General features: G+C 55.8%; 2 protein-coding genes across 2 annotated transcripts; one reads left to right on the top strand and one right to left on the bottom strand.

The window, feature by feature from the left end:
- Positions 1 to 40721: 40721 nt before the first annotated feature.
- Positions 40722 to 122257, bottom strand: RTN4R (reticulon 4 receptor). Its single transcript, XM_032127968.1, has 2 exons — positions 121720 to 122257; positions 40722 to 42760 (listed from the first exon to the last, which is right to left on the bottom strand). Exons 1-2 carry the CDS (start codon positions 121739 to 121741, stop codon positions 41334 to 41336), a joined length of 1449 nt encoding a protein of 482 aa, XP_031983859.1. The 5' UTR covers positions 121742 to 122257; the 3' UTR covers positions 40722 to 41333.
- Positions 122258 to 129128: 6871 nt separating this feature from the next.
- Positions 129129 to 138963, top strand: LOC116453170 (collagen alpha-1(I) chain-like). The gene is made up of 4 exons (XM_032128331.1): positions 129129 to 129168; positions 133575 to 133630; positions 134424 to 136826; positions 138826 to 138963. The coding sequence occupies exons 1-4, from the start codon at positions 129129 to 129131 to the stop codon at positions 138961 to 138963; spliced, it is 2637 nt and encodes an 878-aa protein (XP_031984222.1).
- The last annotated feature ends 1813 nt before the right edge of the window (positions 138964 to 140776 follow it).

Raw genomic sequence — 140776 nt, 5'->3', positions numbered from 1 at the left:
CATGTCCCTGTTCCCAGGTGTTCATGTCCCTGTTCCCAGGTGTCCCTATGTCCCTGTTCCCAGGTGTTCATCTCCCTGTTCCCAGGTGTCCCCGTGTCCCTGTTCCCACGTGTCCATGTCCCTGTTCCCAGGTGTCCATGTCCCTCTTCCCAGGTGTCCCTGTCCCTGTTCCCAGGTGTCCCCGTGTCCCTGTTCCCAGGTGTCCCCGTGTCCCTGTTCCCAGGTGTCCATGTCCCTCTTCCCAGGTGTCCCTGTCCCTGTTCCCAGGTGTCCCCGTGTCCCTGTTCCCACGTGTCCATGTCCCTGTTCCCAGGTGTCCCTATGTCCCTGTTCCCAGGTGTTCATGTCCCTGTTCCCACGTGTCCCCGTGTCCCTGTTCCCAGGTGTTCCCGTGTCCCTGTTCCCAGGTGTCCATGTCCTTGTTCCCAGGTGTCCCCGTGTCCCTGTTCCCAGGTGTCCATGTCCTTGTTCCCAGGTGTCCCCGTGTCCCTGTTCCCAGGTGTTTGTGTCCCTGTTCCCAGGTGTCCATGTCCTTGTTCCCAGGTGTCCCCGTGTCCCTGTTCCCAGGTGTTTGTGTCCCTGTTCCCAGGTGTCCATGTCCTTGTTCCCAGGTGTCCCCGTGTCCCTGTTCCCAGGTGTCCATGTCCCTGTTCCCAGGTGTTCCCGTGTCCCTGTTCCCAGGTGTCCATGTCCCTGTTCCCAGGTGTCCCCGTGTCCCTGTTCCCAGGTGTTCCCGTGTCCCTGTTCCCAGGTGTCCCCGTGTCCCTGTTCCCAGGTGTCCATGTCCCTGTTCCCAGGTGTCCCCATGTCCCTGTTCCCAGGTGTCCATGTCCTTGTTCCCAGGTGTCCCAGTGTCCCTGTTCCCAGGTGTCCATGTCCCTGTTCCCAGGTGTCCCCGTGTCCCTGTTCCCAGGTGCCCCCGTGTCCCTGTTCCCAGGTGTCCATGTCCTTGTTCCCAGGTGTTCATGTCCCTGTTCCCAGGTGTCCCCGTGTCCCTGTTCCCAGGTGTCCATGTCCCTGTTCCCAGGTGTCCCCGTGTCCCTGTTCCCAGGTGTCCATGTCCTTGTTCCCAGGTGTCCCAGTGTCCCTGTTCCCAGGTGTCCATGTCCTTGTTCCCAGGTGTCCCCGTGTCCCTGTTCCCAGGTGTTTGTGTCCCTGTTCCCAGGTGTCCATGTCCTTGTTCCCAGGTGTCCCCGTGTCCCTGTTCCCAGGTGTCCATGTCCTTGTTCCCAGGTGTCCCCGTGTCCCTGTTCCCAGGTGTCCATGTCCCTGTTCCCAGGTGTCCCCGTGTCCCTGTTCCCAGGTGTTTGTGTCCTTGTTCCCAGGTGTCCATGTCCTTGTTCCCAGGTGTCCCCGTGTCCCTGTTCCCACGTGTCCATGTCCCTGTTCCCAGGTGTCCCCGTGTCCCTGTTCCCAGGTGTCCATGTCCTTGTTCCCAGGTGTCCCCGTGTCCCTGTTCCCAGGTGTCCCATGTCCCTGTTCCCATGTGTCCCGTGTCCCGTGTCCCTGTTCCCAGCTCCTCAGAGGAACTGGCCAGACCAGGGAAATAAAGGGATGAGGCTGCCTGGGCAGACAAGGAGGCACTGGGCGATGAAGCCCTTGGGAAATCACGTCAGGGAAGAACGGGAAAGAACAGAGCTGAATTCCCAGATCCAACCAATCGTTCTGACTGGGAACGGTGACCTGACACCTCCTCCTTGTTTTGCATGTGTGAGCAGATGCTCATTTCCCTCTCCACAGGTTCCCTTTGCCCACCAGATTCCCTTTTCCCACCAGGTTCGACTCCATAGCCACTCCCTGCTGTCCCAGCGCTGACCCAGGATGCACCTTGACCAGTTTCCCTGTACCCAGAGGCGAAGGAAAAGGAATTTATGAGCAACCCTTTTGTTTTCCTCCTGTGAATGGTTTTCAACACTTAGAAATCATTTGAATATTATGCAAATGGAAGTGACTTGGCTTCTAAATATCCTGAAAAATGCCCACTCCAGCAGTCTGTGCCATATGGAAATTACCTCCGCTGGGACGTTGGGAGGTAAATCACCAGGAAGGGGAGGATGGACTGGCCAGCAGTGAACAGCTGATGTGGACAGGGGATGTTTGTGGGACCTCCCCGATGGATCCTGCTCCAGGGGCGGGACAGATCCCACTGCAGATGGGCCCTGCCAGTCCAAAGGCAGCTCCTGGGAAGCTGCTGGTTCCCTTCCAGCACACAGCACAACTTCAGCTCGTCATCCTCGGGGAATAATCCCTCTGGAGCTGCTGAAGGAGCTGATGGTGCTGGGAACCAAGTCAGGATCCTCGGGAAACAGGGGTGGTGGTGGTGGAGCTGCAGGGTGGAGTCAGGAGCACAGATGGTGATTCTGGCAGCAGTGCAGTGTCCATCTGTCCATCCATCCATCCATCCATCCATCCATCATCCATCCATCCATCATCCATCCATCCATCCATCCATCATCATCCATTCATCCATCCATCCATCCATCATCATCCATCCATCATCCATCCATCCATCATCCCTCATCCATCCATCCCTCCATCCAACATCCATCCCTCCATCCATCCCTCCATCCATCCATCCATCCCTCCATCCATCCATCCATCCATCCATCCATCCATCCATCATCCATCCATCCATCAACCATCCATCCCTCCATCCATCCCTCCATCCATCCATCCATCCATCATCCATCCATCCATCATCCATCCATCCATCCATCCATCCATCCATCATCCATCCATCCATCCATCCATCATCATCCATCCATCATCCATCCATCCATCATCCATCCATCCATCAACCATCCATCCATCCATCCATCCATCCATCCATCCATCCATCCATCCATCCATCCCTCATCCATCCATCCATCCCTCCCTCTGTCCATCCATCATCCATCCATCATCCATCCGTCCATCCATCCATCCATCCATCCATCCCCAGGACCTGGCAGGGTAAAGGAGACCCGGGAGGGAGGACACATATAAATCCTTGAGGATTTTGGGAGGGACTGCAGAGGGACTCAGGAGCCCCAAGGGGATGAATCCAGGCAGGAGCAGGAGGAACAGGGCCCATCCTGGTGCAGCTTTACAAATACAGTGGAAAAATCCCTGCTGGAAGGAATCAGATTTTCCTCACATGACAGGGAGAGCAGAGGAGGGTGGGGGCGGCAGGGAAGGAACCCTGTGATCCTTTCCTGTGGAAGAGGATGGGGAATCCAGACCGTGGGACTTCCCAGAGCAGGCACAGGGAGTGGGATGAAGCACAGGAGGACTGGGACCGCTCATGTGTTTATTCCTCTGAGGGAGGATAAATGCAGTGGTTTAGTCCCTCTGCATTGGAAATAAACGTTCCAGGAATAATCCATGGCAGAAGGAATTCACTCTCTCAGGTCTTTAAGGAAGTTTTCCACATAAAATTCCAGTGTCTTAGACATGGTACAAACTGTTATTTACACATGGCATAGAATTATCAGCTCCGCCTTCCTGAAAAAGAAGCTTTAAAAGAACAAAAACTGATCACAGGTCACAGTCCTGGCTTTTTCTAAATGATCCAGAGGACTCTGGGCTTGGGCAAGTTGGATGTGGAAAAATGGATCAGTAGAAAGAAGAGAAAGTGGTTTGGAGGCTGGGACCAGTGGGTGTCTCAGGAGCTGAGGAGAGGAAGAAAAGGCTATGGAGCTGCCCCAGAGCTTACTGGGCAGGTTCCACATGATGGGAAGGTCTTTGGTTCTGTCACCACATAGAAATGATGGATGAGAAGTCAAGGAGACTTCAGGAGGAGACGCCCACAGGCATGAAATTTTCCCAAACTGCCGTGGGAAGAGACATAAATCCAGGTGAGAGGCAGGAGGGTTGGAACCAATGCGTGTTTCAAAAGGAAGAGAGGTTTGAGTGGACAGCTCCTCTTCAGGGGGTACCCAGCCCTGGGAAGAATTCCTGGTAAAAGCATCTCATGGCCCCAAAGATTCTTCTCTGGGAGGGCGGGGAGGCCCTGGCACAGGGTGCCCAGAGCAGCTGTGGCTGCCCCTGGATCCCTGGCAGTGTCCAAGGCCAGGCTGGACATCGGGGCTTGGAGCAGCCTGGGACAGTGGGAGGTGTCCCTGCCCATGGCAGGGGTGGGATGGGATGGGCTTGAAGGTCCCTTACCACCCAACCCATTCCATGATTCCATGGACTGGCATCAGTGGGTGAGCCAGGGTGTTCCTTGGCACAATCCCCAGCCTCTGATGTCACTGAGGTGCCAAGGCAGTGCCAGGTGCTCTGGCTCTGGACAGGCTTTTCCCTGGGGCTGGCAGAGCTGTTTGGAGTTATGAAGAGCTCAGGAGGTGCTGAGGATTTTCAGGTATTTCCGTGCTCATTTGGGAATGAAATCTTTGCCATCCCCTGGTAATGGAAGCCCCTTTGATGCTGAGGACAATACGGATTCTCTGCCTCATTAAATCCCGGTTCAAACCTCCCCCTGCTCTGCCTGGCACTGACTCCACTGAAATTCAGCCTGCCCAAGCCATCCATGTCACTGAGGTGCCCCCCTAGCCTGCCCTGCCCCCCAGCTCTGCTTTCCAGGACCATTCCAGCAGGACAGGCAGGGCAGCTCCCAGGGGAGCACACCTTGTCAGGTGCCTTTTTCCCCCACTAACAAGCGTCAGGACGCTGCAGGCACTGAATCAGAAATTGGAATTCTGTTGCTCTCCATCCCATGGGAATTCTCCTCCCTCCTGGGTGAAAACAGCCCTTCCCAACTCCACCAGGATCTGAGGCTTAGAGCAGAAAAAAGGGGCTGGAGAGACACAAGAGGAGGGGCTCTGGAGTTTATTTTCTGTCCCTTGTCTGCCCCTCCAACATCCAGCAGGCGATGCTGCCTTAAAAGGCAGAATTTCTGACGCACTGTGGAGGGGAAAGGTTTATTTTGGGGTTTCCAGCACTGGTGTGAAATTCAAATCTCATTCAGCAGCAGCTGACTGGCTCATTAATTGATTCTGCTGCAAGGCTCCCTCGTTATCCCTCACTGCCTTTCCCTGCCTTTGCAGGATGTGTCCCCACTGGATTTTGCCATCATTTCTGATCAGAAAACCTCTGTCCTGGGACCCCAGAGTGTCCCCTGCTCCCCTTCTCCCTGCTCCTCCCTCAGCTGGTTCCTCTCTTCCCTGTTGTGCCTCACCCATGTCCTTCCCTGTCGCCCTCCTAAGGTGCCACCTCTGCCTCCAATCTCCCGTTCCACTGCAGTCTTGGCTTTTCCCTCCATGAGTTTTCCCTCCCCTTGACTTCCCACCCTTTTCCCAGCTCATCAGATAAATCCCTCAAACCCTCCTGGCTGCCCTGCCTTGAGAGTTTAACAGTAGTGGCAGGTCAAAGAGCAGGTAAGACAGGAGAGGCAATAACCCAAATCATTGTCCGGTACCTCATAAACCCGGTTTATTTTGAGCTGTACTGCCCTGAGATGCCTCATTTTCTCCCTCCCTTGCTCACTGACTTGTGTATTAAACAAGCTCCCCAGGGATGGAGCTCCAGAGGTGCTGGAGTGATGCTGAATCCCAGAATCCCAGAACGGTTTGGGTTGGGAGGGACCTTGAACATCATCTCTGCTATGGCCAGGGTTATCCAGGATCCCATCCCGCCTTTCCTGAAACAAGAGCTAAGTGGAGCATCCCCAAATCCTCAGCTGGACCTCACACATCCCTTTCCAGGTGCTGTTCATGTGGCTCCAGCCTTTCCCTCCACATTCCCAAGGAAAAGCCTCAGGACACCCAGCAACGTGTGTGTATCCATCAGGACTTGCCTGATCCCAGGATTTTGGGAGCTTGGGGAGCACCAGCTGTACAAAAAACCAGAGCCTGAAGAGGCATCAGCAGCCAGGAAAATTTTGCTTTCAGGGCTGGGTTTTGTCGGAATGAAAATGTCTCTAGAAAATGATTTTAATATTTCCCTCAGCATTTTCTATTATTCATTAAAAAATTAAAGCCGGGGGTTTATCTGAAGTGGTTTTGTGAGAAGTTCAGCAGCTTGCACAGGAAAAACTTGGGGAAAAAAAGGAGTCGTTTAGGAAAAAATATTCAATTCTCCATCAAAATAGGGCTTAACTGGGGAAATATTAAGCAGCTGTAACAATATTGGATCAGGAGGGAAATCGCTGCAGACAGCAGCTCATTTCTCAGAGCTGACTTTTCATCAAAGCCCTCCCTTCTTTTCTGCCTCAAAATTTCAGTTGAAAATATGATTTCGTATCCCTACAGGAATCAGGAACTTTCTGAAATCAATTTGGTTTAGTCAAGAATCCAACTTTCCATCCAGGGAGAGTTTGGGCAGGAAATCTGTGCCCATCTGTCCACATTGCAAGTGACACCCTGTTCCCATCCCCCAGATCCCTCTCCTGCACATCCCAGCAACTGCTGGTGAATTCCTTTGGAAATACTCGCAGTCCCTGAAGAGGTCATTAAGCACTTCTTGGATTTTATTCCCTCCTTGCTGTTTCCCTCTTTTTTTCCTTGATTTTTTTTCTCTTCTGCGCATGATGAAAGTCCCACCTGGCACCTGGACTTCCTGTTTTTATTGGGATTTGGAGCCATAATGAGTGTAACAGTCTCCCTCAAATATTGATCTTTATCCAATGAGCTGCATATTCATGGCCGAGGCCTGAAGGAGCTGTTTTTGCCGTAAATCCCTGAGCACTGTGCTGTGCAGGGGATAATTGATGGCACCTCATCAGCGCTGGATTGGCATGGCGTTGCGATGGTGCAGCGGGACACCGCAGCTGTGCTGGCTATTCCCAGGGAATGCCTGGGAATAACATCATGGACACACTGGGACTGCTGCATGAGCAGGTTTCAGGCTTTGCAGAGCTTCCCCTGATCTCTACATTTTCCCTGATCCTGCAGCACTCAGGATGAATTCCCAGCACATGGAAGCAGTGGATGGAGAAGCCCTCAGCAGTCGCTGGGAAGAATCCCCATGGATTCTCCACATGCAGCACTCCAGCTTTGCTCAACATCAAAGGGCCTCCCTGCTCCTTTCCTAATTTGGCTTTTTCCAAGAGCAAAACCGTCCCTATTTTCTGATCAAAAGGCAGGCAGGTGCTGCCGAGGAAAATGCTGACACTTTCCTGCTGAAGGGAAAGGTTTTTCATGGAAGCTGTGCCAAAGGCAAGGATCTGGTCAGCTGGGAACGCCTCGCTCGCACAGCTGGGTTTGGCCTCGGGCTCCGTGTGCAAGGGGGCTCCCAATGAGTTCCTAATTGGAGAATTCGGTGCTGCCTGAGCAAAAAGCAAACAGCAACTGCCAGTTTCTCCAGGTCTTAAAAGCACTGGAGAGGGAGATTCCTCTCCAGGATAATGAGCCATGGAATATTTGTCACAGAGCTGAGCAGCTGATGTGACACCGCCGAGGCTCGGGGCTGCTGCTGGGCCGGGCAATGTGCCCTGCTTGTTAACAAGATCCTGCAGCCACGGGTTCCAGGGATTCCCTCAGCTCGGGAGTGCTTGGAATGAGTGCCAGCTCCTGCCAGAACCTGGCTGCTCCCAGGAGCAGAGTCCCAGTGATGTGATGTGGTGCCGTGTGCCCCGTGGAAACGGAGATAAGGCAGCGGGAATGTCACAACTGGGACACCTCAGCACCTCCGTGGTGGCTCTGCCCAAACCCTCAGGCTTGGATTGTTTTGGGTCCCAGAGCTGCCTTGGGGCTTGGAAAGAAGTGTTTGGAAAGCTCATCCTCTGAGCTGAGAGATTGGCCACAGCCTTTGGGAAACTGCCTTTGGAAAACTGCCACTTCCAGGTGATCCACCAGGGCCAGAGGGTGGAGACGCCTGGAAGAGCTGAGGGGGTGGAGCTGAAGGGAGAACATGCCTAAAAAATTCCAGAAAATTTGGAATTTGCCTGCTTTGCCTTCAAGCAGCACAGCCACATCCATGCAGGAGAAAGGGTCAGAAAGGGTCCTCCAGTCTCCCGGGAATCCAGAGCTGCATCCTGATTATCCTGCTTGGAGGAAGAGCTGGGGACTCATTGGCTCAAGCCCAAGGGTTTTCCTTGGCTCTGAGGATGATCCACACACAGGTGTCTGTACTGGAGCCATCTCCAAGTACGGAACTGGATCCCACTTCCCACTTCAGTGCTTGTGTCTCTGGGAAAGTTTGGATTTGTCAGACCGACAAGCAGGACAGCTCCCAGAACCTCTGCTAAACCAAAACAAAACAAAGAACAAAACCAAACCCCTCTGAAACAAAGAAACAAACAACCCCCCCAAAACTCAACCAAATAAACAAAACAAAAAACTCAGAAGAAACAAAAAGAACAAGCAAAAGTTACTCTAAACAGAAAGAGAGTAGGGTTAGATGGGATATTGGGAAGGAATTGTTCCCTGGGAGGGTGGGCAGGCCCTGGCACAGGGTGCCCAGAGCAGCTGTGGCTGCCCCTGGATCCCTGGCAGTGCCCAAGGCCAGGCTGGATGGGACTTGGGTCCCTTCCCACCCAAACCATCCTGGACTTCCATAATTCTATAAAAATCTTTGACAAAAAGAAAACGTTGACATCACCTTCTGCAGTCTGGGCTGGCTCTGCCCCAAAAGCCCTGGTGCCAATGAATATTCCCCATTCAGCTCCATCCCCACTCTCCACACAGCCATGAAGTCCCTTCCTCGGGAAGCTGGAGCACCTTTGCCCTCTGAGAGTGGATTTGTGTCTCTGTTTATCCTCACTGCCCTTTTCTATTTTTTTCTTTAATTCCCCTATAATCCTGTTGAAATGACACAACCAGGAACGCCCTTGGCCTTCAGGGTGCAAATCCCTTCCTGCTGCTCTGCTCCTTATTCCTCACCCTTCCAAGTGCCCTTTGCTTCCCGCTTCCAGATCCCACCAAAGCCTTCACAGCCTTGTCCAGCTCTTCCCCTTCCCAGCAAGAGCTAGTTTGGAGCTCACCCCTCTACCCAAGTGGGAAGGATTGATGATTATTTCCCCATCTATTTTCTTTTGCCTTTATTATCATGTGCCTTCAGCTCCCAGCCCATGGATGTTGTTGATTCCTGCTCCCTTTCCTGCCAGCAGCCTCAGATTTGGCTGCTCCCTAACACACATCCCATGCAAATGTTGCCTCCCTTCACTTTGCTCCTTTACAGGGAGTTTAGGAATATTACACATCCCAAATCCCAGCGCAGACCTTTGGGGAACACTCCCGGCAACCACTTCCATTTATTGCTGCTCTTTCTTCCTCTTCCTGAACCTGTGATGTGTTCCCACCAAAGCCAAGGTTCCTGAGGAACTCCTAATGAGGGAACACGCAGGAGGCATTTGGGAGATCCAGGATCACCCTCCTCTCCGTGTTTGCCAGCTCCTTCCAAGGGCTCAGACGTCGGAGGCATTCCTCCCTGCTGCACACCCACGGCTGCTCATTCATTCTGCACTGCAGCTTTTCCCACTGTTCCCAGGGCAGCAGTCAGACTGCTCCATGCTTCCCAGGTTCCCTGGGAGTTCCTTTCAGACCTTGGCATCTCCTCTGCTGCCTCCTTTTCTGTTGGCACCGGGGCCAGTGTCAGCAAGGGGTTCCCAGGCACGGGCAGAGCTTAGCAATTCCGTACCTGAGCTCCTTGACGAGGCTGGGACTCCAGCTGGGACGGACAATTTGTCATTATTCCCTCAATGGATTCAGTCTAAAATCCCCTTTTCTGACTCCCCAGTTCCTCTGGTTTGTCTCTGCCCCCACCCAAAGGCCCTGGCCAAGGATTGTCTCCATGTTCCAGTGCAGAGAACTAACAGGAGCAGGGATTTTCTGCTGCCATTTTTCCTTAACAAACCCTCCACCACCTTGGGGTCACTTTTGGCTCCTGAGGTCTTCAGCAGGTTCCACAAGGGCCTCTCCTTCCCAGCATTTGCTGGGGAGGGATGGAGCAGAACTGAGGATTAGACAAGGCTTTGCCTTTTCCTGCTTTTTTTTCCATGATGGTTTTTCCCCAGTGCCCCTCCAAGGGTTAGGATGTCCCAGGAAGAGCCACCAAAGCCGTCCCTTCGTGTGGCCTTTGCAGCCAGCTGGGAGAGCCTGGAAGGAGCAGAGCTCAGCATCTGCCTGGATTTCCTGCCAGTCCCTGGTGATCAGTCCTGGAAACAGAGCATGTGGCAGAGCTTAGGGAAGGGTTTAAGGGGTCCTGGGTATTTTCTTTTAGTTTGGGGTTTTTCTCCCCATGAATTAAAAGAAAACTTAAAATGGAATTCTTCACCTGCTGCTCCCTGCTCCCCTTAGCACCCTCCTGTGACCCTTCCAGCAGGGCCTGGAATTGCTCCAAATCCAAACCAGACATTTTCAAAATTGAATCATAAAATCATGGAGTGGTTTGGGTGGGAAGAGACCTTCAAGCCCATCCAGTGCCACCCCTGCCATGGGCAGGGACCCCACCCACTATCCCAGGCTGCTCCAAGCCCCACTCAACCTGGCCTTGGACACTGCCAGGGATCCAGGGGCAGCCACAGCTGCTCTGGGCACCCTGTGCCAGGGCCTCCCCACCCTCCCAGGGAACAATTCCTTCCCAATATCCCATCCAGCCCTGCCCTCTGGCACTGGGAAGCCATTCCCTGTGTCCTGTCCCTCCATGCCTTGTCCCCAGTCCCTCTCCAGCTCTCCTGGAGCCCCTTCAGGCCCTGGAAGGGGCTCTGAGCTCTCCCTGGAGCCTTCTCCTCTCCAGGTGAGCACCCCCAGCTCTCCCAGCCTGGCTCCAGAGCAGAGGGGCTCCAGCCCTGGAGCATCTCTGTGGCCTCCTCTGGACTCCTCCAGCAGCTCCAGGTGCTTCCTGTGCTGGCCCCAGGGCTGGGGCAGCTCTGCAGGTGGGGTCTCACCTGAGCGGGGCAGAGGGGCAGAATCCCCCCCTCCTCTGGTGCCCATGCTGGGGATCAGCCCAGGGCAGGGGGGGTCTCAGGGCTGGGGCAGCTCCAGCTCTCACCCACCAGCACCCAACTCCTCCCAGAGCTTCTCTCCAGCCATTCCCTGCTCCTTGTGGATTGCCCCAGCCAGGGCCCTGTGGCCGAGCAGAAGGAAAAGTCCTCCCAGAGGGGAATGGGTTTGGGGCTGACCCGCTGCAGGTACAGAGCAAACGCTGCTTTTTCTCTCTCTTGCTTTTGGCCCAGAGAAGGGCTCTTGGGTGGGCACAAGGGCACCTCTGCTGAGGATCTCATGGCTGGGTGATCAGTGCATTTCACTCCTGCCTGTCCAGACTCTGGCTTTTCCTACCACCTCCATTTATTTGTGGGCTCAACTTCCTTTCCTGAGTTATCCCCCCACACCACACCTTCCCCCACAGCGTTTGTTCCTCTGGACAGATCTGTCTCAATAAAAGCAACAGTCGGAGCGTTGAGCGCAGCCCCGGCAGCGGGAGAAGCTCCACACAAATTCCAAAATGTCACTTTGGAAGTTCGCACTTCATCTTTTTTAGCTGCGGAGGGGAAAGATCCTCCTCAATGCAAATTAGCACTGCAGCAAAGATGCCAAAGCTTCTTTGCCTCCCCCAGTCCTGGTGAGATTCAAGACTGCTGCATGATTAAGCCCTGGAAGCTTTGCCTCCCCTCCTTTTTCTAAAACAAACATTAAATTATGAAAATAAATGTAAAAAATCCCTTCTGCTCCCGCAATCTGGATGTTAGGGATCCAATGGACCGGAGTCAGAATATAGAAATTCAAAAGGTTACAGAGAAATATCAGCTCTTCATCCTTCATTTCACAGCCTTTAAATCAGGATTAAATGATTGCATTAAGGCAGCTGAATATTAGAGAGGGAATTGGCTGAAATTTTGCAGGAATACTTCTAGTCAGGGAAAATGGAAATGCGGGAGCAACAAAATGTTTTGCAAATACGTATTTGTTTTGCAACTCGTGCATTTATTAGAGACACTTGGGCAATGTCACATTCCTTGGGTTCCCATCATTGTGCTTTTGAGAGTTTGAGGTTAATTAAAAAGGGAGAGAGAGAAAAGAGGATGTCCCAGTTTTCAATTGAAATGTTTGTGGTTTGTCAAACTAATTTTCACTTTAGCCATAAGAAATTCTTCTTTGAGTTCCTGCTTTTCCAAAAATTTCAGTTTGGCTTTAGCTTGGAATTGAGTTCTGGGATTCTGTGAAAAATCTGGGTTTGTACAGAATTCAAGTTGCCACCAGATCCTCTCCTTTTGTGTTTTCCAGCTCCTCAGTTTGCATCCCAACTTTGGGGAGCTTTTGTCTTTAATTGCTCCAGTCTATTTTAATAAATACTCACTCAGCAAATCCGTCCGAGGCTCTCCTCCTCCCCTTCTTCTTCCTTTCATCTGCAAAATCCAGATGAGATCTGCATCAGGGCTGGGAACTGAAGGACACAGGAAGGGACGTTCGCCATTCCCAGCTACTTTTTCCTGATGAAAGCCGTGGAAAATTGTCACGTTGGACATTTTGGCCTTTGCTGGGGATGGGCCATGGGTGGGTTGTTGTCCTCCCTCCCCAGAGGTGCTCAGCATCTCCCTGTGCTTGGAATGCTGCCCATGGATGGACCAGAGCTCCATGGGGATACCCTCCATGGAGACCTTCCTCGGAGAGCCATGGGCGTGAAGGGAAATCCCAGTGGAAAATGGGAGAAGTCAGAGGTTTTGGAGGAGGGGGCCAAGGGGATGGACACAGAAATTCCCAGGAGCACTTTTCCATGTGCTGTTCAGTGAGGGAACACCACAACCAATCCATGGGAGAAGGCCAAGGGCCTCAGTTCTCCCTCCTAGGCAGGAAGGAAGGAAGGAGAGATCCCAGAGTGTGGAACATAGCAGGTGCCTCCCATCTCTTCTTAGAAGATCTCCATCACCCAGGAAGGCAGGAGAGTGTTTCCATTTCCTGGGCAGATGGTAATGGAAAAGAAAAAAAAAACCAATGGAAAAGAGAAGGAAGGAGGTGTGTAATGCCTGACTGGGTGAGCAAAGCCTCTGGAGCATATCCTACATTTATTGTGGGAATAAAGTAAATATTTCTCTTTCCCAGGAGAAGACAACCTTCATTCATGCTCCCATTTCCAGGTGGGAAACCCAGCAGCCATGACTGGGATTCAGTGAATCAGCCACCAAGGGGTGGAGGAAGACAAAGAGCCCCCAAACCCTGGCTCCAGGTGGGATCTTCCAAACCCTGGCTCCAGGTGGGAGCCCCCAAACCCTGGCTACAGGTGGGATCTTCCAAACCCTGGCTCCAGGTGGGAGCCCCCAAACCCTGGCTACAGGTGGGATCTTCCAAACCCTGGCTCCAGGTGGGAGCCCCCAAACCCTGGCTACAGGTGGGATCTTCGAAACCCTGGCTCCAGGTGGGAGCTCCCAAACCCTGGCTCCAGGTGGGATTGTTTTGGGACTGGAGCTGCTCAGTGCCTTTGCTTTGTGCTCCCCACTCCTCTCTCAGCTCCAGCTTCGCTTTGCAGAGACCAAGGACAGCCTGGGAGGGTGGATTTGTGACCTGGACACCAAGGCCACTGCAGGCTTTGCCTTCCCAAAGAAGATTCCCTCCTTCCTGACCTCCAGCTGTGCTCAGTTCTTCTTTCTTCCGTCCTTTTCCAAGTTCAGCAATTCCCAAATGCCCAAGTGTTTGGTGAGGTTGGCACAACCCTATCCCAATGGCTGCCCACAGTGGCCATGTCCCAGGGCTGGGGAAAACATTGCTAAATCCATGGATTGTAGTAGCTGAGGGAAAATCTGCTTCCAAACGTGGATTGTGGAGCCGTGAGGAGCTGTAGGTGCAAAGCTGGAGTGGGAGAACCTGGACAAGGAGCAGCTTCTGCCTGTGCAGAGCAGCCCCAGGGATGGCGGTGACCGTGCCCCTCACCCTCCACCCAGGGTGTTCCTCCAGTCCTGCACCCGCTCCTCCAGGAGGAAACTGGAAATTGGGGGAGGAGCGAGGAAAGGAGAAATTTATCAGCCCCAATTTATCCTTCAACAGCCTCAGCACATGGAGCCTGCTGGAGAAAAATCCAGGTTTCAGCAGGAAAATCACTGCTTTTCCCTACGTGGAGATGTCCCTCCTGGCAGCGTGGATGGATTGGCGGATTCCTGGTAGGGAGGATCCCTCACTGCTGACCATGACGGGACTCTGGATCATTACTGGGATGGAGACTTCCCCACTCTGCCCCGGTGCCTGTGCAGACGGATCCTGCTGGGCTCCTGATCCCTCTGACACCTGCGGGCATCCAGGGGGAGCCCCATCCTCCCCCTGTTAGGAGGGTCACATCCCATCCTCCTTACTCCCCTGCTCCCCATCCCCGTTCCCAGAGCAGCTGTGGCTGCCCCTGGATCCCTGGCAGTGCCCAAGGCCAGGCTGGACGGGGCTTGGAGCAGCCTGGGATAGTGGGAGGTGTCCCTGCCCATGGCAGGGGCTGGGAATGGGGTGAGCTTTAAGGTCTCTTCCAACCCAAACCATTCCAGGACTCTGTGCCTCCTCCCCATATCTCGGAGCAGGCTGTGCCCCTGCAGCCTCTGGGTTCCCATCCCAGCTCCAGCATGAGCCAGGTGAGCAGCTGGGGACTAAAACTCCGCCTTTCCTACAAATCATATTAAAACTAACTCCCCCAGTACAAAACAACCCAATTCTTGTCCGAGAAAATGTTTCGTTTGGCATTTTACCCCACCAGGGGCCGTTTCGCTTCACCAAAATTTCTGTAAAGCTGTAGTTTTGGGTCAGCCTCACACTACTGTTTTTTTCTGGATCACTGGCCAAATCCAGGGAACAATTCCTTGCAGATCCCTGCTCCTGACAATCCGACAAGGCAGCCTTGCCCCGCACTTGCAAAGAGCAGAAGGAGGTGGAAGATCTGAGCTGTCACCACCACACCTGAACTGCTGCCAGCTCCTGCTTTCAGGGCCCACAAAACCAAGGGATTTTACAGGAAAGGGAATTATTTTCTGAGCTTCTTTGCCCGGAGCAGTGAAGGTGGGATGGGGCTGTGATTCAGAGAATGGATGTGGTTCGGAGATTCATGGAAAAGCTGGGGTGAGGGAAGGGGAATGAGATGCAGGCAGAGCCCACGTCAGAGGCAGCATTGATGTTTCCAGGAAAGGGAGAGCAGCCTCAATGAGAGCCCAGCACCTCCATTCAGGGCTGCTCCCAATTAGACTGATTACAGAGGGGATCTAATCATGACGGATTCTGGCCTAGAGCTATCGATAATTAAATATTTGCAGTTTCTTAGCGACACCCTGGGAATTTTTTTCCACTGCAGGACAGCTCTGTGCTTGTTGCTGCCATTGCTTTCAGCCAACAAGGGCACATAAATCTGGGAAATTCAGAAAACTGGAAGAAATTACATTGTGAGTTCAACAAAACAAAAGAAAATCCTTTTCCAAGGATTTTAGTTGCAGGTCCCATCTTTTTTCTAGCAAATCCCATGTCCCTCTTTCCCATGGGGGGATTCCCAAGTGCAGAGAGCTCCGTGTCTCTTCAAGCCCTGTCCCCTGTACAGTGACAATGGGGATGCAGATTCCAGGCAGGGTGGACGGAAGGTGGGTTTTCCTTTTCACAGCTCATTCTTGGATTGATTTCCAGTGTTTTCCACAGTGTCCCTTGGGGTATTTACTGTCATTTCCATCTCCATGGAAAGGGACAGTCTGAGGAACCAAAGCATGCCTTGGAAGGAGGGACTGACACCAGCATCTTCTTGTTTTTATATCCATGATCAGGAGCTAATTCCTCCTGGATTGTGGAATGCTCCCAGTGAGCAGGGAATATTTGGGATTCAGAGTTAGGGAAGCAGCCTGGCATCTGGCACAGCATGACCTTGCTCCTTCTGCCTGAAATACGAATTTATGGCAGAATTCCCTCCTTCCTTGAGCAAACTGAAGGATTGGGGTCCACCCATGAACACGTGGGTGGCCCTGCCTCAGGCTGTAATTCAGGAATATCCGAAATTTCCTAAAACGCCATCTCAGGTTGCTGCCTGAAACATCTCTCACTCTGGGTTCTGTGTAGCCCCAGGGCTCTGGATTTCTCTGCAAGATCCAGCCCTTCCAACCTGGAGCCCACAGTGTGGAGTGTGTCTCGTTTTTAGAGGTTCTAACAAAAGATCCCGAGCTTTTTAAAGAGTTCCCGTTATCAGGAATGGAGTCCCTGCGTCATTCCCAGCCTCAGCCTCTCATGCCTGCAATTTCCTATCCCTGGATCGTGATCTGTGCTTATCTGCAAAATTAGACATTGTTTTGCTATCAGGAATCTGCACCCTCTGGGGGGAGTTTTGTTCTGTGCTATTATTCACAAACTTCACTTTAATAAACTGGAGGATGGAGCTGCTTCTGTTTGGCACACTCAGGTTTTCCAAGGCTCGACTCATCCTTTCGAGGCTTTGTCTCCCTGTTTCCAGCGTGACAACCAACGTGCGTTAACAATGTGGATATCAGCTCGAGGGGCACAGTTTATCTCTCCCCATTGTTGGATGCAGAAATCACAGCACATCTTTCTCTCCACTTGGCATTTCCCTATGAATAAATTCCCGGCTCCTGTTCACCATCCCCATTTCCTTATCTCAGCGTGAGCTCCCATTAAGTTGTTATCTCTTTTCATCTCCCAGTCATTTGTGGGGTCATGCCTTTATCATTCCTCATATCACAAATCTGATCGGTGCTGTCTGTGCCCTGATTGAGGCTCTTGTGTCTGGTGGGTTCGGATGCACATCGTTCATGGAATCACAGGATCATGGAATATCCTGAGCAGGAAGAGACCCACAGGGATCATCCAGCCCAGCTCCCGGCCCTGCCCAGACACCCCAACAACCCCACCCTGGGCATCCCTGGCAGTGCTGTCCAAACGCTCCTGGAGCTCTGGCAGCCTCGGGGCCGTGCCCATTCCCTGGGGAGCCTGGGCAGTGCCCAGCAGCCTCTGGGGGAAGAACCTTTCCCTGCTCTGCAGCCTGAGCCTGCCCTGGCCCAGCTCCAGCCGTTCCCTGGCTGCTGTCCCTGGCCCAGGGAGCAGAGATCGGAGCTGCCCTCGGGAGGAGCTGTGAAGTCACCCCTCACTCTCCTCCAGCTGGACCTTCCAAGTATCCTCAGCTGTCCCACAAGGATTTGACTCTTCCCACCTGACCTAGATCTCTCCAGTATTTCTCCTGTAGCTCCTTCCACGTCAGCTGGGAAGGAGTTGAAAGGTTTGGGGCTGGAAACATCCCCAGGGCAGCAGAGGGTGGGGGGCAGCTCCCAGCTGGGGCTGGGCAGCTCCGTGGGGATTTGCTTCAGCAGATTTCCTGTGTGGAATGACACCACGGGAAGGAAGTGACTCCTCTTCCTCAGTGAGAGCAGGATTTTAAGTGATTCCTGTGTGCATCGAGAAGAAGCTGCCAGTTACTCATATCACACTTTTGCCCTACCCTGCCCTGTGTTTTCCATCATGGCTTCTGCCAGGATATTCCATTCTTCCCCTGCCAATGGAAAAGAGTGAGTCCCAGAGCACCTGGCCACTTTCCTCATGGCCTCCCAGGCTTCTGGAGGAGGAAGGAGCCACTTGACAGCTCAGAAGTGACATCCAGCCCCTGGAGCTGCAATCTCGTGCCTGTGGGGCTCACAGGGAGCTGCCCTTTTCCAAGGATAAAGCCATAGAGCCTCAGCGTGGGCTCTGCTCCTCGCCCAGACCAGGATGGGGCTCTGTGTGCACCACAACCCTGGGAATGCTGCGCAGAAAATCCACCCAGCAGCTGCAGAGGTTCCAGAGGAATTCCCAGCTTTGCTTCAGGTAGGATATCGGGACAGGCTGTGCAGCTTTGCTGAGAGCATCACCCCCGGGGTTTGATTCCCGCGAGTCCAGCTGTGCTGGGACACACACGGGGCTCAGGCGGGCACAAAAACACCCCAGCAGTGCCAAGAAATGCAAATCAGCCAAGCCTCCTGAATGACCACTTGGAAAGGGGCAGCGAAACAGCGGCTACCTGGGAGAGGCTTGAGCAGGAACAACAAAGGGGAGGAGAGAAGATCTGGGGTAAGGGGTGCAGGCGGGGCAGCTCCGTCCCCTCTAGCTGCAGCAGCCCTGCAAACCCAGCTCCTGAGACCAGAACCACACTGGGACAATGTTTAAATCATAATCCCATCGCATCGGGGAAGAAATTTGCTTTTAAGCACAATTATGTGGTTTAAAATAGAGGAGAACTGGTTTGCAAGAGCCCCCGTGGCCAAGGCGCGGGTGGGGCAGCAGCTGGGGGCACAGTCCCAGGGCTTTATCCCTCATCCCGTGGTTCCTCCTGCCTGGCATCTGCCAGAGGAGAGCCGTGACTGGAGCGCTTGTGCTCCCTGCCACAGACTCCTCCCCACAGGGGACACTAATGCTGATCTTTCCCCGTCTCCTGCTGATCGCCAATGGCCATCCAGCCCCTTTTTATGGCTGATGGAGAACAGATGTTCCAGCAGGACGCTAAATCTCCCCCTAAATGCTCTGTCTGACAGAATCCTGCACCTCTGGAGCCTGGGGGATGAACTTTGTGCCTTGTTATAGGGGGGAGCTCCTGCTGTCCTGCTCTTTGCTGCTTTGAGGGGCTCTCTGTGCCCCCACAGAGCTGTGCCCAGCATGGCAAAGACACCCCGACACCCCCAGGGCTCCTGTGCTCAGGAGAATTTAGTGCTGTGACCCATTCCCACCGGGCTTTCCTCACTTCCCGTGATTTCCAAGCGCTCTTCCTCCAAGGAACCCAAACCAAGAGGTTTCCTGCTGCCTTCCTGCTCCCCATCCCTCCCCACACAAGCAAGGCCTCACGAGCATGTCTAATCCCCATGAATAATTTATGCAAAGGAATAAGTTCCTGATAGCAATAAACAGAATAAATACAACTCCCAGAGACCACATTACCGAGCAGAATTCATTTTTACACAGATATAAAACTGTTATGATCGAGTAAGGGGAGAAATAATCTCCATCAATAACATTCCCTTATTTCCTCATTGTTTTATTTGCATGGGGCTCCATCTCCGTGGAGTGCCCCATCCATCCAGCTGTCCAGGGGATGCCTGCGAAGCTATTCCAGCCAGGATTGGATTAATCATTTCTCATCAGCACCCAGACAGTGGTGGAGGCTGGTCTTGTTTTCCTCTCAACATTAGATCACTTTGAGAACAAGCAGGGTGAGGCTTAAACTTATTTTCCAGGGACGGAAAACCAGCCTTATTTATAAAAATCCATATTTTCCCGGTTAATTCCACACTGGCACTCAGTGCACAAGACATAAAGCGTCATTATTGGACACCAGGAGTGTTTGAATTCCGAGCTAAAAGTCACTGGAAATGCTCAGTGTCACTTGTGGCTTGATTAGATTTTTGCAGATGGCTTTTTCCATTTGGGTCCAGATTATCTTTTCCCATTATTTCCCAGCTTTTTCCATTTTATAATTCACTAAAGGGTTTGAGAGGCTCAACAGACACCTTTTGAGGCAGCATTTACTGAGCAGTGGCTGCATCCTGTGGATAACTCTAATATCCTCCCTTTCCATAACAACCATTCCCTTCAAATGCATGTGGGGAAGGAGGCCTTCCCTGGTACCTGCTGCTTCTCCTCATTGCTCCCCTGATTTTCTAAACTCTGAAAAGCACAGACTGGGCAGCAATCACCTGAAATTTATGCGTTTCATATTTTGACAGAGATTTGGGACTGGCAGGAGATAAAAAACCAAAACCAATTGAATACTTTGCAACTTTTTAGCCTGAGCTCAGATTCCAGCAAGGACAACATTTCCTCATCAGCACAAATGAGATCCCTCGGTGGGAATCTCTCTCCTGCTCAGCATGGAAAACATCAGGTCCCTCCGGAGGGGAAACACCTACCTCGGCAGCTCTTAATTGCCACTGTTAATTGCCGGGCGGGAAGCGCTGCCTGGCCGCGGCTGATAAAGGAGAGATGAAAAGAGAACAAAGGCAGCGGCAGAGTGCAGAGCCGGGGAGCTCTGGGGATGGAGCCGTGGGGACACAGCTGGGGGGCTTTGGGGGACACAGCTGGGGAGCTCTGGGGATGGAGCCGTGGGGACACAGCTGGGGGGCTTTGGGGGACACAGCTGGGGGACATAGCTGGGGATGGAGCCGTGGGGACACAGCTGGGGGGCTTTGGGGGACACAGCTGGGGAGCTCTGGGGATGGAGCCGTGGGGACACAGCTGGGGGGCTTTGGGGGACACAGCTGGGGAGCTCTGGGGATGGAGCCGTGGGGACACAGCTGGGGGGCTCTGGGGGACACAGCTGGGGAGCTCTGGGGATGGAGCCGTGGGGACACAGCTGGGGGGCTTTGGGGGACACAGCTGGGAGACAGGCTTTGGGGATGGAGCCATGGGGACACAGTCAGGGTACTTTGGGGGACACAGTCTGGGGACAGAGCTGGGGACAGAGCTGGAGACACAGCTGGGGGACACAGCCAGGGGGCTTTGGGGATGGAGCTATGGGGACACACAGTCTGGGAACACAGCTGTGGGGCTTTGGGGATGGAGCCATGGGGACTCACGGTCTGGGGACACAGCAGCCGCTGGCAGAGCGGCCAGGCCCAGGAGGATCGGGAAAGGCAGGAGGAAGATGTGGAAGGGCTGTGTTTGGAGCAGAGGGTGAATCAGTGGGCTGGACCCAAAGCATCCGGGGGCTGCAATTCCTTGGCTCCCTGCCGTGTCCTTGGCTTCTCGTCCCACACTTCCAAGCAGCAGCTCAGGGATCAGCTCTGCTGAAGGTTGTTGTGGGAAGGTGAGGAACATGTTGGTGGCACAGCCCAGCTGGTTCTGACCCCACAAGGAATGGAATCACAGAACCGTGGAGTCATTAAGGCTGGAAACGACCTCCAAGGTCACCAAGCCCAACCTTCAACCCTGTCCCCGAGTGCCACCTCTGCTCCTTCCTTGGACACCTCCAGGGATGGGGACTCCAGCACTGCCCTGGGCAGCCCCTGCCAAGGTCTAACCACTTGTTGATGAAGGAATTGTTCCCAAATTCCAACCTGCCCCTCCCCTGGCCCAGCCTGAGGCCGTTCCCTCTCCTCCTGTCCCTGTTCCCTGCGAGCAGAGCCCGACCCCCCCGGCTGCCCCCTCCTGTCAGGGAGTTGTGCAGAGCCACAAGGTCCCCCCTGAGCCTCCTCTGCTCCAGGCTGAGCCGTGGAATCGCCCAGCTCTGCTCCCTGGGTTATTCCCAGACCACCCTTCCAGGGTTTAATCCCACGTGGCAGCGGGGAGGTAAATGTGATTTAATGCCCAAAGCTGTGGTGCCAAAGCAGGCTTTTCCCAAAATCGGAGGATTCCACAGCAATTATCTGGGATGCCTATCAGGATCAATTCGCCACATTGTGCAGGTGTTGGGAATAAATTTTCCTTGGTTTGTCTCCACCAGGAGTCGGAGAAAAATCTTGGAAAATGGCTCAGAGAGATAATAACACCAAAACTGGTAAGAAAACCAAGGTGGCCTCTCATTGTTTTTTTTCAATTACAGCATTTTCAGGAAGCAAAGAAACCTCTTTATAGTTCCTTTCACAGGAAGATTTCATTTTCCCACCTGGAGTTTCCCTCTCATGTGAACTTTGTCCAGTTCAAAACCATGGGCAAGCAGAGGAGAGCTCCTTGTTTTTAAGAAGTGACATTTTGGGTTTAAATATTCAGGATTTCATAAAGCTACCCTTGGAAAAAAGCTGCTTTTATCAGGTGGGAGCCAATATCCATAGGAGCTGAGTTTTCTCCTTTCTCACAGGGTTTTCAGTGGCCAAAGAGAAGAAAAACCCCCACACTCAACAAAATGCACTTTCAAAGTCTTATGAAGTTTTGTTTCTTAAACATTTTGCTTAAAATAGAAGCAGAGAATGAAAAAAAAGTAATTGAAAATTAGTGTCAGTTCCTCAAAGCAATTTCCTTCAGAGAAACACTGGTTCTTGAATTAAAAAAGACATTTATTTTGGGAATATTTTCATGCTCCTCTGATTAGCACCATCTAAACAAACACTTGTTCCTGAGTGCAGGACAAACCAGGCAAACCCACAGATATTGGGGTTTTTACACCCCCATTTTACAGCACTGGATCTGGCTCCTCCCTGTCCTCAGCCACTGTTTGAAAATCCCAAGGGCATTTTCCTGGGGGAATTGTGTTCATGACCCACCTCAAACCAAAGTTCTGTTCTTCTGGGACATTTCCCGATGCCACAACTTTTCTGTGTAGAGCAGGGATGGATTTAACAGCTCCTGCCAGGAATCTGTTCCCAACCCTTTGTAATTCCTTCCCCCCCATTTTGAGGAGCTCATCTGGGCACTGCTTTTACCGCCAAGGAAGCCTCGGCCACTTTGACCTTGTGTTCCTCCACACCAGGATTGGCTTCTGGATGGTTTTATCTCAAAATAGGGCCTAAGAGGATTGGTCTGTGTTCTCTTCTGGAGGTTGCCGGTGCTCTGGGTTCCTCTGAAGGAGCAGCTCAGGTTTGTGTGGCATCTTTAGTTCCTCACCTCGTTAACAGCACTTCGAGGGTGTGACAGGCTGGGAGAGCTGGGGGTGCTCACCTGGAGAGGAGAAGGCTCCAGGGAGAGCTCAGAGCCCCTTCCAGGGCCTAAAGGGGCTCCAGGAGAGCTGGAGAGGGACTGGGGACAAGGCATGGAGGGACAGGACCCAGGGAATGGCTTCCCATTGCCAGAGAGCAGGGCTGGATGGGATATTGGGAAGGAATTGTTCCCTGGGAGGGTGGGCAGGCCCTGGCACAGGGTGCCCAGAGCAGCTGGGGCTGCCCCTGGATCCCTGGCAGTGTCCAAGGCCAGGCTGGACATTGGGGCTTGGAGCAGCCTGGGACAGTGGGAGGTGTCCCTGCCCAGGGCACTGGATGAGCTTTAAGGTCCCTTCCCACCCCAACCATTCCATGGTTCTGTGCTCCCAAGGCTCCTCTGCCCTTGCAGGTCTGTCTGAAGGGCAGGATGGGGACAGGGCACGCTCCCTCTCCCCGGACAGTCCCACACCTGCCCAGGGGCTCTGCCCCAGGGTGAGCATCCCTCCCACAGCCCCTCCTGGGATGTGCTTTGCAGCAGAATTCAAAGTAGCTTTTTTCCCTCTCCGAAAGGATGATCAAAGCCTCTCTCCCCTGAGCTGATTCCAGCAATATTCCTCATCAAAAAGCAAGGGAAGAAAAAAGAACATATTTGCCTATGGTTGTCTTCTAAATAAATCCCCCTCTCTCAGGAGGCTCGGGGCTGCTGTCTCACCCCCAATCAGCTCCGGGGCTGCTGGTAAAATTCTTCTTTTCTCTTCAGCACCTCCATAAAAAGAATCCCCCTATTGTCAGAATTGGAGATGTTTACATCTGCTTATCTTCCCTCTGATCTCAGGATTCCTGTAACATTCCAGCTCCCTCTTTAGCTGTATCATTAGTTCTGCACAGATGACTGAGAAAAGCCTCCTTGCAGAGCCAAAACCAGCCCAGCATCCCAGAGCATTCCCACCTTCCTCTCCTCTGGCCTCAGCTCCCTTTATTTATTTCTCTGGCCAGGCTGGGGAAGGATTCCTGCCCTGGTTGGACTGAGCAGCTCTTGTGGCAGTGGCTGCAGCCAGACCCTGCTCCTCCTTGGTGAACCTCTAAGGCTGCATGGACAGATCCCACAAAACGTGTTATTCCTGCTAAAATTCCTCTTCCAGAGGCACTTCACTGTTTCTTTTCCAGGCACCTGCCTGTGCTGGAGCCCTGCATCCATTGAAATGGCAGTTTCCTTCCGTCTCCATGCTGATCAGGCAGAGGGAAGGGCCAGCTCTGGCCTCAGAGCTGAACAAGCCGTGCCTGATGTCACGTCAGCTCCCTCACAGGACATTTGTAACCCACCACGGAGCAGAAACAGGTTTGAAATCCAGAAATGCAGGGGCCCCTGGGGCACAGCTTCAGCCAGGGCTGTTCCTACTCAGGTGTAAAATTGAAATGATTTAAATGCGACAGAGCTGAGACAGATCATCCCAAAGCCTCGTTCAGCTCCCTTGGACCCAAAGCCATTCCAGGACTCCGAGATGCACTGAGGGACATTTTTAGAGTCACCTGTGTCCACACCACCAGGCTGGAGCATTCCCAACTCCTGCTGGTCCTCAGGGATCCCACACTGGTGTCCACTGGGGTCCAACCTGGCACACATCCCTTGGGAAGAGACAAGGAGCTGGAAAGTTGTGTCTGACTCTTTTCTCTGTTGGCCCAGCAGGCCCTGAGAGACCCCAGAGCTGGGTCCCACAGAGTCACACCTGGGGGTGGTCTGGGAGAGGTGTCCTGGTGCATCCAAGCCTGGTGGAAACACCTTCAGTGATCCCATGTCCGTGTGGGACACCCTGAGCAGTCCCTGGCGCACGGCCCAGCCCCGAACACCCCTCCAGGGCCATCTGGCAGGAATTTGGGGATGGAATCTCCCTGTGTTTCCTGCCTGAGGGGAGCTGCATCACCCCAAGGGCACGGGGAGTTGTCCAGTGCCCCAGTCTGGCTGTGAGCTGACCACACACTGCCCACCAGTAACACCAGTTACACCACCAGGTAATCCCACAGCATGGATATTCCTCAGAACTCACTAAGCAGAGAGTGTCAAAGGAAAACCATCTTTCTACCAGTCCCACCAGTGCCTCATATAAAGCCAAAATCACCTTTTTTCCCCTGTCCTGGATGCTGCGAAATCCCACCCCAAGGTGCTGGCCTGGCAGTGACATCCAGCACCGTCACCTTCCCCTGCTCCCTGCCGGAGCTGGAGCCTCCAGCAGCTCCAGGTGCCCTGCCCCAAACCATCCAACACTCATCTGCTGGTGAGAAAACACATTTTAATGGAGCAGCCCCACTCCCGGGAATTATCTCCGGCGGCAGAGCTGCCTGCTTTTATCTGTACATCCATCCTGCCAGGCCTGATGCTATCTGCAAATTTCACGTTTATTTTTAGATAATTGATAGAAAAGTTGAAAAGTACAAAGGCTTCAGTGTTTCCTTGCGATCCCACCAGAAATGTCCCCATTCAGTGACAGTTTCGTGTTGATTACTCGTGTTCGAGAGTCTGTTGTCGCTTCCCAACCCATTTCACATGGATTAGGTAATGCCCAATATTAATGTTTAAAAACAGAGGATGATGTCAGGTCCCTTTCATGGTTATATCTGTCAGCTCCAAGCTGAGAGGGACTTCAGTGGCCTGGAGGCCACTACTGTGTCACTGTGTCCTGCTTTACTCACACCACACACAAAGGTCCTTGAACCTCACGACAGCACAGAAGCAAAAATCAAGGTCCTGGCAGTGTCCAAGGCCAGGCTGGACACTGGGGCTTGGAGCAGCCTGGGACAGTGGAAGGTGTTCCTGCCCTGGGGTGGGGTTGGAACGAGGTGAGCTTTAAGGCCCCTTCCAACCCAAACCACTTTGGGGATTCTCTGATCCAAGTCCAGCCAGGAATTCGCTCTGCTCTGAGGACTGGAGCTGTATTCCCACTGCTCCTCCTGAGGGAATTCTCCTGGTGCCCCTGCACCAGCACAACCTTTCTGCAAGACCTTGACCTGCCCCTGTGCTCCTTCCAGTTCGGTGAGGGGGTTATCCATGGGGAGCAGGGAATGGAGCCCTGCAGGGATTGTGCTTGGCAGCCCTGCTCCTGCCCTGCCCCAATGTCACCCTGGCTCTTTCCTGTCCCCAAAGTGCCCCTGGCTCCTGCCCCATCCCCAAAGTGCCCCTGGCTCCTGCCCCATCCCCAAAGTGCCCCTGGCTCCTGCCCCCTCCTCAAAGTCCCCCTGGCTCTTTCCTGTCCCCAAAGTGCCCCTGGCTCCTGCCCCATCCCCAAAATCCCCCTGGCTCTTTCCTGTCCCCAAAGTGCCCCTGGCTCCTGCCCCATCCCCAAAGTCCCCCTGGCTCTTTCCTGTCCCCAAAGTGCCCCTGGCTCCTGCCCTGTCCCCAAAGTCACCTTTTCCCTGTCCCCGACGGCGCTGCAGCACCGAGTGATGCCTGGCGCATCCCTGCATCCCTGGAATGATCCCCTCCCTCTGCTTGGCTCCCTCTCCCCATCCTGCCCACCCAGCAGGGAGCAGGGATGAGGCAGCTCTGCCGGGCTGCCTCTGACAGCCTCGTCTGCCTCACAGCAATTATTTCTCTCTCCTGTCCACCGGCTCCTGGAGGTGTAAACAGGGGCTGTGCCAGTGCCTGGCAGTGCTCCAGGACCAGCTCAGTGTCAGGATGCAACAGGGGATTTTTAGGTTTTTTTTCTTTATCGTCAAGCTCAGCTCCAAACAAGCCTTTAATTAATTCCTCCACAAAGTTCTGCTGAGCTCGTGGCCTCCAATTCCTCGGGGCTGCTAATTAACCTGATCTCCCTCCCTGCTCCTTCCTCGTGATTGTCAGTTTGCACTTGTTGAATCCTAATGCCTTTCCCTGGTGCAACAATCTGCTCCTGTTCCCCAGACGCCTTCGCCCCCAGAGCACAGGCTCCACTTCTATTTTGCCTCTATGAGCTCATGCTCCAGCTGCCTGAGGAACAGCAACAGCTCCCACTCCTTCGCGGCAAAATTCCACTTTTTTCAACATTTCCCATTAGCCTTGGGAAAGGAAATCACCCAGGGATTGCAGTTTTCCACTAAAATTTTCATTTTTCAAAGCTGTTGTCTGTAGGGTTTTTTCAGTGACGGTTACAGTGCTGTGGAATCACAGAATCATGGGATGGTTTGGGTTGGAAAAGGCCTTAAATCCCATCCAGCGCCACCCCTGCCATGGGCAGGGACACCTTCCACTGTCCCAGGCTGCTCCAAGCCCCAGTGTCCAGCCTGGCCTTGGACACTGCCAGGGATCCAGGGGCAGCCACAGCTTCTCTGGGCACCCTGTGCCAGGGCCTGCCCACCCTCCCAGGGAACAATCCCTTCCCAACATCCAATTTAAATCTCCTCCCCTCCAGCTTAAAGCCATTCCCTCTGTCCTGTCAGTCTGTGCCCTTGTGCGAAATCCATCAGCATGTTCCTGTTGCAAATGTTTCCTGCAAAAACTTGAGGAGAAGGAATCCAGACTCTTGTCAGATTCACAGATGTCCACAGGCATTTTGTGCAAAAGCCCATTTTTTGGGGGGGTGGATAATTTCCCTCAGCTCCATCTTGACCAAAAGCCCATTGATTTCAGACAGGAGGCACCCAGGCTGTTCTCAGCATGCAAAACATTTCTTGAGGCTGAAAAAAAGAAGCTCCTGAAAGGAATTGAGATGTTTTGGAGACATTTTAGTCTTTGTGTGACTCAGTTCCCTGAGACTGATGTGGGAGCACAGAGCCTTCCAAGCTTCCACGTGTGGTGACAGTGGGCACAAAAATGTTTGTGAAGCTTCCAGCTTTCAGGGGAATATTTTCAGGTTGGATATTTGGAAAATTTCTTCCCTGAAAGGGTGGTCAGGCATTGGCACAGGCTGGCTGGGCAGTGCTGGAGTCGCCATCCCTGGAAGTGTTCAAAAAATGGGCAAAGGTGGCACTTGGGGATTACTGGGCATGGTCAAAGGTTGGACTTGATGGTCCTGGAGGTCTTCTCCAGACTCAATGACTCTGTGGTTGTTTCCATGCTCCTACAACACCCATGGGCACCATGTGGCCAGGGAAATGCTGAGGGTGGAGCTGTGGGGGGGGTGAATTTGCAGCCCGGGAGCAGGGAGGCGAGTGCGGGACGTGGCACCACGGGGACACCGAGGCACAAAGCCCGCTTTCGCTCCGTGTGGGAAACCAGGGCCCTGCAGCAAGGCAAGGCAAGGACAAGGCGCTGCAGAGGGCCCAGGGACAGGTGGGATTGCTCACCTGCATTCCCATGGGAACAGCCTGGCACAGCTGGGCACAGTGAGCCCAGGGGAGGAGGGAGCTGAGGGATTTCACCCCAAGCCCAGCGTGCACCGTGAGAAGAAGCAAAGGGGACGCCCTGGGCCCTGTCCTGGGCTCCAGTGCCCTCTCCCCTGGCTGGCCACTGCTGAGATCCCTCGGGGGGCAGAAGCAGAGCAGGGACCAGAGCTGTGCTCCCCACCCTTGGCAGAGCTCCCAGGGCTGGCCTGGGGGACAGGAGGTGGCCTCCGCCCGCCTCTCTCAGGGACTGGCACCTCACTGCAGGCCGCTGTTACTGAGCTTCTGCTTCCACTGTCAAGCCTGAAATAGAACCAATCCCACAGCTTTTTTTTCTGTTGAACGCACAGTTTTTGTCTTTCCAGTCCTCCTGAGGCAAAAAACTTAAATTTGGAAAAACGCTGATATTTCCATTGGGTCCAACTCTTCTGGCCTCAAGGATTACTGGGATGTTGAGTGGCTCAGCTCCCTGCTGAGACTCAGGCGGGAACACTGAGACTTCCAAACCGCCTCGGGAAGTGGCACTGGGAGCAAAAAAATGCTGGAAAAGTTTCAAGACACTGACGTGGCCATGGAAATGCTGAGGGTTGGGGTGGGGTCCAAATTCAGAGAATGAACCTGCACCCCAAAACACTGTCATTAGAGACAGCTGGGAAATTTGCCCAGAGCAGCTGTGGCTGCCCCTGGATCCCTGGCAGTGCCCAAGGCCAGGCTGGACGGGGCTTGGAGTGGCCCGGGACAGTGGGAGGTGTCCCTGCCCAGGGCAGGGGTGGGAGCAGATGTCCTTTAAAGGCCCCTCGCAAGCCAACCCATTCCATGATTTTATAAATGCTGCCTGTTAGCTGAATGCTTGGGATGGAAGGAATATAAATGCCATAATTTTGAGGAGTTTTCTGTTATTCTTGTGGGTTTTGTTTGGGTTTTTTTTTAACTTGTATGTCACCTTCAGAGCAGTCCAATCAGGATCTTTCATTTGCTGAAAAGGAGGAGTTTGGGAGCAGCTTCCTGGCACTTTGCTGCTCTAACAACCAAAGCCCAGGTGCATTTTGGCAGATGAGAGGTCACCAACCCCAGCCCTGCTCTCCAAGCACCTGGAAAAAACCACTGCCTACAATGCTGATAAAATAACCTCCCTATTTTCCAACATTTAAAAACCTTCCTGGCTGGCTGGGAAACGCCTGGACACCACAGCAACGAGCAGCAGCCCATTTTTAGTGCTCTATCCAGAGCAGGGCTGGGGGAAAGAGGCCACGCATGAAGCAGTGCCTGTGGGAAGCAGAACCGAGCTGCTCTTCCACCCCCGGTGCTCTCGAGGTTGAGTGAGGTGAGGCCACGTTGGGGGGGAATGATGAGATCATTTCGTTCCTCATCTGAAGAAATGTTTGCCAGGATCTGGCCCCATGGGGGGCAGCCCTGGAATTCCTACCTCATCCCACCACAAGGTCGCTCCCCAAGCCAGGCTTTCCAGCTCCAGCTGCCCCTCCTGAGGGGGGAAATGTCTTGGACCTGATGTAGTCCTCTGGTAGTGAAACACAAGAGGAAATGTGAAGGAGAAACCATATATAAGTGAATTTATGTATTTGGGAAAGATGCTGATTGTTGCTCAGTTCAAGATTTAAATTCTGAATATTATGTGAGCCCTGGATGAAAACACAGCAGTTCGAGCCCAAATCTCACTTCTGCTCCCACCCTTTGAGGCCACCTGGGGCATTTTACTCACCCAGAGCCTCCATTTCTCTATGAGCAGCGACAACACGGGGCTGAGCCCTTCCTGCAGGGAATGAGGTGTGGAAGAGCAGCTCTGCCTTTCTCTGTGACACTCCTGTCACACAGGGCTCTGGGGACTCTGCTTTGGCTGTTGAAGACAGGAAGAAAAGGTCACGGGAGCTCTAAAGGAACAGGGTGCAAACACCTTCCAGGGACTGCCCCCATTCCCTGGCAAACCTCCAGTGTCCAGCACAGCACCTGGGCTCCATCCCCCCCAGGGCAGCTGCCACATCCCAAGTGGGCCAACACAAGGCAAAGCAGGCCTGGAGCAGGGGAGAGGGGGAGGCTGGCCTTAAAATAAAATTCTTGGGGAAAGAAAAAAAAAAGAAAAGGCAAAAAAACCCCCCACCACGCCCCCTCTCCAACTGAAATGCTTTGGAAATGTGAGAGTTTCTCTGAGGCTGAGAGATGACAAAGAAGGAGCCCCAGGGAGAGGGGCTCAGTGGGAAGGAGAAAGCCCCAGGAACAGCAGGGCTTTGCCAGGGCCTGGGGGGTGCAGGGGGATGCCAGTTATCCCACCACAGCACATTTGTTTCCTTTCTGACTGTCCTGCTGTTGCTACAGCCATTAAAAGCCGCCCGTAAATAGCTCGGTGTGGTGATTTCCTAATTGAGTTAACTGCTGCAGTGGCTGTGCTGCTGAGGGATGTGGCTGGTGATTAGATAAGAGCATTACCCCTTGCAAAACGAGCACCACAGCGAGGGGTTTTTCTAGGTCAGGCCGGGCTGCTCAGCACAGCTCCGGCAGAGCCCAGAGCCCGTGGCCCCAGCCCATGGCAGACACTCATTACAGCTAATGAAGGGCTGTGCTCTCCTTCCCCCAGGGAGCCAGCATGGAAAACAGCAGCATCTTCAAGCTGGAGTTAAGTGTCCCCTGCCACAAAGTCCAGGGTGGCCAACTCAGGGTGCTTGGATTTGCCAGGTCCTGCTGGGCAGGCGGTGAGTGAGGTGTCCCCGAGCCCTCAGGGGCTCTGAATTCCCCCCAGGATCAATCGCTGGTCGTGGACCTCAGTGCAGAGCACAACAGCTCTGGAGTGTGATGGTCCCTCAGCGCAAACCCCGCTGGAGCCTCCCCTGCAGATCTGTTTCTCCCCAGATGTGCCAGCCCCACGCTGACCCTGGCCAAACCTTTTTCCAGGGCAGCAAACTCTGGGTCAGATGGTTCCTCCCTGGGTCACATCTCCGGTGCATCTCCCAGGGTGCTGAGAGCCAGACCCACATCAGGAGGACCCACAGCCCCAGGTGCAGAGCTTGGTGCCCTGATTCCCTGGGGTGCCCACAGGAGACTTGATGGAGTTGGTGGATCGCAGAATCACGGAATCAAGTAATGGTTTGGGTGGGAAGGGACCTTAAAGCCCATCCAGTGCCACCCCTGCCATGGGCAGGGACACCTTCCACTGTCCCAGGCTGCTCCAAGCCCCACTCAACCTGGCCTTGGACACTGCCAGGGATCCAGGGGCAGCCACAGCTGCTCTGGGCACCCTGTGCCAGGGCCTGCCCACTCTCCCAGGGAACAATTCCTCCCCGATATGCCATCCGTCCCTGGGCTCAGTCATAGCACCAGCAGCCCAGCCTAGATGCAAAATGGGTGATGCTGAGGTGCCACCAATCCCCAAGAGTTTCACCCCTCCAGAGTCAGCCCAGAAGGACAATGAGATGCAGCAAGCCCTGGGGTTTCTCAGTCCCTCATGTCCTCCAGCTCGCAGTGACAAAGAGTTGGAGGCAAACCCTTCATTTCTGATATCACAGAACTCGGAGCAAAGGGGTTCTTGTTCCCTTGGTGGTGCTGAGGCACCTAAACCTGCACTATATCCCAAAGGAGTGGCCAAGGGAACAGCAGGGCTGGGGACAAGCCATGAGGAAAGACTACCACAGCCACATTCCTGGATTCACTCCTCCACCCAAGTGCTTCCAGCCTGGAGGAGATGTCCCACTGGAGAGCAGCTCCATGTCACACCCCCAACACCTGTGCTGCTCCAGGGCTGAATCCAGAGGCTGGTTCTGCCTGGCTGAAAGCCCAGAGGGAGCTGCAGGACATCTCAGCTGCCCCTGGAGCCTTCTCCTCTCCAGGTGAGCACCCCCAGCTCTCCCAGCCTGGCTTCAGAGCAGAGGGGCTCCAGCCCTGGAGCAGCTCCGTGGCCTCCTCTGGAGTGGCTCCAGCAGCTCCAGGTCCCTCCTGTGCTGGGCCCCAGGACTGGGGCAGCTCTGCAGGTGGGGTCTCGCCTGAGTGGGGCAGAGGGGCAGAATCCCCCCTCCCTGGGAACAGCCCAGGCTTGGGAGGTTTCAGGGCTGGGGCAGGTCCAGCCCTCAGCCACCAACACTCAAATACCAGCTGAACACGAAATACACCCCTTTTAACAAGAACTGAAAGTTTTAAAGAGTGAAATCCTATTTTCCCTGTCAGCCCAGAGCTGGAATTGGCAGCACAAAAGCACCTGCCAGGGCTGGGCTGGAGTCATTAGCAGGATCAGAGCCCTGGCAGAGCAGCGGGAGCCTGGACTCGCTGACCTAATTTGCGTCCCTTCCAGCTCCGAGAGGCCTGTGATGTATTTTTAATGAAGCACACACAATAAACTGCTAACATAATATTAGAGGCTCACTTCAAAGCTCCATCAGGCAGGGAAATCAAGGTGAAAGTTTCTGGATTCATCATTATTATGTGTCACTCATCTTCACTATGACAACCCCTGGGCACTCCAGATGCTTCCTTTCCAGCCTTTGGAACGTGGTTTGGAGCCCACTCTTCTCCTCATTTTTTTCCAAGTAAACCAAAAATAACCTGGAAAGTAGAAACCTTGCCTAGATTCCCCTTATACACACATGCATTGTTCCCGCACCACAAAAGCTTTTGCAAGCAGCAAAATTTAGCAGCTCTGGAGAAAGCTGAGGCCACCTTAGACAAGTTTTCGGCCACCTGGGTGGCTCTTGTTCTGCTCACCCCTTCGGAGCTGGCATCTGGGAGGTTTGGGATGTGTCGTAGCAGTGCTCTTGCTGTTCCCTCAGGGAAGGCCAGGATTAGGATGCTACGACTGGAAAAGGCCCCTCCAGTCACAGCTTGGCCCAAAGGACCTGGGTGAGGGAGCAAGACCAAGGGATGGTGGCCAGGTCCAGCCAGGAGCCCGCACAGCTCCAAGGGGAAGCCAGGGAATCAATCCACAGGTCAGGACAAGGTCCAGGGATCATCCAGCAGGGTCACAGTGAGGTGACAGCTCCAAGGGCAAGCCATGGAATCACCCCATGGAGAAGCCAGGAGGGACACGGCAATGGCCAGTGCAGACCAGCACCCCCCAGTATGGCCTGGAGGCACCGGGCTGGACAAAACTGGAGCTCCTGGGGCCAGGGTTTGGGTGGAAACACCAAACCAGGCTGGCCAGGACCAGGAGCACCCAGAGTTAGAGCAGGGCCCTGGCAGGGTGGGAGCTGCACCAACAAAAAAACAGAAAATGGGGGCTCTGAGGTCACTTTGCTCCTTCCCTGAACTCTCAGGCCACTTCTTCTCCCAAGTATTTTCTCCCACAAAGCCAGGCCCAGGGTGGGGTTGTTGGGGTGTCTGTGCAGGGCCAGGAGTTGGACTGATGATCCTTGTGGGCCCCTTCCAACTCAGGATATTCCATGATTCTACAAAACCCCCCTTCCTTCTGGGATGGCTCTGCATCCCCCGGTGGCTGGAAATCATCTCTTAGGTTGTTTAAAGCCCACAAATCCGCTGGAAATAAAGAATATATTCCAAGGGTAGGAACAGATCAAAACCTCAAGGGTCCTCTGACTTCACCTAAATATTCCTGACCCCTCCAGCTGACAGCAGCTGGCCAAGAGCAATGTGGTCAAAGTCCAAAGCACCTCTCGGGTCCTACCAAACCGACAATGTAGAACTTACCCACACGGAGGAGTGTGGAGGAAGCTGGTATTGAACCCCTCTGGTGAGCTGGAATTGCTGGAAAATTCCTAGAGGTGATACACAAATTAAAACATAGAGAGCAAAGTTAAACATCCTGGGGGTTTTCCACTCCCACCCCTAATTCCCAGAAATCAGGTGTGTGTCTGGGAATGCATTCCCAGACTTCACATTGCTTCTCCTTCGTCCCCACATCCCAGCAAGGTCACTCTGGCAGCATGGCAGGAAAAGAGCAAAGAAAAGGCATTTAGTGAGATACAGAATGTAACAGCCTTGCTCGGGAACCTCGTTAGAATTCCAGCTTTTACTGCCCAAAGCGAACGGGAACATTTAGTCCCGGAGTCTCGAAGTGAAGCTGGCTGGGTGCGAGCGCCTGCCGGGGGTGAGGAGCCGCTGCTGCTGCCCAGGCTCCCGCAGCTCCCGCAGCCTCCCTGCGGGCAGGGCAGAGCCCAGGCGCGGTGCTGGCTGCGGAGCGGGGCTGGGGTGCTCCGGGCGGAGCGACAGTGACGGATGCCTGTGCCGGTGTCAGGACACGAGGCACGGGAATGTCACAGGGACTTGCGAAGCGCTTGTAACCACTACACACAGCACTCGGAGTAAGGATCACAGGAGAGAACTTCCCGAGCCCGCTGCTCCGGGAGGGCGTTCGTACAACCGCTGGCTCTTCTTGACATTTGGGCAAACAGCTCATGAATATCCCATGGCAGCGGCTGCTCCCGCTGCTGCTGTGGTTTGAATGGAAATACCGGGGAGAAGAGAGCAGCTCTGCCCTTACTGAGCAGCGTGCGGCTCAGTCCGAGTCCTCAGGCAGCCACTCCAGAGCTGGGCTCCGGTGAGAGCAGAGAGCAGCCGAGCATCCTGCCCCTCTCCTGCTGCGGGAGAAGCTTGGATGCGTTTGGAGACCCAGCCCACCGCACCCAGACGGGCCCCGGGAAGGACTGAAGGACGCACCCGCCGTGTCACCGTGTCGGAGGCTGCAGCATCTCCCCGGCTGTGCCCCAGGGCTCAGAGGCAAACAGAGCTCCTCGGGATGATGTCTGAGGGTCTGGGGGCAGCTCCACGTGGATTTGGGCACTGTGGAAGGAAGGTGCTGGGTCCCTCCTGGCAGCCACGGGCACGGGAGAGCCCAGCACAGCCCTTGCCCAGGGCAGCGGGAGGGTCCCCAGCCTGTCGGGGCACCTGGTGAAAGGTGCTCCTGCTGCCCATCCCAGGAAACTCCTGCTCCTTCTCCAGAGGTGCTGGATCCACCTGCACTGGGAGGCTGGTGCAGAAAGCAGAGCAGGATGTCCCAGCTCAGCAGGGAGCTGCAGGAATTACAGTTGAAACCCCAGCAACCACCACCACCAGAGAGGTGCAGCCTCACTGCTTCAAAACGTGAGCTGCCCACTCCCATGGAAAAGCCCAGCACTCCCTCCTCACACCAGACCTTGCAGTTGTTCCCTTCCTAGTTGAAATTCCAGGGATAACACTCCGGACCAGCCATGGAACAACAAATCCAAGTGGGATCCAGCCCCAACCACACCAGCAAAGAGGAGCTGAGCAGTCAGCAAAGCACTGCCCACAGACCTGACCCAAAACAAACCCCTGAAGGTGGAACCTGCCACAAATAAACCCCTGCAGGAGGACCCTGACACCAGTAAAGCCCTGCAGGTGGGCACTGGGACCAGTAAATCAGTGCAGATGGAGACTGGGACCAGTAAAGCCATGCAGATGGACCCCAACACCAGTAAGGCCCTGCAGATGGACCCTGACACCAGTAAAGCCCTGAAGGTGGGCACTGACACCAGTAAGGCCCTGCATATGGACCCTGACACCAGTAAATCAGTGCAGATGGAGACTGGGACCAGTAAATCAGTGCAGATGGACACTGGGATCAGTCAGGCCCTGCAGGAGGACCCTGACACCAGTAAATCAGTGCAGATGGACACTGGGATCAGTCAGGCCCTGCAGGAGGACCCTGACACCAGTAAATCAGTGCAGATGGAGCCGCCCACCAGCGAGAGGCTGCGAAGGAGCCCAGCCCGTGAGTCATGCGAGCAGCGCCCGTGTCGCTGCCATGTGGAGTGCAGCAGGCTATCAAAAGCGATGATTTCATCCCAAAAAACGGCCCTGTTTTTGTGCTTGATGACAGCTGGGCCTTTTTGGTACCTGCTGACCTAGAACAAGTCTCTCCACCAGCACTGAAGGTGGGTCACTCTGAGATTTGAAATGCCTCATCCTTCAGTGAGTGGGCAGGGTGCACCGTTATTTCCATTGTGCCTCTTTTTGCCAAGGCTCTGTTATCCCTATTTATACATACCTTGGGATGCAATTCCAATAAGTCTCACCTGCCTCAGCAGTTCCCCCTGCAGTGTCCTACTTATGGCACAAATCAAGGGGGCTCTAATTAGAGTTTCTGGCCCAAGCCAGACTCAAATATTTGACTTTGGATTTATAAGAAAGCTTTTCACAGATTCCTTGCCCTCACTGTGGTCATAGGCAGAGTTCCTGCTGTCTCCAGAGCTTCCCACCAGCAATCCTGCACCGTGGCCCAACATCATCCCTAAAAACTCCTGTCTCTCCTGCCTGTTCTCTGCTCTCCTGCCCACCCCCAGCTCTCAACAACTCTGGTTTTTTTATCCTTTCCTGATTTTGAGAAGGAGGCAGAACAGCAATAACTCTACTCCCTGACTGCCTAATGACGGGGAACTAATCCAGAAAGCTTGGAATTAAAAACCCTTCCAGCCTTTATTATTTCTATGCATCATGTTTGTTTGGAGCAAAACTCAGCAGCTCAGATAATCTGCTCCGTGTCAGAGCACAGATGTGGAAACACGGCTTGCTCACAGGGTTATGGGGAGTCTCTTTAGGAGCAGAGATCTCATCCCTGTGGAGTCACAGCCAGCTGGGAATTTGCCACAGGATCTTCTTTTGGGGAAGGATGGAGCAGAGAGGCCACCTGCCTGCAGCCCAGGTGTCCCCACGGACAGGTGAGGAGAACAGCTCCCTGACACAGCTCTCAGTGCTCTCCTCATTCTTGTGGCATTTGGGGTTTTCCCTTGGTTCCCCAAGTCCTGGGAGGAGTAGGGAGACTCCAGGCTCAGATGAGAAAAGCCTGGAAAAAGGATCCCCAGTCCCAGAATGCAGCTAACAGGACTCAGGTGAGCTTCGTTAAGGAGCTGATTTCAGCTCGGGAAGCTGAGCAGGGGGAGAGTCCCAGTGCTGCTGTCAGGAACAGCTTGGAAACGGGAGCTACTTGTCCCAGGAGAAGGGCAGGAGAGGCAAAGGCAGCTCCTCCCACATCCAGTGAAAGAGGGGGAAGTGGGGAAATAAACACATTTGAGGCAACTGTCGATTCCTCAATCTGAAGCCAGGAGACACCACCAGAGCAGGCACTGAGGTGAGCAGGGACAGTAGCCAGGGAACGGCTGGAGATCAGGGAAAGGTTCTTCCCCCAGAGGCTGCTGGGCACTGCCCAGGCTCCCCAGGGAATGGGCACGGCCCCGAGGCTGCCAGAGCTCCAGGAGCGTTTGGACAGCGCTGCCAGGGATGCCCAGACTGGGGTTGTTGGGGTGTCTGGGCAGGGCCGGGGGGGATTCCGTGATCCTTGTCCCATCCAGCTCAGCGTATTCCGTGATTCTGTCATTCTGCATGGAGCAAAATGCCTGGAACACTCCTGGGGACACAGCCTGGTGTGGACAGAGGATGTCCCCCAGTGCCTGCCATGGTCCCTTTGGCTGCCCCTGTCCTGCTCCCAGTCTCTCCCAGTCACCTGCTGGGGCGTTCCCAGCAGGGCTGACTCAGCAGCTGCAGCCATGAGCTCCAGTCCCAGCCCCATGGGGCACTGTCCCTGCCCAGACTCGGACTGTCTGTGTTGCAAAGGCTTGCAGGGGCTCTGGACAGGGACAGGGAGGAATCCTCAGGAGAACACAGCTTGTACTCGAACTGCTGAGCCACAGTGTCCAAGCAGCTCAGTCCTTCCCGATCCATGGCCAGGATATCTGCTGAACCAGGCCATCAGTGGGGCTTCTTCCACACTGCATTCCCCCTCTCTTGCCTCCAGCTTTGATGGGAAAGGTCTTGCTGATGGAAATGACATCAGAGCCACAGCACCCCTCCATGAAGTTTTGATCCCGGTGAATCACAGTTATCCATTAGCAAAGGAAAAAAAAAAATCTTTCAAAACCAGTTGGATGAAATTCCTCTTCCATAGAATCTGTCCACATCAGGTGTTGCAGCTTGGCAGCAGAGATGGGGTCCCCCGGAGTGAGGGTCACCACACCTGTGTGTCAGGGACCCATTTAGGATGGGACAAATCCCCACCTGTAGAGGCCTTCGGGATCCACTTCCCCATCCACAGGCAGAGGAGCAGCCCCATCCCCTGTGCAGGAGGGTGGGAAGGGGGAGGGAGGGGCAGAGGATCAACGCCCTCCCCGTGTGACCATGACAGGGAGGGGCACAATCATCTCATTGCCAGCTTGGGTTGTCCTTCCAGGTGGACCCGAAAACCTGCAAAAAGGGTTTCTCTTTTGGTTCTGTTCCTGCTTGGAGCTACCAGCCAGCAATCCCTGGAGACAAATTCTGGAATTAAGGATGAATGTGGTGTGTTCCCACCGCCGCTGGAGGGGCTGTGGTGCCGCTCCTCTTCAGCGCTGCCAGGGCTCTGCGTGGGGACGCTGCCAGGGGGCAGTGGGTGCTGGGGGGTGCAGCTCTGTGCTGGTGATGGGGAGCCCATTCTTCCCAGGGATTCCATCCCTCATCCCTCCTGGCTCCTTGCTGCTGACTTGATTTCATTGCTGGCATCAATGTCAGGAGCAGGAAATTGAGTGTGACTTGCACAGGAGAAAGGAAGGGAGAGGGAGGATCCTGAGATGAGGAACAGCCAACAGGGTCCTGAGCCCTGCTGGGTGAATCCCACTCAACTCAGTGACATCCGAGTGTAAAATATGTCTGGGAATATCTGGAAGAGTTGTCCCAGTCCCAGCATGGCACAAAGCAGGAGCAAAACTCCCCTCATTTGAATTCCTCTCCTCCCTCACCAATACCAGAGCTCAGCCTTTGCCTCTTCCAAGCTCCTACGGGAATTCCTGCTGCCCACTGCATCCCCTTCTTCAATATTTGTCATTCCAATGGCCTTCTAATGCCTGTAAACACAGGAATTGGCATCTGGACAGCAGGAAATCTAGGAAATTAGCACGAGGGACTCTTCTGGGCTTGTGGCCAATGTCTAGTCCTAGGAGCCACTGAAAGCATGGCAAAGTCGAGCTCTAGAAAGCGGGAACGGTGTCACTGGGTTGGCAGAGCGCAGCTCCTGCTCTGTTCAGGATAACAGCAGGAATTCCTTGTCTGCTTTGCATTATCCACAGGGAGCCAAACTCCTGAGACCCTGATCTGGGCAGGGCAAGCCCAGCTCCCAGCTCTGCCCTTCAGCTCCTGGGTGGAAATGCCACAATGGTCTCTTTTTTCTCAATTTTTCCTTTCAGGTCTATCCTACATTTTTGCCACCTGGTCTGGCTTCCTCGTGCCCATGGAGCAGGAATCTGGACCACAAGCCTCGCTGATTACTGTACAAGGGGGTCACACTGAGCCTATGACCCAAACAGGAGGTTCCACGGGAGCCTGTCACAGCAGAAATCTTCCAGCTTTTCCACGGGCTTTGGGGCGGTGCTGACTCCATGACCAAGCTGCTCTCTACTCCTGAGCTTCAGATTCCAGTGCAGCTTTGAATCCTTCAGGAGTCTCGATGATGCATTTTGGGATGAGTGGGAGAGGACAGGGAATGCAGGGCCTTGGGAAATCCTTCAGCGCTGGCATGATGGGACAGATCCGAGCAGGAATGGCAGAAGTGGCTGGTGAGGTCCCAGTCAGCGGCCTGTGAGTGTGGACAAGTGCACACCAGGCTGGGCACACCCAGCAGGGCTGGCAGGGGTGGCCAGCTCACGCCGGCACTGTCCCAGCACATTTCCTGCTCCATCCTTCTGGCAGGACAAGGAATTTGCACCCAAACACACCTCAACCCTCTGCAGAGGCTGGATCGTGGAGCTGGGCTGGCAGGAATCAGATCTGCTAGGATCCCAGGGCTGTTCTGCACAGCAGCTCCTGCCTAGCTGGGACGGACAGACCTGTCCCCATCTCGGTGACAGGAGGAAGATGTTCACTCCTGGGGCTCTGTGCCACACCTTTTTGGCAGCTCCAGGCGGGGATTTGGAGACAGATCACGAATGCAGCGCTTTGGGCACTCCCTGTCACTCACCGAGGTGGGAACTGGCTGCGGCAGAGGTGGGAAGAGCCAGCAGCACCCCAGAGTGGGGCACAGCCCCTGCCACGCTGCCCTGCAGCATCCCGGGGGGAACATCGGCCATCCAAGCATCTTCCCATGGTCTCTGCTCCCTCCTCATGAGCCATCAGGCCCAGGACAAGGCTGGAGTAAGCCACAGCCCTGCTGATGCCCATCACTCCTGGCTGCCAGGGCCTCACTCCATCTGGGAAGCTCAGCACCAGCCCCAGTGCTGGGAACCCCAAGGGATGGTGCAGCCTGGAGCCCCCCCAGTCTGACTTCCACACATAATCCTGGAGTGCACGTTCCCTTGGGACTGTGGCACTGCCCTTCTCTGGCCTCCATCCCATTCCAGCTGCATGTGACAGGCTGCTCCTGCCTGCACGGAGCTCCAAACCCCAGCAGGACAGAGGGGCACAGGAGAATCTCTGTGGTTTGATGAGGAGAAGCAGCCTCCTGATAAGCTCTGTGCCCAGCCCTTCCTAGCCTGGCCCAGGAGGTGGCTGCAGTGCCAGGAGGACACAGCCATGTCCACTTTATGGCCCACTGGGTCCTATGGGGTGGCATCCACTGTATGTGGACAGCAATGGTTTATTCTTTCAGCATCCCAAGGTGACCCTGGAGATGAAGCCACTGGCATGGTGACCCCAAGGATGGACACCTGAGCTGCCAGGCTGGGAGCTGTGTTTTTGAGGAGATACCTCCCCATTTCCTAAATCCCAGTGCTGCTCCACTCGGGATCTACCACAGAGCTGAGCCCATCTGTGCAGAGCAGGAGAAAAATGGCCCTGCCCAAATCTTGGGATTGTTGCTGACATTCCTCTACCCCAGCTCTGAGGGGCTGGGCCAATATTTCCTGCTCTTCTGAGCATCCTGGAATCTGAATGATGCCAGGAGAAGGTGGGACAGTTTGAAGAGAAACAGGAGCATGAGCAGGGCATGTTTCACACGACCAAACCCTTTGCTGGCACCAGTTAAAGGTTGCATAACCATCCAAAAATGCCTTATTTATCACTGTGGTGTTAAATGCTCAGATCACACTTCACATCCCTTTAAATTTTCAGCTTTTGAGCTGCTCCGAGTCCTTCACCCCTCGCAGATGACAAGCACTTAGGAAAAAGAAATCTTTATTTTATAGGTTTTTTGTATACTTGTACACAAGTAAAATAAAATGCATATCTATATATACTGCAATCTTGTGGAGGGGCAGGCAGCATTCTTTAACAAATGCTGCCCGTAAACATGGAAGGATGGAATGGAGATGGAAAAACTGCAAGAGTCATCAACATAGGATTAAAACAGCATAAAATCCATTACCTCTGCAAATGGGAACCTGCAACATTGTTCAGTGTGATGGTGAGTTACAAACAGATTTTGGACATTCTTTTCAGAGCATTTCTTACACTTTTTTTTTTTTCCTGTAAATAAACCATATTTCTTTACCATCTGCTGTAGCAAAAGCTGCTTTGTGGGCAAGTGCAGTTCCGAAGACCAAAGGTATAATTCACAGGTTTCAGGACAAATAAATTATGTACATCTCAGTATTTGTCTTTTTGTTTTGTTTGTTTGTTTGTTTGTTTGTTTTAATAAAGGCATCCAGTTAAGTTTTGTGTAACAAAGCTTTCTCAGGGTGGATGGGAGTCCTGCTTTTGTTTGCAACATTTATGGAGGTCAGCAAAAGTCGAGTATTAAAGTGTCATCAACCCAGGAAAAGAGTTAATTTTAGCAGAACAACAGTAAGCTCCACAGCAAGGGGGGGATCAAAAGGCTTAGGCTGAGCTGTAACGTGGAGCTGTTCCCCTGCTGGGTGAGGCGGCACTGGGCCTTTGATCTGTTCTTTTTAGAGCAGCCCTGCCTCTTTTTTGTTGGGACTGTGGAAGGTTCAATGGGCTCTAGAAATTCGGGTCTCAACTTGGTCAAAGGAGGGTCTACAATGCTGGGGAAGGTCCCAAAGGGGGAATCGTTTATCTGCTTGTTGCTGCCGTTTTTGGAAGGGTCCGTCTCCATGTACTTGGGCCTGGACATGTTCTCCTTCTCCTTGAGGTGGTTGTTGGACGAGCGGCTGCTGTGGGAGGAGGGCCCTGCCTTGCCTTTAGCTTCGTAAATAAAAGACTTGTCCATCTCAGGCTGGCAGCACTTGGAGGAACCGTCGTGGGAGCCCAGCGGGGGGAGCCCCGTCGGGAGTTTCCCCGACCTGGTTTTGGTGCTAAAAACGCTGGTGCGGATCTGGTTGAAGGAGTCCACGCAGCCGTCCAGGTCGGAGCTCTGCAGCCGCTTGAGGTCCCGCCCTGCCAGGCGAGGGGGCAGGTGGCACTCCAGCTCCGAGGAGGAGCCCTTGAACTGCTTAAACCAATTCCAGAGCGAGCGGGCCTGGCAGTCACAGATCCACTGGTTGCCATTGAGGCGCAGGTACTGCAGGGACACCAGGGGGGCCATGGTGTCCCCCGTGAGCACGGTCAGGTTGTTGTTGAACAGGTACAAGGTCATCACCTTCCCCAGGTCGTGGAAGGCGCGCCGGTGCACCAGGCTCACCCTGTTCTGGTGCAGCAGCAGCCGGTCGAGGTTGATCAGCCCGCGGAAGACGTTCTCCGACAAGCTCTTGATTTTGTTCCCGTGCAAGAACAGGTACGTGAGGTTCGCCAGGTCGATGAAGGTGTCGTCCAGCAGGATCTGGAGGTTATTATCCTGAAGGTAAAGGTACTGCAAGGAGAACAACCCTCGGAAAAGCCCCGTGGAGAGCTCCAGGAGCCCGCAGCGGTCCAGGTGCAGGGTGTGGAGGTGCACGAGCCCCCGGAAGGTGACGGGGTTGATGGATTTCAGGTTTGTGTTGTCGCTGAGGTCCAACTCCTCCAGTTTGGTGAGCCCGTAGAAGGCCCCAGGCTCGATGAGGCTGATGTTGTTGGAGTGGATCCACAGGATGGTCATGTTGCGGCAGGAGGTGAAGCTGGTGGCCCTCACCAGGGTGATCCGGTTGTTGTGCAGGAAGATGCGCTGGCTCTGGATGGGGATCTCCGTGGGGATCGCTGTCAGCCCCTGCTGCTGGCAGCTGATGGTGATCTTGGGTTCACTGTAGCATACACACGCCCCGGGGCAGGACTCCACTTCTGATGGGATGTTCAAGCAAAGCACCAAAATCAGCAGTTTGCTTCCTGAGGAATGACAAGAAAAGGGTGGGAATTAGGCAGGGTCATGGAGAGAGCTTCTCCTTGCAGAGGAGCCTGCAATCCCCCTCTGAGTGCGGCACCACCAACCACAACCAGATGCCAGGGCAGCCAGCGATTAAAAGGTAGGATTAAAAATGGGATCCTACCACTCAACTCAAAAGCTTAAATCAATGTACACTTGTAGAGATGGAGTCTGAGTGTCTCCTCTGCCCTGCACCCTCGGGACATGAAAGAGAGGGATCAGCACTTGGATTTGCACATCCAACACCAGCCCTATTCCCAAGATCTTACCTGAGCAAAGGGACTGAATTTTAGGGCATTTCCCTCTGCCATGGGCACACCTGGCACAGCTCAGCCCCTGGAAAAGCACCTGGATGGACCAGGAAACTCCAAATCCCATCCCAGCACTGCCACCAGCTCCTCGCTTTGCAAGGTCACAGAACAACTCTTCCAAACAAGCAGGTGTCCCCACACTGCTCTCAAAACAGAACTGTGGCTTTCCACAAATAATTTTGGACGGATTTGATCTTCCTGGGAGAAATAACTGTGAGACATTCCCAGAATAACTTTCAGGTCAGACCTGCCTGGAGAAGTCTCAGGGCCAAGAGGATCCTTTCCTTCTCCTGCTCAAACTTTCAGACACATATTCCTGCTTCCTCTCTCCCCATTTGTTTTTTCTTTGAACCTGTGCAGCCATGGAGGAAGAGGAGGAAACAGCAGGATCTTCCACGGTGCTGTTGTAGGAGAAAGGCACATGGCAGGCTTCATTCAGGGATCCCCCCCAAGTGTGCCAGGCAGGAACAGATTCCATGTGTCCCAAGCATGCAGGCAGCCCCATGGGGCTGGAAAACTCCTGAGAGGAACAATTTTTCCTGGTGATGCCCACCTGCTTCCCCAGGAGCTGGGCTGCACTGGAATCACAAGGAAGCATTTTGGTTCACCAAATTCCCCAGCTGGGGAGCTGGGAATGAGCCTGGAGGGAGGGAAGGGATGGACAGAGCAGCAGCTGCTGCTCTTTCTTCTCCAAAGGGACCTCGAGGGTCCCTGAAGCTCCTGCGGAGACACCTGAGGAGAGCCAGGCTGTTCCCTGCTCCCGGTGGGGAAGGGAAGCAGTGCCAGCAGTGCTTTCCCAGCAATTAGCAGTCAGTAATTAGTCTGATTCCTCCGAAAGGGAGCTGAAATGAATGGGCAGCAGCCGGAGAAGCGGGGGGCTCCATTTGGGAATGCCACGTGTGAGCAGGGACACCGTGTCCCCTTCCCAGCTCCTCACAGCACCTCTGGCAAAGGGACGTGGCCTCCCCGTGGCTGGGAGTCTCCAGCCCGGGGACAAGAGTAGCTTTGCCTCTCTTGTGGGAGGGTTTTGCCTCTCTTGTGGGAGGGTTTTTCCTCCTCTGAACCACTCAAAACTTCGTTCAGGGATGTTGATGCCTCATTACGAAGAAAGGTGGAAAAGAAGAGTTCAAAAAGCCAGACAGGAGAGCCCAGCAGTGCAGAATGGGATGAACTGGGGAGACTGGAGCTGCATCCAGCCTTGCAAATTCCCGAGGGGGAACCCAAAGGCAAAACCTGCTCCTCCCTTAGAGCCTGGCAGGTGCTCATGTGGCCAATGAAACCACATCAAACACCAACAATAACAGATTAAATCACACGGAAACCTCGCCAAATGTTTACTGCAGGAATAACAATTGGAAAAGCTGAGGTGGGAAAGTCTCTTTCCTGCAAGAACAGGCCGGGATCCCAGGTGTGGGTGTCGGCCTGGTCAAAACGATTCCCCGTGTGCAGTTAATAAAGCTGGTGTGATCCAACAGTCCCATACAGGCAGGAGGCTCCCATATATCATATTCCACGAGGGATAAAAACCCCAGCTCAGCATGCAGAGATAATTGGGGCCTGATGTTATCAGCTGCTGAGCCGCCCTGCAAGGCAGAGTTTGAGCGCAGTGTTGTGACACATTTTGGCTGCCTTGTCATGTTTTGACGTGTCACGTCCCATTGCAGGAAGCACAGTAACACGAGACAGCTGAAGTTCCCCGCCGGAGCCGTGGCACACCAAGAGCAGCCTCCTGGGAAATTAAAACAGTGCTGGCGACTCTCCGGCCATCCCTCTGCAGCTGATAATGAAACCCCGTGGGCAGGGAAATGGGACTTTCTGGAGCCTCTCTCTTCAGCTCCGTGACTGGGGTGATGGGGATGGGGTGACATCGGAGCAGTGGGAGTCACCTCATTATGCAACACCTCCCACTCCAGCAAAACAGCTCGGACTGGGACACTGTCCCCAGCTGTCCCCAGCTGCTCCTCCCTGCCATGGCCTGGGGCAAATCCAGCCACAGCCCGGGTGCATCCCACAGGCCTTAGGAATACATGGAAACAGCGGTGGGAGTGCAAAGAGGAACCGCAGTGATGCCATCCCTGTCCCAGCTCCAGCCAAGGACACGAGAAATCCATGTAAATCCATGTATACACGGGGAGAGAGGAGAGGACAGGAGGCAGCTGGCAGAGGATGAGCCATGAGCATCACCCTGCCCGGTGCCACCCATCCTGGCAGCTGAGCGCGCACGGGTGATCCACAGGATCTCTCTTCCCATGGGAAGCTCCCGGGCCGGCAGCAGGGTCCTGTCCCAGCTCCTGGGTGTGCCCAGAGCCGGAGCACTGCGGCTCCTGGCCGGCACAGAGGAGCAGCAGGGAAGGGGCACATCCTGCTCCGCTCCGAGCCTCGGCTCCCCGTGTCCCGCTCCGGTGCCCCGGAGGCTGCCAGCAGCGGTGAGTCAGTGCCACTGAGAGCGCTGCCAGCCAGCAGCACGGGGAAATTAATTACAGCCGGGCCAGGCTATGTGCTTTAATTAGGGACCTGGTGTTCATGAGCTGCTCGGATTAGCTCCTTCCACCGAGACAGTTCCTGTCAATCATTCCCCAAAGCCTTTTTCCAGTGACTTTCCCGCCGTGCAGCTCAGCCGTGTTCTGACTGATCCACGACAAAGCCCAGCCGCTGTCAGTCCCAGCCAGGGCAGGGCCAGAGGGACGGGCAGGAGTGGATGAAGCCGTGGGAAGCCAAGGTGACACTTTCATCCCCAGCCAGGCTGGGTGTGCTGTGACAGAGACCCCAGGGACCCTGCCGTGGCTTTCCCTGCTCCTCCAAAATCCTCCTCCAGTGCCTGGTGTCCAACCAGCAGCTGTGCCTGCTCCAGCATGTCCCAGACCCCAGTGGCCACCAAGTGCCATGAGCCACCCAGACTTTGCACTGGGATATTTTGATTTGTTTGTTTTCCTGGAGCACTGGGTTCAGCTCTGGCCATGGGGTCCTTCCTTTTCCAGGAAAAACACCCCCTGCCCTTAGGCCAGAAGTGCAGGAGATGTTCAAGGCCAGGTTGGACAGGGCTTGGGGCAACCTGGGACAGTGGAAGGAGTCAGGGGGTGGAACGAGATGAGCTTAAAGGTCCTTCCCAACCCAAACCATTCCAGGATTCTGTGATTCACGGGTGTTACAGGGAGGAGGGAGGTCAGAATGTTCCCTGTCTGCCCATTCCCAGAACATGCCACGCTCAGCTCCCAGGGAGGAACAGCATCCTCCCCTCACCGTCCAGATAAACCCATGCCGAGTTCTGTATGTGCAGTGAGCTCCCACCACCACTGGATGCTGGATCCTGCACCTCCAGCTGGACTCTTCCACCTCAGGACCCCTCTCAGTGCCCATCCCTGATGAAAAGCCTCTTGGAATGACACCCATCCGCTCCTCTCTTAGCCGAGAAACCATCCCTCCCTCTTGCAGAACATGATTAAAACTTAACTCGAGAGTTCCTGTCAAAAGCAAAAGATGAAAGAAATTCCAGAACCTGGAACCTTCAGTCCCTCCAAGACTTTGGCTTTGAGTTCAGCATTTGTTCCTCCAGAGCTTTCTTAAAAGCCAGAAAGCTCCTTCAGTGAAGCTGCAGTGCTTCTCCTTTGCCATCCCCGAGTGTTCTGACTCATGGAACTGGAAGCAATTAAAGTGGGTCCATTATCTGCCTCTCCGCCGCTCCCCCGGGCCATCGCCTTGTCAAACGTGGCAATTAGAAAGAAAAGGCTCCAGAGACCTCCAACAGATGCTTTGCAAACTTTTTCCAGGAGGCCAAAGTGAGCAGCAATTTGGTGCCGTTTGCAGAGCCACGGCCTCTCCCTGCTGCTCTGCTCGCGCCTCGATTGATTCGGAGATATTCTAATGTGGCTTTCCTGCAGTGGAGAGTCAATAACCATCTGAGTTCTCTCCTGCTCGGACATAAAGGGAGTACTTCACAATACGAAGCCTTTTGCTGATGCACACAGCGTTTTGCCTTTGTTTATAGTAGGGACACACTGGAGCTGCCGAATTTCCGGCTCGGAGTGGGCATCGTTTGAAATTCCGTGGGCATCATTTGAAATTGCGCACTTGGCTGCTCCCGGTGCCTCCCACTTTGTCCTGCGGCCAAAGGTGGGGCTGTGCCTGTGCCGCAGGGAAGGGGGCAGCGCTTTGATGCATTTCAAGTGAAGGTGAACCGAGAGGTCAATGAGGAAGGACAACTGGTTCGGAGTAGTCTGGAGTTTCCCTCCCTTCTGCTGCGGAGAGGAAGGATGGAGCACGATGATGCAGCTGGAGTGGCTCCAGCTGGGAGGAGAGGACGGGGTGAAGCTTTGGCACCATAAAACACCGGGGACAGGCACCAGAGTCACAGCTCCGGGGCACTGAGGCCCTGCGGCAGGGACAGAGCAGGTCCGTGCCGCCCTCAGGCAGCTGCAGCACAACATTTTGGGGCTGAGGCAGATCCTGGGACACCTCTGCATCTCCGTGGGGGTGTTGGGGTGTCAGACACCCCTCTGAGGTGGGACAGTCAGTGGGGTCACTGGGATGAGCGAGCTCTGGAGTTCTGAACCACTCCCCAGGCTCTGCTGGGGATGCACCCTGTCCAGGGGCTGGAGCTCAAGCCCCAACTCACACCAAAACACCAGTGATGATTCCCAGCGGCCTAAAAAAAGGGAGCTAATTCCCTTTTGGACACCGTTGGGGGCCTGAGGCAGCAGGAATGGTGCAGGCAGGTTGGGCACAGCTCCCATGTGAGACCTGCACCAGCCCTGCCTGGAGCTGCTGGGATATGAGCGCCAGTAGGAGCAGCAATTTAGGCACCTGTCCCTGGTCCCACATCCTCTGGGACTGCATCCAGACCCATTAACCTTTGGGACTGTGGTGCTCTTCCTTGCCTTTGGCAGCACAGCCCTGCTGGAACATCCAGGCTGTGCCCTGGACAGGATTTGAGCAGGAAAATTCTCAGCTGTGGCCAGGGCTGAAAGGTCATTTCCGTAATGCATCCCGGCAGGGAGGCAGGCAATGGCTGTGCCATTTCCTCACTCCGGGGTGTTCATCTTTTCCTCTTAAATCACACTCCCTTAATGTGATTTTTGGACTTAATATTGCAGGGATATTTTGAAGGGAAGAAGGTAAAAACGAGTTATATCTTGTGCAATTCTTCCACTCCATCCTCCCAAACCTCCAGGGGGGTTTGAATGCTGATTCTTCAGCATCGCTCGGGGCTGAGCTCCACAGCTCATCCCAGGAGCTCAGGGCAGCACAAACCTTCCCTGGGACGGCTCCATCCTTTCCTGGGGTGTTCCAAAGCACCTCCGACTTGTGGGGCTCCCCATCCCTCGCTCCCAAAATTTTGGCGGCAGCCTGGATTTAGCCTAAGAACATTTAGGCGGGGTTACGCTTTTGGTGCTTTGCCAGCATTTCTCTCGGCAGCAGCACGGAGAGGAAGGAGAAGGGGAGAGTGAACAGGTTGTATTTCAGCCCATTTGAATGAGAACTCGACAAGGAGCAGAAAAATTAAAGTTTCTTCTGTAGCCAGAAGGTTTTCATCCTGCTGGATTCCCAAGGCCTGCTGCAAGGCACCGAGGTGTGAGAGCCTTGCAGAGAAAAGGTCACCAGAGCCCTTCCGAGGGGAAATATCAAGGGATTTAACCCCAGGAGTCATCAGGTCCCCGGTTAACAATAACAATTATCAATTATTACAGCCCAGGAGTGCCCTGAGAGGCCAGGGAATGGGAAAAGTCCTGATTCCAATAAAAGGAGGTGAGAAGAGCTGCAGGGAGACAGGCCAGGGACATCTGGGCTGGGCTGAGATGGGATCCAGCAGCAGACAGAGGTGGGAATGCAACTCTAAATAGTGAGAGCGTTTCCCAGGCAGCTTCTCCAAGCCCTGGGCACACAATGAGGCAGAGCTTCCCTGGCTCCCTAACAGCCATAAAACCTTCTTTCCCCTCTTCAGGATTCTTCCAGGCCCTAGGTCCTTGTGGGAATGCTGCTCCAGATGTTTTTGCTGTTCTTCACAGCTTTTCCTCTTCGCTGCAGGGGTGGGAGGGCGATACTTGGGATAGCAGGGCAGCGTGGGCCATCGCAGAGGTGCGGATGGAATTGGGCAGAGATTTAGACGGAATTTTGCAGAAATTTAGGTGGACTTGTGCAGAAGTTCAGATGGACCACTCCAGAGGTTCAAAAGGACTTTTGAAGTGTTTTAGATGGACTTTTGCAGAGATTTAGATGGACAATTCCAGAGCTTCAGATGAACTTTGCAGAGTTTCAGATGGAATTTTGCAGATGTTTACATGGACCGTTCCAGAGGTTCAGATGGACAATTCCAGACGTTCAAAAGGACTTTTGCAGCATTTTAGATGGACTTTTGCAGAGGTTCAGGTGGGCAATTGCAGAGGTTTCAGCTGGGCCATTGCACAGATGTAGCTGGACAATTGCAGGGGTTCAGATGGACTTTTGTAGAAGTTCAGATGTTCTGCTCTGTCCCGTAGTCCTGCACTCTTCTGCCACTGCAGGCCCCAGGCTGAGCGTTGCAAAGATCCCTCCCCGGAGTCCCCGGGTCCCTCTGGTGAGTGGCAGCAGCTCATTCCCAGCCCCTCTCTGTGTTTGTTCAGGGTGGCTCCGGGCTGGCTGCCAGGGTCCATTAAAGCTCAGCTGGGCTTGGGAATCTCTCCATGAACCCCTCATGCAACAATTCCCATGCCCAAACATGCACTGCCCTTCAAGCAGAGATGTTATCACAGCTCACAGTGCCCAGAGCTTCAGAGGTCAGCTGGCTGTGAGCAGGGACATCTTCCTGAGCCTTCAGCCAAGCTGCAGCAGGAGGTCACAGAAACAGCCATGGGATCACAGAATTATGGGATGGTTTGGGTTGGGAGGGACCTTCAAGCCCATCCAGTGCCACCCCTGCCATGGGCAGGGACACCTCCCACTGTCCCAGGCTGCTCCAAGCCTCAATGTCCAACCTGGCCTTGGACACTGCCAGGGATCCAGGAGCAGCCACAGCTGCTCTGGGAATTCCATTTTAGTGCCTCTCCTACCACAGGGAACAATAAATAAGGACTTGGCCAATCCTACACAGGTTAAAGATGGTGTTTGAAGTGGTTTTCATGAAATCAGGAATAATCTTTGAGGTTCTTAAGCACTAAAAACCTGACCTAGCTATCCCTGTTTCCTATGGATAGGCATTGGAAAATCCTATGGATATACTGGCCCTCTTTCTAGTGAGTGCTCCTGCCTATGCTGTGCTCTGCCCCTCAGCTGCTGGGGCTCTCTCTGACACGTCAATCAGCACAAGCAGAATTTTCAGCTCTTCTCGTGTAATATGGAACAAATCTGCATGGTTGACACCTGTTCTCTTTCCATTTGGGCCATATCTGGAAGGGGAAGGCTCCTGACCTTTTACAGGGAGAAGATGATGAGCTTAAAGTAAAACATGGGGAATTCCTGTGCAAAAGGCCTCTTAGGTGGGTTTATTCCAGCCCTGGGCTTGACAGAGTCCAACCCTGGTCCTTTCTGTGCAGACAGTGCAGGTCCCAGGTGCTGCTGGCCCACCCAGAATCCCAGTTCCCTTTTCCTTCCTCAGAGGTGGACTGGTTCCCCCACTGCATGCAGGAGTGTGGCCCTTTTTGGGATGTTGATCACATCTGCAGCTGGAAAAACCATGGACACGTCCCATTCTCCTCAACACCTAATGCAAAGTCTTGTGCTGGTGTCCTCTCCACCCGTGTGACACCACAAAGCCCCTGCACCACACCAGCAGGTTCTGGACCCCGTGGAGCACGTGGGATTTGCAGGGATTTGGCTCAGAGCAGGTGAGTTGGACTTGATCCTTTGCCAGGTACCAAATTCCACAGCGACAGCAGGAGGAGAGGCCAAAATCTCCTGGAGATGCACCGAGCAGGGGACAGGCTGTGCCAGAGGCAGGGATCCAAGGCTGTGGGAGCTGGATGAGAGGCAGCAACAGCCCAGTGCCCAAAGGAAAGGTGAAAGCACATGGCCTGGAATGTGCCTTTGGAGAGCTTGGGGCACACCTGGGGAAAACGGGCACAAAAAGGGGAAGAGAATGGGCAGGAGGGCTGCAGGACAGGGGGACATCCCTGAAAGCCTGCACGTACTTGCTGGACTCTCCAAATCCACCTGAATTCACCTTGGACAGCAGCTCTGAGTAGCTGCTGTGATCCTGATCCACCTCCCAGGGCTGTGCCGGGCACCTGCCAGGCTGGGCCTGGCCACACCGAGCTCAGGGGCCAAGGAAGAGGGAGGCCTCCTCCCTCACAGCCTGGGAGAACCAGATGGGTTGGAAAGAGTTCATCATCAAGGTGTCTTCCCACCCAGACCATCCCAGGGTCATATGAAATGTCACAGCTGCATTGTCCCAAGTGACAGCCACCGATGGCCACGGTATTGTCCCAGCTATCACAGGACTGTGGGATGGTTTGGATGGGAAGGGACCTTAAAGCCCATCCAGTGCCACCCCTGCCATGGGCAGGGACACCTCCCACTGTCCCAGGCTGCTCCAAGCCCCAATGTCCAGCCTGGCCTGGGACACTGCCAGGGATCCAGGGGCAGCCACAGCTGCTCTGGGCACCCTGTGCCAGGGCCTGCCCACCCTCCCAGGGAACAATTCCTTCCCCAAATCTGTCCCTGTCACGCTGCCTTTGCCAAGAGTCCCATGGCCAAACCCACACCCAGCCCAGTAAAGCCAAACCCAGCAGCTCCCTAAGAACAGAGCAGCAAAGCCGTGCCTGGTTCCAGTACTGTGCTAGGGCATCCTAAGCGGTCTGAATCCTCGTTCCCATCCTATCCAGATGGGATGCATCCAGCACACTGCACGAGCAGGATCATGTGTGATCCTGTCACCATTCCATCCCCACGCTGGGGAGAATGAAGTGACAAAATATTCATTGTGAATCACAAGCAGCTCCTCCAGAAGTCAGGATTATCTGTGCCATATCTGTAAAAAAGCAGGGACAAACAGGTGTCCAGAGGAAGGAAACTCAGGTTCCCGAGATGATTTAGGTCTCCCATGAAGCACAGAGTACCTCAGGAATGCTTCAAAACCCTCCTAGGAAGAAGGAGAGTTTCCTGCAACTCCAAGCCTGGCGTTGGTGGCTGCTCTGTGTGTGAGTGACTCAGAGAGAGGAGAGGTGAAGCTCCAGATGGGATTTACACCTGCTCCCCCCCAGCCATCTGTGACTGCACCCCCTGCCAGCTGCAAATCCCGCCCCCACAGCTTCTGGAAGAGCCCCCTTGCCCGAGGCAGCATTCGCCTCTAAAATAACATTATCTCCGTTTTTGCTCGCAGCCCCAGCATCTGCATCATGTGGAGTGAGGGACGAAGTTTAGGAAAGAGCCTGGAAGGGAAAGTTGTTCCAAACATCCCCCACGGCCTCAGCTTGGTTGTGTGTGTGGATGCAGAGTGACCAAACAGCCCTGGGCAGCTCAGGCAGGACAGGGAGGGGGAAAACATTCCAACTCGAAGCTCGGACACAGCCACGTTCCCAAAGAACAGCTGGAAATGAAAACATGGGAGAGCAGACACGCGGGACTGGAGATGACGTTCTCTGGCCTGCTCACGACTTGTTGCTCCCCTTGCTGTGCCTGGAGGACCAGAGCTCTCCAGACATCCCAAGGTTTGTCACCTGGAGCAGGGGGGGAGCAGTGGAGGAGCAGAGCTGTGCAACCATCTGTGAGGTCTCCACCTCAATGTTCCTTTCAACGGCTCAGGTCATTTCTCATTCCCCCTGGGACACCCAGCCCCTCCAGCCTGGCCATGATCCCCCTCTCCCTCCTTTCCCCTTTTCCCTCAGCATCTCTCCTGGCTCCTGGCACACATCCCTGGCTCGTCCTTTCATTCCCAGATAAAGCTGGGAGTGGTGTTTGATAAGTGTGTGTGTCTCAGGTGAGTGCAGCTCACTCAGCCACGCTCCCCAGGTGAGGAGCACGACACCCACAGCTCCATCAATAAATATACTCCTCCGAACATAACTCTATAAATAAACATATTCCTCTGCAATGTGCAGCTCTGTGAAGCCAAGCTAAACACGGACTCAACAGGCTGCTAATGATACAACTTCCTGTTTTCCTGGAAATTGGGAAGGGAGCAGTGGGGAAGGGATCCTGCAGCTCATCAGGGCTTGAGACCCCGTGCTGGGCTGAGCTCACCTCACACCCACCCTGAGATCCCACAGAATTCCACCAGGAATTCACACCAGATTTCCACGCCCGAGGCCCTCAGTTCAAGGTCTCATTACAGGCAGAGGGATGACAGCCCCTTCCTGCTTCTCATTCCCGCTGGATAAAAGCTCCCTCTTCTGCTGCAGCCTCCCCTTTTCCCCCACGCCCGTGCCCATCCATTTCCCCACTCCAGGGCCTTAAATGTCCATAACCACCTGTTCTCCAATGTGGTCTTAAATCAGTTTTAGACCCTGCGGCTCCCAGGCTGCCAGAATGCCCCATTCCCTGTTCCCAGACGGATGGCCAAGCATCTGGCTGGACTCAGATTCCTGTTGTTTCCCAGTCGCCAGTCTCCCAAGCAGTTGCTCTGCATTAGAGCCCTGCCTTCAGCTTTATTTATCAGGGCAAAATCTCAGCCAGCTGCCAACTTTAGGGGCAGTAATTTATAGATATTTTCCGGATCATTCATGAAAAGAGGGAAATACAGCGGGGTGGAAGCTGAATCCCGCAAAGCTCCTGTGCAAGCAGCTTGTTCTGCACTGAGCCTCCACCAACAATCGCATTTGGAGGGCTTTAAGCTGCCTGGTTCTTAATCCATTTAATAACTGTCCATTGATTCCATAGACAGGATATTCTCCGCCACAGAAATCAAGCGCCTGACATAAATCTGAATTTATTATGATAATCCAGATCCATGAGCAGAGGCTGGGGGAGTTTGTGCACATCTCATCCGCCAGGACATCGGTCCAGGCCTGGGGCTTGCTGGCACTGAGGGGATGCCATCAATAAATAATTGTGACAGCAGGACCTTTAAAAATAATATCAGGAAAAAAAAAAAAAGAAGACAACTGTGCTTAAGAAAAATTCCTGGGAAATCTAGCAGCAGAAATTATTGGCATTTCATGGAATCGTAGAATCAATAAGGTTGGAAAAGCCCTCTAAGATTTCCAAGCCCAGGTGTCAACCCAGTACCATTGAACCACATCCCCAGGTGCCACTGGAGCACTCCCAGGGATGGTGACTCCCTGGGCAGCCTGTTCCAGTGCTTTCCCGTGTATTTGTCTCTGGATTTCCATGCCTCCATGGAAAACATCTCCTCCTTCTCCACAGCACTGATCCCAAGCTGAGCAGCCTCTCCTCACCGCCGGGGCTTTCCAACTTTCTGCTTCCAACCTTCCCTGGCCTTCCCTGCCTCTGGGAATCCTGTGGTTTTCAGGTTTATAAGGAATTAGAACCAGGATCTTGTCAGCAAGTCCTGGCCATGCTCCCTTAGGTCCTTAGAAAGGGCCATGCTCCCAAGGTCCTTAGAAAGGGCCTTGAGCATCCATCCGTGTGGGATTATTGTCCATAAATGAGCCTGGTGGGTGGGGTCTCATCCCAGCTGGGCATCCCTCTCCACAGACAAGTTGTTTAAGCATTCAGGATCATTTCAGAGGAAAGAAAAGATTTCCTTGAGCAAGAACAGCATTTTCTCCTTTCCATGGGAGTTGTTTTTCTGCAGGACTGGGCATTCCCATCACCCCAGCATGCCCTGGTGGTGAGGCCACCTGTCCTTCCTCTCCCACACCAAGCACACAGGGTCAGGCTGTCCCTGAGCTCAGCAGCCCCTGGAGCTCATTTCCTAATTAAGAGAACCAAGCCATGAACGTGATTGAAGACAATCACCATCCCATAGCCAAGCCCTGCAAATCCCCTGGGGCACAGAGAATTCCCACCCTGCAGGTCCCTCCCTCCAGCAGAGCCCTTCCAGAGCAGCAGGGCTCACTTCCCGTAAGTGCCTGTTAATATTTCATGGGACTAAGTGAATTTCTTTCCATTTCATTTCCCATCTTTGTTTAATTCACCTCCTTCAGCGCCCTCCTTGGAAGGGAGACCAGGGACCAACTGCTGATGTGGGGGAAATATGAATCATCTCGTCAAAGGAATGAACTCAAGTGAAAAAAGGAAGAAATCGGTCAAATTAGGAATAGAAATTACAGCAGAATCACAGAAATGCCACTGGAAAGCTCAAACCTGCAGGGGCAATAGCATCAGGCACCCAAATGTCACCTCATAGGAAATATATGCATTTCCAAGCAGAATATCCCATCTCTTCCAACCTGGAAAAGCCTCATCCCAGCATATTCACAGTTATTTTCTTCAGGATTTCTCATATGATGCAAGTCAAGGAAAAAGAAGAGTAAATTTTGTGGATTTGAAGACAGAAATAACCATCTCCTCATGTCCTCCTGCTCTTTTTCCCTGGCAAAGTGGAAGGAAACTCTCCTTTCCCTGGGGAAGTCATTTGTGCCGCTTCTGACAGGAGCAAGGACAGGGAGCACAAACCCTGCTGCTTCCAGCGGGAACTCTCCAGACATCACTTCCCAAAATGTGCTTGGTGCCAGCCTTGGTTCCCAAACCTGCTCAGTATTCCCACCTCCCAACCCCAAAGCTCCACAAAAACTGCCCAGCAAATCCCCTCCCAGCCTCTTGTGGGGCATCAGGCCTGGGACCTCTCACAGGAAAACCAGGAATACTTTGGAGTGAAGCTGGGAATTCCAAATTGTCCTTTTCCTCTGGTGCCTCTGTCTCTGCCTTCCCTTCCTTAAGGACTTTTTCAGAGCCAGTCTCCCCTCAGTTCCAGAGTCCAAATCCTACATTACCACTCATGGAAATGTGTAGATACAAAAATGCTGCTAGCAAGGATTTTCTTGCTATTTTCTAAGTCCGTGAGAGACTTTTCTCTCTCACAGAAGAGGTAGCAGAGTTATGTAAACACCCAAGCCACCTGCAACCTTGAAAAGTCTTGTTTATGGTATAGTAGAAAAATATTTTGACAATGGATGTTTTAGGATTTTAGCCAATCACCCCCAAGGGGTGGCTGATCCTTTGTCCAATTAGACTATGAAGAAAAAAAGTCTATAAAAGGTTTGTAAAATAATTAAATAAATCAATCTTGCTGCACAATTCCTGCCTGCTGGATCTTCTCTCCTCCTCCTCCCTATGGCTGCGGGACACGGTGATATACCGTAGGAACCCGGCCTGCAGTAATAGAAATGTTTCCTCCCAGGATGTGATGCTGCTGGTTCTGCTTCACTGATGCCTTTTCCTGGTCTTAAAACCAAGAGTCAAACACGGTTAGAAGGGAAAAAGGGCTTTTACCTCAGCATTTATTTTAAGGACCCTTAGGTGCACACGTCCAGGTGGAATGCACTGAAATGCACACCACAAAGCCCCCACACAATAGACCGGGTATGTCATTATAGGTCTTACTAATTAGCAGATCTATCAAGGATTCCCCAGTGAGAGGCTCGAGTGAGCCCCCCCTCCCCAAGGAACCTTCCCCTGGATGGTTCTATCTTAGTTTACAGAATGTGTTCTGGAGAGGACCTTGGGGTCTGGGGTTTTCTGATCCCTAGCTACGAGGCTTCTAAGATGTTTAGTCTCCTAGCTTAACAAAATAAGTCTAAGAATGTAGGCTTAAAAACCACTAAGAATACAAAAAGCTGTAAAAAGGTATATAAAAGGGGTAGAAAAGAAAAGGCAAAAAATCATCATGGCATCATCACCACCCATGGCCTCTCTCTTGCTACTTTCCTGCTGAGACGTTATTTGGGGGAAAGCAGCCCAAACCCTCTTCCCTTGTGCACAGCCTGGTCAGACCCACACGGGGCAGCGCCAGCTCTGGGGGTTGGCGACAGCAAATCAGGGTGGCAACAAAGAAACCAGGGGCAAATTCTGCTCTTTTTTGTGCATGTCCTGGGCTGATCCCACAGACTGGGGGACCAAGGGAGGGGATTCTGCCCCTCTGCCCCGCTCAGGTGAGACCCCACCTGCAGAGCTGCCCCAGCCCTCGGGCCCAGCACAGGAAGCACCTGGAGCTGCTGGAGAGAGTCCAGAGGAGGCCAAGGAGCTGCTCCAAGGGCTGGAGCCCCTCTGCTCTGGAGCCAGGCTGGGAGAGCTGGGGGTGCTCACCTGGAGAGGAGAAGACTCCAGGGAGAGCTCAGAGCCCCTTCCAGGGCCTAAAGGGGCTCCAGGAGAGCTGGAGAGGGACTGGGGACAAGGGCTGGAGGGACAGGACACAGGGAATGGCTTCCCAGTGCCAGAGGGTAGGGCTGGATGGGATATTGGGAAGGAATTGTTCCCTGGGAGGGTGGGCAGGCCCTGGCACAGGGTGCCCAGAGCAGCTGTGGCTGCCCCTGGATCCCTGGCAGTGTCCAAGGCCAGGCTGGACATTGGGGCTTGGAGCAGCCTGGGACAGTGGGAGGTGTCCCTGCCCATGGACTACCTGACATTTAAGAGGTCCCTTCCAACCCCAGCTGTTCTGTGGTTCCATGAGTGAAGCAGCAGCAGTGACCTGTCCTTGGGACAAGGGAGCCTCTTGCAGTGGCAAATGTCCCCAGGAGCTGCCAGCACCTGAACTGCAGCTGCCACAGCACCTCTCAAACTCAACCCAGCTCCCTGGCACATTTAGGTGTGAAATTTAGATGAAATCTCAGGCACTTTTCTGGCACGGGAATTCTGTTGCCACGCTGCAGCGTGAGGGTGCGCATTTCCATCCCCAGGGCTGATGGAACACGCAGTGTTTGCTTGGCCAGCCGGGCATGGGGGGGCTTCCAGAGGTCTGCAGGGGTGTGTGACCATTCCTTAACCACTCCTAAGGCACCTGGGAGCACAGTGGAGGGAGATCTGCTTGTTTGATCCTTCCAAAGCCTGGCTTGAGGCAGAGCCCTGCACCCTCACCCCACAGGCAGGACCACACCACGCTGCAGCATCAAGCTGCTCATTCCTGCTGGACTAGGGGAATGACTTCTCCACGTCATTCCATGGAGGAATCCCTCCTTCTGGCTGGGAGATCCCAACTCAGTGTTAAGTGGCTGATGTATGGAGAGGAGGACACCGGGCTGTGACAGGCCACTGGGACCACCATCACACCCAGCCTCATTAGAACTCTCATTAACGATCTAATGAGAAGGGGAGAAAATAGCAGGTTAATTAAATCTGCCCTTCCTGAGCCGGGGAAGGTTTCAGCTTTAGTGGGGATGGATGAATGACAGGGAGGGCTGTGGCAAGAGCTGGCAGATTGTTCTAGGCTGGAAAACTGCTCCTTGTGGGGAAATTGAGGCTCCTTCCACCTCATCAGGAAGGGGAGAGGCTGCAGATGAAAGAGTCGTGTGTGAGGAGCTGCCAGGAGCTGAGAGGTGATGCCTGATAATGAGAGAGGGAAGGTGGGGGCCTTGGGAGGGAATTTTTTGCTCTGAGCTTGTATTGCCAAATGTTACTCCTTGCCTGGGGCTCCTGGAGCCGATCAGAAAGAACCCAATTGTTATTGATCCCTGTTCCAACAGCTCTTAGGGGCTGATGTTCTTCCTTAGCCAAAACACCAGGAAACTCAGAGAAAGGGGGAGAGAAAGAGCTTTATCCACAGGTGAACTTGGAGCAGCACAGGGGGGAATGTCAGAGCTGGAGAGTCCTGGAAATACAGGAGGAAGCGGTGTGGGGCAGTAAACTAACTGAGCTGGAGGAGGACGAGCTCCAGGACTTCCAGGGCCCATCAGCAAGGAGATATGGAAAGAGTGCAGGGAAGAATGCTGTGTGATCTCTCTGGTTCAAACTGACCTCCTAACTGAGCTGTGCCGTGATGGGAACCCCGGTGTAGGAGGGTACCACAAGGCCCCAGGGCAAGGGCACACCAGGACAACACCTGGCAGCTCGCAAAGAGCTGGCAAAACAAAAGCACCCAGGAAATTATGGGCAAAATAGCCCCAGCTCAATGTCTGTGTTACCCTGGGACACGGCAACTGGAAGGCTTGGAGCAGCCTGGGATAGTGGAAGGTGTCCCTGCCATGGCAGGGGGTGGAATTCCATGATTTTTAAGGTCCCTTCCCACCCAAACCATTCTGGGATTCTGTGATTTGGTGTAAAATCATCCCTCAGACCAGCACAGCACCAGAGGTCAGCGCTGTTTGGCCTCCTTTCTGTCATCCCTATCCAAGGGAAAGGAAGAGAAGGACATTTGGTGCTCCACAAAAATAAATATTTTAGGAGAAAATGCCTGCAGAAAAGGAGACAACAAAATGTCGCCTTTCCAAGGCAGAAATGTGTGCAGAGTGTGTCTGTCCCAAGTTCTGCTCTCTCCAGAGTCAGAACTTCCCTGGAATCCTCCAACTTAAACCAGCTGCAGTCCAAGTGCTCTCTGAAACCACATTTAGTCACAGCAGTGAAAGACTAAATGACTTAAACCCTTTTCTAAAGGCAGGGACTTCAAACAACAGGGAGAAGATAGCCAAGGCAAATGTGGAAGTATGACTACTTGAAACAGCTCCTGAAGAGCAGAGACGAGGCAACAAAGCAAGCTCGGAAAAAAAAGGTGTTAAGGCTTGAGAGCAACATTAATGCACAAAATCAAAGCAATTTCTCTAAGCTGTCAAAATAATCCCTGGATGTTGGGAGGAGCAGACCCACAATTGGAGAAGGAAGGGATCCCTCCTGCCTGGGGGGTGGGAATTCAGCCATTCCTGACAATCACAATAGGAGCAAAGCCCATGGCTGAGTGGCATTTACAGGAGACTGAGAGGAAAATCTAAATGAGAAAGAGAGAATTGAAAAGCCCTGGCAAGCAGGGACACAAAAGGTTTCTGTTGAGATGCTTGTAAGCCTTGGTGCATCTGAGACGTGCAGAAATTAATAAATCAGTGGTGTAGGGCTCTGATTAAAAAAATAAACCCATATATAAATAAGAGGTTTTCAGCTCTCAAATCCACGTTGTGTCACCACCAATCAGATCTCACCCAGCATGAGCAGCTCAGCACCAGAGTGAAATTAAAGACAAAAGGCACAAAATCAGCATTTCTGACTTATGAGCTTGTTCTAAACTCCCTCACTCGAGAGGAGAAACCCTCCAGGATCAGAGGGATAGACCAAGAGGCTTCAGCTGAGTTCTGGGTTGGAGTGGAGCTCCTGGAGGCTGCGCAGCTGAGGAAGGGCCTGGAGCATCTCCGTGCCCAGCACAGGCTGAGGGAGCCGGGGCTGCTCAGCCTCGAGAGGAGCCCCAGCTGAGAGGGGCCCTCAGCCCTGGCTGTCCCTGGCTGCAGGGAGGGCTCCGGGCAGGGCCCGGGCTCTGCTCCGGGGCCCGGCAGCGGCACCAGAGCACCGGGCAGGGCCTGAGCCCGGCAATTGCCCTGCCCAGGAGGCAGAAGTGCTGCCCTGGGCAGGGCCCGGCCCTGAGCAGAGCCCAGAGAGGCTCTGGGGTCTCCTCGCTGGGGATATTGCAGAGCTGTGGGCACACACTGCTGTGCCCTGGGCTCTGGGATGGCCCTGCTGGAGCGGGGAGTGGCACCAGTCACCCTCTGTGCTCCCTTCCAGGCTGACCCATCCCGGGATCCTGTAACTGTGATATTGGAGACTCTGAGAACCTGTGGCACTTTAAAGAACATTTGAAAGGGCTCTGATGGAGCAGAGGATCCCACCCAGCTTTCCCAGAGAGCCGGATATCAGCTGAAAGGGCACATCCCCACCTCTGCCTCTTCTGCATTTCCCTCTCCCACCTGAGGTGTGGAGATCAACTGGAGCCCAGGATAAGTTTTCCATCCCTCACCCTGTCCCTGGGACTGCCTAGAATGACAGGCAGGGGGAGGGAAGGGGCCACAGCTCTGCCTGAGATCTTTACCAACATTTGCACGAAGGCCCAACCTTTAAGAGGAGTGGTCTGAGCTGACCTTCAGCTGAAATCCCTGCCCCAGTACCCCCAGCGGAAGCACAATCCATGTGACATTTTGGAGCACGGCCTCTGCGGCGACTCTGACATTACAGAGAGAGAAAACAACGTCAGACTGCAAGGAAAGTTAACATCAGCTCCAGAAACCTCGGCTGACAGCAAACACCCAGGGCTGGTGCCAGCCCAGTCACAGCCCCAGCACTGGTGTGACAGTCTGGGCTTGGGAAGAGCTGAGCTGGGGACCGTGGCCAAGCACAGCACAGCACAAACAAACCCAGATGCTGATGGGCTCCATCCCTAAGCAAAAATGGAGATGTCAATTGAGAAATTCTTGCTTATGAAGAGATCTAAACATTTTAGACCCCTTTAACAACAGTGAGTCTGTGGGCACAGCACGGCACAGATCCTAGGAAAATGGAATTCAAAGGGTGGGAAGCAAAGCCCCTGGGTGTAAATCGTGACCTTTTAACAACCAAGCCCCTCTTGGATGATCAGCTGCAGCTCTGTCCCAGCACCACAGCATGAAGCTCTGCTCACACACTGGCCACACTCTCACACCTGCCCAGAGAGGAGAGCCATCCCTCAGGTGCTCTCCAAGCACATAAATCCTGGGAGCAGAGCTCAGATCCCACGTGCAGGTTAAAAATCACCAGCTTCTTGCAAAAGGCAGCACCAGCATTGATTCACGGTGATAATGTTGATGCAGGGGTGTCACAGCATGAGGAGAAGCTCCTCCACAGACCTGGTGTCCCATGAAACTCCGTGTCTACCTGCACTTCCCAGGCAAATTCCCAAGCTCAAAGCTGTGCCTGTGCATCCCAGAGCATCTCAGTGCTTGGTGGGAGGTTCCAGAGAAGGGGGGAGGGGCACTCAGGCATGGAATTCTCCAGCTCACAGCCACATCCAAGTGGATTCAAGAGGAGTGATCGGGCTGGGTCACGAACCTTGTCAAGAAGGACTGGAAATTGAAACAGTTCTGCCATGACAAATACAGCCAGAGCTTTCACAAAATGAGGCAGGAGATGAACTGGAGAGCAGGACAGAGAGCAGAAGGAGAAGGTTTATTTCAGGCCCTGCTCTGAGGACTGTTCCTGTATCTGACATGACACAGCTGGGAATTAAAAACCAGCAATGCTCTGCTGAGAAGGGAGGAGGGGAAAGGGCTCCTTCCCTCCTGCGTGTTCCTGGTGTCCTCTGCATGCTCCCTCGGGATCCCTGCACTGCTGGATGCATCGGGGATGGGAAGGAAAAGCTGCAGAGCACCACTTCCCTCCCCCTCCCTTCCCAGTTGTCCATCACTTGGGGTGGCTGCTGGCAGCAGCCTGGACCAGGGATCTCAGCCTCTGCCTTGGCTCCCCCATCTCAGAGCCTGACGGTGAAGCACGAGCAGGTGTCACCCTCAGGCTGCCATGAAGTATTTGGAATTCATTCCTTGCTGACCCCTGCTCCACCTGGAGCACTGCATCCAGCCCTGGGTCCAACAGCAGAAGGACCTGGAGCTGCTGGAGCCACTCCAGAGGAGGCCACAGAGCTGCTCCAGGGCTGGAGCCCCTCTGCTCTGGAGCCAGGCTGGGAGAGCTGGGGGTGCTCACCTGGAGAGGAGAAGGCTCCAGGGAGAGCCCAGAGCCCCTTGCAGGGCCTAAAGGGGCTCCAGGAGGGCTGGAGAGGGACTGGGGACAAGGCATGGAGGGACAGGACACAGGGAATGGCTTCCCAGTGCCAGAGGGCAGGGCTGGATGGGATATTGGGAAGGAATTGTTCCCTGGGAGGGTGGGCAGGCCCTGGCACAGGGTGCCCAGAGCAGCTGTGGCTGCCCCTGGATCCCTGGCAGTGTCCAAGGCCAGGCTGGACATTGGGGCTTGGAGCAGCCTGGGACAGTGGAAGGGGTGGAACAGGATGGGTTTTCCCACCCAAACCCATCCATGATTCCATTGTCTTCTGCACTTCTCATGTTGACTTTATTCCTCAGGAGCTCTAACACTGCATCCCGAGGGTGCCACATCCCCTGAGCACAGCAGGAATGCAGCTGTGCATTATCCAGCAGAGTCGTGTGGCTCAGCACTCTGGAGCTGAGGAGCTGGGGTTGGCTGGGTGACCATGACCAGGTGTGGGCACCCAATAGGGCACATTTGGTGTGTAAAAATAATAAATACTTGAGTGAGAAGTTGTCAGGCCCTGGAGAGAGCGAGGTCACCGAGGGTTTGCCATCCTAAGATATCGTCTTCCCAAGAGCTGCCACTCAGCTCTGCTCTCCCACTGCTCCTGCAGCCTCTCCCTGTGCTGAACTCCAGCTCTTGCTCCCCTTTCTGCACCCCAAAAACGCCCCAGCCTGTCAGAAACCCACAGCTGGGTGCAGGTACAACATCCTGGGGGAGGGATGACATTCACCACCACTCCCCCGACACTACAGACAAGAAGCAGCTCTGAAATGCCTTTAAAGCAGGAGAGCTCAGAGAAGTGTGGATACAAAAATGCTGCTAGCAAGAATGTTCTTGCTAAGTCCGTGGAAGACTTTTCTCTCTCACAGAAGAGGTAGCAGAGTTCTATAAACAATGAAACACCTGCAACCTTGAAAAGTCTTGTTTATGGTAGAGTAGAAAAATATTTTGACAATTAACCCAGGGGGTGGCGGATCCTTTGTCCAATTAGACTATGAAGAAAAAAAGTCTGTAAAAGAGTTTGTAAAATAATTAAATAAATCAATCTTGCTGCACAAGTCCTGCCTGCTGGATCTTCTCTCCTCCTCCCCACGGCTGCAGGACACTGTGATATTTTACGGCGTTAATAGAGAAGGAGCTCCAAACATCACCTGTGGTTTCCTCGAGACAGGCTGACCCAGGGGAGGTTACAGAGCTGTCACCCGCTGCCAGCACCAAGGGGAAATGATGGGATCAGGCTGCTGGGGAGTGTCTGTGACCCCGTTAAACACAGGCTGCCCCATCTCTGGCCGCCCAGGGATGGCAGGGAGGGGGCAGGAGCCCCCTGAGCTCAGCCCAAGGCGGGGAATGTGTGGCACTCCCACGCTGCAGCTCTCGCCACATTGCAGGGTTTGGCACTCATCTTGAGCAAATTTTTTGAGGTGCCAGCTTCCGGATTCGGGGGCTCCTCACATCTTTCTCTACAATGCTATTTTATTTTTCTGGCAAAGGAGATACAAACATGAACTCTACCAACCCTCAGAGAGAAGGAGGGATATGAAATATCCCAAACCGTGTTCTCTGGGAATCTCCTTCCCTGTTCCTGAGGTTTGAAGCTGCTGTTTGCAAGCAGAGTGCATGAGGAAAGGCTCAGGGACAGGTTCCCAAATCACATCACCCCTGGAGAGAGCAACACCCCTCTCCTCAGGAACACGGCACCATTTTCCACGATTTTCTGATTTCAGGAGGGCTCCAAGCAGGGCTGGGTGGAAAGATCTGGAGAAGGGGTCACAACCAGAGCCCGACCAGTGACGAGGATGGTGTGAAAGGACAGGGGATGGTATGGAAGGACAGAGGACCGTTTGAAAAGCCAGCAGGGAGGGAGGACAATGCTGACAATCCTCCAGCACAGGCTGAGCTCAAGGCTCGGCTCAGCCCGGCCCGCGGGCTCTGATTTACAGGGTTGTGCCTTCTGGAGCGCAGATGACCAATAAGTGTTCGTCGCTTTTAAGAAAGCCCTTGTGCCTCGCAATAACTCAGCGCTGATTGCCCGCATTTCCTTAAAAGAGCTCATTTAGGGTTGATTTAAGCACTCCTGGGGAGGGCAGGCAGGCGGGGGGAGGTGATTTATAGGGCTGGTGTAGCCGCAGAGGCAGCTCGGGCTTGCCTGCCTGAAATGTGGGACTGGCTGGAGAATGGGAGAGCCAAGGACTCCCCAGAAAGGGTCCTGGAGCTGAGCCGTGGGAAGGATAAATTCTTCTCCCCCTTTTTAAGGGCCAGCTCTGCTTCCAGCACGGATTTGCTGTGCACCACAGGTGCCAGAGGTCGGGTGGTGTTTGTAATTGCATTTCACCGCTCGCATTTGGGGGAGGGCATCAGTCTGGGCTGGCTCTGGGAAACAGGGGAGTTCAGGAGGAAACACCACGCCCTGGACTCCACTGAGCACAAAGGTGACCTGCAGGGACTTTCAAATGACCAAGTAAACGTCACTGGACAAGGAGATTGGACGCACACATCCCCACGGGGCTGGTCCCTCTGTTCTTGCAGCGACACCCCTGCAGGAGCCTCCAGTGAGGCCCTGTGGGCCCTGAGGGGAGGAGGTTTTGCCCTCCTGTGTTAAAAAGCCTCCTCCCCGTGTTCTCCTGGCTCTGCAGGGAACTGCTCCCCTCGGGACAGCCCTGGGAGCAGAGGCTAGGGAATGTTCCCCCATTCCTGAGCACTGCAGGACATTCCTGCTGTGGCAGAGGTGTCTGGGAATGACAGGAAAGTGATCCCCAGGACTGTCCAGCTCTTCCTGCTCAGCCACAGCCTCTGACATTCCCAGGAGCTGCCTGGCAGGTGCCTGCCATGCTCCTGGCAAAAGCAGAAAAGCAGGAATAATCCAAACTTTTAATGACACATCTCCTAGTCCTGTAAGTGCGCTGCCTCTTTAAAACACTGCCTGATATTTCTGTGCAGTCTGGAAGGGCTGGAAAAGATTGAGAAAAGGAATGAGGAGGAGAAAAGGATCAGTTAAGAAATGAGCAGAATGGGGCAATTTCTGCTGTCCTGCCCTCCCTGTGCCGAGTCCCCCTCTCCATCCCTGCCCACCCAAATTGGGAGCAAGGCCAGAAAACCAAGGAGCTGCCCCATGTGTGCCCCAGCGAGGTGCAGCAGAGGCTCAGAGTCTCTCTCCTGCTCACTGCTCCCCACCCTGGAGCCTTGTCTGTGATTCCTGGCTGGCTGAGGGCTGGAGCTGTCAGAGCAGGGCCTGGTTTCCATAGCAAACGCGGTGTTAGCAGAGGGAGAGGCTCAGCCCCGCACTCAGCAGAGCTGAGAAGAAAAGCCTTTATTTGCCCACGAGCATGAAGGGCACGGAGAACTCCAGTGCCACGTGTGGTTTAGTTTCCATGAGCTTCTTCAAAGCCGGAGGAGCCTGTGAGCCAGGTCCTGCTGGCAGCTTTTCTCTCCAGCTTGAGCCAGGGGTTGAAGCCTTTGTGGTTCTGAGCTGAGTTTTGCTCCCAATTTAGGGATTTGTTGTTCTCCCAAAGGATCCAAGGCTGTGTCCAGGGGGAGGATGGGCTGCTCCTGCCCCACGACGCACAGAGGGAAACCTGCCCCAGGACAAAGGGCAGTGAAGGCACCAGGACCTCCAGGCAGGACAGAAGGGAGATGGAAATGGCCAAGAATGCTGAGTCCTGTGGGAGGCAGGGAAAAACCAGGTCCAGGCAGGTGGGATGAAGGCCCTGGGCTACCCCCAGGGAGGGGCTGGGTATTGCCAGGGCCACAAGAGGTGAGAGCCCCTGGATCAGGCGGGGTGGGACACTCCCGTTATGGCTCTGCTCTGTCCCACCCCGCTCCTGGGGACACTAAGGCTGCACCCAGGGTGTTCCCCCTCCCACAGCAGCGAGGAGAGCAGCACGGGGACAAACTGTACTCCCCCCAGCACAGCCGGGTCACTGCCACCCTCTGCTGCTCGTGCCAAACTGCCTGCAGAGGGACACACCCGTGGGCTTGGCTCTGGCTCCATGGAAAACAGGAGAGGACACTTCCCACATCCACCTCCCCAAGCACCATCCAGATCATGGCATCTCCTGTGGCTCACCAGCGCTGTGGGGCTGGTGAGCTGTGGTTCTGTGTGTGCATCCAAAGGGCTGGGTTATCTCATCTCTCCTCTCTGCCATCAGGATCACAAACTGCTCCCAGAACCGCAGCCCTGCTCCCAGAACCGCAGCCCTGCTCCCAGAACTGCAGCCCTGCTCCCAGCAGCTCCAGCCTTCCTCAGGGGTGGGGCTGCAGAGGGCTGGGAGGGGACACTTGCTTAGCTGACAGAGGAGAGGCAGAGGGATCCACTCCCAAAGAGACAAAGGGTTGCAGAACCCTTTATGGGAGTTATTTCTCTGCTCCCCTGTGGCTGGGGATCCCCAGCTCACGTGGCACAGGCCGTGTGCCGGGCAGTCCCTGCGGTGTCCCCTGCGAGGCTTTGGGGACTGGGAAGGGCTGGGGGGTGGTGGGGACATCTTTGCCTGCATGGGGGCTGGTTCCACATTCCCAGGGGCACACGGGAATCCATCCTCTCCTGGACTGCTCCTTGGCAGTCCCCCAGGAGCAGAGGGATCCCCCTCTGGTGAGGGTGTCACAGGGCAGCTGTGACAGTCCTGTCCTGTCCCCTGGCAGGACCTGAGGGCTGTGTCCGTGCCCTCCTGAGCAGGTTCCTGAGCAGAGCAGGCAGAGCAGGCCTCCACCCCTGCTCCAGGAGCAGAGATCTGCATTTGCAGTGGACATTAAATCCACAGCGATGATAAAAAAGAAAAACTGTGCTGCAGCCACAAAGCTCCTTCCCTCAGCCAGAGCCCTGGGAGTGCCTGCGGTGGCAGGGACACTGTCCAGGCCAGGGGAGGCAGGAGGGGACACGGGTGACCTCTGAGAGGTCTCACCTTTCTCACAGCTACCCAAGGGCAGGACAAGCATCCAGCTCTTCCCCTGCTGGATTCCCATGCAGGAATGTACCAGAACACTGGGAATGTGCTGGCAGGAATTCGCTCAGCCCCAGCTGCCCCGGGGCTTTTCCCTAGCTCTGGGATGGTCAGGCATAGCTCGGGGCTGAGCATTCTGCAGGTGGAAGGGAACACTCCTTTTCCCAGCTGGATGTTGGACACAGGCTCTTCCTGCTCCCTTGCCCCATGAATTCCCTTTCCCGTGGGAGGTGGGAACAGCCCATCCTGCAGCCCTGTGCTGGGAACAGACCCCCAGCCCTGGTGCAGAAGGAGAACTCCAAACTCGTTTCCAAAGGGCCGGTTAAGGAAAGGCAGTGAAGGAGGGAAGATGCTCTTTATGTATTAATTAGACATTAACTAATTTGCTCTAGAGCTACACCAGGAGCACAGGAAGAATTACTGCATTAATTAGGGAGTAAATGACCCTGAACTCATCCCTGCCAGGCTCCCAGCCTTGGCAGCCGTTTGTCACCAGCAAGGAAAAGCCCCAGGTCTCACTGCAGAGCAGAACAACGAGCGACCACACACTCAGCACTTCAGCGTTCCCCTGCTGGAGCACAGGGAACTCGGCTGTCCCGCTGGAATCAGCCGGAGCCGCTCCATACAACGCTCCCAGCATCTCACACCTTTGATTTTGGGACCAAGAGATTTTTCCTCCAGCTGAAAATCTCTGCAGCAGCACATCAGAGCAATGACCAGGGGCAGCTTTCAGTCCTGCACAGCTCATCCCCTGCCAGAGCCCCAGCAGCCTGTGCATTCTTAATTGACAGAATTAGGAAGCTTATTTGAAGAATACTTGAGTCCTCAGAGTCTAATTTCCTGCTGTATAAATAATACATCAGCAACAGCAGGCTCCGGGAAAACCAAATAAATAAATAAATAAAAATAAAGAACCAAAGGAGCCCAGATGAATATTCCAGCTTCCATCACACCGTGAGAAATCCTTTGCAGAGGCTTTTCACAATAGCCCCCAACTGCATTGTACCATTTCTCGCCTTGTCTGCTGCAACCAAGGGGATGGGAGCTGAAAATTATTCTTGGGGGCCTCTCTCTGCAGGCGTGATCACACCTTGTGATGAGCACAGCAGCGCTGGGCTGGCCAAAATAACCATTCCAGCCTCCCAGAGCCTGGCCTTCGGCTCTACATCCAGGGAAACCACCAGCATTCCCAGGAGACCCCCCAGCCCTGCTGCCACAGCCACAAAGGCTCATGACAAAAAAACCACCATGAATTTCCCAGCCAGTGCCAGCTCCCAGTTCAGCCAGTGAGGCCCAGACTGGTTTGGGTGGGAAGGGATCTTAAAGCTCATCCCATTCCACCTCCCTGCCATGGGCAGGGACACCTCCCACTGTCCCAGGCTGCTCCAAGCCCCAATGTCCAGCCTGGCCTTGGACACTGCCAGGGATCCAGGGGCATTCCTGCCCATGGCAGCTCCGGGGCTGGCACAGTGCCAGGAGCTCACATAGCAGGTGCCTGTGGGATTGAATCCCGGGCAGGGAGGGGATGAGAACTGCACAGGCATCTGGAGTTTGGGCGCATTGCAACCTGTTAGGGCTGCGTTTGAAGCTGCCAGCTCCCTCAGCAGGTCCAGCCCCAGGGTGACAGGGCAGTCTGGGCTATGGGGCCCATGTCCCTGGAGCTCTCCATGTCCCAGCACCCTCCCTTGCTCCCGGCTTCCGTCCCAGGAGCTGCACCACTGCCGAGCAAAGCTGCACTCAGCAGCTGCCCCCCAGATTTACCTAGAATTACTCAGCCCTGGCCCCTCTACATTCTGATTTCATTCTTGCTTCAGTTCCACACTGCTGAGAGATCCAGGGAACCAGAGAAATCATGGAATGGTTTGGGTTGGAAGGGACCTTAAAGCCCATCCAGTGCCACCCCTGCCATGGGCAGGGACACCTTCCACTGTCCCAGGCTGCTCCAAGCCCCAATGTCCAGCCTGGCCTTGGACACTGCCAGGGATCCAGGGGCAGCCACAGCTGCTCTGGGCACCCTGTGCCAGGGCCTGCCCACCCTCTCAGGTTAATTCCTTCTTAACATCTGATCTAAATCTCTCCTATTTCAATTCAAAACCATTTCCCCCTTTTCCTGTCCCTGCAAAAGCAGCTCCATGTCCTACAGCCCGGGAAGCACAACAGGCCTGTGAAAGGCTAAAAGGAATTGAGCAGGAGAGCTCCAGGACTTCATGGGAAGTGTTTCTGCAGCACAAATATTTGTACTCCTCTGCTGTGGGATTTACAAGCACACACTCGACTCCAGCAGGGAGAGCCTGCAAACAGAGGCGAGATTTCTGTGTACTCACCACTTGCTCCTGCCTTTCTCCCTCCCTCTGGCTTCTCCCTCATGTTACCTCCATTTTTTCCTGTGCCTGACCCAGGGAATTGTGGTTTCTCACAGGAGAAAATCGTCACTGGGTGCTCTCACCAGAGGCAAAGCAGCCCCTGAGAAGGGGAGCACACACTGCCTGGCTGCAGAGTGACCACCCAGACTGTCCCTTTCCTTCCTGGAATCATGGAATCACAGGGTTGGAAAAGCCCTCTAAGGTCATTGAGTCCAACTGTCACTGTAACACTGCCAGGGCCACCACTGACCCCTGTCCCCCAGTACCACATCCACATGGCTGTTCAATCCCTCCTGAGACGGGGACTCCAGCACTGCCCTGGGCAGTCTGTTCCAGTGCTTGACCACCCTTTCCAAGAAGAAATGTTCCCCAATATCCACCCTGCCCCTCCCCTGGCCCAGCCTGAGGCCGTTCCCTCTCCTCCTGTCCCTGTTCCCTGCGAGCAGAGCCCGACCCCCCCGGCTGCCCCCTCCTGTCAGGGACTTGTGCAGAGCCACAAGGTCCCCCCTGAGCCTCCTCTGCTCCAGGCTGAGCCCCTTTCCCAGCTCCCTCAGCCGCTCCTGGGGCTCCAGCCCCTTCCCAGCTCCGTTCCCTTCCCTGGACATGCTCCAGCCCCTCCAGGTCTCTCTTGTCAGGAGGGTCCCAGAGCTGCCCCAGCACTGGAGGTGCCCCAGCAGTGCCAGCACAGGGGGATGTGGAGGGACGTTCCCGGCCCTCGGGGCCCGTGCAGGGATTGGGTGGGACACAGGGGCAGAGGTGCCAGGCACCCTGAGCTGATGCACCCCGGGCCTGAAGCAGGGCGGGGACAGCCTTGGGGCTGCCCTGCTCCAGACACCTCCATCTCCACAGGAACCTCACTTACAGGATCCCTACGGCTGGAAAACAGCTCCAGGATCATCGAGTCCAGCCTTGGACCCAACACCTTCAGCTCCCTCTCCACCGGCAGCCCCACAGCTTCCAGGCATTCCCGTTGTTCCCACCTGGCAGAGTGGAACGGGCAAGGCTGTGGGACGTGGAGCTTTTCCTGTCACCAGCTCTGCCTCGGAGGAGTGGCCTCGTCTCCACCTGGGAGCACCGAAATGTGGAGCAAACGGCGCAGACAAAGGGGCCCTGTTAGAACCAGCACTGCCGATAAATAATTCATGGGAGAGAAGTGGGGAGTCTCCAGGGAGCCAGCGCAGGGATCTGTGAATCCGGATGAGTTTGCAGTGCTTTAATTATGCAAATTGACAAATGTCTCCACACTGAGAAATTCTGCTAGCCCTGCAAAAGAGCAAGAGCTGGAAAACAGCAAGAATTTCCCAAGGCCGCGTGCCCAGCCAGCTGCCAGCCACAGCTGGCAGGGGAGCATCCCCCAGGCCTCTCTGGAGCTGGCTCTGCTCCTTGGAAGGGCAGCCAGGAGCATCCACCATGCAGGAACAGGGAGGCAGTGCCTCGACAGCCCCACCTGCCCTGCACAGCCATGGCCTCAGAGCCTCCCTGGCTCCAGCACCTTTGCTCCCTGCCGGCTCAGGGAGAGGGGGTGAACACCCAGCTCAGGGCTGCTGTCGGATCACAGGTTATGAGTTTGTGGAATCACAGTATCACAGGATTTCCTGACTTGAGAGGAACCCACAAGGACCATCCAGTCCAACCCCCGGCCCTGCCCAGACACCCCAACAACCCCAGCCTGGGCATCCCTGGCAGCGCTGTCCAAACGCTCCTGGAGCTCTGGCAGCCTCGGGGCCGTGCCCATTCCCTGGGGAGCCTGGGCAGTGCCCAGCAGCCTCTGGGGGAAGAACCTTTCCCTGCTCTCCAGCCTGAGCCTGCCCTGGCCCAGCTCCAGCCGTTCCCTGGCTGCTGTCCCTGGCCCAGGGAGCAGAGATCGGAGCTGCCCCTTGGGAGGAGCTGCCGCCCCTGGTGAAGTCTGAGCTCAGTGTCCCCTGCTCCAGCTGAACATTCCAAGTGCCCTTGGAGTCCCCCCCGCCCCGGCCCTGAGCCCTGCACCAGTGCAGCCCAGCACCCAAAGCACGGAGAACCCGCAGGTGATGCCCTCTTGTTCCCAGACACATCCAGGGACGATCCACCATGGCTTGGAGAAGCAAAGCCTTTGCCTGTGGAATACTTTTGGAAAGCTGAGCCTGCCTTGGCACCTCGATGGGCCAGGCAGAAGTAGGGCAGAGGAAGCCGAATCCAGGGCACCAGGGGCTGGCACAGCCCCAGCAGCAGCCAGTCCATATGGGGCCTGTGGGAATGTGCTCCGTTCCAGAGCCGGTGTCCCCTGGGACCCAGACAGTGTTCAACACCATCTGCCACCAGAGCGGATTAATTAGGTGCCTTAATTAGGTGCCTCATCCAGCTTCATTAGGATCAAACCAAGGAAGGGGCAGAGAGCAGGAGATGGGCACAGGGAAATCCCGGCACAGGGAAGGCATCGTGGGCTCCGGGTCATGAGGAGCAGGATGGAGCCGAGGGCAGGGACACTGCTGTCCTCCCTGTGCTCAGGGCTGCAGGGCTGAGGGACACAGCATCCCCCGTTCCTCTCTGCAAACCCTTCCCCAGGTCGTTCTGGTACCCCCTCTCCATTACCTGTTAATGGTTTAATTTCTGACAACTGAGTTTTCCTCGGTTTGGAGGGAAAATATTTGATTTGCTCTCAAAATATGCAGTCCTCTGTTACCCAAAACCAGACACTTTCACTGAAAAATTAACACTCCCTCTGAATTATTTTTGGGCTTGTCTCTTTGGAAGACAGTGGGAGAAGGAAGGAAGGGAAGTGTATCATTGAAAAAAAATGGAGAAATGTCAATGCAAACAATATTTCATGCAGAAACGCCTGCTTTGATTGAAAATCCATTTTCTTGCAAAATAAATTTTTCATGAAAACCCTGTCAGTGCCAGCTCCAAAGAGGGACAACCTGGAGTGGAGACAAGTCACCGTGTTCCTCTGCTTCTGATTTACGCCAGGCTGGGAGCAGGAGCTGGTGGCAGCTGCCTTGACCTGCCACATGCTGAAAAAGTGGTTGAACCTCCCCATCCCAAGGCTCTGGATGTTGTTCAGGTTCTTTCCAGCACCTTGGCATTGTATTGCTGGCTGCACCGATGCCTCCTGAAGCAAATCATCCTCTTCCCTCACATTTTTGGGATGCTTCGGGTGGGGCAGGATGAGGGCAATGAGATGGAAGGCCTGTTCAGGGTGATGTGCTCTGGACTGGCGGGGCACAGCCCTGCCCCTCATGGTCCCCGCTGTTCCTCGGAGGGCTCTGGGACACACGGAAAAGGAGGCACCCCAAAATTACCGTGCTCCACACGGCTGCAGAGCGACTCCTCTGAGGTTGGTCCCGATCCCGATGCTCCCATCTCTGTGGGGATGGAAAAAGCTGCTCCTGACGTCCCTCGGGGCTGCAGCAGAGTGTGTGACACATCCCGCTCCGCCAGTGCCTCTGGAAATGTTCAGTCCCAGCAGGACGGGCACCCAGGGCACTTCAGGGCACTGGGGATGCTCTGGGATCAGCTCCGTGCTGGGGGCAGGGTGCTGGCAGCTGGAATCTCCATTTCCCACGCACTCTGCCCTGAGGGGTTTTCCAACAGCAGCGGTGGAGATCCATCACTGTGCCCTGCAGGTTGGGCTCACAGCCGCATCAGGTCACGGGATGGAATTTGGGAGGGGGTTGGGAGGAGTTTTGGAGGAGCAGGGTCTGTTGACTGCCCTGCCCCTCCCACAGGAGCTCCGGCCAGGGACGGAGCCGGGTGGAGGCACAATCATCCCAACACTCCAGGCGCAGTCACTGGAGCTGCTGCCACGCGGAGAACAGGGAATGAAGCTCTTGAGGCACCGCTGGGGCACCTCCAGTGCTGGGGACAGTTCTGGGCCCCTCAATTCAAGAAGGACCTGAGGGGCTGGAGCATGTCCAGGGAAGGGAACGGAGCTGGGAAGGGGCTGGAGCCCCAGGAGCGGCTGAGGGAGCTGGGAGAGGGGCTCAGCCTGGAGCAAAGGAGGCTCAGGGGGGACCTTGTGGCTCTGCACAAGTCCCTGACAGGAGGGGGCAGCCGGGGGGGTCGGGCTCTGCTCGCAGGGAACAGGGACAGGAGGAGAGGGAACGGCCTCAGGCTGGGCTGGGGAGGGGCAGGGTGGACATCAGCAGGAATTTCTCCATGGGAAGGGTGCTCAGGCCTTGGCAGGAGCTGCCCAGGGAGGTTTGGAGTCCCCATCCCTGGAGGTGTCCAAGGAAGGCCTGGATGTGGCACTCAGAGCTCTGGGCTGGGGACAAGGTGGGGATTGGGCATAGCTTGGACTCGATGGCCTGGGAGGGATTTTCCAGCTTCAGAGATCCTGGGATTCTGTGACCAAGAACTTCATGTGAGAAAGGTGATCTGGCCACAGCCCCTCCCTGGTGACGAGCTGCCATGCCCTGGTTGTTCCCAGCACCTCCAGATGTACCATGAGAGCCGGACATTGGTTATCCCCTGACCCCCAAGCAAAGGCCACCAGCCCCAGGACAGACTGCAGGAGCCTCGACAGGATTGGGGCAATTCCTGAATGGATTTTTGGGAGTGTCTTCAGGTCTCTGCACTGCCATTCATCTACCAGAGCCATCAGCTCTGCGAATGCATCATCTCCAGCCACCCTTCCTGCTGCCCTTGGCGGGGAGCTGAGAGCTCCCCTGTGCCAGCAGGACACACAGCCCTGTGTCCCTGAGAGCACAAAGGGACCCGGGCTTCTCCCCAGGGCCTGTCCAGCCCCAGACCTGCCACGAGAGTGACACAGCATGGTCCTACTGCAGAGCCAGCGTTTGTCCTCTGCAGGACAGGGCTGCTCCTTTCCCTGGAACCAGAGAGGCTCCTGACCCATTGCAGCATCAGCTCCATGGAAACACAGAACCATGGAATAGTTTGGGTGAGAAGGGACCTCAAAGCTCATCCAGTGCCACCCCTGCCATGGGCAGAGACACCTTCCACTGTCCCAGGCTGCTCCAAGCCCCAGTGTCCAGCCTGGCCTGGGACACTGCCAGGGATCCAGGGGCAGCCCCAGCTGCTCTGGGCACGCTGTGCCAGGGCCTCCCACCCTCCCAGGGAACAATTCCTTCCCAATATCCCATCTAAATCTGCTCCATCCCAGTTCCAGCCATTCCCCCCTGTTCCATCACTCTGTGCCCTTGTCCCAAGTCAGTGGCCACATTTCCTGGGGACCCTGAAGCCTTTGCAGGGCAGCTCTGGCTCTTCTGCCTGTTCCCTGCTCCTCCTCTCCCGGGAGGGTCCGCAGGGATCCGTGCCAGGCCCTGGGGGGAGCACGGCCTTGTTGTGCAGTTCTGCCTGGGCAGCTTGGCCAGGTGCTCAGAGAAAGCTGCAGCTGCCCTTGAGCAGGGGTCAGAGGTCGGTGCCACCTGGTGCACTGGGCATGGCCAAAGAGGAGAAGGCCCTGTTATTTTCTGCCTTGGCACTGGAGACAGACAGCAGCGCCTTAAAACAGGATCCTCTCATCAATCATTTATTGGATTTATGCAGCTTCACTTAGGAACCTGATTTATATTTCCTCTCAATTTACTGCGTTTGAATTGTTTGCAAATAGGCACGTGAATCATCGGCTGGAGAGGGAAAAAAAGCTATTTTCAAGCTTCATTTAGGCCTTTCCAAGCATTAATTTTTAGTTGCAAAGGCTATTTTTTGCTAAATTGGTTTTTAGATGTTGTCTTTCTTGTGCTGGGTTATAAATTTAGTGCTGCTGGAGCAAAAATGAGCAGAATTGGATTCTTTTCAGCCTTCTGAGGCAGGTGCAAGGGCCCAGCCCTGTGCTGGGTTGTGCAGCGGGACGAGAGGATGGAATTTGACAGAAATACCCACCCTGCCCCCAGCACAATTCAGCACAAGGGCTTCAGAACAAGCACTGTGCACACTCCCTTGTCTTTCCTTGGTATCAGGATTGGATCTTTCCTTCAAGAAGATTACAAATCCTTCAGCTGCACTCCAAGGGTGCCTTTGCTCCTGGAGCATCACCTCAGAATGCAGCAGGAGAAAAGCCTCCAGCTCAGCTGTTTTAGAGGTGAACTCATTCCAGGGCCACAGCCTCCAGCAGCTTGTGTGGGTGGCTGGTGGCTGATGTTTTATTTAAACACAAAGCCATGAGATTCCAGCTCAGTTAAACAAATCCTTTGCTGGGAAAATATGCACATATTTTTGACACAAATCTGTCCGCGGCTCTATTAATTCTCCACCAAAGTGCTTTACCTGCTGGAGCAGATGATAATTCAGCAATGTAAACAGAGCCTTTTAATTTCATTTTGGGATCGTGAAGAGAAACAAACTGATTAACAAAAGCAGGGTAAACAATGGTTCTGCCTTCTCCTGTTAGGATTAATATTCGCCTGGAATTGATGCTGCTCTCCCGGGAGCCGGTGCCACGCAATGCCATGCCCTGCTCGGGGCCTGGCACATCCAAGGACATGGGACAGGGCCAGCAGGGTGGGTTTGGCTGCCTGGACACAGGGACAGTGCCTTCTCCACAGGGACAGTGCCTTCTCTACACTGGGATCCACCAGCACAGAGGGAATGCATCCCCTCGGCTTCTGCAGTGCCCCAGTGCCCCTCTGTCCCTGCTGCCAGGGCTGCCCCACCACCCACAGGGTCAGCTCATGGAATCATCACATGGAATGGTTTAGGTGGGAAGGGACCTCAAAGCCCATCCTGTGCCACCCCTGCCTTGGGCAGAGACACCTCCCACTGTCCCAGGCTGCTCCAAGCCCCAATGTCCAGCCTGGCCTTGGACACTGCCAGGGATCCAGGGGCAGCCACAGCTGCTCTGGGCACCCTGTGCCAGGGCCTGCCCACCCTCCCAGGGAACATTTCCTTCCCAATATCCCTTTATTTATATATGTATATATCACACTTTATCAGTGTGAATCCCTTTCCCCCCTTGTCCTTGGCACTCCAGGGCCTTTAAATTGTCTCCCTCCATCTTTCTTGTCATCTCCTCCAGGCACTGGAAAGCCACTTCCTTGCACGCCCAATGCCAACACTGCCAGGGAGGGGACATGAAAGTCCAGGGTGGGATTGTTGGGGTGTCTGTGCAGGGCCAGGAGTTGGACTGGGTGATCCTGGTGTGTCCCTTCCAGCTCAGGAGATTCCGTGGTTTATATGATTCACTGGGCAGGTGAGCCTTCAGGCAGGCCAAAAAAGTTTTGTTCAGGAGCAAGGGGAAGGGACAAATCTCTACCCGCGGAGGTTTTGTCCCTGAGAGCAGCACGGAGTGGCAGCCCCAGCCCCAGCCCGGCTGATCCGGGAACGCTCCAGAGCTGCAGGAAGCGCTGGGAGTGCCACTGCCCCTCTCCAAGTGTCAGGAATGCCTGTGGGTTCAGTGCAAACACGGGGGAGGGACAAAATGGTACCCCAGCTGCAGCAAGGGCACAGGGATGTGCTCAGAGCTCTTTTTCTTGGCCCTCATCCCACGCTGCAAACCCAACATCCAGGGAAGGGCTGGGTACCCCAGGGGTGGCAGGGCACCGTGGGGCTGGGGCAGGGGACATCACGGCTGCTCCATCTCCTCAACACCTGAGCAATAAAAAACAGTTCAAGCAATAAAAGAGAGCAAGATGTGGCTGCTGGCTGGTCAACAGCTCCATCCCATCCAGCTAGCTGGATCTGATCCATGCTGAGACACAGGCAGGGAGGCAGATGGAGAAGGGAAAGGGCCTCAAGACAAGTACAGAGATCATGTTCAAGCCACAGGCTGAATTAAATCTTGATGATCTCGTTCATGCTGCAGCTGCCAGAGGAGGGAAACCCAGAAGGCAGCAAAGTTTTGGGGCTACAAACACAGGTTTTTCTTGCTTGATTTCGATGCTGCTGGAGAATGCCAGGCTGGGCCTCTGCAAGACAGAGCAGGATGATGACTTAGGATTTTAGCTTTTGTATTTTTCATATCCTGCAATTCTTTAGTGTTTACCTCTGAACTCCACACAGCCTGTTAGCTGCTGGTCTCCCATCTTGGTCAGACAAAACAATTCCTCTCCAGGCCTGGGAATCAAGGGCACCTCACTGCCTCAGGCCCCGAGAAATGTAAACAACAGTGAGTTGGGGGAGCAAACTTGGGGTGAATGACTTCATTACCTGAAGCTGTAATTGGAGGATTAACCCCTGATATCCAAATGGACCAAACCTATAAAAGTGTGGAAACTTGTGACCCCTGTGCTCCATTCTGGGTATAGCTCCTGGGGGCTTTGACTGCCCTGAATGTACCTGAAGGCCCTCCAATAAATATCACAGTTTTTATTCTCTTGATTCGGTCTGGCCTCTGGTTTTAGGTAGTCCCATCAAGGTGTCAAGGGGAGCATCTCCTCACACACCTGTGAACCCAGAGTGGGCCATGGGCACCATGGTGGCAGAGCTGGGCTGGAGAACAGACACTGGCATCAGGGAGTACCATGCCCATGGGGAAGGGATCCCTGGGGAAGCCCCAAAGGAAGTGTTTGTGCGTGGGGACAAGGAGAAGAGGGAGAGAAGCCAGCTGGGCTCATATGAGGTGCTCACAGGAGACCAGGGAGGTGAAGGGAAGGCACAGCATCCACACCTGGCTTTGCTAGGCCTGAGCTTAAGGAGGGGATATCTAGACCAAGAACTCACTAAGACAGCTCAGACAGGTATCCTGAACCTTTGGATGCTAATAACAGATCTCCCTGGCTGTGGCAGAGTGGTTAGCCTCATCCTGGGGCACTCCAAGATGCTGGAGATGTCAAATCAGAAACCTGGGAGAGATCAGCAGGACATCTGATGCTGCAAAGGCTGGAGCCCCTCTGCTCTGGAGCCAGGCTGGGAGAGCTGGGGGTGCTCACCTGGAGAGGAGAAGGCTCCAGGGAGAGCTCAGAGCCCCTTCCAGGGCCTAAAGGGGCTCCAGGAGAGCTGGAGAGGGACTGGGGACAAGGCATGGAGGGACAGGACACAGGGAATGGCTTCCCACTGCCAGAGGGCAGGGATGGATGGGATATTGGGAAGGGATTGTTCCCTGGGAGGGTGGGCAGGCCCTGGCACAGGGTGCCCAGAGCAGCTGTGGCTGCCCCTGGATCCCTGGCAGTGTCCAAGGCCAGGCTGGACATTGGGGCTTGGAGCAGCCTGGGACAGTGGAAGGGGTGGAACAGGATGGGTTTTCCCACCCAAATCCATCCATGATTCCATTGTCTTCCTGCTCAAACTGTGGCAAGTCCAGGTCAGGGGGAGAACTCCCACTGCTGCTGGAGGAACTGAGGAAAGGGATGGAAGGAAATTCACGGAGAGTGGTGAAGTACAGAGCTCCCAGGCACCATCAGAGCGTTGCAAGGAAACCATGAAAAATAAGGGTTCCAGGAAAGTAATTCAGGAATTGTGTGGGAACAAAGTACCCACCTGTGTGCTTGTTTGTTGCAACTTAATTTGCATTCCAAGGGTGTCATAGGTATTGAATAAACAATGATTTCGGAAATGCTCTTATTGCAGGTTCTTTGTGAAGGAGTGAAAAGGTTCCCATGGAAAGGGAAGGAGGAGAAAAATGAGCTCAGATGAGTGGGGACACCGAGGGCCTGGTGTAGTGCGGGAGCTGCAAAGTGCTGCAACACCTTCTTCCCACTGCAGTTCAACTGCCTCTTGCAAGAAGAGGCAAACAGGCACAAAACCATCACTTGAGGGTCTCATTTTCTTATCCAAGAGATTCCTTCTCAAATCCCCTGAAGAGCATTTCCTCAGCAGGCCCTCAGGCGCTCGAGGGGCAGCAGCAGCAGGATGCCAATATAAGGAAGCCCCAACAGCAGTAGAATGAAAAGCTCCCTGTGATGGTGTCTGGGATGGGTGTGGATGTGATTCCAGAGGCACCAAGACATCTCTGGACCCTGCACATGAGCTCTGTAGTTCTCCCTGCCAAGGGCACACACGAGAAGTCACAGAACCATGGAATCATGGAATGGTTTGGGTGGGAAGGGACCCTACACATCATCCAGTGCCACCCCTGCCATGGGCAGGGACACCTTCCACTGTCCCAGGCTGCTCCAAGCCCCATCTAACCTGGCCCTGGGCACTGCCAGGGATCCAGGGGCAGCCACAGCTTCTCCAGGAATTCCATCCCAGCCCCTCCCCACCCTCCTGGGGAGGAATTCCTTCCCAATATCCCATCCATCCCTGCCCTCTGGCAGTGGGAAGCCATTCCCTGTGTCCTGTCCCTCCTTGCCTTGTCCTAAGTCCCTCTCCAGCTCTGCTGGAGCCCCTTCAGGCACTGAACAATCACAGAGCTAAGGTTGGAAAAGCCCTCCAAGGCCATCGAGTCCAAGCACTGCCCTCATTAACCAGACCTTGCCCAGGCCACCACCGAACTCTATCCCTCCATTGCCACATCTGCATGTGCAGGGATGGTGACTGCACCCCTCCCCTGGTTCATACACCAGGCAGGACCTTCTGTGGTGTGGAACAGAAGTTCTGTTCCCTCTGGCCAGGGCGGGTCAGCTCTCCTGGCCATGTTCCATCCCAGCTCACGGGCAGAGCCTGGGAGCCTGAAAACTCCTGGATTTGGAGTAAGCACAGCTTGGCACCAACCACAGCCTCAGTGTGTTCTCAACATTATCCTCACACCAAATCCCAAACACTGCCCTGCATCAGCTCCAGGAAGGAAGGGATCCTAACCCAGCCCAAACCAGGACAGCAGGACAGTGGTGACAACAGGACAGTGGTGGCAGAGGGACGGTGGTGATGGCATCTTGCTAAAGGTGCCACGAGGTCCAGCCAGAGCAACTCCGACCCCAGCACACACAGAGAGGGAATGGAAAGCTGGGACAGATTTGTCACCACCCTGCATTTGTGGACTGGTGACATCAAGAGTCCTGAGCACAGAAACGTCCTTGGAAGGTGACAGCCAGGCCCTGGCTCAAAGCGAGCTTAGGGAAGGAGAGTTCCTGCTCTCATCCCACTCCCAGCAAAGCTTCCAGCCGAGAGAGCAGAGCACAGAGAACTGGGAAGGTCAATGATGTTATTTGGGATCTTCCATTTAAAAAGAATTCCAGCTCTTTCAGAACACCTGCAGTGATTTAGGGAATTTGTGTTTGCCATGTGATCCCTGCGACTGGCACAGAGCAGCTGTGGCTGCCCCTGGATCCCTGGCAGTGTCCAAGGCCAGGCTGGACAGGGCGTGGAGCAGCCTGGCACAGTGGGAGGTGTCCCTGCCCAGGGCAGGGGTGGGACTGGATGGGCTTTCAGGTCCCTTCCCACCCAACCCATCCCACAATTCTGTGATACTCATTTCACCAATCAGCTGCAGGGTCTGTGTGTCTCTGGAGACCAAGCAGGGTGCATCAGCGTGCTGTGGATTTTCACACTCACACACAATAAACCAATCAGAAATCCACCATCTGTGGGTGCTTTTTGGTAATTTTAGAAAACCATTAAAAAAAACCATAAAACGACAGACGAGAGCCAGGACAAAATCTGCAGCTTCTAAAAGTTAAATCCCTGTTTCTGCAGCACCCAAGCAGCTCGGAATCTGGGTCTTGGCCGCTCCTGTGAACCCTTTTAAAATGCTTTTTTTGTACAAGCCCTGGAATATTGAAGCCCTACAAAGACCATGGGGCTTTCATCCTGCTCTGGCACAGGCAGAGGCTCCACGTGGGTCTGAGCAGGTGACAGGGCAGAGCATGACAGCCCTGCCCTGCCTCTCTGCCAGAGGGAACAGGCAGCACTTGGACACTTCCAGATTTGGGATTATTCACATGCACCACCTGCTCCACAGCCACAATGGATCCCAGGCAGCCACTCTGCCTTTCCTCTCTTCAAACTCACTCTGTCCTTTGGCTCCCACAGCATCCTGGAGCAAAGCCCTCCACGAGCAATGGATGTGTGGTGAGGTTCCAGCCTCACCTGTTCCCTGAGTGCCACCAGGGTGAAAAATGTGACCAGTTCCTCAGTGCCCCCCTGCCCTGCCCTGCACACCTTTGGCAAAAAGGTCTCCAAAAGTGTAAAACCTCCCTGAGGGTCCTTCCTTACCCCAGCCCTCTGCTCACCCTGGCTGCCCTTCTCAGCAGCTTTTCCTTTACTCCAGCATCTTCTCTGAGACAGGACAATGAGAAATCCATGGATTATTCAAACCATGGACATAGCATATGGCTTATTATATCCATATTAAAAACCCTTCTCTCTTAGTGGCATAAAATCTTTGCACATTCAAAACAAATTGATTCCTTGTTAGCATTAAAAAGGGATCTCAGCTTGCAAGGCACCAAGTGGCTGTAAAATTCCTGTGCACGCGGGCTGACATTTCCAAAGGGAGCAGGATAAAATCAGCCTCGTGCTCCAGGCAAAGGGAAAAGGGAAGGGTTTGCTGAAGAATTTCAATGCCTGAGGTGCTCAAGTCCCAATTAGTTCAACCTGGAAACTCTGATCGGGTAAAAAAATCACAGAATGGTTTGGGTGGGAAGAGACCTTAAAGCCCATCCAGTGCCACCCCTGCCATGGCAGGGACACCTCCCACTGTCCCAGGCTGCTCCAAGCCCCAATGTCCAGCCTGGCGTTGGACACTGCCAGGGATCCAGGGGCAGCCACAGCTGCTCTGGGCACCCTGTGCCAGGGCCTGCCCACCCTCCCAGGGAACAATTCCTTCCCAATATCCCATCCAGCCCTGCCCTCTGGCACTGGGAAGCCAATCCCTGTGTCCTGTCCCTCCATGCCTTGTCCCAAGTCCCTCTCCAGCTCTGCTGGAGCCCCTTTAGGCCCTGCAAGGGGCTCTGAGCTCTTTCCAGAGCCTTCTCTTATCCAGGCTGAGTAATCCCAATCTCTCAGCCTTTCCTAATAGGAAGAGTGCTCCAGCCTTCTGATCATCTTTGTGATGATTGATGATTGATGATTGATGATGATCAATCTTTGTGACCTGTAAGGTCAAATCACAGCCCCTGGATGCCTCCCAGTGCATTAGAACTGGACACTGAGCCTCAGCAAATGTGCCTGCATCATTCCTACAGCCAAGCCTTCCCTTTCACTTCATGTCTTTCCATATGGATGAGCTTTTTTAAGCCTAACCTTAAGAAATCAACTTCAGAAGAAGAACAAGTCTCCATAGGAAAGCTGGGAAGCTGCTAAGAAACTAATTAAAGGAACAAGCACAAAACAACCACTTCAGCAGTACCAGCCTCTAAGAGGAGCAGAAAATGAGGGAAAGAAAATGCAGCCCCGCAACATGAAAAGAAATAAAACTCATTTAAATTTTAAAAACTTTTTAAAAATTTATTTATTTTTTTTAATTTTTTTTCCCAGTTGCTTTGTGCTTACCCTGGTTTCTCTGCACACAACAGCCCTGGGCCACAGATCAGCCACTGCCACCTCACACCCAGGGAATTCTGAGCAAAGCTGCACTTTGAAGCTCATTCGGATCACCAGATCCTCCAGCAGGGTCAGGAACAGTGTCCAAGGCAAGGTGTGTGCCTTCAGGGAGGATGTCCCTCCTCTTGACATGCAGTCATAGAACCTGGTTGGAAAAGCCCTCCGAGACCACCAGGTCCAACCATTCCCAGCCCTCCAGGGATGGAGCCATGGGCTGGGCACTGTCCTGCAGCTCCTGTGTGTGCCAGGGCGAGCAGGGGGCTGGGAATGCAGGTGACAACACCCTGTCCCTGCAGCAGCATTCCTGCCTGGAATCACTGGACAGAAAATAGTTTCTCTGACCTCCTCAAAAGCAGACACAACAAAACTCCCTGGGTTTAATTCTGTCCCACAGCTGGTCAGGAGGGAAATGCCAACTCTGCCAGTTGCCCCAGACCTGCCCCCCTCCCTGTGGCAGCAGCCTCCTCCTGCTCCTCAAACAGGGGTTTTAGCTCCAGCTGCTGACACCAACCCCTGCCTGACCAAAGGAGCTCTTTGCACTCCGGTGTCTCAGTGCTTGAGCCACTCCAAAGTTCTCCAGCCCCAAGGCAGGAGCTGAGCTGGGGCGGGCATGGCCATGGTGGGATGGAACCCACAGCTCTGGGCAAGACCTGCTGGGAAGAGATCCTGCCCCACACAGCCCCTGCCTCTGCACGGTGCTGGTGTGAGCTGCTCCTGCAGTGTGGAATCACAGAATCATGGAGTCATTCAGGTTGGAAAAGAGCTCCAGGGTCACTGAGCCCAACCTGTGCCTGATCCCCACCTTGTCCCCAGCCCAGAGCACCGAGTGCCATGTCCAGGACACCTCCAGGCATGGGGACTCCAAGCTTCCCTGGGCAGCTCCTGCCAGTGCCTGAGCACCCTTCCCATGGAGAAATTCCTGCTGATGTCCAACCTGCCCCTCCCCAGTCCAGCCTGAGGCCGTTCCCTCTCCTCCTGTCCCTGTTCCCTGCGAGCAGAGCCCGACCCCCCCGGCTGCCCCCTCCTGTCAGGGACTTGTGCAGTTCCCAGCTCTGCCCTTGCATGGATCCCAGGGGCCTCCTGCCTCCTCCAGCTCCCAGTGCCACATTCCTGGGATCACTGGGCTGCCCTGACTTCATCAGGGAAACTCAGAGACCCAAACCATCAGCAGGACCCAGTACAACCCAGTACAACCCAGCACAACCCAGTACAACTCAGCACAACCCAGTATGACCCAGCACAACCTTGTATGATCCAGCAAAATCCAGTACGACCCAGCAAAACCCAGTACAACCCAGTAAAACCCAGTACGATCCAGCACAACCCAGCACAACCCAGTATGACCCAGCACAACCCAGCACCACCCAGTACGATCCAGCACAACCCAGTATGACCTAGCAAAATCCAGTACGACCCAGCAAAACCCAGTACAACCCAGTAAAACCCAGTACGATCCAGCACAACCCAGTACTACCCAGCATGACCCAGCACAACCCAGTACAACCCACTATGACCCAGCAAAACCCAGACTAACCCAGTAAAACCCAGTACGATCCAGCACAACCCAGTACGATCCAGCACAACCCAGTACAACCCACTATGACCCAGCAAAACCCAGACTAACCCAGTAAAACCCAGTACGATCCAGCACAACCCAGTACGATCCAGCACAACCCAGTACAACCCACTATGACCCAGCAAAACCCAATACAATCCAGTAAAACCCAGTACAACCCAGCACAACCCAGTATGACCCAGTAAAACCCAGTACGATCCAGCACAGCCCAGTACAACCCAGTACAACCCACTATGATCCAGCAAAACCCAGTACAACCCAGTATGACCCAGCACAACCCAGTACAACCCAGTATGACCCAGCAAAACCCAGCACAACCCAGTAAAACCCAGTACGATCCAGCACAACCCAGTAAAACCCAGTATGACCCAGCACAACCCAGTATCACCCAGTACAACCCAGTATGACCCACCACATTGTCCTCCCAGAGCAGCACCAGCCCCACACCCGTGGCAGAGCCATGTGTGGAGGTCTGCCAGCACCTTTCACCAGCAGCCCTGCAAAGGGTGGCCCAGGTGTCCCCAGCCACCCTCAGAAGCAGCAGCTGGGGACACCAGACAGGTCCCTCGGGGTCCAGCTGCAGCTCTGCTCTCTGCCAAGCACAGGCTGCGTGGGGTCGGAAGGGTTCCCAGGCACTTCCCAGCCTGAGCCTCGCACTCAGGAATTGCAGGGAGATGGGAAAGGTCGAGCATTAAGAGCCCTTGATGTGATTCTTTGCTGAACCACTCTGGAACCTGGAAACGCTCAGCCTGCTATTTACAGAGGGGCTTTCCCAGGAGACGGGCCTGGAGCAGACAGTGGGAGAGGATGGAGTTATTACCCTCCCTACACTTTGTCTAGGAGAGCTTCCCCAGCCTAAACCCCATGGAAACACCTGAAATGGATGTTGCAGAAGCTGTGGGGGAGGGGATTCCTGCAGGGAACACGGCCAAGCGTGGGAAAGGAGGGAAGCAAGCAGTGCCTGCTCGGAGGTTTGTGCAGAGCCCAGTGTCACTGCCGGTCTGTCACCTGTAGCAGGACAAGCCCCAGATGAGGGAGCTGTGGATGTGATCAGGCTGGATCCTTGGGAGATGTGGAGCTCCCTGCAGCTGAGGGAAGTTCTCCTTGCTGGTGGGAACAGATCATCCATGGAGGGAAACAGGGAACAGGGCAGGGGAAGCTCAGAGCCACCAAGGACACAGACACCAAACAGCTCAGCACAGGAGGACACAGGACCAGGCACCCTTGGGTGAACCACGGGTCAGTGGGTGCTGTCCCTCCTGGGATGGAGGTTTTGTAGGATTTGAGACAGTTCTGCCTAAAATCAGACTGTCCTGCCCAGCTCCCAGAGCTCTGTGTCCTCTCAGACACGAGCAAAGCCACTGGCTCTGCACCCTCCCTGCAGACAGGGACCTGATCCTGGGATTCATGGTTGTCCTGGCTGTCCTGGAAGCCCCAAGGAAAGCCATCCCATGTCGAAAGTCTGCCCCAGACAGTGCTGGCAGCCTCAGGAAAGGGTCCTGTGCCAAAGAAGAGGGGCTGGCTCCTATTCCCAAGGCTCCTGGTTCACCCCCCTGCCCTGGGTGAGGTGAAAATACTGATTTTTCACTTTCATGGAATCACAGAATCCCAGAATGGTTTCAATTGAAAGGGACCTTAAAGCCCATCCCATCCCACCCCCTGCCACGGGCAGGGACACCTTCCATGGGCAGGGACACCTTCCATTATCCCAGGCTGCTCCAAGCCCTGTGCAGCCTGGCCTTGGACATTGCCGGGGTGGGGAATGTGTTTTTTTCCAGGGAAAGGGAGTATTTCTGTGAAACACCTGGAGCTCAGTGTGAACACAGGAGGAGAATCAGCGAGCCAGAGGGATTTCACTGGAGAGATTGGCAGGGCAGGGGAAGAACCTGGAGCAGCTCTGTGCAGGTTCACACCTGCCTTGGTTACACCTGCAGTGCTCACCCCCCCTGCACTTCCCACCACATCCCTGACATTCAGGCACCAGCCGTCATCCCCCCCAAACTTAAAACTGGGAACTAAAACTGTCACTGCCCTGAAGGCACTGCTGAAGGACCCTGATGGTTTTAGCTCCACATCCCAGGATAACCACGTCCAGGGAATTTCTCATGGAACTACCACAGCTGCCAGGAGTGGAACAGTCAGAGGCACCTGAGAACCTACTGATCCAATCCTGGCTGCAGCCTACATGGAGAGGAAAGGGCTTTGAGAGCACAGCTTTGAGAGCACAACTTTGAGAGCACAACTTTGAGAGCAGTGATGTCCAGCTTGGGAGGAACAGGAGGTGGCTGAGTGTGCCCAGGGCAATGCCTCATCCCTGCAAGTTGGTCCCAAGTGAATTCTGGTGCAAGGCTTGGTGCTGCTTTCCCTCGCCATCAGTGCACTATCCTCGCTCTCTGCAGCAGGAGAAGGGAGCCGGGATGATGGGGTGCTGAGGGCAGGACCTCCAGGGGTGCACAGGGATGGGCCTGGGCTGCACAAGCAGTTCCCTGCTTTGGCCGTGGTCCCCAGCTCTCTCGGGTGGGCAAAGGCCCTGGAATGCCTTCTCTCTCCAGCTGAGCTGGCATTCCTGGCTTCTCCAGGAGGATGACATTTCCCTCCCTTCTCCCAGGAGGCCTCAGGATGCAGCTCCCTCCAGCTGCCACAACCAGGCCAGGATCCAGCCCATGGGTTTGGGTCTCAGGGAGATTGGGAGTCACTCCTTGGTGCAGGGATGGGGATGGAGCTCAGCCCTGCCTCTGCCACCCACCATTGGATGTTCCTGGATGAGCCTCGAGCCAAGATTCAGCTTCACAGAGAGGGGAATAAAGTAAAACAAAACTTCATTTTCTGTGTCCAAACACAGCAGATCCAGCTCTTCCTGCTCCACACATCCATGAGTGTGGCACGGTATGTCCAAAACCAGCAACTGCTCATAAAAAGTGCAGCTTCCAGCCAGTGTCAGCTCAAGCCACAGTGCTGGGACTGAACTCCAAAATTAATCCCACCTGGGTGGCCTTCTGCATGTCCAGAAGGGAACTGGCCCACACTGCACCAAAGGGAAGGCAGAATTAGAGTATTGCTGCAGTGGAAAACTATCCCAAGGGAGTTCAGAGAAAGGCACAAGACTGAGACCAGTTGTGAAGAAGAGCCTAAAATGATGCCAAGAGCCAGGACAAATGGTGCGAAGTAAAGACACCTGATCTGACTGTCTCTGAAGAAAAGCTAAAAGGTGACATGATACCAGCCCTTGAGCACTTCCAGGGAAGGAAACCACTGAGCACTCAAAGGCTCTTTAGTCCAGCAGAAGATGGCAAAGCAAGACCCAGGTTCCAGCCAGGGAATTTAGTTCAGGAGTGAGCCACAGTGATCAACCACAGCCACAAAAGCTGGGGGGGAGCAGCAGCTGCTGCATCGGCTGGTGCCTTCCAGGGCAGACTGCCCAAGATCCAGCCTGCATTCCTGCACCCAGCCCCTGTTAGCTGTGCCTGCCTGCTGAGCCCCATTCATGGCCCTGCTCCCAGGCCTTATCAATGGGAACCAGGCAGCCTTGTCCTCCCAGACAGCGTTTGCTGATGCACAGCCCTGGCACAGAGGCAGGGGAGGCTCTGGACCTGCCTCTGTAAGAGTGTTCCCATTCTCTCGTGGCACAGAATCACAGAATCACTGAATGGTTTGGGTTGGAAAGGTCCTTAAAGCCCATCCCATCCACCCCTGCCATGGACAGGGACACCTCCCACTGTCCCAGGCTGCTCCAAGCCCCGATGTCCAGCCTGGCCTTGGACACTGCCAGGGATCCAGGGGCAGCCACAGCTGCTCTGGGCACCCTGTGCCAGGGCCTGCCCACCCTCCCAGGGAACAATTCCTTCCCAATATCCCATCCAGCCCTGCCCTCTGACAGTTCCAATCCACTGCCCCTTGTCCTGTCCCTCCACTGGGACACTCCACTGCTGGGGCCCTGCTCTGTCCCTCTTCCAGCAGAGCCCCTCAGGAGTGATGTGAGGCTGCAGCAGCCAGGCCCAGGCCCAGGCTGGACCCAGCACCTGCAGTTCCCCGTCAGAGGTCCCTGTCTGGGTCCTTGAGGAGATGTCACAGCCCTGTTTCTATTCCAGCCAGTGCCTGACACCCCGAAACTGCCCCTTTCAAGGTGGGACTTTGAACACTCATGGTGCCTTTAGCTCCTAAAATCGGGTGATGACACGCAGGGCAGGCAGCAAAGCCCAGCACTGCTCACAGCTCCTTCTGCAGTGATGGGACAAGGGCCCTGCTGGCGCTTGCTGCTCTCTCCGCTCCCAGGTTTCCAGGATTTTGCTGGAATTCCAGTGCAGCTAGTGGGAGAGTGACGCCGGGGGTGTGCAGCACATGGACCACACGAACCCTCCACCGCCCTCCGAGCACACCCAGCAGCAGCACCAAGTTCTGTGGCCAGCTTTGCCCCGGGCCATTTGCTGCCGAGCCGAGCACGACCCCATCGTGCCGGATTTTCCAGCCTCTCCCGGGGCTCCCATCACCCTGTTTCGACACCTTTCAGCTCCGCTCCATCTGCGGTGCCAGCGCCGAGCGCCCCGCCGCTCGCTAATGAAGCTGTTAATGAGAGCGCGTCCCCTGCGCACCCCCTGCCCAAAGCCCCCGGGCAGTCTCTGCTCGTTGTGACAGCGCTTCCAAACCCATCCCGAGACACAGATTCCCTGAGAATCCACTCCAAATGTTTTGGCAATCTCGCCTTGCCCAGCCTCTTCATTTTATGATTCCAGTCCCGAGGGTGGAGCCAGAGGAGGGGCTTTTGGCAGGGCCTTTGGAAAGGGACACACTGAGCCATCACATCTCTTTCAGCAGAGCCCCCCAAACAAACACCTCAACACAGTTTGCTTTGTTTCCCTGGTTTCCTGAGCATCAATTCCAAAATGGATCCCGTGGCTGTGTTTTTATTGGTGCAAAGCCTGCTCGGGAAGTGCAGAGAGAGAGACGCTCCCGTGTTTTCAAAGCAGCCAAGATCGCATTTCCATGGGAAAACTTCACAGTTATTTTTATTCTTCCTTGGGAAATCTGGAGTGGGGAGAAGAGGGGCTAACACTGGAATCTCCCAAAGAATACAAATGCTGGGTTTTCAGCATCTCTCCTGAACAGCAATCCCGTTTTGTTAGCAGGATTAATTTCTGATAATCCTAGAGTCGAGATTGCCCTGGGACCAGCTCTTTGCTCGGCCCTCGTTCCCGAGTTTGGCAGTGTCAGAAGGGCGGTGCCACGAGGTGTCCCCGCATCAGGACAGGGTCCCAGGGTGCCAAGAGCTCTTTTTCTCCGCTTATCCCGCATCTGCCGGAGCTGCTGTGCAGGGAAAGGGCCCATTCCTGCTGGGAGAAGCACACACCTGGGCTCCAGTCCCACTGAGCTGCAGGCACCGTGCTTCCCTCTCCCACAAAACTCCTGTGGGACGAAGCTCCAGGTTGTTGGAGCTGGACCAAAGGAGCAGGTCCCAGCAGGCTCCGGGAATGACAGCCCTGTTTGAATTCCCAGGGCAGCTCCCTGTTTCAAGGACACAGCTCTGTCCTCCCACCCCAGGGAATCATTCAGGGCATTTGGGCCTCAGCTTCAGCAGCAGCTTCCCTGGAGGAGCTCAAAGCTCCACTGCAGGAAATGTCCTCTGGGACCTCGTGCCACCATCCCTGTCTGTCACGGAGCAGCTCCATGCTCGGAGCCCAGCACATCCAGGTTCTCCCCCATTCCCTGGTTCACCAGGGGTAGAAGTTGGCACCGGGCTCTCACTGCTGCCCTGGGCCACCTCGGGTGCCCGGCCAGACCAGCACCGCCTTTCCCTGCCCCAGCCTCGGGGGGATGCCTCCATCAGGAAAAGTTCATCCCCTTCACCTGAGCACAGCGAGGTGCCAGGGCAGGTAAAAGCACACCTGGGGCTGAGGAAACCACCCTGGCTCCCTGCTGGCTGAGCAGGGAAAAGGGATACTGCAGTTTTCTCCATGGCCAGGGCTCTGCAGGATTAGGGACGTGAAGGTCCAGGACTGGCCATGGCCAGCTAGGATTCCCGGAGTGGGGGAGCTCCAGGACACAACCAGAGAGGAGCTCTGTGCCTGGAGAGGGAAGGTGAATTCACAGCTCAGCAGAACACAACAGCATCCAACTGACTGGAGCACATCTTCTGTTTGTCAAAATAAAATGTAGATGCTTAATAATTAATCAGCTCATATGCAAAATAGGTATCATAGCAGAAGGGGGGAGGGGGGAACGCATTGTTCCTTTAGAATAAATATTTAACATGATACAGAACAGCATGAATTTTTAAAGACGAGTTTTTGTAACTGCTGAGGCTCCGTTAAAGAAGCAGAACATCTTCAAGCAGCAGTGCCAGCTTCTTGAGTGGGCACAGCCATTTCCACACAGGGACTGCAGAGGAGGAGGAGGAGGAGGAAGGACAGGAGAGCCTGGGCCCCAGGAATAGCAGATTTTCAACCCCCTCCTCCTACAGCCACAGTAACTCTGAAACTGCAGCTCCAGCCGGGAGGGGCAGCTGGATGGGAAAGGGCTCGGCCTGCCCTGGTGGGTCCGTGAAGAAATCCAAGGAATTCCTGCTGATTTCAGGCTTTTCAAGATTTCAATGAGAGCGAAGGCTCAGGGAGCTGAGATGCTCCAGCCATTTCTGCTTTCTGGGATGTGAGGAAGGTTTGTGCCCTACTGGGGCTGGTGGGTGCAGCGCCCAGGGCCTGGGACCCTGCTTACACCCACCTTTCCCTCAGCCTACCCCTCGCAGTGCCTCTGCACCATCAGCCGCTCCAGGCCCTGCCTGCAGCCTCAGGAATGAGTCAGAAAGGGATTCATCCTGCAGGGAATGCAGCCTGCTCCAGCCCAGCTCAGCCCTCACAGCTCTTCAGCCCCAGCACTGCCAGCATCAAACCCAGCAGAGCCTTTGCCAGCCCTGGGCTGCTCCAGGCTCACCCAGCAGCTCCCACTGGGATTCTGCTGTGGTGTCCAGCAGCTGCTGGCATCCCCAGCTCCAGTCCAGCAGCTCCCACTGGGATGTGGTGCTTCATCCAGCAGCTCCCAGAGGAATTCCTGCTATCCCTATCTGCTGAACACTGGATGTCCCCGGCACCCTGTTCCCAGATGGTCCCTGCCCCCTCCAGCTCAGCTCTCCTGCCTGGCACCTCCCCAGCCAGGGAAGCCCCTGGGGCTTCCCTATGGGGGTGGGTGACGGGCACAGCACCATGGGACAGAGGTCACCCCCACAGCTCCATCCCCACCCTCCCAAGGGCTCCAGGATGCTCAGGAGAGCTTTGGGAATGGGAAGTGAAACAGGAGCCAATCTGCCCCTTGCTGCCTGTCCCACGAACCAAGGGACCCTGGGCCGTTTTCACAGGCAGGAGCACCGGGAGGTGGCAGTGCCTGAAGGGACACCTTGGGACAGGTCCCCAGGGCTGGGCCAGGAGGCAGAGAGGGGCCAGGAGGCAGAGAGGGGCCGGAAGGCAGAGAGAGCCCAGCAGCAGCACCAGCTCTGGGTACCAGCAGGGAGGGCCAGGAAGGACAAACTGCCCGTGGTGGGGTCAGGAGCACGGAGAGAGGGTGGGCACGGACAGGACACTGCAGGAGGGTCCTGCAGGAAGAGCAGGGAGTTGGCTTGGTTGAGCTTTGGGAAATCTCCCCTTCTTCCATTTCCCATTCACTGCCAGAAGCCAAAGGGCTTTGGATCTCACTGCCAGCTTCCTCCCAGCACAGGATCAGCACCTTGGGCACTCTGGGGTAGTGGCAGGATTGTCCCTTCCCTGCTGCTGAGGTGAAGGAGTTACAGCAGCAACACCGGTGAGTGTTCCCACAGCTGTCCCTGCTCCCAGAGACTCCAGGATGTCCCCCCCAGAGACGGGCCACAGGAAAGCTATTACACTGTGCCTTGATATATACCTCCCATAAATCCAGGGCCCATAAATTAGGGTAACCTTCTGCTTTAAGGGCTGTCTGAGTCTGCAAAGACATCCCAAAGTCAGGCACATCCTCGCTGGAGACACGGGAACTCTGTTCTCACTTCCCTTGGGACCACGGCCCTGGGACAAGGGACAAACGTGCCCCAGCCCAGGGGTGCAGAAGAGCTGTGCCAACAGCTGAGGGCCTGGGAAAACCCCCAATTTCTGTCCTCAGAGGGGACCAGTGCTGAGCTGGTGTCTGAGCTACTCCTGCTGTTCGCAGGGCCTGTCACCCCTCGGGATGCAGCTCCTCTGTCCCCGTGCCCCTGGTTCGGTCTCACCGAGTGCACAGAATGAGCTCTGAGTCCTTGCCAGCCTCTCAGAGGTCAAGGAAAGGGCCATAAAAAGGATGCAGCACTTCCCTGCTCCTCTGGAAGCACCTCACCCTCCCATGACACTCAGGCGTGCCCTGGCAGGAGCAGGGGCAGCGCTGGGCCAGCACAGAGCCTCTCCTCATCCTCCACCAGAGCTAAGTGGTCACTGCGGCCTCGTGCCTTGTCCATGCTCAGCATCCAGCCCCAGGCTGACTCTCGCTGCACCAAGGCTGCCTGGGCTCCCTCTGCCCTGTCCCATCCTCCCCTCCACCCCACATCCCAAACACCATCCCAGGCTGTGCTGGGAGCCCCAGGGATGAGAGCAACACAAATGGAAACAGACCCAAACTGGGATTTACCCTCCTGGATCCAGCTCCAGGCTGATGCCAGGAATAACAACCTTGACCACAGCCCCATGGGAACAGGATCCACCAGTCCCCACTGCCCTGGGGCAGCTGAAACCCCTCATGGAGTTACAGCCCTTTGACTTTCACCTCATTCCTTCCCACTCTTCTCTTGCCTCTCCTTGGGAATTTCTCCTGCACAAGCAATTAGTCCTAGAATCATGGATTTTGGGTTGGAAGGGGCCTTAAAGGTTCCAAGCCCTCTGCCAGGCACAGGGGCACCTTCCACTACCCCCGGTTGCAGGAGCTGGGAAGTGACAGCCAGGAGCATGAGGGCATTGCTGTGGGGCAGCACTTGCCAGCCATGATCCAGCTTTCATCCCTGAGGAAATCTTGTTTTCCCAGCACCAGGATCGTGCAGGAGCTCCAAACACAGGAGAGCACAGCCAGGGCATGAGGGAGCAGATCCCCATCACCCTGGGCTGCCAGAAACTCAGAGGGTCCAGACAATCCGGCCCAGATCCCTGTGGGATTGACCCCTTCACATTCCCAGGCTGTGGGAAGCAGCTGCAGGGGTGAAGGGGCCAAGCCCGACCTGGAGCACCCCGGTGTGAAGCACTGCATGTCCCAGTCTGGGTCCAGGGCTGGCACCCAGCCTGGCAGCATTTACCACACACCAGCAGTCACAGCTGAAACTAAGTAGGATCAGCTTCCCAGCAGAAAACACTCCCCAAACCCAGCCTGCTCATCTGCTCCAGGATGAGGAATCCAATAAAGTCATCGAGGTGAGTTTGGGCTGGGCACCATTATTCTGCCCCAATTTGAGCTGTCAGCCCCGTGTAAAACATGACATATGGCCCTGAAAATTCATCTTGGGCACCAAACTGGATTTATTCTGCTGTAAAAAAGAAAGAGACAGTGAACAGTGGCCCAGGGACCTCCACACCACTGCAAACACACCCGCACTGATCTCAGCAAACAATTTATTTGATTCCCCACCGCCGCCATCCGTCTCCGCTCCATCCATTGCCTGACCAGGCTGGCAGGAGAAGATGAGTTTTAAAGGTCACTACTTAATGATGTTAAGGAGCCATCCTCCCTCCCAGATAAAATACGGATCAATCTGTAATATTTCTGACGGGACTCTGCTCGTGGAGAAGATACAGGCGGGATTCTCTTCTCCTTTATGTTTCCTATAAACTCAAAGCTTTGCTGACACCGGGCTGGGCCCAGACCCAGCTGCAAGTGGCACATCCAGGGAGCAGGGAGCAGGCAGGAGGGGGATGAAGCTGGGATTGCACTGCAGCATAAAGTGCCGTTAAATCCTTACATCATTTAATGTAGAAACCTATGGCTCTTGGCTCTCCTGTCACCTGTGGGGAAAGAGAACAGTTGGAGCAGCTCTGGCTCCACTTTTCCCCTGGATTTCTGCACTTTGGGTGCCCAGGAGGAGCTCACACCCAGCTCAGAGGTGCTGCTGCGGCTGCTCAGTGCTCAGCAGACCTGGAGCAGCATCTCCCACGTGGATTTGGGATGGCTGGGATGCTGAGCAGGCACAGGGACAACAGCACCCCCCTCTGAGTGTGGCATCCCAGGGACTTCCTGTCACTGCCACAGGGCTGGGCTGCAAAGTGTCCCCCAGCGAGGCTCCACTCTGGCGAGACCTTCCCGAATCTTTGCTGAGCCACTTCTGGCTGCTCCCAAAGCACAGCAGCCACCAAGGGTCTGTGTGACAGCTCCATCTCCCTACAGCCTATCCCTGCTCCGAGGAGACCCAGCAGCACCCTGGACCCCATCCCAAGGGATTCCCAGGAGCCCTCCCACAGCCCAGCCCAGGCACCTGCGCTCTCCTGGCTTTGGAGAGGCTCCTGAGCCCTCTCTCTGGAGAGCATCACACGCCCTGTCCCACCCACCCCTCCCCAGCCGGGCTCCCAGGCAGAGATTCCCCTCCTGAGCAGCCTGAGAAAAAGGTAAATACTCTGAATCCACAATCATCGAACTGAAGCAAACGTCTCCATTCGATATTGCACTGAAGAGGATTTAATTTGCTTTTGGCTGTGCAGCCTCTGCCTGAGGATGGGGTTTATAATTTATTCAGCAGCCAGAGCATTTCCGAGTCTGTCAGAAGTTCCTCACAAAGAAAGCCGAGGGGAGGGGGGGTGTGCAGCAGAATTTTATTTATATTTTAATTTTTTTTAAACAAAGCAAGCAGGGTCAGCTCTGAATTTCTAAAGCATCTGCGAGGTGTGCAGGCTTTTAAAGCTCTCCTGAGAGAGCACTCACATCTTTTCTTCCATCCTGGCTCGTTTTGCTCTGCAAAGTCGATCCCTGAAACTTTGTTTTGCAAACAAACCAACACAAACCTGCCTGCCTTGCTCAGGGAGCAGCCAGGCTCCAACCCCCCGTGGTTCCTTTAGCAAAAACAAAGAGCGAATTAACACCCCGGACCTCTCTTTACTCTCAAACAATTCCACAGAAAAACAATTTAGCTTTTACTAATCGAGGCCAGGAGCTTAAAGCAGCCAAGGAGCCTGGGCTGTGCACAGCAAACAAAAACGGGTCAGGTTTTTGCCTCTTTTCCCTCGGGCTGGGTTTCAGAGCAGCTCCCAGACGCTGATGCAGCTGCAGCTGAGGCTGCATCAGAGAGGGCTGGAAAGATGCTGAGCCCCAGAGGCCTCTGTGGATGCCCCACGGAGGGTGGGATGTGTGGCGCAGCCTCCTGAATCCTCTGTCTCCTGTGTCCTTGTTCCCCAGACCTTCCAGAGCCACCCTGGGGATGCAGCCAAACCTCCAATCCCCACCTTTCTCCTGCCCCAGCAGAGGCAAAAACGAGAGAGAGCATTTCGAGGATGCCTTAATTCAGGGATACCCCAAAAGGCTTTTCCCAGGAATGCCTGGCAGGGACATGGAATTATCAGGGCAGCCTGGGACCTGTCTGGGATGCAGCTGAGCTCGGTTCCAACTCCCTCAGTCACTGTCAGGGCCTTGTTTAACACCATCAGCAGTGACTGGGGGCAGCAGGGGAGGGGGGGATTCTGCCCCGCTGCCCCACCTGAGGCCAGCACAGGAAGGACCTGGAGCTGCTGGAGGTGTCCAGAGGAGGCCACGGAGCTGCTCCAAGGGCTGGAGCCCCTCTGCTCTGGAGCCAGGCTGGGAGAGCTGGGGGTGCTCACCGGGAGAGGAGAAGGCTCCAGGGAGAGCTCAGAGCCCCTTCCAGGGCCCAAAGGGGCTCCAGGAGAGCTGCAGAGGGACTGGGGACAAGGCATGGAGGGACAGGACACAGGGAATGGCTTCCCAGTGCCAGAGGGCAGGGCTGGATGGGATATTGGGAAGGAATTGTTCCCTGGGAGGGTGGGCAGGCCCTGGCACAGGGTGCCCAGAGCAGCTGTGGCTGCCCCTGGATCCCTGGCAGTGTCCAAGGCCAGGCTGGACATTGGGGCTTGGAGCAGCCTGGGACAGTGGGAGGTGTCCCTGCCCACGGCAGGGGTGGCACTGGATGGGCCTTCAGGTCCATCCCAACCCAAACCAGTCCACGATTTTATGATTTTACAAGCAGATGGAATCCCAGGCCAAAGTCAGATTCCATCCTGTGCAGTGCTCCTACGGACACAATGCCTATGGAAAAGGGCAGGACTAATGCAGGGCTGGGGGTGTGCAGGCCACCCCATGGCTGGCAGGGGCTGAACCACAACAACCCCTTCCAGGGCAGCTGCTGCAGCTCGGCGACAACGGGGTGAGGCTGCCCCAGCTGTCACAGGCTCAGGAGAAACAAGGCCTGTGGTTTGGGAATGAACAGGAGCTGTAATTCCTGTCTATTTTACCCCTGAAAGCTCTCAGGGTTACAGCCCTGGCTTCAGCCCTTCCCTCTGCTGGAACAAAGCCTGCAGAGAGCCCAGGACTGGCTGCAGGTGTGCACAGAACCACTCCAGGGACTGCCTCAGCACCCCCAGGGGAATCCCAGGGCTCTGGGGGAAAGCTGGGGATGGTCTTGGGATTTGTAAAGGGAAAAAATCTCCCAGATAACTTTGTGACCCAAAAGCTGCAAACCCACAAATCCACGGGGTACCCACCTGCCAGCCATGGAGCCTGCTGGGCCTTCAGCAGCCGTGGGATTCCTACGGTTGGGACACTTGGAATGTTTCACCCCGGCAATTTGTAACTCAGGCAGGAAAGGGCCCCCGTGGAGGTGAGACAGGCACAGACACTGCTGCCACACCACGGGAGGCAGAAAACAAACCATCATGGAATCAGAAAGGCTGGAAAAGCCCTCTGAGATCCCCAATTCCAACTCCTCAGGCCATCATTACCCCATGTCCCCAAGTGCCACATCCACAAGGATGGGGACCCCACCCTGCCCTGGGCAGCTGTGCCAGGGCTTGATTTCCTCTTCCTCAGGTGTTCCCCCGGATCCTCCCCAAACTCAGGGCCCAGATCCCACTGGCTGCATCTCAGAGCTCAAATAATCAGGAATAAACAGCAGTTCTGGTTGCTGACATTCCTGGATCCCAGCACAGGCACGGAGCATCCTCCCTCTCCAGCGGGATCCCACTGCTGCCCACCTGACCCTGAAAGCAGCTTAGGGGTGAGCATGGAGCTGAGTGGTGGGGCAGGGCCAGCACTCCCGTATTAGCTGCCCAAAGGAGGGGGATTACACACAGCAGCCTGTCCTGGGAGTGCGCAGCACTCGGGGCTGGCTCGGAGGAGCTGCCAGGGAATGGGAAGAAGGGAAAAGTCAGGGCTGGGCTGGCTGGGAATGGGGACAGTGACATGAGGCTGCAGGCCCTGTCCCCAGGAAGGGCTGTCCCTGCTGATGGTGCTCCCATCCCCAAGCACTGTCCCAGCCCTGCTCCATTCTCCTCACAACACCAGGATGCTGAGCATGGGATGTGAGGAGGTAAAGGTGCTCATGCCATGGCCCCAGGAGCAGAACAGGAGATCCAGGTGAACATGGAAGAGCTGCATTTCCCAGCAATATCCCAACTCTAGAGCAGTGTGAAGAGAATGAAATAAAGGCCTTAAATATGACAGATTAATGGGCTAGAGCTGAAATATGAGATTAGAAATTTCAGAATATGCCTGCATATTCCAGGTGCTCTTTAAATTTGTACAATCCAGTTACTCTATTATGTGCAATTTAATTGCCTAAGAAATCCATATCACTCCATGCTCTCAGCCGCCAGAGCAGGGGCTCCTTACTTCTGCAATCTTTATTCAGGTTGGTTTTAAAGATTGAAATGTGAGCTCTCCTGGGTGCAGGGAGTTTACTAAATCAAGTGCCAGCCTTAGGCTGGAGCACAAAAGGACGTGTCCAACAGCACAGGGAAGCAGGGTCTGCATGGCCAGGCTGCCCATCAGCTCCTGGGATTAACGAAATCCATGGAATCACAGAATCATGGGATGGTTTGAGCTGGAAGGGACCTTGCAGCTCATCCAGTGCCACCCCTGCCATGGGCAGGGACACCTTCCACTTTCCCAGGCTGCTCCAAGCCCCAGTATCCAGCCTGGCCTTGGACACTGCCAGGGATCCAGGGGCAGCCACAGCTGCTCTGGGCACCCTGTGCCAGGGCCTCCCCATCCTCAGAGGGGGAACAATTCCTTCCCAATATCCCATCCAGCCCTGCCCTCTGGCAGTGGAAATCCATTCCCCCTTGTCCTGTCTGTATATTCCCTTGTAAATTGTCCATCTCCAGCTCTCCTGGAGCCCCTTTAGGCCCTGCAAGGGGCTCTGAGCTCTCCCTGGAGCCTTCTCCTCTCCAGGCTCTCCCAGCCTGGCTCCAGCCCTGGGAGCATCCCGTGGCCTACCCCGGTCCCAAAATGAGAGGGTTTGGCACAGCCCGGGCAGCAGAGCGGGGCTGGCACAGCAGCAGGACCCTGGACACAGGAGGGTTTAAAGGATGCTGAGCAGACACTGGTGGGGCACAGGTCAGGGCCAGCACCCCCCTGCTCCCGCCTGAGCTCTGCCCCATGAGCAGAGGGATGGAGAGAGGGCTCAGAGCCACTGCGATCATGGGATGCCCTGACACGGGCTCTGAGCTCTGGCAGCCCTTTCTGAGAAAATCCCAGCTCCTGTGCCTGAGGATGCACGAGGACAGGAGGATCAGGGCTGATCCCAGCCTGGGCAAGGAGCCCACGTGGAAGGGAAGGAGCCTCTCAGCAGGGGCTGAATGCATCAGGCTGTGAGCCATGTCCAAGGACAGCAATCATCCTGGAATCTCACCCACAGCCTCCCTTCTCCGGGACTCATCCTGTCTGGCTGGGCTTGGGACAAGGCATGGAGGGACAGGACACAGGGAATGGCTTCCCAGTGCCAGAGGGCAGGGCTGGATGGGATATTGGGAAGGAATTGTTCCCTGGGAGGGTGGGGAGGCCCTGGCACAGGGTGCCCAGAGCAGCTGTGGCTGTCCCTGGATCCCTGGCAGTGTCCAAGGCCAGGTTGGACAGGGTTGAACACTCTCCCTTCTTGTCCCTGCGAGTATCCCGTGGTTCTGGGGGATATCAGGCACTGAACAGCAATCCCTGAGCTAAAAATCACACCTGCAAATCCACTCAGGCCCCTCTCAGAGCCTCTGGGCAGAGCCAGGCCCTGTGCAGAGAGCTCTCTGTGAATAATCCACCCCGCAGACACTCAGCCTTGCAGAAGCAGAGCGACCAGCGGAGGGATATTTAAGGTTGCTCCTGAGCACTTAATATAGTTTATATTTACAGCTTAATGGCTTTTCAGCATCACTAACTTCCACTCCAGCAAAAAGACCTCTACTGTATTGCCTCGGCTTAAGTGCTAACGACATCTTCACATTAATAAATATTTTAAAACAGTGGAACTCTAAACTCCTCTGACACCGAGCCGGCATCCGCTCAGCTGGAGCCGGCATCTGCACATGAGGGAGAACAGACGGAAAACCCCTTCCAGACCCTCGGGACACGGCAGCCAGGGGCCTCTCCAGCTGCAGCACAGCACCCCTGCCTGGGGGAGCTGCCTTCTTCCCTCTCCACATCGCAGGGCACGGCCACACGGATCCCCAGCTCCTGCAGGCCCTGCTCCTGATGCCAGACTGCCATGGGTGCTCCCAGGCTCTGCCGACACATCCGTTCCCAGGGATTTCCTGGGGTTTCTTCCTGGATGATGGGGCCAAGCCCTCAGCTCAGCCCCCCACTGCTCCTCAAAATTCCCCTTCCCCTTCCCTGCACCCACTCATCCCTTTCGTGTCTGAGCTCTGGGGCTGGGAACGGTACGAGGGGCCTTCTGTGTGTGCTCCCACACCTCAGACACCCCAAAACCTCCACACACACCCCAAACCTTCACATACACCCCCAAACCCTCACATACCCCCTAAACCTCCACACAGACCCCAAAGCCTCCGTGTATACCCCAAACCTTGACATAAACCCCAAATCTTGACATACACACCAAAGCTTCCACGTACACCTCAAACCTCCACATACACCCCAAAGCCCCCATATACACCCCAAATGTCCACATACACCCCAATTGCCCCCCAAGGCCCCAGAAGGCAGAGCCACAGAGCCTTCTCCTGGCAGCCCCAGCAGGCGCTGCTGCCTCCAGTGCCAGGGCCTGTGGTGTCCTCAGACTGTCCCCAAGGTCTGAGATATCCCCAAGATGCAAACAGAGCCATGGAGAAGGGCAAATGTCCAGGCTGGCTGAGCTGAGCTGAGCCAGGAGCTCAGCAGTTCCCAGGAGATCCCTTGATCTGTGGTTCTCCCACAGGGATGGAGCTGCCATGGAGTGGGACAAGGACTAGGAGGGCTCCTGGCACACCGAGGGCTCTGCTGCTCCACAGAATCCTCGCTCCCCCTGCAGAAATCCAGATGCTGTGCTCCTCCAGAGCTCCTGGATCATCCACTCTCTCCCAGACCCGGGTCCTGAGGCCCATGGAGCTGGGCAGTGCTGGGGAGTTGCCCCTCTCCTTGCTGGAAACCCCGGATTCCTGCCCAGCTCCTCAGCCTGGAGGAGACTGCCCCGTGCTAACCACACCAGCCTTTCCAAATCCAGAGGTCCTGCTGGAAACTCCCCCTTGGGATCAGCCCTGGGGGATCCCTCTGGCAAGGGAAGGGCTCAGGAAGCAATGGGATGGGGCTCTGTGTCCCTTCAAGGGGGACAGTGGCACCAGAGCCTCACCCACACCCTCCTCTGCCACTGAGAGCGGTGAACACATTAAGGACACGCTGGGGAAGCTCTGCTTTGAATTCTCGAGATGGTTTCCTCCAGGAGGGACAGAAAAACCCCACCCCACCTGGCTGTGGAGGATCCAGCTCTGTAGCAGTGTTCGGATTGCACAGGAAATTTTACAAAGCTCAGCTGAAGGAAAGCCTTGCCTTGTATAGGGAGAGATAAAAATCCTCCGCGCTCACAAATGAACGTTCACATCTGCTGTGCACAGCATTATCTCGCTCAAAGAGGGCAGAAAAGAAAGAAAGGGAAAGGCATAAAAGAAGAAAGTGAATGGAATGTTGGATGCTTTTCATTTCCCAACAATGTGCAGCAAACTGTGATTCCTATTCATTAAGAGGGAAGATTGACATTCATTAGAGGGAGCATTAAATTCCTCATTCTTCTTCTCCCCTCAAAATTAATCCGCAGAGGGTCGTACGCAGTCATTTTGATATTGAATTTCTAGGAACTACAGTGAGTTTTTTCCAACTAAGCCGGGCAATTACACCAGGACGTGCTTCTCCCTGGAATGGGAATACAGGCAGTGCCATCTGAACCTTCTGCTGTTCCCTTTCCAGCTGCAGCTCCAATGTGCACCAGCAGCTCATGTTTGCTCCTGAAGGAATTTGGGAAGCAACAGCTCTGCCCCAGAGCTCAGGAGCTCAAAATCCCAGAATTCCAGACTGGTTTGAGTTGGGAAGGACCTCAAAGCTCATCCAGTGCCACCCCTGCCATGGGCAGGGGCACCTCCCACTGTCCCAGGCTGCTCCAAGCCCCAATGTCCAGCCTGGCCTTGGACACTGCCAGGGATCCAGGGGCAGCCACAGCTGCTCTGGGCACCCTGTGCCAGGGCCTGCCCACCCTCCCAGGGAACAATTCCTTCCCAATATCCCATCCAGCCCTGCCCTCTGGCACTGGGAAGCCATTCCCTGTGTTGTGTCTGTACATTCCCTTGTAAATTGTCCCTCTCCAATGTCTGCCAGGTTTGGATTTGTGTAATCACAACGTGTGATCAGATATGGGAACCCCACCATCCTCCATGCACATGTGGCTGGCTGGGAATCAGATATTCCCATTCCTGCACCACGGGATGCTGCACAGGGAGATCTGATCCCTGTGGAGGTGCCTCTGCATGGACAAGCCAGGAACTGGCTCCCCCATCATTTGTCCTTCCTCGGCTGAATGCCAGAGAATTGGTCCATCCATTATGGAATCTCAGGGTGCCCAGAGAAGCTGTGGCTGCCCCTGGATCCCTGGCAGTGCCCAAGGCCAGGCTGGACATTGGGGCTTGGAGCAGCCTGGGACAGTGGAAGGTGTCCCTGCCCATGGCAGGGGTGGCAGTGGATGGGCTTCAAGGTCCCTTCCCACCCAACCCAACCCAACCCAACCCAACCCAACCCATTCCATGGCTCTGTGACAGTGGTGGCTGGAAAGCTTTAGCACAGGTGCCCACAGAGGTGGGCTGGGGTGACCCCCTGGGACCCCCTTGCTGGGACAGGGACATGGCACTTGGTGTGTCACACAGCTGTGGGGAGCAGCTGGGGACAGCCAGGGCAGCACAGCTGGAGAGGAACCTGTGAGTGCCTTCAGCACTCAGCCCCTGCTCCTTCAGACACCCCTGGAGACAGGGAAGCCTCAGAGCAGACACAGCCTTTTTACAAAAGCACAGCAATTTGGGTATTTCGCTATTTCCAGGCCACGTTCCAAGGTCCAAGCTCTGTCCTTAAGGAACAAACTCACAGCCACTGAACCTCCTTGCACGGGACCTGGAAGCACCACGAGCTCCCCCAGGACAGGCTCAGGAGAGGGTGCAAGGACAGGAATGGGCATTGATGGACGCGGGGGTTCCTGAGGGGCACAGGCAGCAGGGGACAGAGCAGTTTCCTGCCCCAGGACAGGTGAAGAGGAGAGTCTGTTCTAGAAACTGCCGGTCTGGAGCTGCCAGGGCCCTCAGATGTTACCTGGGGATTGCTTAGATTTTGTCTCTGTGCCTGGCAAGGTCTCCTTTAGCCCTGCTGGTCCCTGAGCTCAGCACCAGACCCTTGTCACACAGCAGGGACACAGCCTGGGGGCACACAGGGAGCCTGGACAGGAGCTCTGCACAAGGAGCTCCAAAATCACCTTGTCAGGGTCAGCCACCTCGTCAGGGACATCCAGGCCTCTGAGCCCACCGAGCAAGGGAACAACTCCCTTCTTGCTCTGAAGGAGCTGCACCACCAGTGCCGACACGGGAATTGGGAGAGCTTGAGTAAAATCAGGATACTCCCCTGGCACAGCATTCCAGGGACATGATCCCACCACAGCTGGGGACCTGAGTGTCCCACCCAGGCACCCACCTCCTTCTGGCAGCTGTGGATTGACCACACCTGCAGCTCAAACCCCTTGAGGGTCCTCTCTTTTTAAGGAATGAGGAGTACCTTTCACAGAGGGGAGCTTTAATCAGGAGATGTGGATACGGTGGCAACTCTGTGTGCCACTGCTGGTTTCAGGAAAACTTGACCAGGAAGGGGTGTCCCACACCAGGGAGACACTTCTGGTCAAGGCCCATACAAAGTCCAAAGCTGCTCCAGGGGTCAAGGAACTGATCCAGTGCTTGGGCCAGTTCAGATCCCAGTTAGCCAGTGAGGAGAGAAACATGGAATCACAGAAAGGTTTGGTGGGAAGGGACCTTAAAGCCCATCTCATCCCACCCCTGCCCTGGGCAGGGACACCTTCCACTGTCCCAGGCTGCTCCAAGCCCCAATGTCCAGCCTGGCCTTGGACACTGCCAGGGATCCAGGGGCAGCCACAGCTGCTCTGGGCACTCTGTGCCAGGGCCTCCCCACCCTCTGAGTAAAGAATAAACCAGGCCTTGGCCATCCCCAGCCATAATCACAGCTTAAAGGTGCTCCTTAAAATGGTTTGCATGAAGAGAGGGATGAACTTTGCTCACATCTTTGGGATGAGGTTCTTCTCTCAGGCATTAAAAAGCTGACCTGGTTCTCACGGTTTCCTATGGATAGGCCCAGGATAATCCTATGGATGTCGCAGGCCATGCTCCCAGCTGGGTAGGGAATGTTCCACACCAGCCGCTGCTGTGAGCAGCAAATGCTCCAATCCCCAGCTGCATTTGGGGCCATTCTCCTTTGTGTAAAAAATCCAACACCTCGCAGAGCCTGCCTGGCCTGGGCCGGGCTGTCCCTGCTCTGGTGCAGGGCCCCTTGTCCCCCAGGCACCACCACTGGCCAGGCGCTCTCAGGTTGCACAGGAAGGGAAACCCATCCCTGCCCTGTTCCCATCTTCCCCTCCCCACTGCCGGGACAAAGCCTGGGATGTTTTCCCGGCCCCAGGGTGGGCTCAGCTGGTGCTGATAACACCAAGGTTCAATGCCAGCATGGGCCCTTCACTTCAGAGCTGGACTCAGTGATCCTTGTGGGTCCTTTCCAGCTCAGAATATTCCATGATCTGGCAGATCCAAGGGCTCTGGAAGTCGCTGATGAACCGTGAGAGCAGCAGCTCTGCCATGTGGATCCTGCCCTACTCCCTTTGTTTCACTGCCTTGATTACACCTTGTGATGGATTTGTGATTGCTCTTATCTGACCGTACAGAACTGCAGCACACATAGCACAGCTCCGACCTTTTCCTAATTAGCAGCCAAAGACCAGGAGCACAGCAGATCCAGGGATCCACAGGGCCCCACGCTCCTCCCAGAGCCTCTGGAGGTGTGAGTGCAATCCCAAACAGCTCAAGCTGCTTGGAAGGGCACCTCCAAGGCATCTGTCATTGCTTCCAATCCCTTATTTACTCTCTACTGCTTCCCAAATCCCCTCTGGGAGCTGGGAAATGAATCTGTTCTCCTGTTGGAACCCACCACGTGGACCTCCTGCCTTGCTCATTTTGGCACCTGCTCTGGTTTTTCAGGATCCTGCTCTGCTTTTCCAGGGTGCTGTTGGCCCAGAGCTGCCCATGCTGCTCCTAGGGGAGAGTCTTGGCCTGTCCTTGGAGAGCTCCGGCCCTGCTGACCCCAAGCATTTGTCCCACACAGAGACAGACCCGAAGTGGCAGCTGAAGACGCTCTGCAGAGGACACGGCACCAGGGCCACCCACCCTGAGCTCTCCAGATGTGCTCTGCCTGCCCAAAGCCACGGCTGGAGCTGGCACAGCCCACTGGGAATCACAGAATTGTCTGGGTTGGAAAAAACCTCTGAGATTGTTGAGTCCAACCCCTAACCCAGCAGCACCACACTCACCACTAACCCATGTCCCCAGGTGCCACATTCACACAGCTTTCTGAGCTTTTCCAGGGATGGGGACTCCAGCACTGCCCTGGGCAGCTGTGCCAGGGCCTGAGCACCCTTTCCATAAAGAAATGTTCCCCAAATTCCACCCTGCCCCTCCCCAGCCCAGCCTGAGGCCGTTCCCTCTCCTCCTGTCCCTGTTCCCTGCGAGCAGAGCCCGACCCCCCCGGCTGCCCCCTCCTGTCAGGGACTTGTGCAGAGCCACAAGGTCCCCCCTGAGCCTCCTTTGCTCCAGGCTGAGCCCCTTTCCCAGCTCCCTCAGCTGCTCCTCAGTGGAATCATGGAATTATTCCATGAGAATGGTGGGAATGCTGTGGACATCAGCACATCCACCCTGGTGGGAGCTGCCAGGAGCCACAGAGCTGATGTGGCAGGAGAGGTTTTGCCCTGGGATGGTCCTGCAGCCAGAGCAAAGCCCTCCAGGGGTGTTGATAAAGGCTTTGGTTATTCCGGTGCTGAAATTCCTCTCTTTCCCACAGTCACTCCTGCCCCCACCTCAATCACGCCTTTGTTTGTCCCACAGGTGCCTCCCAGGAAACTCAACCCTTCATCTCAGTCTGGGCTGGGCTGGGATGGTCCCATCAGCCACTGCCAGCTCTGCCAGCTGCGATTCCCCTCCTCTCTCCACACAGACAGGGAGCTCCCTCTGCCGCAGCAGCACCCTCTGGATCCATCCATGGAGCACAGGAGCCTCCCCAGCATGGCACTGGCTTCCAAGCCTCTCCCAGCAGCAGCAGATGTGTCACTGCCCCCAGCCATGGGGACACAAGGACACAACCCTCCCTCTGCCACTCAGGAGCTGGCTCCGGTCACCAGAGTGTTCATCCCATCCCATCCCATCCCATCCCATCCCATCCCATCCCATCCCATCCCATCCCATCCCATCCCTGCTGACAGCAGGGCAGGGCAGGGCAGGGCAGCTCCCACTGCTCCCAGAACACTGAAGGCTCCCTGGAGGAGCCAGCTCCATGCCGGATCATCCCCAGGAACCAGGCACACGCCACTGATGCTCATTCCCCCAGTCCCAGGAGCAGGCGATCCCAGCTTGGTGCCCCCAGTGACATTTCCCAGGAAAAGAACAGCGCAGTAAATTCAAAGGTTAAATTTGCATATTCCCTGTGCTGCTCCAAAGAGCCAGGCAGACATCCAGGAGGAACTGCTGCCAGCCTGGGGCACGGGGGCACCAACAGCCTGTGCCAGCAGGGCTCAGGGACCTGTTCAGGTGGCACCAGGCACCTTCCTGGGCAAGAGGGAAAGGGGAAACAGCCTCAAGCTGCACCAAGGGAGGTTCAGGTTGGAAATCAGGGAAAATTTCTCCACTGAAAGAGGGGTCAGGCCCTGGAACAGGCTGGAGTCACCATCCCTGGAGGTGTTCAAGAAAAGAGCAGACGTGGCACTTCACAATATGATATGGTGGCCATGGGGGTGTTGGTCACAGGCTGGGTTTGGTGGTCCTGGGGACCTTTCCCAGCCCTAAGGATTCCATGATTCCGTGGCTCTCCACAGCGGCCTTTGGCTCTGGGAGGGAGCAAAGCAAAGGAGGGGACACAGCTGTGACCCTGCCTCTGTAGAGCTGCCCAGGGCAGGGAGGGGGAAGCCACCATCACCTCCTTGTCCCCCTGTGAGGGACAGTGTGGCTGCACCCTGGGAAGGGCCATGGAGCCACCTCTGCATTTGCTAACACAGCATCTGCTTCCAGCTGCGTCCCTGGGACTGCAGCACCGCAGGGTGCCCAGGGAGGCCACAGAAACCTCCCCAGCAGAGCTCCAAGGGCCCCAGGCTCAGCACGAGGCTCCCATTCAACACCTCCCAGAGTGGTTACAAATCCAGGTGAACGATCCACGAGCGAATCACCCAGCAGGGAAGGAAGGGTGGGAAGGGCTGGCTCTGGCTAAGCAAGGAGGGCTCTCCAGGACAGGACTCAGGCTCAGCAAGAGCCCCTTGGGGGAGGTGCAGAGGGTCCCCAGCTCAGCACCAGTCACAGAACCACGGGGTCACTGAGGTTGGACAAGACCTCCAGGTTCACGGAGCCCATCCTTCAATCCTTTGGCACCACCAAACTGTTAAAAGAGCATTCCAGATCCATCATTTCCTATCACCACTGCTTCCCAAGCCTTGGCTGCTCCTCCAGGCGTTTGTGTTATGCCCTGAGGGATCCCCCTTCCCAGTCTCAGCTCCTTGGAAGCTCCTCTGGAACACAAACTGAGGTGGCAGTGCTTGAGAGGGAGCAGGTTTGGGGATACCCCTGAGCCCAGAACTGTCACCTGAGGAGAAAACAGGGTCCCCAGAGGGGCAGAGGGCACCAGCTGCTGGTTTTGCAGGAGGAGCTGCTCTGGTGGGCACTGGTGATGACCCTTGCTTGCATTCCCACAGGGAGCAGGACTCTCTCCAAGCCCGGCCAGAGGTGGGAGAGCTGCAGGCTGGATGCTGGATGGTCTCCTGAAAATAGAAACATGTGGCCCTTGCTGCAGCTGCCATGGACTTGGAGCTCAGGAGGCCTCTCCTGCTCACGGAACGCCCTCCTGTGCCATTTGTCACCAGCCTGCCTCCTGTACACTGTCCCCTTGTTCCGTCTCCCTTTGCAGCCCCTGTGAGCCCTGCCCATGCCAAACTCCCCGTGTGTCCTCAGCATTTTGGGTCTGTTGGGAGAGAAGGGGATGGAAGGAACCATAATTCTCCAAGGGAGAGGCACCACTTTACATCTACACCTTCCATTTCCTCCTCACACACATCAGAGAGGAGGAGAAGGAGAAGGAGAAGGAGAAGGAGAAGGAGAAGGAGAAGGAGAAGGAGAAGGAGAAGGAGAAGGAGAAGGAGAAGGAGGGAGGACAAGGAGAGGCCTTTCACCAGCTCCAAACCCTTGAGTTCACACGCTGCCCATGCAGTGCTGACCACAGCCCAGGTGCCTGGCAGAGCCTGTCCTTGCCCTGTGTTCAGCATTTGTTTCATTGTTTCAGAGCCATGTCCCTGATTTTCCTGTCCCTCCTCGGTGACAGACAAGCCGTGGCCCATTCCCCTTCACGAGCTGTGTGCCCATCCCATGCTGATTTTCACCCCTGTCACACGCAGGGGAGGTGGTGGGGGGGCTGCTGGCCCGTAGCCCCTGTGTGCCCCTCACTAAAGCATTGTCCGGACAGCAGGGCTGGACCTCCTGCCCCTCCCAGTGACCCCACTGCCGGCACAGCCACGCTGCACACATCCCCCACCAGCACGGGGGGAACACTCCCAGGCTCATCCCGCAGAGCTTTTAGGAGCTTTCACATTGCTGTTCCCACACAGAGCCTTCAGGGTGGCTTCAGCAGCAGGGAAGGGCAAGGGAGTCGTGCTCAGATGGGCCACAGTGAAGGTTTAATTTTAGGAGGAGAGGAGCAAGTCAGAAACACTCAGAAACCCAGGTGAGACCAACAGAGCCCCAACAGTGCCAGAGGGTCCATCCCAGCTGCAGCGAGAGGAGGGATCAGAGGGCACAGCACCCAGGAGCTGCCTCGGCCAGCACCCTGTGCACGTTTGCCAATGGAACAAGCTCAAAAGGCAGGCAGGGAATGTGTCGGAGGGCACATCCAGCACCAAAGCAGAGCCCACGCAGGGCAGGGAGTCCCAGGGATGCCAGCACAGCTGCTGCCAGTCCTGCAGCTGATCCATCAGGGCTCACTCCCAAAGCATGTCACCTGAAGCCGTGCAGGGAGCAGCGCTGGAGCAGGCACAGGCTGAGCTGGGGGGGGTCTCATGACAATAAAAACAGGGTCACAGAACCATGGAATGGTTTGGGCTGGCAGGGACCTCAAAGCCCATCCAGTGCCACCCCTGCCATGGCAGGGACACCTTCCACTGTCCCAGGCTGCTCCAAGCCCCAATGTCCAGCCTGGCCTTGGACACTGCCAGGGATCCAGGGGCAGCCACAGCTGCTCTGGGCACCCTGTGCCAGGGCTTCCCCACCCTCTGCACGAAGAACTTTGTACCATCCAATCTAAACCACTCTCTTCGTTTAAAACCATCCCCCTTGTCCTGTCACCATCCACTGGTGCAGGAACCTGCCAGGTGTCCCTGGCAAGGGGCAGGCCCAGCTATGACACATGCACACCTCCCTACCAAGGTGCCACCAGCCCGGGCACCCAGTGACTCACATTTGGGTCCCTTCTCTCCCAGCAGCAATGGCCCAGCCGCTGCCTCTCCCAGGGCAGAGCACATTCCCTGTCCGGCTGATGGGGGAGAGCCAAGGGGCTTCTCCACTGCCTTCCCTGTGCAGGCTGCAGCCACAGGGACCTCTTCTCATGGAATCACAGAGCCCTAGAATCATGGAATCATAGAACCACAGAGTCATGGAATCACAGAGCCCCAGAAACATGGAATCATAGAACCATGGAATCATAGAACCACAGAGTCATGGAATCATAGAACCACAGAGTCATGGAATCACAGAGTCACTGAATGGTTTAGGTTGGAAGGTACCCAAAGACCTGCCCATTCCAACCGTCCTGCCATGGGCAGGGACACCTTCCCCTGTCCCAGCTGTCTCTCCATCCAAAGCACTCTGCACATGCCCCAGGTGTCCCCAGGTTAAGCTATTCCAAGCTCCCAGTAAATCTGAGGTCCCCAGGAAATGACCAAACCCGGTGTTCTGAGGCAGACTTTGTCCCCGCAGCCCAGCTGGCCACCCCAAAGCTCAGGATTAATTGTAAGCCTTGAGAAACTCCAGGAAAGCCAAAAATAAACACAACGAAAGCAAAGCATTTCCCACTGAAAGCCATGGCCAAGGAAAGGCTCTCCTGGGCTCCTCCCCGGAGGCAGCTCGGGCTCATTTATTGTGCCACTGGTACAAATGTCTCTCCTTGGCCGTGCTGCTGCCTTGGAGCTCCTTTCCAGCCTGGGAGAGAAGGGGACAGGGACTGGACACGATCCCGGGCCAGCAGCACCCCCAGCCCCTCACAGAGCCCCTTCCCAGGGCTTGGGGCACCCAGCAGAGGGTGCAGCCTCAGGAAAACAGGAATAGTGCTGGAATAGTGGGGATGATGTTTAAACAAGCACTGTCTGATGTCCAGACCCCACACTGCCCTCAGAGCCTCAGCAGCAAAATGTGTGTCGTGGTAGAAACTGGGTCTTGGTAAAAGCCGGGGAGAAATGGCTCCTTGGGCTTGTGGGTGACATGAAACCCAAGGATGTCACCTTGGATGTCACCTGAAGATGAAGCCACAGCCCCCAGCCAGGCTCTGCCTGCAAGCCCAGCTGAAGTCTCCTCTCACTTCACCCCCTGATGTTGGAACTTGAGGTTCAAACCTGACACATCAAGGCCTGCAGGAGCTGAGCCTGCGGCCCCAGGGAGGGCAGAATCCCTTTGCTTCCCACCCAGAAGGGCTAAAATCCATTTTGTGGCCTGAAATGGACCCAGCCAAGGGGGGATTCAGCAGCTCTGCACGGAGTTGTGTAAAGGCAGGGGAGCAGGGTGGGGTGAGTGATGCAGCCCATGAACCCAGCCCGGGCAGCTGCCCCAGCCCTGAAGTGTCCAAGGCCAGGCTGGAAGGGGCTTGGAGCAGCCTGGGATAGTGGAAGGTGTCCCTGTCCATGGCAGGGGTGGCACTGGCTTTAGGGTCCCTCCCAACCCAACCCATTCCATGTTTCTGTGATTCCTGAACTGCCCTGCCTGGCTGGCACATGGGCAGGGCACAGCAGCTCTCTGCCAGGAGGGTTCAGGTGGTGCCCTCCTGCCTGCCCAGAGCCAGCTATGCCCTGGGTGACAGGGACAGGGACAGCCAGGCGATGCTGCCTGCAGCAGTGACCCCTGAGCAGCAGAGGGGCCCATCTCGGACCCTCGGCCCGGGGACATCGCTGTCCTGAGCCCAGGTGACAGCAGGTCCCAGCTGCTCCCACTGCTGCTCCTGCTCCTGTCCCAGCCATGGGTGGGGTGGATGCAGAGCAGGTCCAACACTGGATCCCTCTCGCCATGGCCCAGCAGTGTCCCACCACCATCACTGGGGTCAGTGCCACCACTCAGCGCCACTGCCACCACCATCATTAACCCCTCTCCTTCAGGACACATTGGGGGTAAATTGAGGGAGGGAGAGAAGTGCCTGGAGTTCATAAATCGTCTTGTGCCAAAGAACCATCCTCTGCACTTCGGTGTGTGCTGGACACGGCCCCAGAGTGCTCCCAGTGCCACCAGTGCCTTCCCTCCACTTGCTCCTGGCCACCCCAGCTGGTTCCCCCACTCCTACCAGCCCTCCTCACTGGGGCAGACCCTTGGGCAGGGTTCAGGGACTTTGCTGCTCTCAATTATCGCCACTCCTGCCCAAACTGAGCCAAACCTTGACTGCTCAGGCATCCAGGAACAGGAAAAACCGTGTCACAAATGCAGTTGGCATGAGGCACATGGGAGTCACTGAGGGGTTGTGTTTGGGGCTGGAATTCTCCAGGCAGGCAGCCTGGTTTAATGACAGGCCTCAATTCAAACCAGGTCTGTCAGGCAAAGGCAACCTCAGCTGGTTCCATCTTTACCTGAGCTAAAAATGAGTGGGGATAGAATTAAACAAATCAATTAAATCAAACCAGCAGGAAGCTGGGCCAGGGCAGGCTCAGGCTGGAGAGCAGGGAAAGGTTCTTCCCCCAGAGGCTGCTGGGCACTGCCCAGGCTCCCCAGGGAATGGGCACGGCCCCGAGGCTGCCAGAGCTCCAGGAGCGTTTGGACAGCACTGCCAGGGATGCCCAGGCTGGGGTTGTTGGGGTGTCTGGGCAGGACCAGGAGCTGGGCTGGATGGTCCCTGTGGGTCCCTTCCAGCTCAGGATATTCTGTGATTCCTTGAAAGCTGTCGACCAAAGCAAGTGTCCTTCATGGTGGCAATGTCCCCACAGAGGTCCCAGTCCTGCAGGTGACAGGAGAGCCAGAGGAGCTGTCCTAGATGAACTTTCAGGCAGTAGCTCCCAAATCTCTTTCAGCCCAGAGCATCCCTGTGCTAGCACTGACTGCTCTACTCCTGACAGCAAAAGGGGCCTGGAAAAACAGCAGGGGAAGGAAACCTGTTTGGAAACTGCTGCTTCCTGCTGAGCTGGCCAGGGGGACAGAGCCAGGGAGCCCCACTTCACCTGGGCAAACAGCTCCAAAGTGCCTCCAGCCCAGGGCAGGGATGTTCTGAGCAGCACAGAGAGCAGGGCTGAGCAGCAAACACCAGCCTGCAGCACATGCCCCAGGACAGGACGAGATGCTGTCAAACTGAGGGATCCTGTGGATAGGAACATTCCCAGCACACGGACTGCGATCCAAAGGGAAAGGGACAGACAGCCCTCTAGTGTAAAGCCAATGCTAACCATGTTTGCACGGCCATGGAGAGCATTGATCAGGGCCAGGTCCATGAGGATGTGTGCCTGGGAAGGAACCTGGGCACAGGAAGAGGGATTTGCTCCCTCCACAGCTCCCACTGCTCCTGAAAACATGCCAGTGCCACAGGGATGTGCAATCCCAGAATCCCTGAACGGTTTGGGTTGGGAGGAACCTCAAAGCCCATCCAGTGCCACCCCTGCCATGGGCAGGAACACCTTCCACTGTCCCAGGCTGCTCCAAGCCCCAATGTCCAGCCTGGCCTGGGACACTGCCAGGGATCCAGGGGCAGCCACAGCTGCTCTGGGCACCCTGTGCCAGGGCCTGCCCACCCTCCCAGGGAACAATTCCTTCCCAATCTCCCATCCAGCCCTGCCCTGGGGCAGTGGGGAGCCATTCCCTGTGTCCTGTCCCTCCAGATCCTTGTAGTGCAAGTCCTACAGGTCCCGGTGGTTTCCAGGTGACCATTTCTCTCTGCAGAGACAAATCCCACGTTCCCAAAGTCCGGATTTGCTCTTAGGCTTTCCAAAGACCCCTCTGGTCCAGGGGAGGGTGTGGAGCCCTCTCAGCCTTATCCCAGCACCCCCAAAAGGCTTCTGAGAGCCCAACTTGCCCAGCAGCTCATGGCACATCCCTGACAGCCCCCACAGGAGCAGGGAAAGCTGAATTGGGGCCTCCAAAGATATTTTCCTTTCCTCTCCCTCCCCTCTGCTGAAGAGCCAGGCTGAGTTCCCAGCTCCTGGTGCACGTGGCTGTGTTGTGCACAGGGCTTATTGTCCGTGGCTCCCACCATCACTCACAGCCTTAAGAAAGACGCACAATTAAAATCAATATTTAAAGTCATCAAACAAGCAGAGGCAAATTTGAACAGCCCCACAATTCACTATGACATAACAACCCAGGGTGCAGGGCTGAGCGCTGAGCTGCAGCGCCGAGAGCACAGTTCTGCCCACAGTCTTCAAAATTTAATGAAAACACACCAGTTTTAAACACTTCCCCAAATCCAGCTCACAAAATCTGTCACTTTGATGTGAATGGTCCCAGTCTCAGACTAATCAGTCACTTTTACTTCCTCTTTAGTAGCTGAAGACGCAAATGAACTCCCAGCAAACCGCACAGCTCCGGGAGGAGAATTTAGCAGCCAGATGGTTCTTGCAAAAGATTGGTTTTTAACAAAAAAATAAAAGTGAACCCGTTTCCCCCACGAGCAGCTCACGGGAGTTGAGGTGACACATCACAAGTCACTGCGGAGTGTGACATTAGAGCATCGCTTCTGCCACAGAAATGCCCCTTCCTAAAGCACGGTGTAAATCAGAATTATCGCTAATAATGGATCAATTAGTGCAAGGCACTGTAATTATCCCGTGCACTCAGGGAAGAAAGGGAAGCGTCACACTGGAATGCAAACATCCCTTTGTTTCCAGAGGAAGGCACAGCACGGAGAGAAAAACAAAGCACAAAGTGCTGGAAAGGCACCAGGACTCCCAGAGCCATCGGAGGGAATGTGTCCAGCTCCCATGGGATGGAGAAAAGCTGGGATGGGCTGGAAACTCCCATCCAGGCAGTGAACCTCCCTCTCTACTGCTGTATCCATTTCTTTCTCCAGACTGTTCCCACCTCCGTGTGGAATTGCAGCTGGGGATGGGGATCAGAGCACAGCTGACAATGAGGACTCTCCAGACCTCCATGGATCAAGGACAGAAGTGCTGGACAAGGAAGTTTCTGTGAGTCAGCTCTAGGAGTGAACACCAAAACAAGCACCATGGGGCAAAAGGGTTTGGGTCTTCTCAGGATGCAGATCCTGGAAGGAAGAAGGAGTCCTTATCCAGTGCTTGTCCTTGGCTGTCTGGGCTGGAACTGGGGCAGCAGCACAGGGAACAAATCCCATCCCACAGGTGATTTGGAGATCTGCAGGGTGGGAACCCTACACTCCTTCAGATGTTTCTGACCCACTGCTAAATAACTCCTCAGCACCATGAAGAGAGAAATCATGTGCTGGGCACCCAAATGTCAGAGCTTTTTCAATGTCTGAGTGAAAGGGGACAAGATTAAGAAGCAATATCATCATTAATGGGACAGGAAGTGCAGGAAGTTCTGCTCCTGGGGCTCCAGCCCCTTCCCAGCTCCGTTCCCTGCCCTGGACACGCTCCAGCCCCTCCAGGTCTCTCTTGTCAGGAGGGTCCCAGAGCTGCCCCAGCACTGGAGGTGCCCCAGCAGTGCCAGCACAGGGGGCGGGCCCTGCCCTGCTCCTGCTGCCACCCCAGGGCTGGCACAGCCCAGGATGACCAGAGATGACCAGAAGCCGATAGAATGTCATAGAACCAGAGAACCAGAGTCCCAGACTGGTTTGGGTGGAAAGGGACCTCAAAGCCCATCCAGTGCCACCCCTGCCAAGGGCAGGGACACCTTCCACTGTCCCAGGCTGCTCCAAGCCCCAATGTCCAACCCGGCCTTGGACACTGCCAGGGATCCAGGGGCAGCCACAGCTGCTCTGGGCACCCTGTGCCAGGGCCTGCCCACCCTCCCAGGGAACAATTCCTCCCTAATATATATCCTAGTATGTCCTACAGGGTCAGGCAGAGGGAATTATGATAGCTGGGTCTGGCAAAGAGAAGGTGAAGGGAGATTTAACTCCAGCCTCCAGTTACTCCAAGGCAGTTGAAAGGATGGCAGAGCCAAGCACACCTTTGTGTGGCCAGGTGACACAGCAAGGAGCCACAGCCAAGAACTACTGCTTGGGAGGTTCAGTTCAGCCATCAGGAAAAGCTTTTTAATCAGCTCCAGAACTGGGAAAGGCCAGCAAGGCTCCAGCATTGGAGGTTTCCAAAGCTTGGATAGAGAAATCCATGGCAGACCTGAGCGGAGGTGCAATAGTCCTGGTCTGGACCCTCCCACCAGCACCTCCAGGGTTCTGGGATTTGGCCAGGTCTGTGTGCCCCCAGAGAGGTCCCTGCCCCTGCAGGGTGTCAGGAAAGGCTTCCAGCACAGGGTGCATCTGAGGACTCCAGAGCTCCAGGGAAGCTCTGCTTTAATTACCATCGATGTGGGACACCAGGCTGGGGCGGCTGGAACCAGTCCACACAAAACGTGCCCAGGGGCTTCGACCCCAGGAGCAGCCAGCAAAGCAAGCACAGGCACAGGACAACGTCTGCAAGGGTGCACTGCCATCCTGAGTGTCCCTGCCACCATCCCTGGCTGTGACCCCAGCACCTGCTCTGAACTCACAGGGAGCCAGCACAATGCTCACCATCGCTCTGGCCCCAGCCCTGCCACGCCCAGGGACAGAGCCAGGTACCCCACCCCACCCGTGGTGCTGATCCAGGCCAGGTGACAAAGGGCTTGGGCTGCCTCGGCCAGACAGGCCATGGAGCTGTGGAGGAGGACAGGGTATCTCCATCCTTGGGAAGACATCCATCCTTGGGAAAGACATCCATCCTTGGGAAAACATTGATCCTTGGGAAGATCTCCATGCTGGACAGGACAAACCCCTGAGCAATCAGACCCAGCTTTGAAATCAGCTGTGCTTTGAGCAAGAGGTTCTTTAGATCCCTCCAGAGGTACTCCAGGGGTATCCAGGTGATTCCTCCAAAATATTCCATGATTTCTTGAAAGCAAATATTCTGAGCCATGCCTTGCCTGACCCATGCAGATAGGACTCAACACTGACCCACTTGAGAGTCATGAGGGTGATGTCTTGACCTACTGAGCCCTCCAGAAACTGAACTAAAAATCCCAGCACTGGAGTGTTTGTTTTTTCTTGTTTCCAGACTCCTTGATGCTTTGCACGTGCTTGTGGAGTGTTTCTGCTTTCCTTGACAACCAGGGAGGATTCCAAATAAAACTCAAGTGCTTTTCTAATCCCCTGGTTCCAGGAGAGGGACAATAAATGGTGTAAAATCTGCTGGTGCTGTTGATCAGCTCCAGTGTGAAGGCTGGGAGGAAGGTGGGCCAGCCCAGAGACACGAACCTGCTGTGAATGCAGCAACACCCCTCAGGAGATCATCAGTCTTGTCACCTGACACTGTGTCACTGCTAAAGAGGTGATCAGTGACTGCTCAGACCTCCACATTTCAGCTCTGGGCTGAATTTAAGCATATCCTGGGTCCCCTGGGAGATAACTCAGCACCACTCTCCGAGGGACAGAGCTGGAAAAGCTGAGACTACATCACAGAAAGGCTCATTGACCTGGTCAAGGATACACAGAAGGCAGACGCAGGACCAAGACCAGACTCCAGAGGCCTTCTAGGAGCACTCTGAAAGCAAAGCAAGCATGGTCAGAGTCTGTGCCACACCACGAGATGTGCTCTGCCCACACAGGCAGGGCCTGGCTGTGAGTTGCACACAGCCCAAGGGGAACACCTGTGTCACCTGGTGCCACTGCCCTGAGCCCACACCCCCACCCTGAACACCACCCAAAGGGTAACCAGCCACTCCGAACTCCCACTCCGGTGTGTCCCAGCAGCCTCAGTCAGACCCAGCTCAGGCTGAGGTGAGTTTGCATATTTGAGCAAACTCTGCACGAATTCCTTCGGCATCTCTGCGCAAGCACGGCAGGATCCACCCTCGGCCTCTTTTAGCTGATTAAGACTTTTCAGTACAATTGTCCCCTTTTCCCTCAGCCTCTGGAAACCTCCAGGGGTTGCAACCACAGCAGGAAAGGGGAGGAGAAGCTGGGCTTTGTGTGTCACCAGCCTCACTCCTCCCTCCCACACCTCTGTGTGTCTGTGATGGAGGAGTCCTGACTACTCACAAATCCCAGACAGATCCATCCGGCTCCGGGACACAGCACAGAGCTTTCCACACGGCCAGGAAGGACAAGCCCTCCCAGAAACTCCCAGCCCTCACAGGCCCCACACTGACATGCTGCCTCTGCCAGCCCCTCTGTGCAGCGGTGCAGGATACTCCTGTCCCACTGGGGCTGCGCCTCCTGCATAAAGAGAAAACCTCTTTAGGAACATCAAAAGAGGTGCCTGGCACTCGGAGATTCGTCTTAATGAAGGTGACAGCAGCAGAGAGCACTGCAAATCCAAGGGGAAGAGGACACACACCTAACCAGACCGGCTCCTTTCCTGTCCCCTGCACTCCAGCCCTTCCAGCAGGATGGGCTCCCAGCACGGCGGGGCTGAGCCACCCGAGCTGCGGCACAGGGCCGGGGGCAGGCTCCGAGCAGAGATTAGTGCTCAGCTCTGTGCAATCTGTCTTGTCCTGCTTTGTGTGCAGGCTCAGGCGATTTTCCCTCTCCTTCCGCATGGCTCGGGAGGGTGGGAAGGGAAGGAGGCCCAGCCCTTCCCAGGGCAGGCCCCGGTGCCCTCAGCCATCAGCGCTGTGCATGCAGGGGTGCAGCAGCCTCGGAGCATCCGTTCCTTTCCTGCCCCCAGCTCACAGGCTCCTCGCTGCTTCCAAGAAGGAAAACATGGAAAATTCACATCTGTGCTGCTGGATTTTGTGGATTTTGGTTATTCCTCTGGAAGGCTCAATGGCCAAAGTCGTCATTGGCGTCAGAAGAAGATTACACAGCACAGGGCCTATGTCAGCAGCCACAGACTGGCACAAGGAATGTGGGATCTCAGCCATGCACCCCAGGTCCCTTGCCAGCTTCCAGCTCCACAGGAAGAGTGGATGCAGCAACAACCATTCCCCCGCCCTCTCATTCCAGGCCCCTGGAGCAGGGCAGGGAGCAGGGGAGAGCAGAGGAAGACATGCTGTGTAACAAACTGTCCCCTTGCTGCTTCCCACCAGTGGCTCCCGCTCCTTCCCACTCCTTTATGGACACAACAGGCTCCCAGGAGGTTTTCCCAAGCCAAGCCCGGAGCTCCTGAGCTCGGGATGGAGGGATCTAATGAGGGGCCCGGCTGTTTCAGCTCCCTGTGCTGGTGGAGCTCAGCATGTGCTGCTCACAGGCCTCAGCACTTTCTCACTGCTTCTCATTAACTCATCCTCTGGCCCAGCTTTGTCTGGGAAAACATCCCAGATCCAGCAGGGAACAACGACGTCTGCACCAGTTCAATGCCCAGGCACCGAGTGGTGCAACAGCACCTCCACCTTTTTGCCCTAAAATTCCTCTTTAAGCACATTCCTCTTTAGAAAACCTCTCCAAACACAGCTTCTGGTGGGCCCATGGAATACAGGTCTGAGGGCTGGGCCACTTGCTGGGAAAGGGGGGACAAAGCCCAGAAAATGCAGTGGCCCCTCGATAAAAAATTTACATTATAAAGACAGGAAATACAGAATAATGCAATGAATGGTGTTTTCTCTCAAGAGGAAAAAAAAGAGCTGCTCTCATATCAGTGATGTTGATGTAGGTTCTCATATTACAGGGATTTGTATTCAGGTTTAAAAAAAAAATGAATAAGCATAGAAAGCCCTTTTTCAGTAAAAATGAATTGTGTTAATAAAGCAGCAAGTGCTGAGAACAGGGAAAGCTCTGCCTGTCCAACTGCCCCTGGTGGCTATTTCTGGCTTACAAGGCACTTGAAGCATCCTGGCAGCCCACAGTGGGAAATGTAGTCCAGATCCAGCAGGATGGACACTCAGCTAAACAGAATCTCCCAGGTTCATAAGGACTTTCCAGCCAGACCTGCCAGCAAGCCAGGCTCCCCAGCCTCTCACAGGAGCAATTCATAAACTGCAGCAAAAACCCAAATAATTCAACCCCAAACCCCTCCAAGCCTTGTTCTATAAATAAAGCTGTTGTAACACGGTTTTTATATTTTATTATCCTCTGTGTTGTTCCACACGATGCTGGCGGCAGCCGGGAATGTCACAGTGTGGGGAGAGCAGTGCTGCAGCATCGGGGATGGGAGCAGAGGGGATCGGGGTGGCCGTACCACACCCAGCACCTGGACGCTGCTCTGCCAGCACCGCCAGCCCCACGGGTGACAAAGAGCCCCCGGCACAGCCTGGCACCGGCGGGCTGAGCACGGGCACGGAGCCGCCGGGCTCAGATCGATGGTAACTCCTGCACCCGGCAAATGGAGGCTCGGATATCAGGACCCCCCCAGGGCCCGGGGAGAAGCTGGCACCGGAGCCTGCTCCCAAGGTGTTCCCGAAACAGTAATAAATTGGCCATTTCACGTTTCAGATCGACACAAAGCCTCTCAAGGAGGCGGTGTGCGGTGTGGATCACAGCTTGGATGTGTCCTTTGATAGTCACAAATAAATCAGCCAGAGTGTCCTCCAAAATAGAAAGGAAAAGAGAATTATATCTGTGCCTCTGACGGGAACGGGAAGCCAGCTGGAGACGGCACAGCTGGGAACAGAGTCCTTGCAGCCAGAGGCTCCGCATGCCCAAATCTCCCCTGCCCAGCAGCCCGGCCAGCCCTGGAGCTCCCACGATGGGCTGATCCCTCCAGTTAAAAACTGCAATCCGTGGGCTGGGCTCCCAGGGAGCACACCTGGGTGGCACTCGCTTCTCCGAGCGGGCTGAGCCCGCAGCCTGGCGCCAGTGTCCCTTCCGAGCTGGGGCCGCATCCCGGTCCCCCCGCAGCCTCCGCAAGCGGCACGGCGGGACCCGGGGGTTCCGAGAGCCGCCGCAGACCCCGGCCCCTGTGCCAGCCCTGCCCCAGCCCCAGCCCGCACACGGAGGGCCAGGAAGCAAAGATTATCGCCGGAGTCCCTGGAAAAGGGCTGGTTCCACAGCTGTGCCAGGCTGAATGCTCCGTGCCTCTCCCGCGGCGCAGTGAGCGGAAAGGGGGTCCAGCTCCTGCACCCCCCGCCCTTCCCAGCCCCTGGCTCCCGGGCACGAAGCGGGGGCACCCTGAGGGGGGGCTCTGCGGGAAGCCCGCACCGCACCCCGGGACCCGCTGTCCCTGCGGGGAGCCCGGACCCTCCGCGAACTTCCCCGTCCGGAGGCACCGCGAGCGGGACGGGCTCGGGCAGCGGGGCCGGAGCTTCCCCGGCGGCCGGGCTGGGAGCGGGAGAAGCCGGGCTGCCCCATCCCCTCTGCCGCCCGTCCCGGCCCCCTCCGCCGCGGGATGCGGGCTGGGGATGCGCTTCCCCCGGAGGCACCAACTTCGCCCGGTCACCCCAAGGCCGAGCCGAGCCAAGCCGAGGATGGGCGGCGGCTGGAGGGGGCTCAGCCCGTTGCTCCCCTTCCGTCGCGCTGCTCCCCTTCTATCCCTCTGTCCTCCTTCCATCCTGCTGCTCCCCTTCCATCCCTCTGTCCTCCTTCCATCCCTCTGTCCTCCTTCCATCCTGCTGCTCCACTTCCATCCCGCTGCTCCCTTTCCACCCCGCTGTCCTCCTTCCATCCCGCTGCCGTGCTCCGCGGCTGGAGACGAGCCGTGCCCGGTGCTCGCTCCCCCTCCGGCCTCGCCTCCGCTCCGCTCCGCTCCCGCAGCCGCGGCGCTCCCGCTCCCCCCGCGCCCTCCTCGCCGCCTCTCCCGGCCCCAGCGCCCGCTCCCGGCCCGGCGCCCGGCCCCTCTTCCCCTCGTGGGACCTCGGCCGCTCCCGAAGACGCCACGGGGAAAAAAAGTTGCAGCGAGGGAAGTTCCCGGCGCAGGGCGAAGTTGGGGCCGCGGCCGCCGTGCCCAGCCCGGGGGAGCTGCGGCGGTGGAGGGGGCCGGGGCGCACCTACCTTCAGCTATCGCCCTCTTCATCTTAGGGGTCGGGGAAGGCACGTCTGGAGGCGCAAAGTGGAGCGGCAGCGGTACAATCCTTGGGAAAGCGGGACAGATCCCGGTGCCAAACTTCAGCCCGAGCGGGGAGCGGCGGCGCACGGGGAGGGGGGGGCGCTCCCGGTGCCGGCGCCCTCGCTCATCGGGGGAATGAGCAGCCCCCGAGCTGGAGTCAGCATCCAGGCGAGGCTCCCCCTCCCTGCCTCGCCTCGCCTCGCCTCGCCTCGCCTCGCCTCGCCTCGCCTCGCCTCGCCTCTCCTCGCCTCGCCTGCCTCCTCCTCCCTCCGCCCGCCCGCCCGCCGCACGCACGGGGTCGGGGCTGCGGCGGATCCCGCGGCGGAGAGCGGAGCCGGCTGCGCTGTATTCCGGGAGCGAGCGGCGAGCGAGCGGGGATGGAGAGGCGATGAATGTTTTATGGGATCATGTGGTTTGACGTGAGAGGAATCAGCCTAGATCGGATTTACTGGCTGGAGGAGTGAGCGGGAGGACGGGGGAGCCGGGCACGGGCTGGCGGGGGGGAGGAGGGGCCGCTCCGACGGCGGCGGCTCCGCGGCGGAGCCCCCGCGGTGCGCGGCCGCGGCCCGGGCAGGGCTGCGCGGGGCCGGGAGCCTCATTCCTGGAGGAGAGGTGCCACCTAAAGGAAGCGACGGAGAGGGACGCCCGGGCGGCGGCGGGCACCGGGCCCGCTCCCTCCTCCCCACCTCCCGCCGCAGCCGCGCCCGCACCGCCCCGGGGGCCGCGGGGACCACGGCTCGGAGCCCCTCGGGAGGCAGCCACCGGAGACCTCGGCGGGTGTTTTCCCCTGCTCTGGATCTGCGCACCGGGGAGGCGGCGAGAGACACCCGAACCCGCGGTGCCTCCTCTTCCTCACCAGATTCGGCTGCTGCAGGTGCGGAGCTGCTGCTTTCCCGAGGGAAGGATGTCTACGAGCCCCTTGGGTACAGCCCGAAGGAGAACTCTTCCCTGTTCTCTGTGGCTGAGCCCTCCCGCCATCCCTGCCCCTTGGGATCACTCTCCCGCGGGCAGGAGGGACAGCAGCTTGCCTCAGTTTACCCAAAGAGCACGAGTTACACTGTAGATGAAGCAGGGCTGGATTTCCACCCTGCTGAGCTCTCCGGCAGCCTTCCCTGTCCTGGAGGGACAAGGGCTCCCGCACGGGCAGATCCCACCTGCAGCTGTCCTGGGAAGCAGAAAGATGGATTTTTATTAAGTGAACTCCTTCGCTCAGTGGGGAAAGGAGGAGGGAAGGATGGTGCCAGGGAAAGCTGAACATCCGCAATACAGAGAGGTGGTGGCTCTGTCCCTGCTAGTCAGAGGTCCAGCTGCCACCAGATCCATGTACAGTGTGTGTGTACGTCTGTATCCATGTGAAACCCCACTTGGAATTCCGCATACAGTCCTGGTGCCCCCAACATACAGGTAATGGAACTGTGGGAGCAAGTCCGGAGGATGCCATGAAGTGCTCAGGGGACTGTAGCCCCTCCCCTATGGAGACAGGGTGGGAGTTGGGATTGCGCAGCCTGGAGAAGAGAAGGTTGTGTGGGGACCTCACAGCACCTTCCAGGGTCTGAAGGGGCTACAAGGAAGCCAGGGAGGGACTTTTCATCAAGAACAGGAGTGCCAGGACAAGGGGAATGGCTTCCCACTGCCAGAGGGCAGGGATAGGTGGGATATTGGGAAGGAATTGTTCCCTGGGAGGGTGGGGAGGCCCTGGCACAGGGTGCCCAGAGCAGCTGTGGCTGCCCCTGGATCCCTGGCAGTGTCCAAGGCCAGGCTGGACATTGGGGCTTGGGGCAGCCTGGGACAGTGGAAGGTGTCCCTGCCATGGCAGGGGTGGCACTGGATGGGCTTTGAGGTCCCTTCCCACCCAAACCATCCTGGCATTCTACAGTGTGTGTATTTGTCTTTACCTACGTACCCCAGGTATAGAAATGCTGTTGAACCTTCATTCCTCACTTACACTTTGTCACCCCAGTATTGGCCACCTCTTCCAGCTTGCCCTTAGGGCTGGTGTCACAACCACATCCTCCAAGGCCTGCGCAGTTTCCACCTTTCCACGCAGGCATCACTCCAAGGTGAGCCAGGGTTCAGTTTCTTCTGTGTGTGATAACCCTCTCACCTCACCCACAGGCTGTGGGGGCCTCACACTGACCCACCCCACAATCATCTGTGGGAAAAGGAAACACAACCAAAGGCACCCAACTGGACACCTGAGGCAGATGGAGGTGATTTACTAGGTGTGGGCTTTATTCGTGCCAACAGCCTCAGCTGGCCCAAGCTCCTGGGCTCAGAATCACAGAATCACAGGATGGGTTGGGTTAGAAGGGACCTTAAAGCTCATCTGGTTCCAATCCTACTGCCACAGGCAGGGATACCTTCACTAGATCCTTGAAATCCCATCTGAAAATGATCCAGGAGAACTGTCCAGACACCCTCTAACTGTGCAGATGTGAAGTTCTGTACAGCCTAGGGCCTGCAGCCCCTTCCTCCAGCCCCCTGGAGAGGGCAGGTGACACCTGGGGAGGGCAGGGGGCTCCCTCTGGCCACTCACTTTCTGCTCCTCCAGAATGCAAAAGTGCAGAGATGATTCCCTAATCCTCTTCCTTCCCACACCTCCAGCCCAGCTCAGGCATCCACTGACCTTCTCTACCCCTTCTGCCTTGCCTGCCCCCTTCCCTCTATTTGCTCTGACTCCCAGCTATATCCTGCCCATCCTGGATTTTCCAGGAGCCCTGTACACGTGTAATGAACAGGATAACACTTAATGACCATGCTGCCAGAGGAGCACTGTGCCCACAGGGCCCCAGCTGGGACACTTGGGTCACTCTTGGGTGCTTGGGCCATGGCAGGTCTGCTCTGAAGGAACAGAAGGGTTTTCTGGGAATGCCAGGATAGGTGAGTTCTGGGAAGAGACAAGGAACATTCCTGTGCAATCTGCTGCAGCGCACTCTGTTGTTGATTTACGGACATCTTCTGGGAGGGAGGATGATCCCACCCTGCCCTGCTACTCCTGCAGTGGCAGCCCAGCTGCCGCAGGATAGGAATGTGCTGTTCCTCCCTTTTGAGCATACCTTCAAGCACTCCTGTTTCAGCAGTGCCCTTTGACTCCACCATCCCAACTGGTGCAGCAGGAGAGAGAGGTCACTGACGTGCAGGGCATGGAAACAGCTGCAGAAGAAAGGACCCTGGAGCTGGAATTTCCTGGGAGAGGGCTGGAAGGTGAGCAGGAGCACTGAAGGAGTTAATTGAAGCTGTAGTCACAGGCCCAAAAATTCCATGTTGTACCAGGGAGGCGGCGGCTGTTTGGCTGACATTTCTGAAAGGTTAATCTGGAAACAGAGAGAGCACATCTGCACAGGCTGGGCCTGACTCCTCCTGCAGGTCCCTGCACCTCCTTGGGCTGGTTCGACGTGGCAGCTGTTACACTGAGGTCACCATGAGGCAGCGTGGGGCTGTGACCTTGGCTTGCTCTGATGCTCCACAGTGTCCTCGGGCCAGCTCTGCTCCCAAGCCCGTGTGACAAGGCACAGGAAACCGGCTCTGCTTTGTGCCTCGTGTTGGACATCTGCGCTTCCCATTTCTCCACGTGGCAAGGGGTTGTCCAGCAAGAACTGGGTGAAGGAGGGGGTCTCCAAGCAGGAGATCTCCGGTGGAGCTGGGGTGCTGGCAGTTGCAGTGGGAGCAACTCCGTGCAGCTCTGGAGAGGAGCCAGCGCTCCCTGGGATGAGGACACCTTGCTTTGACTGGATAATTATATGTTTGTCTCTGATCACACTTGGATCAGTTCTCTTCCTTTGCACTGGGAGTCTTGTTTGCAAAGTGCCAGCCCCTCCCTGCTCTCTGGAACCCGGGGTGTAAGCACGTGGGCCCTAAAGGATTTAGGGCACATTCCTGGGCCTTGTGGGCACTGAAGGGAGAGCTGGATGTGAGGGTACATAAAATAGGAATTCATTGCCCTTTGCTGTGCTCACACCCACCTCTTTCTTTTTCAATAGAGCCTAAAGGAATCGACTCCTGAATCCCAGTATTGAATAAAGTGTATCTTGTGCTGGTCCAGGATAGGCTTTTCACCTTTCTTCTCCACAGCCTTATGGCTGCACCTGTCTTGTGTCTGATGTGGCTGGGAGCATCTGAAACCATCTCTGAGAGGAGCAAGGAGGCAGAAGAAGGACACCAAAAGACCAGGTTTTTTTCTCTTTCTAGTGGAAGGGGAAAAAGATGATCTTTTAAGGTGCCTTCCAACCCAGACCATCCTGGGACTCTGTGTTGTGTCTCTGCCGAGTTCTGGCACTGCCTGTGCTCACAGGAGACAGGAGCAGATGTGGGCACGTGGTGCAGCCTGGGCAATCAGCAGCTGAGGGAACATCACCTGCTCCAGTGGATAACGATCCTTCTGGCCCTCTGGAAGAGTCACCCTTCAGAGACACCAGAAGAGCTGCTTGAAGTAGCCTCCACCTGCTCTGAGGCCAGGCACGGGCACACCATGGGGCACACTCTCAGATACAGAACTGAAAGGGCTCCCCAGACCCACCAACACCGGACTACTGACAAAGTTTATGTTTGACACCTTCTACCTGTTGACTTGTGTGAAGGGCACCAAGACCACAGCCACAAGACCACAAATGTCTCTCCTGGACATTTCCAGCAGCTGGAACACAGCCCCTGCAGACTGGGAGGCACTGGGAGGCTCTGCATGAGCAGGGCTCCTTGGCCAGGGGAGCACACGAGGATGATCTGTGCTGACAGGATTTATCCAGGCACCCAGCGTAGCTCCTGCTCCATTTTCAGGACCTGAACTGATGCACTCCAGTGGGCAGAGACGTTCTGTGCAGAGTGGCTCTTCCAGCAGAACAGAGTGCCAAGACTGGATCAGCCTACCAGCACTCCAAATACATAGAAATTTAAAATAGATATTTTACATGTAGCTATATTAGCCATTGACATGAAGTTGTGGCAGGTGGGACTGGGATCGTTCTCCAGAACTCCTCAGCTTCCACAGGAAGTGCAGCACAGAGAGAAGGGGCCAGGTGTCCACAGGAGGAATTTCCTGGGGAAGAGGAGGGGCAGCTCCGATCTCTGCTCCCTGGGCCAGGGACAGCAGCCAGGGAGCGGCTGGAGCTGGGCCAGGGCAGGCTCAGGCTGGAGAGCAGGGAAAGGTTCTTCCCCCAGAGAGTGCTGGGCACTGCCCAGGCTCCCCAGGGAATGGGCACGGCCCCGAGGCTGCCAGAGCTCCAGGAGCGTTTGGACAGCACTGCCAGGGATGCCCAGGGTGGGGTTGTTGGGGTGTCTGGGCAGGGCCGGGAGCTGGGCTGGATGGTCCCTGTGGGTCCCTTCCAGCTCACGGGTGATGTGCCAGGTCTGGTTTCCGCCCTGCAGCTGGGTGTGCCCTGGGTACCAGAGCACCTCAGAAGCTGCACGGGGCCAGCACCTGGCAGGCCCAGCCCAGTGACCAGAGGACGGAGGCATGGCTGCCCACCCCTGGATCCTTTGCAGGGACACAGGACACGGCAGGGAGCTGCTGGCTGACCCTGGGCCCTGGTGTGAGTTGTGCCTGGCTCCAGCCCCAGCAGGCAGGGCACTCCATCTCTGCCCGCTGCTCAGCTCCTAACCAGAGCTCGTTAGTTCAGGGAAAGGCACTGAGTGTCTGTGTGGTTCCATGGGCTGCTTTGCTCCTCCTGCCATGAAAAACTGCGCCAGAGCCTGGCTGGGCAGGGCAGAGAGAGAAAAGCTCCCCCTCTGTCAGTGCATCCACCCCTGCACCACCAGCAGTGCGGTTCCCCCGGATGCTGCTTCTCCCGGGAGTGAATTATGGCCCTCGCAGCTCCTGCTCCGTGATTTCGCTCACATTTCAGGCCTCTCCTGCCTGAGCAATGGGGTCGGCGTGGACGAGATGTTCCTGTAAATCATCCCAGCGCCGCTCCAGCCTGACACATCAATCCCCTCTGCAAAAGGTTCCCACCTGGTCCTGGCAGTGCTGCTGAGATTGGGATGTGCCAGGAATCCTTCAGAGGCCTCTGCAGGAAGGGCTGCAGATTTATTCAGGTGTCTCTTGCAGAAAGCTGCTCCCTTTCCAGCCCTGGGGAAACTCACCTGGCTGAGGGCTGGCACTGGGCTTGGAGCTGCCCTGAGCTTGTCCTGCACTGGCTGTGAAGCAGCTGGGATCAATCAGAGAATCCCAGACTGGTTTGGGTGGAAGAGACCTTAAAGCCCATCCAGTGCCACCCCTGCCACGGGCAGGGACACCTTCCACTGTCCCAGGCTGCTCCAAGCCCCAATGTCCAACCTGGCCTTGGACACTGCCAGGGATCCAGGGGCAGCCACAGCTGCTCTGGGCACCCTGTGCCAGGGCCTGCCCACCCTCCCAAGGAACAATTCCTTCCCAATATCCCATCCAGCCCTGCCCTCTGGCACTGGGAAGCCATTCCCTGTGTCCTGTCCCTCCATGCCTTGTCCCACGTCCCTCTCCAGCTCTCCTGGAGCCCCTTTAGGCCCTGGAAGGGGCTCTGAGCTCTCCCTGGAGCCTTCTCCTCTCCAGGTGAGCACCCCCCAGCTCTCCCAGCCTGGCTCCAGAGCAGAGAGCCCAGGAAGGAGGGAGAGGTGGAAGAAAGCTGTTTTTAAGATTTATTTTATTCTCATTATCCTGCTCTGATTTTTTGGCAATAAATTCAATCAATATCCCCGGGTTCAGTCTGCTGTGCCCGTGATGGTGACCAGGGAGGGATTTCTCCCGGTGTTTATCTCAACTCATTCACCTCTCACTTTATCTTCTCTCCCCTTTCCAAGTGCAGAGGGCACTGATAAAGCAGCTTTGGTGGGCACCCAACATCCAGCTGGGGCCAGCCCACCCCAGAGATTCTTCACGTGCAGGGGGAGCCAAGGGGAGTGGGAGAAGTGCAGCAAAATCTGAATAAGGACCGAGCAGTAAAAGCTGCTCCTCCAGGGAGCTGGGCCAGGGCAGTGCTGTGCATTCCGTGGGTGTTGGCGGTGGAGTGAAGGAGGCTGGGCTGAACTGGGAATGCTGTGTGTCCCACAGGCCATCCCAGGGACCTCGGCCATGGTGATGACTTTTGGGACTACCTAAAACAGAGGCCAGACCAAATCAAGAGGATAAAAGCAGTGATATTTACTGGAGGGCCTTCAGGTACATTCAGGGCAAATGAAGCCCCCGGAGGTCACAGGTTTCCATACTTTTATAGGTTTGGTCCATTTGGATATCAGGGGTTAATCCTCCAATTACAGCTTCAGGTAATGAAGTCATTCACCCCAAGTTTGCTCTCCCAACTCACTGTTGTTTACATTTCTCGGGGCCTGAGGCAGTGAGGTGCCCTTGATTCCCAGGCCTGGAGAGGAATTGTTTTGTCTGACCAAGATGGGAGACCAGCAGCTAACAGGCTGTGTGGAGTTCAGAGGTAAACACTAAAGAATTGCAGGATATGAAAAATATATGAAAAATATAAAAGCTAAAACCTTAAGGCATCACTGGGAACCCAACATGGCCACAACCTCTCCATTTCTGCACCGGCAGCTCCCATCCCCACCTGAATGCCAAACCTCCAGGTGGACACAGGACCCAAACCGAGCCGGTTTTTGGGATGAAAAGCCCTCCCAGCACCCTTCGGTCAGAGCAGGTAGGCACATCCTGCACAGTCTGGGGTGTCTCTGCATCACAAGCACGTGTTTGTACACGGTGCCAAGGAGCGGGAGGAGCCCAGCTGAAGAATGGCTGCTCCATCCCAGGTGATGCCTGAAGATTTTTGCTTTTTATGTATTTTTCATGTATTTGTGGCTTTGTAGACCATTAATACGTGGTTATACAGCTCCTGGTATTTTTCTTACCCTTTCTCTTAGATTTTGGAGTAATAAATGAACCTTCTAACACATTCCTGAAATACTGCTTAGTCTTATTTTCAAGCAGAGGACCTACAAGAAGAACATTCCATTTTCTAATCAGAATTTGAGAAGACATAACAAGAAGTGGGCAAAGAAGCCCTGGACCAACTCCAGTGGGGCAGTACCTGGGGGACAAATTCCCTAGCCCACTGCTCTTCTAACTGGACAATGTTTGTTAGATTTGCTGATTCATTAAATTTATAAAAATTGTAGAAATGCAATACTGGGTGTGCCCATGACCAGCGGGACACCTGGAAGCTTCCGAACAAAGGTCAGCTTTTTATTTTCCTATTTTAACACTGTTGCGAGAGTTCCCCCTTTTGATCCCACCCCAGTAGGATCCAGCTGGGGTCCCCTTCCAGGTCCTGTCCCTGCTCCGAGCTCTGCGTTCCAGGGGCTCTGCTGTTCCCGGGGCAGCACGTGGTGGGGTGGGCTGCGATCCGTGTGTTATCCGTGTGTTCTCTGAGGGCTCAGCTTTGTGTTTCCCTCCAATCCAACGGTGTCTCCACTGGGATGGAGCTTGGGATGGACATTGCTGCCCAGACTTCCTCTGCCTTGAGTTTCTGGGACGTGGCTTCTCCTCCTCAGTTTGTTTGTTTGTTTGTTTGTTTGTTTTCCATTTCCTTGGGTATTTTTAAGGCTGACTCCTCCTCTCCCAAGGCCCCTGGCTGTCCTGGCAGAGGCAGCTGTTGGGCTTTGCAGGAAGGCTGCTGGAAGCACTGGCAGAGAATGAACACGGAATTTGTGACTGGGAGCAGCCGCCCTTGCAGCCCCATTCCGAGCGTCACCGAGATCTCATGGAGGAACGGGAGCATGGCAGCACCACCTGACCAGTCACAACAGCTCTGATTTCAGATCTGCAGTGCTCCCAGCAGAGTTAGCAAATGAGTTGCAGACCGGGAACTATCTGCAAATAGTTTCCAATAATGAATTGAGGTGCGAAAGCTGCAATCTGCTCCGAGACAATCTGTAAACAGAGGGAAGGAAAATTCACCAAAATAAATTATTCATTTCGGATTACTCCTCTAGCTCATGTCTTAACTTGAAAATCTCCAGGGCCTGCAGAGATTTCCAGGGATGCTCCTGCACCTCAAGCAGAGCTGTGTTGGAGCAGGCACAGGGATGTGAGACAGACCAGGGCATCCTATCAACACCCGGCCAGCTCTGCTCCCCCAGCTGATGGGGATTTGCTACCAAACACGGACCAGCTCCATGGGTGGTCCAAGGGCAGTGAAGGTAAATCTATTCCAGGCCAAAAACTGGACTCTTCCCCTCTCACTGCTGCCATCACCAGAGAGGACAAGGAGCCACCCTGGAGCAGGAACCAAAGCAGAGGCGGGATGGGGAATGGGGGAAGGAGAGCGCACGGGGGTAGGGGAGCAGGGCTGGCTGGAGGCAAATCACAGCTTCAAGCTGGACCAGACCATGTGGGACACACAGATGTGCCCACCATGGCGTGGCAGTCCTGGGCAAGGGCACAGGGGGTGCCGGGTGCTGTGTGAGGCACCAGGAGCTGTGCTCAGCCACCCTTTGGAAACCTTCCAAACAGCCCGAGGAGGAGAAACCGGCCCTGAGGAAGGAGATCCCCAAGATCAGCCTGAGGGGCACAACAGGACAAGCTGTTGCCCCAGGCAAGGGGAGCCGTGATTGGGCTCTGCCTGAGGGATGTCAGGGACTCAGTGTCCCATCCCTGCACAGCTTCCTGATGAGTCTGGGACTGGCGTGGCACTTGGCGTGGCACTTGGCATGGCACTTGGCGTGCCTTGGTGCTGGAGAAAGTGGCTAAAGAGCAGAAAAACTGCACATGGAAAAGAGAAACGTATGGAGCTGGAGGAAGGTGCAAGATGGGAAGCTGGGGTAGAGCAGTGATTACTTGTTCTGTTGTCTGCAAAGATTGGCTTGAGCTGCTCCTGGGTCCTCCTAGGCACGATCTTCAGCTGGCACAGGCCAGGTTTAAGCAGCTCTGTCCTTCTGCCCCATGGATCTCCAGGTCCCACTGTCTGGCTCTTTAGTTTTTAACCCTTTTAGTGCAGTCCCAAGTCTTCAACCTCACCATGGAAAGCAGCAGAGTGGACTGGAGCACACCCAGGAGCTTCACAGAGAGGTGTGAGGCAATATTGTCTTCTTTAGTTAGAATTAAACAAGTAAACAAAATTCTAGTGTGTGTTTTCCTGAAATTGTAATTGGGGACTGCAGGGAAGGGCAAAGTTCAGAGAAGAATTCTCCAGTCCTGATTGTGCCAAACTGGGCAGAAGATTGGAGAGCCAAAGTATTGCTCGCACTCCAAGGGGGTTTGAGACTAAACCTGACCCCAGACATCACCAGGAGAGAGCCTGCGGCAAGCTGGACTTTTTCAGACCTTTTTTTCTGCCCTGAAACTCGCTCTATATTCAGGGGAGTGCAGGAATACTCAAACAGTGAGCTCAAATCTGGTGGATTTGTCTTTGATCCAGTTTGGCAATTATTGTCCCAAACTCCCATGATCCCAGCAAATGCCAGGGTTTGGCCTTTTGGAGCTGCTGGTGTTAGAGCCCAGCTAACCCTGCTCACCAGCCACAGAATTACCGGGGCATTATTGCTGCTCTGGACCACAGAGGTTTTCCAGAGGATGTGCTGGAACTTCCAGGGCTTTACAAGAAGTGTTTCAGCTTTAAGTAACCCCAAGAAAATGCTGTCAGCACTGTTCAACCAGCTCCTAATGAAGGCTTTAGAAATATCCCTGCCAAGGCCATGCTCTGCTGGCAAAGGGCAGGGGAGCATTTGGGTGCCCAATTCCACAGGGGAAGTGGCAAATGAAAATCATAGAATTGAGTATTTTGGCAAAAAAAAACCCCACTGAGTACAGTGAGAGGGAGGTGTGGTTTTGGCAGTGGCCTGAGTCTAGATGAGCTCCTGGGATTAGGCCACCTCCTGAACCCCCTGGTCTGGTGGCCCCTCCATCATCCACCCTTCCACAGAGCAGTGCAGACACTGGAGTGACAGCTGAGAGCTGTTCCTGCAGAGTGCCCCCAGGAAAAGCGAAGTGCCCACGTAGCTTCCTAAAGCAAGTGGTTTTCAGGAAAAGACAGAAGGCTGCAGGAAAACAGAATGCAGCTCTGTGGGAAGGCTCAGCGGCCCGTGGAAACCAACTCCTCTCATTGAAAACTTGACTCTCTGCAGAGCAGCTGCTTGGTTCAGAGCCCTGGCAGGAGCACCAAGAGCTGGGAATCCAACGTCCTTGTTCCCATCTCCTGCAGGACCGGCGCTCCCGAGGCTGTGCTGGCCAGTCCATGAGGAGGGGATGGCACTCAGGACACTCAGGCCATGCTGCTCCTCCAGGGTGAATGTCATACATGTGTGGAGCTGAGATGCCACCAGGAGTGCTGGAGGATGTTGTGGGAATGACACACAAACCACATCTCCAGCAAACCCTTCCACATTCCTGAACTGGAGGAACCTCCATGAGGCTCCTGCTTGCCCTGGGGGCTGCTGTTTGTGCCACCTCTTGGCGAAGGATGTAAAATGGGCAGCACAAGGATGCTGGTTTGGGGTTTTTTTTGTTCCAGAGATCTCAAAGCCCTCAAGAGCACCTCAGGATTGCCCCCAGTGCAGGCTCAGGAGCTCAGGGAACTGGTGCAGGTGTTGCAGATGTGCCTGAGTGTGAGCTGGATTTCTGGCACTGAAGGTGCTGCTTGGACCGGTACTGACGGGGCTGCGGTGCTGCCTCGCTGAGCAACATGTCCCTGTTAGTGGGACCCCTGAAGCCATCAGAGAGTGCTGGCACCGGGGCTGTGCTCAGGTGTGAGCTTGGCTTTGAACCGTGCTGCCAAATCGGTGCCGAGCCAGCGCTGCCCATTCCTTCACAACGAAATAATCTTCTGTTTTCTGGCTGCTTGCAATTAGCCTCCTGCAGCAGATGAATAATCTGTTCTTGTTGGTTCGACAGAGACGCTTGGAAAGGGGACAAACAGCGTGTTCCGCCTCGCCCGGCAATCGCAGGCAGTGAGGGAGGAAAACACGGACACACCACTAATTCCCAGCAACAATCCCGTAGATTTAGCAGTGCTGGCACAAAGCAGGCGAGAAATGCAACAAACAGGGATTGGAGGAGCAGCAGAACTGCTGCCACCAGGCAAAGCAGCCCCCGGGCACCCGAGCGTGGCTGGAGAGAGGGGTCAGGGAGGGCAAGGGCAGCCCCTGGCCGGGCTGCTCGGAGCCGGGGGGTGCCAGCCCACGTCCCCACAACCCCCGTGGGAGAGCTGCTTTCTCGCTGTCAGAAAATCAAAGCCATTTTCAGAAGGAGAACAGATTTTGGTTGGGAGGTGAGGGAAGCAGAGGGCCAAGAATAGAAGGGAACAGTGGGTGGAATTCTGACTCCCTGCTGCATTCAAAGTAAAGTACAGGACAAGTTTCAAGGAAGCAGCGGGGCAGCCCTCGGAGGAGCTGGCAGGGACAGAGGAGCCCGGCAGGGTGCTGGGAGCCGGCCCTGCTACCCCGGGGGCCGCGGGAGGGCAGCGCTGCAGGAACATCACAAAGCGGAGCTGCACCACTGCAATTCCCTCAAGCAGGGTCCAGGGGCCCCAGTCACAGCCCCCCCACCGGGGATTTTAAGGGAGACAGGGATTTTACAGCAGGACATGATGCTGCTGGGTGGCAGCGCTGAAGGGGACTTTGAGCGTGACAGTGCTGAGCGTGAAACGGAGAGAAATCACTCAGGTCAGAGCGCTGACCACTGTCCAAACACGGCGGTTTTGGGTATTTATCTCCGTGTCCACGCACCTGGCCGGCCCTGCAGGGCCGTGCTCACACGGCCGGGCCCAAGGCGCGGCTCCGCGGCCGCGCAGCCCAACGCCATCTGTGCGGCCACGGCAGGAACTGCACCGGACCCGCGGGAACTGCACCGGACCGCCGGGAGCTGCACCGGACCCGCGGGAACTGCACCGGACCGCCGGGAACTGCACCGGACCGCCAGGAACTGCACCGCACCCGCGGGAACTGCACCGGACCGGCAGGAACTGCACCGGACCGCCGGGAGCTGCACCGGACCGCCGGGAGCTGCACCGAACCGCCAGCAGGAACTGCACCGGACCGCCGGGAGCTGCACTGGACCCGCGGGAACTGCACTGGACCGCCGGGAACTGCACCGGACCGCCGGGAGCTGCACCGAACCGCCAGCAGGAACTGCACCGGACCGCCGGGAACTGCACCGGACCGCCGGGAGCTGCACCGGACCGGCCGGGAACTGCACCGGACTGCCAGGAACTGCACCGGACCCGCGGGAACTGCACCGGACCAGCGGGAACTGCACCGGACCGCCGGGAGCTGCACCGGACCCGCGGGAACTGCACCGGACCGCCGGGAGCTGCACCGGACCGCCAGCAGGAACTGCACCGGACCGCCGGGAACTGCACCGGACCGCCGAGAGCTGCACTGGACCCGCGGGAACTGCACCGGACCGCCGGGAACTGCACCGGACCGCCGGGAGCTGCACCGGACCGCCGGCAGGAACTGCACCGGACCGGCCGGGAGCTGCACCGGACCGGCCGGGAACTGCACCGGACCCGCGGGAACTGCACCGGACCGCTGGGAGCTGCACCGGACCGCCGGGAGCTGCACCGGACTGCCGGGAGCTGCACCGGACCGGCCGGGAACTGCACCGGACCGGCCGGGAACTGCACCGGACCGCTGGGAGCTGCACCGGACCGCCGGCAGGAACTGCACCGGACCGGCCGGGAACTGCACCGGACCGCCGGGAACTGCACCGGACCGCCGGGAGCTGCACCGGACCGGCCGGGAACTGCACCGGACCGCCAGCAGGAACTGCACCGGACCCGCGGGAACTGCACCGGACCGCCGGGAGCTGCACCGGACCGCCGGGAACTGCACCGGACCGCCGGGAGCTGCACCGGACCGCCAGCAGGAACTGCACCGGACCCGCGGGAACTGCACCGGACCGCCGGGAGCTGCACCGGACCGCCGGGAACTGCACCGGACCGCCGGGAGCTGCACCGGACCGCCAGCAGGAACTGCACCGGACCGCCGGGAACTGCACCGGACCGCCGAGAGCTGCACTGGACCCGCGGGAACTGCACCGGACCGCCGGGAACTGCACCGGACCGCCGGGAGCTGCACCGGACCGGCCGGGAACTGCACCGGACCGCCGGGAGCTGCACCGGACCGCCGGCAGGAACTGCACCGGACCGGCCGGGAACTGCACCGGACCGCCGGGAGCTGCACTGGACCCGCGGGAACTGCACCGGACCGCCGGGAACTGCACCGCACCCGCGGGAACTGCACCGGACCGGCCGGGAGCTGCACCGAACCGCCAGCAGGAACTGCACCGGACCGCCGGGAGCTGCACCGGACCCGCGGGAACTGCACCGGACCCGCGGGAACTGCACCGGACCGCTGGGAGCTGCACCGGACCGGCCGGGAACTGCACCGGACCGGCCGGGAACTGCACCGGACCGCCAGGAACTGCACCGGACCCGCGGGAACTGCACCGGACCGCCGGGAGCTGCACCGGACCGCCAGCAGGAACTGCACCGGACCGCCGGGAACTGCACCGGACCGCCGGGAGCTGCACTGGACCCGCGGGAACTGCACCGGACCGCCGGGAACTGCACCGGACCGCCGGGAGCTGCACCGGACCGGCCGGGAACTGCACCGGACGGCCGGGAACTACACCGGACCGGCCGGGAACTGCTCCGGACCGCCGGGAACTGCTCCGGACCGCCGGGAACTACACCGGACCGGCTGGGAACTGCACCGGACCTCCCGGAACTGCACCGGACTGGCCGGGAACTGCTCCAGACCGCCAGGAACTGCACCGGACCGGCCGGGAACTACACCGGACTGGCCGGGAACTGCTCCGGACCGGCCGGGAACTGCACCGGACCGGCCGGGAACTACACCGGACCGGCCGGGAACTGCTCCGGACCGGCCGGGAACTGCACCAGAGCGGCCGGGAACTGCACCGGACCGGCCGGGAACTGCACCGGACCGCCAGGAACTGCACCGGACCGGCTGGGAACTGCTCCAGACCGCCAGGAACTGCACTGGACCGCCGGCAGGAACTGCACCGGACCGCCAGCAGGAACTGCACTGGACCACCGGCAGGAACTGCACCGGACCAGCCGGGAACTGCTCCGGACCGCCGGGAACTCGGGGTGGAGGGATGAGCGGAGGGCATCACTTTGTGCTCCGCTGTCATCTCTGCCCCCTCCAAGGGCAGCACTGTCAGGGCTTGGCACGAGGCTGCTCCCATGGGCTCTTTGTGTTGGTCCATGAGATTCTGGGAACATCAGGCAAAGCCAGCACAAGGCTGAGACTGCTGCAGGTGCCAGGCAAGACAGCCTTGAGCATTTCCGTGCTGCAGGAACTGCAATTTTGGCTTCTTTTCTCTGTGAGAGATTCCTGCAGGGCTGGGGGCTTTGCCCAGAGTCTGCTGGAAGTGAGAACCTTGGCTTTATTCACACAATCCCAGAATCACTGAGGTTGGAAAAGCCCTCCAAGGTCATTGATCCCCACCCTGTCCCCTGCCCAGAGCTCTGAGTGCCACATCCAGCCCTTCCTTGGACACCTCCAGGGATGGGCACTCCAAACCTCCCTGGGCAGCCCCTGCCAAGGCCTGACCTCCCTTTCCATGGGGAAATTCCTGCTGATGTCCAGCCTGACATTTTTGCTGAGCACTGCAGTGCTGGGGCTGTTTGCAGATGAGCTGGAGGCAGAGGCAGTGTGGAAGATGTGCTGCTGCCCTGGGCATCCCGGGGAGGATGGGCAGGGCTGAAGCGGCCTTTTCCCTGTGGAACGGGGCCATGGTGCTGAAGCCACATCCCAGCTCCATCTCTGCATCAGGAGTGATGCTCAGGGAGCAGAGCAGGAACAGGGTATGGAGGAGACAACCCCTGGCAGCCCCTGCAGATGGATGCTGGCATGGCAAGGACAGCAGGGATTCCTTATCCCTCCTCCTGGGGTTTCTCCCACCCCAGAGCCCAGCTGGCCCTTTGGCTAATGCCCCCCCTCCGTGCCTTTCCCACCTTTCACAGTCCTGCTCTTCCTTTCCTGACACTCCCATTTCCCCCTGGGCTGCAGTCCCAAGGACGGGGAGCCAAGGAGAACCATTACACCACGAAGGAGCCTGGCCGAGGTTCAGTCCCACCCTGCTGCAGCTCCTCCCCTGCGATTACTGCCCTCAGAACGGGCAGAGGGCAGGAAGATGGGACTGAGCAAGTGCACAGGTGTGTGTGTCTGGTTGGCCCCACCTGTGACTGTCTGAGTTCCCACCAGAGCAGCAGGAGGAGGCCCCTGGGAACGCCTCCATCTCCCACAGCTGTGCATGGACCGTGCTCAGCTCTGCTCCAACAGAGCCCTGTGGAGAGGGGCTGTGCCCTGGAAAACTGCAGCCTGGGAAGCTCTTGCACCACTGCCTGTGTGGAAGGAGTTTTGGTGTCTGGGGCTGCTCTTCCTCCAGCTCCGGAGGGTCTGTGAATCACACGGGCAACTTGATGTCACTGTAAAGCAGCAGAGAAGCCATCTCTGAAGGGCACCTTCCTGTGTGCGTGTGACAAAGTGCTCTGAAATATATAAAACATTTTCAGAGTGGGGAAGATCACTGAGAGCTTTACCAAAGCTGACTTGAGAAGCTGTTTCAAAGCATTCCGAATGGAGCTTGCAAATATCTGGCCGTGTTTGCTGTTCTCTGGGAGGAGTGGGTGGTGGGTGCCTTCTGCAGCGCTCCCGAGGAGCTGCTGGGAATATCCAAGCTGTGCAAAGCACGCTGGTGCAGCATCCCTGCGATGCCAGCAGTGTGTGTGTCACTGGAGAGGGAAGATGGGCTCCAGGAGCACAGGGAAGTCTTTAAGTCAGGCTGAGCATCCCAGCAGCCCCTCAGCCCATGGTGGAATCACTTTTTCCCCTTTCAGTTGGATGGAATATCTGATGCTCACGGCTGGGTTGGCCCCCAGACCAGGATGGTGATGCACTGGAAAATAGAAAACCAGGAGGGAACTTCGCTGTACCTCCAGTGTGGGATCTTGTGGCAGCGCCCTGGCGCTGTTGCCCTTCCCGGGGAGCTGGGACCGACCGAGGGGGTTTTCCTGTTGAACCAGGGCTGAGCTGAGCACCTGTGAAGGAGGAGTGGGATTGGGAAAGTTCCCAAAGCTGCTGACAGCTCATGTTGTCCCCTGTCCCCCCAGGGTTTCCCTGGCAGTCCTGTCCAGGTGTCTCGACTGCAGCAGGTCCTGAACTGGGCTCTGATCACTCAGGACTTTGGAGAGCCCAGCAGCATGTCCAGAACATCTCCTGGCGTGTTCCCCGCCCCACACGGGTGGTGAGCGGCCTGCCTGCCTCACAGCTCCTGGCAAACACATCTCCCCACTCACTCCTGATAACAACAGCCTGAAAAAAAGGAAAGAAAATGGATTTTCCCCCTTCCTTTTTCAGGAATTCTGGCAAGATGTCAAAATGCTCCTCTGCCACTTAGAGTGGAGAGCGTTGCCCAGCTCTTCCCCGTGCTCGTCTGCCAGGCCTGGAGCGATTGCAGAGCTTATTTTCGGCAGCTGAAGCAGCAGCAGGAGCGGGAGGGGAAGGCTGGGCTATCAGTCACCGGGAGAGGCTGCTCACTCCCACGGAGGAGTTTACAGGAGGGGCGTGAGTGCGACTGGGAGCCAGCTGCCATTAGCATTGCAGATCGGGCACTTGTTAGCTGAGTGCTTCGCCCCTGCTTTACAATTTGCTAATAATAAAGCATTTGTTCCCGGCAAACAAACGCCCAGATTTATGTCTTGCTCACAAAGGACTTCAATAGATATATTGATACCTTGTGAAGCTGCAGCGGGGAGAGGGATTGAAAAGCTGCTGTTTGCTTGACTCCATCCAGCTCCTCTATTGATGACTGGGAGGCATTTATTTCACCGAGGATAGAGCACTCCGCACTGGGAACTCTCTGTTGCCAATAGTGCCATATTTAGGGTTATTATATCACCATAAAACAGCTTTATGGGGCCGTGAATATCGGGGCACGTCGATACCCACTACTGCACCATAGCTGGGCCTTCTGCCTGCTGGGGCTGGCAGAGCCCAGGCAGCCCTGGAGCCCAGAAAGCAGGGAAGAAGAGGTTTTGGGGGAGAAATAGGCACAGGAAGAGCTCTTGGAGCTTTCACCTGCCCTGCTGCTGAGCCCAGTGAGCAGAGGCAGTGTGCAGAACTGTGCTGGCACTGGGGACTCAGTTTCCCAGCACATCGAGCCAAGGCAGGGATGCCATTGCTCTGGGAATGGCTGGCAATGTGGCAGGCACCAAAAAACAAGGGCAGGAGCTCCAGTCCTCCTCCCCAGCCGTGGCTGCAGGGTCACGGTGAGGGCCGGCGCGTGCTGTGGTGCTGCCAGGCCAGCACAGATGGGATCTGTCAGAGCAGTGTCCCCTGTCCTCCTGCTTGGCAGGAACCTTGTTCTGGAATCGTTCTCCAGAACTCCTCAGCTCCCAGGGGCAGCACAGCCTGGAGGGAAGGAGCTCAGGTGTCCACAGGAGGAATTTCCTGGGGAAGAGGAGGGGCAGCTCCGATCTCTGCTCCCTGGGCCAGGGACAGCAGCCAGGGAATGGCTGGAGCTGGGCCAGGGCAGGCTCAGGCTGGAGAGCAGGGAAAGGTTCTTCCCCCAGAGGCTGCTGGGCACTGCCCAGGCTCCCCAGGGAATGGGCACGGCCCCGAGGCTGCCAGAGCTCCAGGAGCGTTTGGACAGCACTGCCAGGGATGCCCAGGCTGGGGTTGTTGGGGTGTCTGGGCAGGGCCAGGAGCTGGGCTGGATGGTCCCTGTGGGTCCCTCCCAGCTCAGGATATTCCACGATCCTGTGATTCTTCTATGGGAGGAGTCCCAGCCCCAGGAAGGACAGGCAGGCCCTGCTGGGATCCCACTGGAGGGGTTGTACCATCCACTGCTAAAACCTCCCACAGCCCAGACACCCCTGTGGGTCTGGGCTCTCCCTTCCCACCCCATTCCCGTGTTCAACCACGGCATCCACACTCCCAGGTGAGCCCTCATTCCTGGTGATCCATTAAACCTGGAGTGAGCTCTGCGGGTGCAGGAGGAAGCACAGCCCTGTACCCGCTCCAGAGCAGGCTCTCCCTGTCAGCTCCCATTCTCTCTTACAT

Source organism: Corvus moneduloides, chromosome 18 (assembly GCF_009650955.1).
Source record: "Corvus moneduloides isolate bCorMon1 chromosome 18, bCorMon1.pri, whole genome shotgun sequence".
Classification (NCBI taxonomy): Eukaryota; Metazoa; Chordata; class Aves; order Passeriformes; family Corvidae; genus Corvus; species Corvus moneduloides.
The sequence above is the reverse complement of the archived record's forward strand: the minus strand, read 5'-3'. Positions and strand labels throughout refer to the sequence as shown.

Coding starts and splice junctions, on each gene's coding strand:
- LOC116453170 (XM_032128331.1), top strand. CDS start 129,129: ATGGGAGACCAGCAGCTAACAGGCTGTGTGGAGTTCAGAG. Junction 133,631..134,423: donor TCGCCCGGCAATCGCAGGCA/GTGAGGGAGGAA, acceptor CCGGCCCTGCAG/GGCCGTGCTCACACGGCCGG. Junction 136,827..138,825: donor TGAGCGGAGGGCATCACTTT/GTGCTCCGCTGT, acceptor CTGTCCCCCCAG/GGTTTCCCTGGCAGTCCTGT.
- RTN4R (XM_032127968.1), bottom strand. CDS start 121,741: ATGAAGAGGGCGATAGCTGAAG. Junction 42,761..121,719: donor GAAGAGGGCGATAGCTGAAG/GTAGGTGCGCCC, acceptor GTCATTCCTCAG/GAAGCAAACTGCTGATTTTG.